At 39.5% G+C, this 144,179-nt stretch overlaps 1 protein-coding gene across 1 annotated transcript; it reads left to right on the forward strand.

The window, feature by feature from the left end:
- The first annotated feature begins 5,281 nt into the window (after positions 1–5,281).
- On the forward strand, positions 5,282–100,278 carry LOC147618245 (cysteine-rich receptor-like protein kinase 2). The gene is made up of 8 exons (XM_086775216.1): positions 5,282–5,303; positions 5,493–6,359; positions 6,451–6,600; positions 6,682–6,803; positions 97,622–97,832; positions 97,932–98,175; positions 99,272–99,422; positions 99,494–100,278. Exons 1-8 carry the CDS (start codon positions 5,282–5,284, stop codon positions 99,875–99,877), a joined length of 2,151 nt encoding a protein of 716 aa, XP_086631342.1. The 3' UTR covers positions 99,878–100,278.
- Positions 100,279–144,179: the final 43,901 nt, after the last annotated feature.

The raw sequence follows: 144,179 nt of genomic DNA on the forward strand, positions 1-144,179 counted from the left end.
CAGGATGACCCGCACTTGGACTATCAAAACTATACCCTGAAGACTCGGCTAGCCTCTTCGGACTAACTCTCGCTTCGCTATTCGTTGCACCTACGGCCAGTCTCTCCGGACTAGCATTATGTGTCGGCGAGGAAGGTGGGCACGGCTGTGACAAAGTGCGTACGCGTACAGCACGCCAGACCTCTGTAAAGACAGGATCATGCTCACACAAGCCATGATTTGGTATTTCAACCAAAACCTTAAGGCAAATTTCATGCCTTGATTTTGCATCATGTCATTAGCACAGAAGCTAATGTACTGGAGAGCACTCTAGTAGCACAAGTTCTTAGACTATGCTACTAGATATTTGTAGACTACGCTACCATGTTGCATCACCAACTTGTTAAAACTTCTCCTTGGAAAGCTCTACGGCCATAGGAGAAATAAACTAGAGCCAATCTAATCATGCATCACAAGGATTAGTTCCAAAGCTGAGAGATACTTTCTCTCTTAGAGTACCACTTTGCACAAGCATATGCTCTAGAATCTTGTTGAGCTTCTAACTACCATCAATCTACGGATGGTTAAACTCCACTCTAACTCAGAGTAAATGTAAGTTTTGAAGATTTCTCTTCAAATATAACAATCAAACTTCCTATCTCTTATGCCATACTACATCTGCGGGCAGATCATATAGTATGTGGAGATGTTTGATAAAGATTCTTCCACCACTACGGGTGTCTGGAATTACATCCATTCACTTACAACTCTTTGTTGCTATTACCAGACATATCCCTTCAAGTATTGTCTGGACTCACACAACTATTCGAGTTTATGTGATATTTGAGGATATCCCTCCTTTCCCTCAAGAAAGGAGGGATATCCCTCCTTTCCCTCCTTTCCCTCAAGAAAGGTTTTTGTCCTCAAAAACTATACTCTCAAGCGGACTACGCGCTAGTGTCATAGGTCCAAGAACAAATCTAGAGTATAAAGTATAACTATGAGAACATTATTTGCTGCCTCCTCATCATAGCGGCAAAGCTACCTACCCATCACAGGTGGCAATCTCTACCAAGCTATAACCAATGACTAGCAAATAAACGAGTATTCTTGTAAGAACTTCATAACCATATCTCACACCAAACTCATAATCACTACGGATTAAATGCCAAGGCTTGCAAAATTGAATGTTATCTGATAGGTAGAGGGGATCATCAAACTACGGATGACCTTGACAACTCACTAGGACTAGTGATGTGTAACTTTTAAGTTACTCCACTCTCCTTGCTTATTCCATACCATCGAACAAATCGGTCCCTCGATTTGAGCAATGCAACATATTTATGAGTACCTCGATACTCATGGATCACTTTAATGTCTATGACTTTGTCATCCATTGCACTTGCGGCTTCCTGATCCATTGGTACCAACTCTCCATTGATGTAATGAGACCTGCTATACCAAAAGGACAAGATAAAAGTTTGAGTTGCAATCATGTACTTCGCAACTATTGTCTCCAGTGCAATGTTACAATGGATATCGTCTAAAACTTTACTCGCCCATCCCTCATCAAGAAGTCTTGCTAAGAGGAATGTGTCCAAATCTTTGCAGACAAGCATGGTTCTCACTAAATTCACCTGAAATAAGCTAAAAAGTTCCATGAACACAATAATTGGTAGGTAAACAATAATTTTTACTACATGAGTTAGAATGCTTCCTCGTAGAGAGCATTGCACATCCTTAAAGAGCTTGCTAATTACTGACTCCATTATTGAGGGGTCTAGGATAGGCCAATCCATGTAGTTCCACTCAGCTTGCAAAAGTAGCTCTTCTTCCAAGCGGCCACGATTGTGTTTCTTGTTGAGCAGATGGTAGAAATAATCATAGAAAAAGATTTCTGCATCTACAAGGCTTTTGTTGCTCCTTCCCTCAAACTGTAGTCGACCAACGTGTGCGTGAACCACATTCATAATTCCAACGATGCACTAAACTAGCTCCCACTCCTCATATGATGAGGGGTACACATCTGCAACCATAGACGTGGACAATTTACACAGTTCATTAGACCATTATTAGAAAATGAAAGATTGACAAGCGATAGATTAACTTACAGTTTGGTCTATGCGAGGGCAATTTTATGTCATCTGGATTCTCAAGCACAAGCTCATTATGCATATATATATGCGGCACTAGGACTTCCTTGATGGTTGTCCTTCCAGTCTCTATCTTGAAGTCTTTTACTCTTCCTTTCCATGACACCCTAAATGTATTCTTGTTGCTGGTCTTTCTTCTCTTCCTTGACTGCATAAGGACCCATGTTCCCTTGGTGATTAGCACTTCAGTCCATTGATTTTGCGCATTGAGAGAGTTGGATACAAGTATAGAAAACACTGATGATCTTAGTCTCCTTGCCCTAGGAATTGAATAATCTATGATGGCATTCGTGGGGCAAAATTGGGATGATATAAAACGAGATTTGCTACCCATATTTTCAAGAAGAAATGGAGTACAAAAGCCTGAAGCTTCATAAAATGGAGTGCAGCAAAAGGTAGAGGAAATGAAAAGAGCGTGAGATATTGTTTAAGGCCAAGAGAAAGTTTGAGAGGCAGGGAATTTTCCCTACTTTTTGCAAAAACGTGTATTTAATACATGGATTCAAATAGAAGTTTCCCTCCCTACAAAAGTGTAGGTGTGTTTAATGCATTCGGGTGTGAAAAGTGACTATCAAGTGTAAGTAGAGTACATTTTGAGGTGAGAAAGAAGAGCTTTGGATTTAGAAAAAAGAAATAACCTATTTTTTCAAGGTAACATTGCTATTTTTTCAAGGTAACATTGCCTTCTTCCTGATTGGATGTGCTGCTTTTTCTCTCTTTACTAAAAGGCCCTACTACGAATGACCTCCAAAATGTCCTAATAAGTTATGAATGTTTTTATCTTGTGTATTATTTTCTTAAAAATATCATGATAACCTAACAATTTGACTTATTGAGTAATTTTTAGAAATGTGGAAGTATGAATGTTTTAATGTTTTTTGAGTAGTCATACCCCAACATTTTGGCTCTTTTTTTTATATCATTGTATGTTTTTGTTAGAAATGTGAAAGTGTGCATGTTTAATTTATTTTATGAGAAGTCACATCCCAACATTTTGGATAATTTTTGGATTGTTGATGTTGTTAGAAATACACCAAAATACCATTGACATTGGGGATACACGCATCTGGTCATTAGATTTATAGCCAACTTGGCGTGAACACTCTAGGTGGGAATAACCTCTTAGTTAAAGGCAAAAGATAGGGTTTAATGCTTATAAAAGGGTATTGTACTTGGTGGCTCATTCATCTCATTCTCATATAATTCATAATACAATCACCTTGTGTTGTGCCCGACTTGCTTTCTCTTGCTCTCTCTTTTCTGTCTTCTTCTTCCTCCTCAACCATGGAGAGATTTCATCCTCCATAGTTGCATGGTTGAACCTGTGATTGTTGACATGGTATCAAAGCCATGCGTTTGTATGATTTTAAGTGCTTAATGTTTTCTTATCATCTACTCCAAGTATGATTAGCTTCATCTTATCACATATCCTAATTATGATTAGTAGTTAATCTCTTATCACATATCTTAATTATGATTAGTAGTTAATATCTTTTTCGCAATTTTTGCCATATTTAGGTCATCTCCCTAACTATATACAGTTAGTGGAGGACTGATTTCTCTCCTCACTCACAACCAAAGCTTAAGAAAATTATAAGGGCCTCTTCCTAGCTCAAGGGAGTAGTCACCAAGCATCTCAATCGATTAGAAACATGCTAATTAACGCAGGGAGAAGATGATTGAAAAAAACATAACTTTTTGGGCAAAAAAGCTATAGCGCTTCAATGTAGCAAAATTGGAGAGATTAAATGCTACCCTAGGGGATTTTGGGTGTTGCAAATCGGCCTACAACATCAATTTTTTGAAAGAAGCACCATAGCCCGCTACAACCCTGGGCACTCTCTACGAGTCACTTTCACATAGGGGTAAATAAAGAGTCATTATTAAGGCTAATCATGTGTTTAGTTGTCCTCAACTCATGTTAACCTATTTCTATAAGTGCCCCTTGAAGAAATTTTGAAGAAGATTTGTGAAAGGGCTTCAATTTCATACTCCAAGTTTCCCCTTCTTTTGCACTACAAACAATAAATTGCCTCTTCTAATCAGTATAATTAATCGGCACCAATTCTTGTGTTGTTGGACCATTCCGGGTTCAATCATACCATTGGGGACTTGCTATTGCTTGCCAAAGCTTCATATTGAGAAAGTCCCTTGATTTTCCCCTCCAACGATGCTCTCCAAAAATCAGGGTATTTTTTGCTCAAAAATTGCATTCACTAGTACCTTGATTAGTGCTAATCATCTGAGGTTTTTAGGACCATTAATGTTTCACATCTCACATTCAAGTGTTGCTGAACCTATGTAAAGCATCAAATCCGATTTTCCCCTTGACTTGAGTGGTCAATTTGTTAATCCAAAATCAGGTATAAATCTATATCAGCATTGTTTGGAACAATGGGATTTTTTTCTTATATGCTTGGGTGGTTGCAAGATCAGGGTGCCGAGTTTTGTCCACTTAGGCACCCTTCACTCAGGCACCCTGTAAATAGTAAAAAAACAGGCATTTGTTTACCTTTAGTGGCTAATCTCTCCTAGTAAATGAAGGAATTTCGGTTCAAGTTCTTTTGTTGGAACATCATATTCAAAGTTGGAAATATAGTTGCATAATTCGATTAAGAATTAGATAGTCAAAAGTCCTCATTTTCTTAGGTACAAAGTCAATGTATACAACCTGTCCCAAATTTGAACTGATTCCATAAAATGCTAATATCTTTTACATATAAACTCATATGAGATTCCCACTTTGTACCTTAGATCTTCACATAATATGGAGCTTAACTTGATTTTTCGAGAAAATTTTAAGATATTTGTCTATTTTCTTTAAATATTTCAAGGTCTTTAAAGTGTTATAATATACGTCACTTTTTGTACCCACAATAGCTACCACTTAAAATACTCAATCTTTTAGATCAAAAGAGTGGGTAGATACTGAGACATTAGTAGAATGTGGTGGTTAGTAAAAAGTTTCCATTTAAATGATTGAATTCCAAATATTATGGAAATTCCTCTTTCATCATTTAAATTTATACATGCATAAAATAATTTTAACTAAAATTTCTCTTAAAAATTAAATAAAAATATCCATTAGTCCTAATATGACAAGAATTCTATTTTTTTCATTTAAATGATTGAATTTCAAATATGATGCAATGGTTGGATTTTTAATGATCTGTTAGATCGCTGTAACACCGCTATACGGGCGCTACCACAGGAGGGGACGGCCTCTGGTTCACCACCCAGCCATAGAGGAAGAATGAGGATTGCCCCTCATCCCCCACGCTATATAGTGTGTGGCTTGCCGTCCACACTAGCCTGGCCGCCCATGACTACGCGCATGGGCGTCCTCTCCCACTGAACCAGATCGCGCACATTTGAGCCTGAGCCTGGCATGGCTCTTGCGAGCTACCCTTTGCATAATCATAGGCGTTCTATTTCTATTGCACCCTTGCACAGCTTTGGACGAGCAGGCCGTGACTGATATTGTGTATGGCTATTGCAACACGGCCACTTTCACCGGCAACAGCACCTTCGCTCACAACCTCAACGCAGTGGTGGGCGCTCTCACCCAACACGCCTCCGAAACCTTGTACTCAAAGGCCACAGTAACCTCTGGTTCTTCCAACGATTCCTATGTGTATGGCATGTACCAGTGCCGGGGCGACGTCTCCCTTTCCGGCTGCTCTTCCTGTGTTTCGAATGCTCTAGTGAGCGATCCCGTGTGCAGCTCGAAAATAGGCCTGCGAGTGCAATATAAGGGCTGCTACCTGCGCTACGAGAACTACAACTTCCTCGACACTGAGGAAGACGCTCTGGTGACCTCGAGTTGCTCCACCACGCAGGACTCCAACTCGCTCTACCAAGCGAATTTAGCCAGCGTGCTCAATGAAACCGCCACGGCTGCTCCTGCACACGCTCTCTTTGGCTACAATGCATCCAGCGTCGGCGAAGGGCGCGGTAACATGACAGCCTACGCACTAGCACAGTGTGTGGGCTATCTCTCCTCTTCCCAGTGCGCGACATGCCTCTCGCAGGTCTCCAGCTACAACACTGTGTGCAATAATACAGTGTCCGGCGCGGTCTACTTTGTCACCTGCTACTACCTCTTCGATCATTCATCCTTCCTCTTCACCAACACCATCACAGCTTCAGCTGCAGCATCACCACAGCTGAGCATCTCTCCAACGGCCAGCTCTCCACAAACCTCCATTACGAGCACCTCCGGACAAGGTAGCGCCTCTCGATGGCCATGATACCCTTCTCTCCTTTAATTTTCGGAAATCAACAGATCCCCTTTGAATTTATCTCCTCCTTCTCGCAGAAAAACGCAAAAAACGAAGCAGTACCTCAATCATCGTGGGGACCTCTGTGGGCGTTTTGATCCTTCTCGCGGCTACGGCTGCGCTAGCGCTATGCTTTGCCAGACGTCGAAGGCAAGCGGCCAAATTAGCGCAAAACTACAAAACAACAGGTTTGATTTCATTCTTATTCTTGGATTACGGAGTTGTTAAATGTTCAGTATGTGCTTTTTATAACTTTCCTCCTTATACAGACGTGCCATATAAGCTTCAACAAGGTGCAACAAAGTTCTCCCTTGAAGAGCTACGAGAAGCAACCGATGATTTCCATCCTAGAAACAAACTCGGAGAAGGTGGCTTCGGTCCCGTCTACAAGGTTTCCTTACGTTCCTCGCTTTTTATATGCTTATTTGGTTTCTTCTATTCAATATCTTGTCTTTAACTACTAGTTTTCTGACAAGGGCTACAGTAAGAAATTCTTGAATATAAAAAAAAGTAAAGCTTTTGAACTGAACAAGGCAATCCAACTAAGAAACTACAAATTAATGTAACAATCTTTCACGTCTACAAGATAGAGGGTCACTAATCAAGCCTGATCTCTTTGACGACCTTTGGTGCACGCATGTTAAGAAAGTACACATCTATGTTAATTGCCACACCCAAAATGAAGTTAGAAAGATTCATGTCATTAAGCATACGATAGCATGATTCTTGTGCACCATTGTGTTGTGCAGTGTAAGAGTTGTAGTAAACAATTGCTTTATGTGTCTTCTCTTATACAAACCTAAGAAATCATTAGACATAAACTCTCTTGCCCAGTCTGTTTTGAATTCTCTCAATTTATTTCCTATCTCAAAGTCAACCAGCGTAAGTCTTTCAATTAAACTTTTTAAAATCTTGAGACTTTTGCTTGAGGCAAATCTTTCTATTATAATCATCTATCAATGTGAAAAATAGGAAGAACTTAAGTGAAATAGTACACATCTTTTCATAGAGATCAACGTGCACAAGTTGAAGAGGAGCCTTGGTCCTAAAATTGACCTCTATAAAAAGGGTTGTTCATCACATGTAAGCTTTACATATATCTAGATTGTCATGAAGAATGCTCAGCTACTTAAAGTTTGTTATTATTCAAATCAAATCTTGTTATTAACTAAATCAACTTGGATTACAATTACCATAAACTCATATAAGCCTCTCGTACCAAAGTTTGTTATTGACCAAATTAACTTGGATTGCAAACACCAAAAGCTCATGTAAGTTATTTCCTTGAGTGTCCTTTGTAATGATCTTGTCATCTTCAACAAGGTCTCCATGAATAATAATTGCACCAGGGAACTCGTAAGCATAGTGGCACTCGGTTCTTGCATTGCCCAGGCAGGACGGTTTGATACGAATGGTGGTACGGTGGAGGTCCAGTCTATCCAACCGTTGACACTTCGACTGCTTTTTTTAAAATCATTTTTTGATCATTTTTTTAACTCATTTTTTGACTGTTTTGGGTGTTTTGGGGACTGTTATAGGCTTTAGCCTTTGCTTGCATCCCATATATAATAGCCTCTCCCCCAACCCCATCCTCTTACCTTCAAGTGCTCAACCCTCCCCTCACAAGTTCTCATTCCTCAAGAGTCAATCCTCTCCCTCGAGCTCTCCTTCAAGCCTCTCTCCACTCTACACTCTCTCAAGCATCTCTCTCTTCCTCAAGCCTCCCCCTTAAGCCTCTCCCTCTTCCTCAAGCCTCCTCCTCAACCCTCTCCCTTCCCCTTCCTCTCAGTCTCTCCCTCTCCCTTCAAGCCTCTCCCACCCTCTCCCTTCCTCTGTAAGTTTTGAATCTATGTGTATGTGTGTATAATAATATATATTTATATTTTTAAGTATTTTTTCAATGGACCGTACCTCCACCATATTTTATTTTTAAATTTAGCAATGTGTTTCGAGATCGTATTTGAATGTACCGTATAGAATCAAACTTTTCGTACCTGACAATGCTCGTAAGTCACAACATGTGATAGCCAAGAAAGAAAGGAGGTTCCTTTTCATATTTGGAACCCAAAGAACATTTGAAAGACATGAGTGAAATAGTACTTGAATCTTTGATTGGGTACTTTGTATCACTGTCCATAGTCACGATGTTGCTATTATCCATAGGCTTTAGGGAGAGGAAAACAAATTCTTGCGATTGGTCATCATGTGTCTAGAAGCCTCATTGTCCACAACTTAAGAATCATCATATGCTATAATAGTAGCTATCTTACCATAGACTTTTTCAATATAGTAATACATAGTTGCAAAATGATTGGATTCTTTCTTGGCCTTAAGAATACCATTCTTGACATCTATCTTCTTTTTCATGTATTCTTTTCCTATATGTCTTTGTTATAGTAATCTTTTGATTTGAAGAGTTAGAATTGTTATCCTTCTTTGTGTAAGATGGAGAAAGCCTAGTCCTCATCATTGCATCTTTTTATTTTGTAGTCATTTATATGATAGTGATGTGTGGACATAGGCTAATAATAGATTGGAGTACTTTTTTCCTTCTTAGAAAGTTTATTTCCTCGAGTTCGCATACACACACTTATGAGTGTGTAGGTGACCTTATCATAATACTTCACTTATACTTCACTCATTCTTGTCAATCTACTGTGAGTGAACTATGCTTCTAGTCAATCTATTGTGAGTGAACTATGCTTCTCTCTATCTCTCCTTAATTGATGCATCTGTGTGTGTTGCTACTTTGGTCTCCACTCTAATATCTGATATCAAAGGAGGTTCTCTTGGTTCTGAATCCTTTGTCATCTTCTCCTTGAGCTGCTCTTTTGATTGTCTCAGATTGAGTTATCCTCTTGTGGTTGGCTGGAGAAGATATATTCTAAAGTGTGCTGCTAACTTTGATAACAACATATTTCAGGGCGTTTCGGATGCATTTTAAGTCTCGTTTGTATGTTGTAAGGTATAAGAGAAGATTCTCTTGGTCCTTAATCCCTTGTTATCTTCTCCTCAAGTTTCTCTTATGACTATCTCAGATTGAGATATCCTCATAAGTAAAGAAGTATATCTTATGGTAAGCTGTGAACTATGATAACAATGTTTTAACGCCTTACCAAAGGAGGCTCTCTTGGTCCTCAATGTCTTCTTATCTTCTGCTTGAGCTACTCTTATGATTGTGTGAAATTGAGCTATCCTCTTAGGTTAAGAAGATATTTCCTATAGTGTATTGTTAACTATGATAACAATATTTTTTACTTCTTTTGGGGCATTTCAGGCTCATTTTGGATCTTGTTCGTATGTTGTAAGGTGTTGAGAGACATCGTGAGAGAGTGTCGGTCTTTGTTTGATTTTAGATTTTTTGCATTGTAATATAATTTGTTGTAGATAGGGTCATTATCGACATCCAATCTTTCAGATCATTACCAAAACTATGATAGCATTGTCATCATTATTATCAATTTTTACATTTTTGCTATAACATTTCTACACTCTAGACGCTTATCATTTTTTGTACACTTTGGAGGTTTGTTCATTGTTAGCGATCTATTGGCAATCATCTTGGTTGTATTTAGTGGGCATTAATCGTACCTGTACATAGTTGAGACATTTGTATCAGAGATTCATTATTTGTAGGCTAAAATGGTAGGCAATGATGTGTTTGGGATGTTTTTCGTTCATGATAAGCTTGACGAGACTAACTATCTATTCTGGACCAATATTATGATGCATTATGTATTGATTGCCAAAGGGCTTTGAGATGCTATTGGCATTGTGACATCTATCTCACTAGCATAGGATAGTATAGATACTTTTAATGGCAATATTAGATTAGATATAAAAGTGACATCTATCTCTTTAACTCCCATAGCGGAATAAATTAGGTGGTATAACAAGAATGCATATGCATTAATGATACTTTTCATGAAAAAGAGGATAATTTTACATATTTGTTTATCTAAAACTGTCAAGCAAGTGTGGGATACGACTTGGGATGTGCTTGTTGTACTTTACTAAGTGCGTAAATAGTTAGAGGTCGAGCATATTAATGAGAGAGACTTAATGGATGAGTTTCTTATAAGGATTAAAGCTCTCAAAGAGAAGCTTACACGTATTAATAAGGTCTATTTGGATAGTTCAGTGGGTCTATTGCTCGCAAAGTTATCTTATTCGTACCAAGGTTTTGTATTCATACTTCAGTTCATGATGAAGCATTACTCCAATGTCCTTACGTTTGATGAGTTAATTATAGTGCTATTGTAAGAAGAGTAATCTTGGTAAAACCAAACTAGTATACATATGGGAGATTAGGCATATGCCACCAATCAAAAAGGTAAGGGTAAAGCCTTTTCTCAAGGTGGTATGTTCGGCTAGAAACATGTGTGCACGTCCATGATTATCTACATCATCTTTGTTCTTTTTTGTTCGTGTTCGTGTTCATCGCATTAGATTTGTTTCGTTTGTTTAGTTTTTTTAGATCTTATTTTGTGTTAAAGGCTCTAGTGTTTGGTGTCTTATTCATCATCCTTGTTTTCTTTGGCATTATCTTAGTGGGAGTTCAATCTTATTTTTATAAGCTTTAGAAACATGTAGGAACAAGGTTTAAGAGCCTTAGATTTTGGAGGTCTTAGCTTTTGTTTTTAAAAAGAGCTTTACTAAAAAAGCTTAGAGATTTTTTAAGGAAAGGCATGAGCCTACTTTGTTTTTTTTGGAAGACTACTTTTTTTTTTGGAAGCCTATAAAGTCTTGGTCTTTGGCCATTGTAAATGACAGTTATTATTGGAAAAACAGGCGTGATTCAAATTGAAGAAGAAGAAAAACTTATTTTTTTAATGTTGCACATGTATATCCTCGAGAGAGGTAGAGTTTATGCTACTACATATAACACCAAGAAGACCATCACAATCGGCATGATCATATTAATTGTTATCATCACCAATATCACTATGTTAACGGTGTAATATGTAGAGGCGAGATGACTGAGACATCATATATGAGTATGAGCTGATACAAATACACATAAATATGCTACTACACTCAAAAGGAGCATTCATACATAATATGGCTACATGCTACCCTTTGACATTGGAACTCGTAGAATGATAAATAGCAGGAGAGCATTTGTTGTCTCCAACATCCTCCCTACAACAGATGTTCTAATGCCTAGGGATTGATACAATACTAGATACACAGATGTAGATACACAGATGTTCTATCAAGTGACATATATCTTGATACATTAGAGATCTTATGCCCATAGGTTTGATGCAAATCCTGGTTCGAAGTTTCTTGTCAGATGTCACCTAAGCCAAGAGGTTGTTGGTGTGAGATCCCTGGGCCAATGGATTCGGGGTACTAGCAGCGGAAGTAGCACTTCTTGCATGGGGCAAGGTCCCACACTCGGGACCTCGTCCACGGATATCCGGACAAGAGACTAATCCGTCAGTTTTTCCTAAACCGAACCCGAAAAAACTTCCTTTACCCGGAAAGCACGGGCGATTCCACCAGGATAACTTTTTACTCTAACGTAGTCAAGACCATTACTGATCAAGCTGATCCGACTGCACTTATAAAGATACTCGGTCAGATCAAGGAAGAAACTTGCACTTGGATTCATCTATCGTAATAACAGAAATTGAGTCTCGATTTACGGATCCATCAGTCCAGCCTAACCCCATCCAATCCCATGGGTTAGCCAACCACCCAACCACTGTAATGATGGGATCCAATTAGGAATTTGGTTAGGTTTTGTCTCGGGTACCAGGGAAAAGAGTTCCTAGGCCCCCTAGCCAAGTTCATGCAAACATAAAACTAGTCACACCACTTACACACCCAATATGAAATTGCCTTTTTCTTAGGATCCAATTAGGAATTTGGTTAGGTTTTGTCTCGGGTACCAGGGAAAAGAGTTCCTAGGCCCCCTAGCCAAGTTCATGCAAACATAAAACTAGTCACACCACTTACACACCCAATATGAAATTGCCTTTTTCTCAGCATCAGCTAACTTTAAAACAATTCTTTAATGAAAACCATTATGTCTCTGATGACAATCCTCGAAATCTCTGGTTGAATAAATATTTCCATTCATTCATTCATCGGTATACTTATGGCATTATTGGCAACCAGAACGCTCACCACCTGTTCACTCAGGGGCCTTTTCAATAGTTCCTAGCTCATAGTACCCGGCAATATTTTCACATATAAAAATCATGATGGAATCCTTGTTGAAGATCAGCAAGATCAATCAACAGATCCATAAAAGAGAGCCATGGACTCATCCGTTGAGGACCAGCAAGGTCAATCAACTAGATCCATGCCCGGTTTCAGAAAATAACTCTTACTCGTTCTAATATCTTCCATGATGCATGTGTGGGTATCTTCGCCGACCCAAAGCCCGAGCACCGTATGGTCAGCACCCTCTAGGATCCTTCACACAGGTGACCTAGCGCTTCACTCATAGGCCGCTTCCTTGGTCCCTAATCCACCGTACTGAAAGCTCACCATTTAAATCGAACCGAGGCTGGTCAAGACCTCGGTCGACCTTGCTACACGAGACGTCCTCCATTGACTCTCCGTCCAGCAGTTGCAACTTTATCAGTTAGGTCTACATGACCTTAATCCACAAAACAGTCGAAATGCTTCCCTAGCATTCTTGACATAAAACAATCATTTACAAACAGGTCACAAAATACAGTTTCTTTAACGAACTCCCGTCTTTCCACATTGTCCCTCCTCAGTCCACATTACTTATTCCACATTCCATTCATATGGGTACTCGTTCTCATCCATTCACTCATATCGACGACACATTAATTTCACATACACATTCACATTCATTATTCTACATACACATCCATGTTCGTATATCCACATCATACATCCAATCCCATATCCGCATTCATACATACACATCCATATCCACATCCATACATCCACATCCACATCCATACATCCACATCTACATGCATACATCCATTTTCACATCCTCATTCATACATCCACATCCACATACATACATCTACATCCGTATCTACATCCATGCATCCACATGCATATCCACATTCACATTCATACATACACATCTATATCCACATCCATACATCCACATCCACATCCACATACATACATACACATCCATATCCACATCCATACATCTACATCCACATCCATACATCCACATCCACATACATACATCTACATCCACATACATACATCTACATCTGTATCTACATCCATACATCTACATCCATATCCACATTCACATTCATACATACACATCCATACATCCACGTCCACATCTACATACATACATACACATCCATATCCACATCCATACATCCACATCCACATACATACATCTACATCCGTATCTACATCCATACATCCACATCCATATCCACATTCACATTCATACATACACATCCATATCCACATCCATACATCCACATCCATATCATATGTGTATCCATTCTTGACCAGATACATCATTTTTCATCCCATCACATCAGATTCATTCACTTCGCATAACATCCATTCTTATCTTTCTTAATTTACATTACGTCTCATCACTTCCATTTCTCATTACATCTCATTCGTTCAGATCTTATATTATTCATTCACATTCTGATTCACTTGACATCTCATCTCCATCTATTTCTCGTTCATTTTCATCTATTTGATTCGTTTCACATCCTCATATCTCTTTATAGAATACAAGGGAATACTTATTTTTTATATAAGATTTCTTTACGCATCTATTTAATATGCATAAATTCCATTTTAAGGAGACTAACACTTTCGAAATAAAAATCAATCTTTTATGCATCTTCCTATGCATAAATTCATTTTAAATGAGAATGACATTTTTGAATTAAAAATTCAATCTTTTATGCATCTTCCTAAGCATAAAATCAAAATTGGCGAAAATAACTCTTTTGAACTAAAAATAGATTTCTTTATGCATCTTTCTATGCATAAAATTAAAATTGATGAGAATAACACTTTTGGATTAAAACAAATTCTTTATGCATCTTTCCATTCATAAATCCAATTTAGTAGGAATTACACTTTTAGAATAAAAGAATTTCTCTTATGCATCTAATTTAAGCATAAAATTATTTATGACGAAAATCACTTCTTTTGAATTAAGAATAAAATTCTTTATGCATCTTTCTATGCATAAAATAAGAATTAATAAAAATAACACTTTTTGGATTAATTTAAATTCTTTATGCATCTATCCATGCATAAAATAAGAATTAATAAAAATAACACTTTTTGGATTAATTTAAATTCTTTATGCATCTATCCATGCATAAATCCAATTTAGTAGGAATTACACTTTTAGAATAAAAGAATTTCTCTTATGCATCTTATTTATGCATAAAATCTATTTATGATGAAAATCACACTTTTAATATAAAAATTATATCCTTTATGCATATGTTTATGCATACAATTTATTTATGATGAAAATCATTCTTTTAATATAAAAGAATTTCTTTTATGCATCTAATTTATGCATAAAATCATTTATGATGAAAATCACACTTTTAATATAAAAATTATATCCTTTATGCATATGTTTATGCATACAATTCATTTATGATGAAAATCATTCTTTTAATATAAAAGAATTTCTTTTATGCATCTAATTTATGCATAAATCATTTATGAGATAAAAATCTCACTTTTATAATAAAGTATTTCTAGTATACATTTTTCTAGGCCTAGAATGAAAATTAACCTTTTAAGATTACTCATACGATGGGGATTACTCTTTTTAACATAAAATTTAATTACTAGAAATCCTCTTTTTCTTAATTCATCAATTATGCATAACATAAAAATCAATTTCTCCATGATTACAATAAAATTCTTTCAATTAATCTAGGATGATAATTTCTAGAATATGGTAGGAAGTCCTCTTTTCATACTTTGACTAAATTTATTTGGTTTATGGTGGACACAGGTGTGCCACATGTTGATGCTCAGCATATGGATGAGTGGTTTGGCTATAGTCTTGGTCTGGCAGTTTGTCCAGAGGGAGAGTTGGAAGCCAATGATGCAGGTTGCAAATTAGATGATCATGAGGTGGGAATTGAAGATCATGTGTTTGTTAACTCAGTATGTGATTATGAGTGGGAATCAAATGTGTCAAAAGGGAGTAGAGGTGAAGAATGGTTGTTTCCATCACAAGACCATGTGACCTGGTATGGAGAAGGAAATGCAATATATATTGATGAAGCCATATATGAAGAGCCCAGGGGGTTGCTGAAAATGGAAGACCATAACAGGATATATCAATGGTTATTTGACAGAGGAAAATGCTTGAAGGATTGGAAGGTAGATGCACTGAGATTTCTTTTTGATCCTGGTGGATAGTTATTGGAATTTATCTTTTTGCTACTAAGCATGAATGCTCTAGAAGATGGGGGGGTTGGCAAAGTATGTCAGGTAAAAATCTGAAAGGTGTTTTGGGCTTGTGTACATATGGATGCCTGGCATGTGTGAAAGCTTTGCTATGGAATGCGTGTGCAGATGTACAGGGGTGGATGGCTTTTATTTTGGGCTTTTACAGGTTTGTCCGAAGCGTGGTCTACTGGAGGTCGCTGGAGATGATATCAGCTGTTCGGCAGCTTTGGTTGTGTACGCGTCCCAAGTATAATTGAGCACTGGAAGATTGCATTTGAAGGCGTGTGGAAGCGTGGAGGGCAATTATCAGTGAAAGGGGCCAGGTTGCCTTGTAGATGGTGTGAAAAGGAAGGTTTGGGTGGATGTATGCATGGCAGGATGGAGGGAATATGCTGAATAGCATAGTGGCCATTTTCTAAAATAAAAAATAAAAAGAATAATAAATACCCACAACGTGGCCAGCTACAAGAAGTCGACGTGGAGGTTTGTTTCGACTGCCAGCTCCCTGGCCAGCGTGAAAGAAGAGTCTAGAGGTTGGCGAAGAGGCAGGAAAGGTGGTTGTTGCCGCCGTGTGATGCACCGGGAGGTCTCGAAAGGAAAAAGGAGCCGCCTTGTAGAGATATTGCTCGGGTGATGCTGCAGAGACTTCTCCGACCAGAGTGCAGAGAACGGAGAAAAAGGCAGACGTCGGGCTGCTGGGGCGGCCCCTGGGCTGGTAGGCCACCGTTGTGAGGACTGGCAAACTGTGTGAAGAGCTGCAGAGGACGGGCTTCTACTACTGAGGGGAGCCGCCTTGGCGAAGAGGAGAAGGAAAAAGGCAGAATGTTGATGAGTCGGGGGACTTGAAAGAAGGTAAAGGCCGCCGCGCGGGTAATTCTATAGAGACACAGTCGGGCTGGTGTGGCCGCCTTGTGCGAGACGAAGTGCTCTCTGGTGATCGTGCAGTGCCAACGACGAGGGTGAAGCCGTCTTGGCGACGCACAGTGGGGCTGGTGGGGCAACTGGGAGATGCCTACCCATTGGGTAGCCGGCGGTGACTGAGCAGAGACGGTGGCTTTTTTTTGTTCGTGTGTGGCTAGGCGCACGCAGGCGCTCTTGTGAGCGGGCTGAGCTAAGGAAAGGGGGAGCTACAGAGGGGTTGTTGCAAGATCAGGGTGTCCAGTTTTATCCAGTTTATGCTGGATTGGGACAGTGCTTGGAGAGTAAATTTTGGGGGGCAAGGTACTTAAAATGAGATCAAACAAATAATAGAAAATACGCTTGCCTTTTAATTAACCCAATATAACTTAAATTAATATAAATTAGTCTAATTAATCAAAATTAATCAAAAATATGATAAAATGATAAACAAATGATCTTTCCATACTTAGAGTGATCCAATTTATTTTTCCATAGATGCACCATTACAAGTACACTAGTCCCTATAGGTTTTAGATGATTCACATCAAAAATGTAATTTTACTAATTAGATTATTAATATTTGCAGGCCTTCTGATAGTCTGGAAGAATTTTGAAAAAGAGATCATTAAAAATCCAACCATTGGATTTGCAATTTTTACTAACCATCACATTCTAATAATGTCTCAGTATCTATCCACTCTTTTGATCTACAAGATTGAGGATTTTAAGTGGTAGCTATTGTGGGTACAAAAAGTGGTGTATATTATAACACTTTAAAGACCTTGAAATATTTAAAGAAAATAGACAAATATTTTAAAATTTTCTTGAAAAATCAAGTTAAGCTCCATATTATGTGAATATCTAAGGTACAAAGTGGGAATCTCATATGAATTTATATGTAAAAGATATTAGCATTTTATGGAATCAGTTCAAATTTGGGACAGGGTGTATACATTGACTTTGTACCTAAGAAAATGAGGACTTTTGACTGTCTAATGCTTAATCAAATTTTGCAACTATATTTCCAACTTTGAATATGATGTTCCAACAAAAGAACTTAAAACGAAATTCCTTCATTTACTAGGAGAGATTAGCCACTAAAGATAAACAAATGCTTGTTTTTTTACTGTTTACAGGGTGCCTGAGTGGACAAAAGTGGGCACCCTGATCTTGCAACCACCCAGAGTACAGGCGACAGACAAAGGGCTGACGTGTGGGCTAGAGAAGTCGCCTTGGTGTTGGAGAGCTGCAGGCATGGTGGCTGGCGACAGTGGGCCGCCTGCAGGAAAAGAGCCGCCCCACTGAGGATACTGAAGAGAAGAGAGAGCTGCCTGGAGGTAGCCGGTGAGTTTTTTGGGTTGTTGTTCAGCCTGTAGTTGCATTGACTGCTGGGTTTTGTGTGTAAGCGGGCAGAACCAATGCAGAGAGGGGAGCCGCCTAAATGGGCTACTGCAGGATGCTGATCGAGTGATTGTGCAGAGGTAGCAGAGAGGGCTGGCGACTGGCTGGAGAGCCTTTGGGATGCAATAAAAGGGGACAGTGTAAAGCAATGAAGGAGGGTGGTGCCGACTTCTGAGAGACCCACCTGGGGGAGCAAGGAAGCAGTTGATTACTGGGAAGCTGCAGCAAGGCTGAAGGTGATGTGTTTCTGAGGAAAGGTGACAGGGATTAGCCAAGATTAATGGGGACAGCTTGGTGAGTATACATCCTTGTGTTGATGTGAGGGTCGTGTATGTGAAAAGGTTGTGTGAGTGAAGCTTCTATGTCGGAAGAAGCTCTATGAAGTGTAGATTGGGAATCAAAGATGAAAGACACAGGTGATGTGTCTGGTTATGTTGTTGTGTTGGTATCTTATGTGTGTTGATTTGCAGGAGGAGGCATGATTGACGTGTTTGGTGGTGTAGTCCACGGGTTACACTCTCACAGCGCACTTTGTGCCAGCCTTTGATTACCTCGTCACGCACACGGTGGAAGTGTATGTGTTGTTGGGTGTTTACTGGATTATGGTGCCCCTATTTTGGGCTGTTCTTTTTGGTGTGGGTGGGTGGAGAACTGTGAAAAGTGTTCCAGCCGGTGGGGCTGGTGGTGTCCCCATTCGTGTTTGTTGTGTCCAAGTTTGGGAGGTGAAGGGCTATAGAGGCAGTGATATTTTTTCTTGTTTTCACCTCACAACGCTACCGACAGCAGAGAGGACGGGCTAGGGAGCCGCCTGAGTGAAGAGCCTTGATGGCTGGTGGACAGCGTGGGTGTGGCGGCTGTGAGGAGGTCGCCTAAAAGACAGAGCAGGGGACAAGCGAAGTGCAGAAGCTGGTGGAGCTGATAGCATGTCAAAGAGAAGGGGTTCAAAGGGCAGGTGGTGCTTGGGTTTGTTGTGAGGCTGGCAGAGGATCAGCACACGGGGAGAGAGAGATGTTTGGGTAGCTGCTGTTGACGACACACACAGAAGTGATGGGCTGCAAAGAGAGTCGACGGTTAGCTGGTGGGGCACCCTCTGAAGAGAGAGAGTGGCCGGGTTCTTTCTGGTGTGGTTGGCACAGCATGCAGGCGAGAGGTTCGCGGTGATTGAGGATGTGGTGTATCCTCAACAGTGACAGGTCAGAGTGTTGATGTGTTTGTGGTGACAAGGGCTTGGTCGTCAGACGCAAGGTTGCAATTTCTGAGGTGGTGTGGCTGTGTGGTGGAATTCCCTTGGTAGTAAATCCAGGCCTGAGTGTTCGTAAGTTGTGTGAGTAAGGCTTTTGTGTCGGGAGAAGCTTGTATGAAGTGTTGTTGACTCGAATATAATTGCTGGGTGTTTACTTGTCTATGGTGCCCCTGTTTTGTGCTGTCTTTATGGTGTGGGTGGTGTGGTAAACTGAGAGAAGTGTTCCAGCCGGTGGCTGGTGGTGCCCCCGTTCTTGTTGTTGTATCCAAGTTTTCACCTCACATCGTCAAGCATTTGTCTGGACATCTCGACCCTAATCAATGGGCCGGACCTAGTTAATGGAGTTAAGTAATCTTGTCCATACAGAGCTTTAAAAGGGCTCATCCCAATACTTCTATGATAAGAAGCATTGTAGGCGAACTTGACTAGGTACAGATAGCTTAACCACTTCTTGGGTTCCCTGCCACAGCATGACCGAAGTATATCTTCGATTACTTGGTTTACCCTGATACTCTGTTGGAGTATGGATGACTGAGAATTGTCGGTTAGGCCCTTGGTTTTCAATTGTAGCATAGATCTGTCCTTTTTCCTCTTCTACTACATCTGAAATTGCGACTGCTCTGGCTGCTGCAGTCTGAGGCGGAATTCTTTCTCTTTGGTTGCCCCAATTCTAGAAAGGAGTTCTGAGGTTATTCTAGATAGAGGCAGATGGATGAGCTGGAGTTCTTCTGGGGTTACCCTGGCTTGGGCGAGACGGACCTTGATTAGACTGGTATGAAGGGATTGGTCTCTGAATTTGGGGTTCTTGACTTCCGTGTGCCCTTGACATGGCAGGAGTCAGGTAGTCTTTTAACTGATGACCAAGACCTTGGCATCCAAAACACCGGTTCTCACTTTTGAACTCATTGTTCTGAATCCTTAAAACAGGTGGGGCTCTTGAAAAAGTATTCTAGGAAAAGGGTCTTCCTTCTTAAATAGAATCTTTCTTTTATTTTAGAGAGGGAATAATTATAAGATCAGAAAGGGAGGCTCTTACTCCTGTATACCTCGAAGGCTGGGGGAGGAATCTTACATTCTACCCCACTTAAAAAAAATGCGAGATGTCCTCATCTCGCAAAGTAGAGGACAACTCTTTTTCTTAAGATCCAATTTATTCTGGGGTTCCTTATATTCTCGTCAACCCAACTGAATACTGGGATAAATATCCCTTATATAGAACTCATCATTAAATAACAATTCATTCAGATCATATCATTCATATCTTTAACACGATAATGGTCCATTAGACCGAAAATTTCTTTCTGAACATTCCTCCATGAGAATTTCAGTCAAGCAAGTTCTCAATTTGTCATCCCTTAACTTGATCTACCATGTCAAGCGTTAATAGTAGCAATTTGACAGCACAATCCACTAATCTCATAGTGATTTGCTGAAATCATTATCATCATTCTAGTCATGAATATCATCACAGGGACTCGTCCCATTCATCCTCATTGTGGTTTCGCTCAGATTATTATATTTCAACTAAATTTCAAAAATCATCATTTTTCAATTAGAATCCAAATCAATTCATCAGTTCTCAAATAGAATTAAAAATCATATCAACCAGATTCGAAATCATCATCTGGATAGCATTAATGCTTATAATTTCAAGTCTTAGATTTACTCATATATACTGTTAGTAAAGAGCTGCAATTATACCCTCGGTATATACACACGTGTGGGTATATACACATGTGTGGGTATCTTCGGCGACCCAAAGCTCGAGCACCGTATGGTGAGCACCCTCTAGGATCCTTCGCAGTTGACCTAGTGCTTCACTCATAGGCCGCTTCCTTGGTCCCTCATCCACCGTACCGGAAGCTCACCATTTAAATCGAACCGAGGCTGGTCAAGACCTCGGTCGACCTTGCTACGCGAGACGTCCTCCATTGACTCTCCGTGAGCAGTTGTAACTTTATCGGTTAGCTCTACATGACCTTAATCCACAAAACGATCAAAATGCTTCCCCAGCATTCTTGACATAAAACAATCATTTACAAACAGGTCACAAAATACAGTTTCTATATCGAACTCCCATATTTCCACATTATCCCTCCTCAATTCACATTACTTATTCCACATTCCATTCATATGTGTACTCGTTCTCATCCATTCACTCATATCGACGACACATTAATTTCACATACACATTCACACTCATTATTCTACATACACATCCATGTTCGTACATCCACATCGTACATCCAATCCCATATCCGCATCCACATTATACATCTAATCCCATATCCGCATTCATACATACACATCCATATCCACATCCATACATCCACATCCACATTCACATCCATACATCCACATCTACATGCATACATCCATTTTCACATCCTCATTCATACATCCACATCCACATACATACATCTACATCCGTATCTACATCTATACATCCACATCCATATCCACATTCACATTCATACATACACATCCATATCCACATCCATACATCCACATCCACATCCACATACATACATACACATCCATACATCCACATCCACATACATACATCTACATCCGCATACATATATCAACATCCGTATCTACATCCATACATCCACATCCATATCCACATTCACATTCATACATACACATCCATATCCACATCTATACATCCACATCCACATCCACATACATACATACACATCCATATCCACATCCACATACATACATCTACATCCGTATCTACATCCATACATCCACATCCATATCCACATTCACATTCATACATACACATCCATATCCACATCCATACATCCACATCCAAATCATATGTGTATCCATTCTTGACCAGATACATCATTTTCCATCCCATCACATCAGATTCATTCATTTCACATAACATCCATTTCTATCTTTCTTAATTTACATTACGTCTCATCACTTCCATTTCTCATTACATCTCATTCGTTCAGATCTTATATTATTCATTCACATTCTGATTCACTTGACATCTCATCTCCATGTATTCCTCGTTCATTTTCATCTATTTGATTCATTTCACATCCTCATATCTATTTATAGAATACACGGGAATACTTATTTTTTATATAAGATTTCTTTACGCATCTATTTATGCATAAATTCCATTTTAAGGAGACTTACACTTTCGAAATAAAAATCAATCTTTTATGCATCTTCCTATGCATAAATTCATTTTAAATGAGAATGATATTTTTGAATTAAAAATTCAAACTTTTATGCATCTTCCTAAGCATAAAATCAAAATTGGCGAAAATAACTCTTGTGAACTAAAAATAGATTTCTTTATGCATCTTTCTATGCATAAAATTAAAATTGATGAGAATAACACTTTTGGATTAAAACAAATTCTTTATGCATCTTTTCATTCATAAATCCAATTTAGTAGGAATTACACTTTTAGAATAAAAGAATTTCTCTTATGCATCTAATTTAAGCATAAAATTATTTATGATGAAAATCACTCCTTTGAATTAAGAATAAAATTCTTTATGCATCTTTCTATGCATAAAATAAGAATTAATAAAAATAACACTTTTTGGATTAATTTGAATTCTTTATGCATCTATCCATGCATAAAATAGGAATTAATAAAAATAACACTTTGTGGATTAATTTAAATTCTTTATGCATCTATCCATGCATAAATCCAATTTAGTAGGAATTACACTTTTAGAATAAAAGAATTTCTCTTATGTATCTTATTTATGCATAAAATCCATTTATGATGAAAATCACACTTTTAATATAAAATTTATATCCTTTATGCATATGTTTATGCATACAATTCATTTATGATGAAAATCATTCTTTTAATATAAAAGAATTTCTTTTATGCATCTAATTTATGCATAAAATTATTTATGATGAAAATCACACTTTTAATATAAAAATTATATCCTTTATGCATATGTTTATGTATACAATTCATTTATGATAAAAATCATTCTTTTAATATAAAAGAATTTCTTTTATGCATCTAATTTATGCATAAAATCATTTATGAGATAAAAATCTCACTTTTATAATAAAGTATTTCTAGTATACATTTTTCTAGGCCTAGAATGAAAATTAACCTTTTAAGATTACTCTTTTTAACATAACATTTAATTACTAGAAATCCTCTTTTTCTTAATTCATCAATTATGCATAACATAAAAATCAATTTCTCCATGATAACAATAAATTTCTTTCAATTAATCTAGGATTATAATTCCTAGAATATGGTAGGAAGTAATCTTTTCATACTTTGACTGGATTTATTTTATATGTAATTTTTATAAAAATTTTACCATAGCTCTGCTGCTATGATTGATAAATCTCAATTATTTTAAAGGATAAAGCTTATCATTAAGAGAATGATTAGAATGATCCCTAATTGGATCATTAATCCATAATGGATTGAATCATCAATATTTATAAAATACATAAACTAGAAGCATAGGGGAAAGCCATGCATAGATTAAGGAAAAGCTTCATTTGGATCGAGAATAGGTCATGAGTATGACCATTTCTTGAGTGAGAGAGAGAAATTACATAAAAACCATTAGAATTAAGTATAAATGAAAATTTATGTAATTCTTTACTATCATTCATCAACTAACTTCAATAGCATTCAAAAACCATTCCAATTAAGCTTCTCAAGCTTGAGAGGGCACTACAAGAGGTTGAGGACATACCGACGCCAAAATACCGACGCAAATGTCGAACGTCGGTATGTCCGTCGTCATGTTGGAGGAGACAAGTATGGCGGGGGTTTTTTAAATTTTCATTTCCCGTCGCGTATACCGACTCCTATACCGACGCCGATACCGACGCATATTCCGTAGCATATACCGACGAATATTCCGACACATATTCCGTCGCATATACCGGCGCTCGTAAGTTTTTCACAGCCGAGAGCCTATTTTCTGGTTTTTCGCAAAAGATGCGCAAGTAATCAAGCGAAAGAGGTGCTTTCTCTCCCTCTCTCTCCTCTTTTTTCCTCTCTCCTCTTTTCTCCTTCATTCTTCTTTTCTCCTCTTCTCCTTCTCCTAACATGTTATTGCAATTGCTTTTAGTTTTTAATTGAAAAATTAAGATTTTTAGGGTTTTGTGTTTTTTTGGCTCTCTATGCATGTTGAGATCTAGAGCTCTCTATGTATGCATAGATCTCCTAATGCATGCATAGAGATTTTAGGGTTTTGTATTAGTTCTTTTTCTTGTGTTTAATTTACTAATTAGTTTGTTTAATATTTTGTTTTGCAGCTCTTTCACCTCACCAATCTTTCACCAATCCTCGAGCTCTCCTTCAGCTTTGCAAAAAAGAGGTAGATCCTCTTTTGATTTTTCTTGTTTATGCTATTTTATATGAATTTTTGCATCCTTGTTTTATGGTTTAGGGTTAGTTTTGGGTTCTTGTAAGCTTACAACACATAGGATTAATTTAATATCTATGCATAAAACCTATAATAAGCTTGCAATCTCTATTATCCATGTACGTAAAACAAGATCATGTTTATTACACCATTGGGTGATGGGATTAAGGGTTAGCATAGTGCATAAGGCATATAGCATAGAGCTTATGCATAGAGCTTATGCATAAGTCTTGCATAGAGCGTATGCAAGAGACTTATGCATAGAGCGTATGCATAAGACTTATGCATATGACTTATGCATAGAGTTTATGCATATGGCTTATGCATAGAGCGTATGCATAAGACTTATGCATATGGCTTATGCATAGAGCTTATGCATAAGGCTTATGCATAGAGCGTGTGCATAAGGCTTATGCATAGAGCGTAATTGCATAAAGCGTGTGCATAAGGCTTATGTGAAAGGGATTAAGGGTTAGCATAATAGTGCATAAGGCATATAGCATAGAGCTTATGCATAGAGCTTATGCATAAGTCTTGCATAGAGCGTATGCATAAGACTTATGCATAGAGCGTATGCATAAGACTTATGCATATGACTTATGCATATGGCTTATGCATAGAGCGTACGCAGGTAGACTTATGCATATGGCTTATGCATAGAGCTTATGCATAAGGCTTATGCATAGAGCGTGTGCATAAGGCTTATGCATAGAGCGTAATTGCATAGAGCGTGTGCATAAGGCTTATGTGAAAGGGATTAAGGGTTAGCATAATAGTGCATAAGGCATATAGCATAGAGCTTATGCATAGAGCTTATGCATAAGTCTTGCATAGAGCGTATGCATAAGACTTATGCATAGAGCGTATGCATAAGGCTTATGCATATGACTTATGCATATGGCTTATGCATAGAGCGTACGCAGGTAGACTTATGCATATGGCTTATATGAAAGGGATTGTTAAAATGCAATTGCAAATGCCTTGATTGTGGTTAACAAATGCTTATGCAAATGCCATGGTGAGGGCATTGTGAATGGTTGGTTTGTGTTGGAGCTTTTGGATGATGGATTGAGGCATGAGTCCATGCTTTATTGCTGAGTTCTAAATTGTAAAAGGGCATGAGTCATGCTCAATACTTGTAAGCCAACAAACTTGTTCTATCATTTGATATTATCCACATCATTTTGTACCTACACTCACCATTGCAACCACTTCAAGTTTCTATAGAATCTAGCAATGTGTGAGGGTACCTTGGCATTGGTTGGAGAGGCCAAGGGGAGAATGGCTTGAACTCTTTGTGCCGTGATTGCTTGGTAAAGCGGTACGAAGGGGGATTAGGTACACCGGTGTGAAGAAATGGCCTCAACCTTCACCTTGGAGGAAAACTCGGTGAAGGGGTGAGAAGAGCTTGGCCGGGAGATCGGCAAGCTTCAACGCGCGTCCTCAACAATCCTCACCATCGACTTTGTGGATGCATTTGGGCAATGGGGCCCCTTTTCTGTCATATTGTGTGGATATTGCAAATGCATATGATCTTTCATGACATTATGGGATGCAAAGAGTATTGCGTACAAGTTTTAAGAAGTTGCATTTTCAATTGAGATTTGGTTCCAATTACAAAGGAGACTCTGGCGAAATTTACAAAACCGTAATTCAGTCCTAGGGTTTTTGGGATTAGGTTCGAGCTTATGGCTTATGCATAAGACTTGTGCATAGAGCGTGTGCATATAGCTTATGCATAAGACTTATACATAGAGCGTGTGCATAAGACTTATGCATATGGCTTATGCATAGAGCTTATGCATAAGGCTTATGCATAAGGCTTATGCATAGAGCTTATGCATAAGTCTTGCAGCCTTATTATGCAAGCTTATACTTATAATATGCATTTAGATTATTGCATAAGGCCTTTATATATAAACAGCTATTTATGAATAGAGATAGCTTCTCTCTCCATCCTTGTGCAAATTCTATTTAATTTTGTATGGAGAGGAGATAAGCTGATTTGTGTTTAACGAGCTGCATATACATGTTATCCTGCTAGATGGAGCCTCTCAATCTTGAAGAGAGAATAGCGTGTCCATGCATGCGATGTAAGTACCAAATCTTTCGAAAATGAAGGATTTGCAACGAGCATGTTCATGACGCTGGAATATTTCCAATGGAGCGCTTGCAAAATTTACGGTTTCAATCGTACAACCAAGCAAGTATGCAGCCGCATCTTGATAACATTGCGCTTGTGAATTCTCGTCCCCAACAAAGGATGAGGATATCGCAGGAGGGAGTGACAGATGGAGCTCAATTAACAGCACCCGAGGGAATGGAAGAAGGTCAGGAAATGGAAGAAGGTCCAATGGAAGAAATGTTGGATGCCTTCATTGAGCAACAAGAAGCTCTCTTCGAGGAGCATGAACATGAAGATCATCAACCACGACATTCTCAACGGTCAAATTATGAACCAGAGGAAGAGGCCATGCGTAAACTTGCACGCCTTCCATTATACAATGGTGCCAACATATCTGTATTGCGTGCATCTCTTACGATGCTAAATTTGCAGTCAGTTTTTGGATGGTCTAATACAAGTGTCACTGAACTATTCAAGTAAGGTCTTTTTTTGGAGATTACACCTACTATTGAAATGTTAAATTATCAACTTGTATTTGAGAAAATCTTAATAGTAACGATCAGATATTGCCATACTTGCAGGCTTTTGAAAGATCAAATATTGCCCCCTGGCAACGAGATGCCTCCATCTCGTGCAGATGCGAAGAAGTTATTGAAATCCATAGGCATGGATTACAATAATATTCATGCTTGTCGCAATGATTGTTGCCTCTTCCGCCATGAATATGAGCATTTGCAAGAATGTCCCCATTGTGGCTCTAACAGATATAGAGAAGATGTTCAGGGGGAAGCTGTCCCGGTAAAGGTTCTCAGGCACTTTCCAATCATTCCAAGGATAAAAAGCATGTTCAGGTGCAAATCAATAGCAAGCTTGATGACATGGCATGCCACAACTCGATCCACAGATGAAGTGATGCGTGTGCCTGCAGACTCACCCGCATGGAGACACATTGAAGAGAAATGGCCGGCTTTTAAGGAAGAACCTAGAAACCTCCGTCTTGGCCTAGCAATGGATGGTGTAAACCCTTTTGGTTTAAGGAGCTCTTCATGGAGCACATGGCCTGTTTGCCTTGTGAATTATAATCTTCCGCCATGGTTAGCAATAAAGAAAGGTCATCTGTTGCTCTCATTAATAGTTCCAGGAAAGTACAAGGTGAAGCACATGGATGTATATTTGGCACCACTTATTGATGAGTTACGCACCTTGTGGAATGGAATTGAAGTGAAGGACATGTCAAAGCAGCAGAGTGGCCAAAGACTTACAACTGTGCAAGGTATTCTCATGTGGACAATGCATGATTGGCCTGGCTATGGAGAATGCTCAGGTTTGTCTATATCGGGTTACAATGCATGTCCTGTATGTGGTCCTCGACTTGATTCAAGATACTCAAAAGCATTACGAAAGAATGTCTACCAAGGACATGTTAGGTATCTGCCAGAAAATCATGAATTGCGGGATGGTAATCTAGGAAGACCTCCTCCAAGTACATTGAAGGCAAGCGATTGGAAGATCAAATGGGAGGAATGTGGCAACTTGGCATGTCCTGGGATGAAGAGGCTCTCTATCTTTCACCAACTCCCCTATTGGGGTGATCTCCTTATAAACCATTTGCTTGATCCGATGCATATTTTCAAGAATGTAGCTGACATTCTGTGGAAGACCATGACAGGAAAAAAGGATACTAAAGGCCAAAGGGATGACTTGGAAGAGATTGGTTGTATGCAAGAGTTGTGGGCTCGCACTAGACCCAATGGAAAGGTGCTACTTCCAAGAGCCCCATGGGTTTTTAGCAAGATGGAGGAACAACAAGTCAAGAGGACAATTTCAGAGTTTCGGACTCCTACAGGTTGTATGCATTGCTTGAAAAGTGCATTTACAAAGGATGATGATCTTAGTGGTCTCAAGAGTCATGATTGGCACAAGTTTCTACAATTTGTGCTACCCATAGCAATAAAATATTGCCTCACTGAAGACATTAGAGCTACTATCTATAAGATTGGCACATTGGTGCGCTGGATTTCTTCAAAAGAGATAAAGAGAGACACTTTGGAGACAACGCGTTTAAACTCCATAGAGGCAGTCTGCATGGTAGAGAAGTTTTTCCCTACAAGTTTATGGTCTCAAGAGTTTAACAGGCGAGTCATTGGTGAGGAACCTCAAGGCCAAGGCATTAAGAGAAAGATGGATAACACTTTGAGAGAAAAAATCAACAAATTTTGCATCTTGAACTCTCATGTAATGGAGAAGTGGATTGAGACATATGAAGCTCTCAAGCGACAGCGAGTACAAGATCGTTTAAGTTTCAGAAGGAATCGCACTATAAGAAATCTCCCATATCCAGAAGGTATGCAAGCTCTTCCGGACTTTCCCACAGGTAGATGGCTACAAGCTACAATTTTAGAAGCCAAACGTGCTGGTTTACCTATAACAGAGGAGGAGGAGGAGCTTACAAAAGGATGCGATTGGCATGTAAGTGTTTAAGTTCTACATGTCTCTCATTTTTTTCTCTACATGTCTCTGTGTTTGATTCTCCATCAACAAACTTTTTGTGCTATTTGTAGTATCACAAATATGGGGCGTTTTGGTCACATGGACGTCATTTTCGAGTAGAACGAATAGACCAAAGAAGAGCAACCTTTGATTGTGGTGTCACAGCACAGTTTGTTCAAGAAAGTCGTGCAAGTGCAAGTGATGATAACACAATTACTGGAATGCTTGATTACTTTGGAACCATTCAAGATATATTGAAGGTTGGCTTCAGAAGTTTTGAGTTGTTTATCTTTGATGTGAAGTGGTTCAAGGTAATCATGAATGGGCCACATGCAACTGTACGTAGAGACAAGAGTGGCCTCATCCAAGTGGACTCCACAAAGGTATGGACCGATCAGCAAGATACTTTTGTGCGCCCAGAGCATTGTGAGCAGGTTGTCTTTAAAGCGCATCCAAAAGATCCACGCTGGCTGTTTGTGGTTCAAGTCGCCCCCCGCAGTAAGCAAATTTTTGAAGAATTTGAGCTACAGCAAGGTGATGTGGATGCACAGGGTAATGGAGAGCAGCAAGAACAAGACGATATCAACAATGAAGAGGAGCAAGCAAATGAAGAGAAGGAACTAGAGCAAGATCCAAATGAAGAGGTGCAAACCAAGGAAGCTGAAAAACAAGTTGAGGAAGAAGACATAGATGATGAAGACATCCTTCATCAAGGGACTTTTAATGATGAGGATGCTGAAATGTGCATAGACATAGATCTCTTTGGGGCTACTGATCTTAATGAGGATGATAGAATAGATAATGATTTATAAAATGATGTATCTTAATGATTATGCAAATAGTTATGACATATTTGTAATGGTTTTATGACATTGAAGGTCCATTCATTGTTTACCATTGTTAATGTTTACCATCATAATCACTACTGTAGGAGCAAGTTGATATAGTTTTACCAATGTTGTTTATCATTGTTAATGTTTATCTTATGGTTCTTTCATTCATTGTTTACCGTGTAATTTTCATTCCGTACAAGTTTGTCATATGGTTTTTTGTCCAACAGGCCATGGGTGACTCACCGCCCTACGACTACAGTCCAGATTTCTCATTTAATCCTACACCGCAGGGCATGACTCCCCAGCAGTTATATGGTTTTCTTTCGTCCATGACTCCAGAGCAGAGAGCCATGGCTCAGAGTTATTGGGGTTCTGGAGCAGGGACATCTGCCTCACCATCTGGATTCCCGACGCCAGTTCCCACACCCGTGGGTACGACAGCAGCTCCCACACCTCGTACCACACAGCCTTCCACTCCTGTTACAGCTCGATCTACCACCTCTTCACATAGACGGCGCTCACGTAGTAGGTCTTCAGGGGGAGGTTGTTGTGGTGGTAGTGCCACAGATGCTGTGACACCACCACCAAACAAGGCCACAAGGCCATGTTTGTGAGCGTACTTCTCCTCTCGCCTTCTTGGTGGGCGATTCAAGGCCAACTCCTGCACACACGATTAACAATTATAACTTTTAAAAAATCAACATTTAGCCCACATACATACATTTAAATAAATAAAATTGCTACAAACACTTACGAATTCATGGCGCATGGTTTCGTAACCACCACTCCCGAGATGAGAAGCCCCTACTGTTTGGAGTCTTGCCCTTGCCGCCTCTCTTTGTTGTTGAAACCTGTCTGGTGTCTCGGTGAGCTCCTGAGCAATGGCTGCCCACTCCCTGTCATCTAGCCAAACAGGTTTCTCCTTCCCCTCTCTGAATGCGTCCCTCGCCTCTGACCTACGATGCCCCATCAAAATGCGAGCTGTATACTGTATCCACTCATTAGAGACGACATTCATAGGGTCAGATGGCTGGAACTCTTGCTTTATCTTTGTGTTTATATAATTTTTCTTCCCCTTGTCTTGCTGATCCCATTTAGTCATGACAGAGTCATGAAACTGTATAGTGCACAATTGTCGAATGCGTGTCTTCATTGCCTTCCCTGCACTATCCATTATTGGTGCCCCATCCCTAATTGTGTAAATCTTCTTGTTGTCATGGTCATGTGCACCCCAGGGAGTGGAAGGTGACCCTATGGGTGTGCTATCAATAGATGAGAACAGATGCTTGAAGAAGAAGGAGAGACCGTCAATTGGGAGGCATTACCATGATGTAAGATGACCTTCAAACTAATGAAATATGATCAAAACATTCTTGAGTATTAATGTTTAATTTAATTTCTTGTTTGTCGATCAGGAAAATATGCAAACGAGCACGATTGTTTTTGTGCTCTATTGTAGACAGAATGGTGCTGTCTGTTTGCTGTTGTTGATCCTGCTCATTGCAGGCAGCTAGGCAACAGCCAGGCAGCACTATTCTGCCCAAAAAAAAATTTCTGCTATACAGCGTCGGTATTTGCCCCGGTATCAGCGTCGGTATATACATTGGTATAGACGCCGGTTTACGCCTTGGTACATAATCCGGTATAGAGGCCGGTTTATCCGTCGGTATATAAGTCGGTATTTGCCCCGGTTTAAGCGTCGGTATTACCCCCGGTTAGCGTCGGTATAGGCGCCGTTATATGCGCCGGTATTAATACCCGACAGGTATACCGACGCTGCGATACCGGCGCTTATACCGATGACGAGGCTTTTTTAGACCCCGTTAAATAGCGCCGGTACAAGCCCCGGTACTAGGCTAATATGTAGTAGTGGGGGTTGAGAAGAGTTCTGAAACATTGAGAAATTATAGAAAAGATCAAAATTCACCATTTACCTTACAAATTGCTTGATTCTTTGTTCACGGTAGAGGCTCCCAACCAATCAATTGGTTTAGTATGTTGATGGAGCCACCAATGGGGATTGAAGAAAGAGGGAAGCTCCAATTTCTTCAATTTGGAGAGAATTTTAGAGAATAGTAAAAATTAGCATTATTTTAGCATAATTCTGGTATAGTAAAATTCTCCTATTTTTTACAAAGGGCTCAGGTTCTATTTATAGGAGAGGGAGGCTCTAACCAAAGCTAACTGATTTCTTGAATTTTTTAGATTTTAGTTTGGTTGAATTTGGACCAGATTTGGACCTATTTTGGTTCCTTTTTGATTCGGTTTGGTTCCTTTTTGATTTGGTTTGCTTCAAGAGAGAGGAGAGATGAAAATATCTCAATTTTTGAAGATTTAAAATTCAATTGCACATGTGAAGTAGGCGCCTCATTCATGAGGAGGAATTCCCCACGCAGAGGTGTCAAAATTGCATCATTGCTTCTAAATATCTCCCCTTTTTAACTATTAGCCTTGTCCTTAGTCAACTCTTAATCTTATGTGAGTATTTACTCATTTTTGGGAGATTTTTCTTTTATTTCTTCATTTATCTCCTCCCCACACATGGATTGATCCCACAGGAACCTTAATTGGACCATAATCCAAAATTTTTTAAAAATCTATATCCTTAGACTAAGGTCCTTTATACCCATTTCCAATTAATTCCAATTGCACATTGGAAAGTTCTTTTTGAATTTTTGTTTCAAGAAAACTTCTTTTTGAATTTTTGTTTCAAGAAAACTTACTTTAATAAGATGAGAAATTTTTCTATCCAAAAATATTCAAAATCTGAATATTCTCTCTCTAGAATAATTTCTCTCTCTAGGCCAAAACAGGTAGAAACAAGATCTTTTATATTTCTGAAGAGGGAATTTGATTACAGGGGAAGATACTGGACATCATAAGGGGTGGAATCTTACATTCTCTCCCACTTGAAAGATACTGGACATCATGAGGGGTGGGGGAGGAATCTTACATTCTCTCCCACTTGAAAAACGCGAGATGCCCTCATCTCGCAAATTGGGGGTAATTCCGTAAGATGCAAGAATGTGAGACTAAGAGAAAATTTAATTAAGAGTAACCACCAAGAAAAGTCTCAAAGAAAGCAAGACTCAAGACAAGAACAAAGATTTCAACTTTATACACTCTTGGAATATATACAGTAAAGATAGAAGAACTTTTTATAATTCAATAAGCCCGTCCATCATATGGTCACACAAGCAGCACTCACAAGCAGCACACGTATAAGGTAACTCATCTATGGGAATAATTTGGCCGGTTATTGCAGCACCTACCTCATTGGTATGAGGTGACCTAATAAAAGGACCTCTAAGAGGCAAGCCAAAAATGGGATAAAGGCATATCTTCTGGTGAGGAAGAAAACACGTAAGTAAGAAGACCCGCTTAGAAAACCCACCATGCCTTGATCTCATCACGCAATAGTATCGGGGACCCAAACCCAAAGTTTCAATAACCATAGCCAAGCGGACATTGTTACGAAAGTGATGCTGACCCCACGGTGTTACCCTAGTTTATGTCACGATAGGTCCGCCATTTGGTCTATGCTACAGAAGTTCCCAAGTGAGGGAAAAGTAAGCGCTCATACAGTTCTATATCCTTCTTCACAGACTCGCTTGCATCTTGAAGGTGAGAAATCATCATGGATAAAACCAAGTCCTACTGCCAAGCCATAAAAGAGATTAAGAAGAAAGGAGATCGATGGAAGTAAGATTACTGCGAGTGACAAGTAAGAGTTACGACTTATATAAAAGAAGGAACTAGCGTAACCTACAAGCCGACACCGGTGTATCTTACCATTGAAGTTTTACCGTCTTTCCAAGAATTGGGCTTGGCACATATTTCTTTAGAAGGCTTACATGAAATACATTATGAACTTTGAGATGAGGAGGTAAAAGAAGCTCGTAGGCTAAGTCACCTACTTTCTTTGAAATCAGATATGGCCCACAATATCTGGGAGATAACTTCTTATACTTCCCAAGAGATAAAGAACTTCTTTTGGGCCGTACTCGAATGAAGACCATATCTGCTTCTTTGAATTCTCTGACTGTCCTCTTCTTATCTGCCTACTGCTTCTGTCGATTCTGCGCAGCTTTTATGAATTTCCTGCATCTACTGCTCCATGTCGTCAAGCATTTGTCTGGACATCTCGACCCTAATCAATGGGCCGGACCTAGTTAATAGAGTTAAGTAATCTTGTCCATACAGAGCTTTAAAAGGGCTCATCCCAATACTTCTATGATAAGAAGCATTGTAGGCAAACTCGACTAGGTGCAGATAGCTTAACCACTTCTTGGGTTCCCTGCCATAGCATGACCGAAGTATATCTTTGATTACTTGCCCTGATACTCTGTTGGAGTATAGATGACTGAGAATTGTCAGTTAGGCCCTTGGTTTTCAATTGTAGCATAGATCTATCCTTTTTCCTCTTCTACTACATCTGAAATTGCGACTGCTCTGGCTGCTGTGCAGTCTGAGGCAAAATTCTTTCTCTTTGGTTGTTCCAATTCTGAAAAGGAGTTCTGAGGTTATTCTGGACAGAGGCAGATGGATGAGCTGGAGTTCTTCTGGGGTTACCCTGGCTTGGACGAGACGGACCCTGATTAGATTGGTATGAAGGGATTGGTCTCTGAATTTAGGGTTCTTGACTTCCGTGTGCCCTTGACATGGCAGGAGTCGGGTAGTCTTTTAACTGATGACCAAGACCTTGGCATCCAAAACACCGGTTCTCACTTCTGAACTCATCGTTTTGAATCCTTAAAACAGGCGAGGCTCTTGAGAAAGTATTCTGGGGAAAGGATCTTTCTTCTTAAACAGAATCTTTCTTTTATTTTAGAGGGAATAATTATAAGATCAGAAAGGGAGGTTCTTACTCCTGTATACCTCGAAGGCTGGGGGAGGAATCTTACATTCTACCCCACTTTAAAAAAATGCGAGATGTCCTCATCTCGCAAAGTAGAGGATAACTCTTTTTCTTAAGATCCAATTTATTCTGGGGTTCCTTATATTCTGGTCAATCCAACAGAATACTGGGATAAATATCCCTTATATAGAACTCATCATTAAATAACAATTCATTCATATCATATCATTCATATCTTTAACACGATAATGGTCCATTAGACCGAAAATTTCTTTCTGAACATTCCTCTATGACAATTTCAGTCAAGCAAGTTCTCAATTTGTCATCCCTTAACTTGATCTACCATGTCAAGCGTTAATAGTAGCAATTTGACAGCACAATCCACTAATCTCATAGTGATTTGTTGAAATCATTATTATCATTCTAGTCATGAATATCATCACAGGGACTCGTCCCATTCATCCTCATTGTGGTTTCGCTCAGATTATTATATTTCAACTAAATTTTAGAAATCATCATTTTTCAATCAGAATCCAAATCAATTCATCAGTTCTCAAACAGAATTAAAAATCATATCAACCAGATTCGAAATCATCATCTGGATAGCATTAATGCTTATAGTTTCAAGTCTTAGATTTACTCATATATACTGTTAGTAAAGAGCTGCAGTTATACCCTCGGTATATACACACGTGTGGGTATCTTCGACGACCCAGAGCCCGAGCACCGTATGGTGAGCACCCTCTAGGATCCTTCGCAGGTGACCTAGTGCTTCACGCATAGGCCGCTTCCTTGGTCCCTCATCCACCGTATCGTAAGCTCACCATTTAAATCGAACCGAGGCTGGTCAAGACCTCGGTCGACCTTGCCATGCGAGACGTCCTCCATTGACTCTCGGTGAGCAGTTGCAACTTTATCAGTTAGGTCTACATGACCTTAATCCACAAAACGGTCAGAATGCTTCCCCAGCATTCTTGACATAAAACCGTCATTTACAAACAGGTCATAAAATACAGTTTTTATATCGAACTCCCGTCTCTCCACATTATCCCTCCTCTGTCCACATTCCTTATTCCACATTCCATTCATATGTGTACTCGTTCTCATCCATTCACTCATATCGACGACACATTAATTTCACATACACATTCACATTCATTATTCTACATACACATCCATGTTCGTACATCCACATCATACATCCAATCCCATATCCGCATCCACATCATACATCCAATCCCATATCCGCATTCATACATACACATCCATATCCACATCCATACATCCACATCCACATCCACATTCACATCCATACATCCACATCTACATGCATACATCCATTTTCACATCCTCATTCATACATCCACATCCACATACATACATCTACATCCGTATCTACATCCGTATCTACATCCGTATCTACATCCATACATCCACATCCATATCCACATTCACATTCATACATACACATCCATATCCACATCCATACATCCACATCCACATCCACATACATACATACACATCCATACATCCACATCCACATACATACATCTACATCCGCATAAATACATCTACATCCGTATCTACATCCATACATCCACATCCATATCCACATTCACATTCATACATACACATCCATATCCACATCCATACATCCACATCCACATCCACATACATACATACACATCCATATCCACATCCACATACATACATCTACATCCGTATCTACATCCATACATCCACATCCATATCCACATTCACATTCATACATACACATCCATATCCAGATCCATACATCCACATCCAAATCATATGTGTATCCATTCTTGACGAGATACATCATTTTTCATCCCATCACATCAGATTCATTCATTTTGCATAACATCCATTCTTATCTTTCTTAATTTACATTACGTCTTATCACTTCCATTTCTCATTACATCTCATTCGTTCAGATCTTATATTATTCATTCACATTCTCATTCACTTGACATCTCATCTCCATCTATTTCTCGTTCATTTTCATCTATTTGATTCGTTTCACATCCTCATATCTATTTATAGAATACAAGGGAATACTTATTTTTGATATAAGATTTCTTTACGCATCTATTTATGCATAAATTCCATTTTAAGGAGACTAACACTTTCGAAATAAAAATCAATCTTTTATGCATCTTCCTATGCATAAATTCATTTTAAATGAGAATGACATTTTTGAATTAAAAATTCAATCTTTTATGCATCTTCCTAAGCATAAAATCAAAATTGGCAAAAATAACTCTTTTGAACTAAAAATAGATTTCTTTATGCATCTTTCTATGCATAAAATTAAAATTGATGAGAATAACACTTTTGAATTAAAACAAATTCTTTATGCATCTTTCCATTCATAAATCCAATTTAGTAGGAATTACACTTTTAGAATAAAAGAATTTCTCTTATGCATCTAATTTAAGCATAAAATTATTTATGATGAAAATCACTCCTTTTGAATTAAGAATAAAATTCTTTATGCATCTTTCTATGCATAAAATAAGAATTAATAAAAATAACACTTTTTGGATTAATTTAAATTCTTTATGCATCTATCCATGCATAAAATAAGAATTAATAAAATAACACTTTTTGGATTAATTTAAATTCTTTATGCATCTATCCATGCATAAATCCAATTTAGTAGGAATTACACTTTTAGAATAAAAGAATTTCTCTTATGCATCTTATTTATGCATAAAATCCATTTATGATGAAAATCACACTTTTAATATAAAAATTATATCCTTTATACATATGTTTATGCATATAACTTATTTATGATAAAAATCATTCTTTTAATATAAAAGAATTTCTTTTATGCATCTAATTTATGCATAAAATAATTTATGATAAAAATCACACTTTTAGTATAAAAATTATATCCTTTATGCATATGTTTATGCATACAATTCATTTATGATGAAAATCATTCTTTTAATATAAAAGAATTTCTTTTATGCATCTAATTTATGCATAAAATCATTTATGAGATAAAAATCTCACTTTTATAATAAAGTATTTCTAGTATACATTTTTCTAGGCCTAGAATGAAAATTAACCTTTTAAGAATACTCATACGATGGGGATTACTCTTTTAACATAAAATTTAATTACTAGAAATCCTCTTTTTCTTAATTCATCAATTATGCATAACATAAAAATCAATTTCTCCATGATTACAATAAAATTCTTTCAATTAATCTAGGATGATAATTCCTAGAATATGGTAGGAAGTCCTCTTTTCGTACTTTGAATGAATTTATTTTATATGGTATTTTTATAAAAAATTTACCATAGCTCCGCTGCTATGACTGATAAATCTCAATTATTTTAAAGGATAAAGCTTATCATTAAGGGAATGATTAGAATGATCCTAATTAGATCATTAATCCATAATAGATTGAATCATCAATATTTATAAAATACATAAACTAGAAGCATAGGAGAAAGCCATGCATAGATTAATCTTGGATTAAGGAAAAGCTTCATTTGGATTGAGAATAGGTCATGAGTATGACCATTTCTTGAGTGAGAGAGAGAAATTACATAAAAACCATTAGAATTAAGCATAAATGGAAATTTATGTAATTCTTTACTATCATTCATCAATTAACTTCAATAGCATTCAAAAACCATTCCAATTAAACTTCTCAAGCTTGAGAGGGGTTGAGAAGAGAGAAACATTGAGAAATTATAGAAAAGATCAAAATTCACCATTTACCTTACAAATTGCTTGATTCTTTGTTCACGGTAGAGGCCCCCAACCAATCAATTGGTTTAGTATGTTGATGGAGCCACCAATGGGGATTGAAGAAAGAGGGAAGCTCCAATTTCTTCAATTTGGAGAGAATTTTAGAGAATAGTAAAAATTAGCATATAATTTTGGTATAGTAAAATTCTCCTATTTTTTACAAAGGGCTCAAGTTCTATTTATAGGAGAGGGAGGATTTGGACCAGATTTGGACCTAGTTTGGTTCCTTTTTGATTCCGTTTGGTTCCTTTTTTATTTGGTTTGGTTCAAGAGAGAGGAGAGATGAAAATATCTTAATTTTTGAAGATTTAAAAGTCAATTGCACATGTGAATTAGGCTCCTCATTCATGAGGGGGAATTCCCCATGCAGAGGTGTCAAAAATGCATCATTGCTTTTAAATATCTCCCCTTTTTAACTATTAGTCTTGTCCTTAGTCAACTCTTCATCTTATGTGAGTATTTACTCATTTTTGGGAGATTTTTCTTTTATTTCTTCATTTATCTCCTCCCCACACATGGATTGATCCTATTGGCCCACAAGAACCTTAATTGGACCATAATCCAAAAAATTCTAAAAATGTAGACCCTTAGGCTAAGGTCCTTTATACCCATTTCCAATTAATTTCGATTGCACATTGGAAAGTTCTTTTTGAATTTCTATTTTAGGAAAACTTATTTTAATAAGATGAAGAATTTTTCTATCCAAAAATATTCAAAATCTGAATATTCTCTCTCTAAAATATTTTCTCTCTCTAGGCCAAAACAGGTAGAAACAAGATCTTTTATATTTATGAAGAGAGAATTTGATTATAGGGGAAGATACTGGACATCATGAGGGCTGGGGGAGGAATCTTACAGTTGGTAGAGCAAGAGTAGCCTAAAAAGCCCAATCTGAGTCAACCATAAGATTGGCCTCTTCTAGTGAGGTCTCCACTTCGTCTCTTCTTCTTGATTATCTTCAACAATCAAAGTTTTGGTCTTTTGCTTCAAGAAACAGTTTGCTTTCTTATGATTCTTTTTACCACAGAATCTACATCCATTATTGGTTTTGTTGGGTGAAGCCCTTGGAGCAGTTCTTGGTGTTGGTGTAGCCCTTTTTCTTCTTCTTTGTGAAGTAAGCTCTTTTTCTTATGCTTTGTGAAGTAAGCCCCCCCTTCATTGTAGTTGGAGTTGGAACTTCTTTGCTTCATCTTTCTTTCCTCCTCTAAGAGATAAGCTTCAATATCTACCAATTTTGATGTCGGTAGATTTGTAAGAGTGGTAACAATATTACCATACTCTTTATCTCGAAGACTTTTGAGTAAGACTGCAATTGTGATGTCTTTGTTTATGGCAGCTTTGATACTTGCGAATTGGGTTAGCATGCTTTTCATTGAGTTTAAATGTAAGGAGAGAAAGTCTCCTGGTTTCATTTTCAGCTCAAAAAACTTTACTAGCAAGCTAAACTTGGAGCACTTTTCTTGTGTACTAAACACAGTTTCAAGATGTACCCAAGCCTTATGTGATGTATTCCACCCATCATTATGATAGATGAATGAGTCACTTATATCCAAGGCTATCATAGCAAGGGCCCACTTAATCCCAAGGCTATGATAGCAAGGGCCTTCTCATATTTTACTAGCCAAGCAACTTCTTCTTCCCGTGTTGTTGACTTTTTCGCTTCTCCGTTGCCACATTCCATATCCCTTTTCTCTTAAGGGTGAATTTGACCTTCGTCTACCAGGTGTGGAAGCCTTCTCTTTCAAATTTATCGATTTTTGCTTGAGTGCCCATGATTTATGAATGAAGATAGATCTTACACTTTATAGGTCAAGAGTAGTGTCTAAATCATTTTCAAAGCTTGAGATCAATTTACACAATTTCTCCCCTTGATCGAAATTTAGTGAAAATGCTAATGATTTGACAAGTGTCTTAGCTTTAATAGCCAATGTCTATCCCATAAATAATTAAAACATAAATGCACGTGATGATGAAGTAATGAGCCCTCCCTTAAAAAAAGTAAATTGTGTGCAGTCTTCTAGAGCTCATGGGTGTGGAGTTGAACAAATCATGGGGGTGTGGAGTTGAAGAAATCAAGCCATAAAATAAGCCTCCCTTAAACCATGTGAGCCCCTTCTTGTGTTTTTTTAAATAAAAAACTTTATCTACTAACACTAATTGAAGAAGCTGCCCGCTTGCAATGCCTCAACATTATCTTGCCCGATGGCCTGAGCACTGGTTTGAGAGGCTCCAGTTACGGTTCATCGTAGCTTCTCAGCAGCGTTTGAAGCAGCCGAGGGAGAGGACGATGCCTGCAAGTTGAAGACGTCCACGATTATCAGCTGCCTTCTCCTACACACTGCAGCACGGTCAGCAATCCCCACAGCCGAGGGAGAGGACAATGCCTACAAGTTGAAGACATCCACGATTACCAGCCGCCTTCTCCCACACACTGCAGCACAGTCGCCAATCCCCACAGCTTTCGGCGACTCTGCTGACGATGAGCTGGTAAAAAAGGTGTTGACGACGGCGAAATGGGGTGCGCAAGAGGGCACGCATGAAAAAGGCTGGCGTTGGTGGCAGCAAGCTCATGGATTTCAGATGAGAAAGCTACAGGCGATAACAGACGATGGGATGGGTGTGGCATAGCCTTGTAATAAGGCTAAAGATAGTTGTAAAAAAAACGGCCGGCTAAGCTTCAGCGTGGCAGAGAAAAAAAAAAGAAAAAAAAGAAGCGCACAGCTTGGATACCATGAAAGCGATTAAGGTCTCCTAGGAGAGAGCAACCAGCTAGGGAGCATCAAAGGGATCCATGTAGAGTGAAGGGATACGAGAGAGAGAACAAAGTTAACGCTCCAAAAAGAGATAATATTTGCATGATTCAAATTATGACGATTGTATTGATATCTTCAACCTCCACTAAATACATGCTTTGATAGCCATAAAGCCTTTTCTTTTCATTCAATCAAACTTGGACAAAGTCTCCTTAAGGAAACTTCCTACACACTTGCACACACACTTACATAATATCTTATCCGAGCCTTAGAGGTTATTCGAATACATACAAACACACATAAATATGCTACTACACGCATAAGGAGTATTCACATGTAATATGGCTACATGCTACCCTTTGACATTGGAACTCGTACGATGATAAATAGCAAGAGAACATGTGTTTTCTCCAACATGTTCATCAATGTAGATGTTATGTTGAAGAAGATTAAGCTAGAGACATCTAGTGTTGTAGCTCAAGGATGCCAGGCAGTTGGGGAGGCATGGTGAGGTTTGGAAGGTTGGAAGCTACATCCATTAGGATGTCAACCTTCTTCTCCGTGTCAAGTGTGACTTTCTCCTGTTGTGGCTTGGCTTTCATCTCTGTAAAATCAGTTGTTCTATCATTTTATCTTTTGCCTTGATGACCCTTCTAAAGTCCTTGTGTTGTTCAGACATCTTGTTGTGGAATTCATCCATGAGCTTTTACTTGTTTTGTGCCATTGTATGGACCCTTTGTAGTGCAACAGGCGCGGTAGCCTGTGTGAGCTCCTCTTAAAAGTATGCCCTTTTTGCTCTGGCTTCCTCGACTTTTATATACAACACATTCACCTCTCATTTCTAAAGGCGTTTGATTCTAGAGTTGGCTTCGAGAGCCTGTACCTCCCAACCATTTGCAAGTAACACTGGCGAGATCTTTGGTGTGAGAAAAGTTCTAGAGAGAAGCCAGAGAGCCCATATCTCCTGCCTTTTCAAAACAAGAAGCACTTGGCAAATGCCAAGTAGAAGGAAAGGAGCCTATGCAGAATAGCGAAAAGGCAAGCAAGTTTTACTTGACTACACTAAAAAACAAACCATTTTCCTCTCTGCAACCTCCAATAGGGATTGGACTTTGGAAAATCATGAAGTGGATTTTCCAGGGTCCCCAGGGAAGGAAGGGCCATGGGGGAAACTTGTGAGGGAGTTCCCACCCTCCTTTCGGTATTATTGCCAAGTTGTGACCACATTGAAAAACTCATAACTTTTGGTTCTATTATTCTCTCTCTACTAGAAATGTTTGTAATGCACAGTATCCTTAGCTCAATCGGATAGGGAAACAACCTTCTAAGGTGAAGCTCATAGATTCAAGTCTTATAGGGTGTGGAAAGTGCACATTAGATCATATACCTATGGGAATGCTTTGCTCTTACTCAAGGCTAGCGGGTTCAATCTTTCAACCGAACATGCATCATGATTTGATCACTTTTTGCTATAGTGACATATGGGATTACTTGCAGAAGATTCAAACCTGCATCAATAGGTGAAGGTCTCGATGACAGTGTCACACACAATTTTCTTGAATATGCATAATTTGGTTAAGAAATTGAAATTATGTGAAACTCGTAGAAATAACAAGTAGATGGTCTCATTGGTGAATGGCTTTGATCAGACTATTTAGGACATGGTGGCTTGAGGAGTACCTATCTCATTCCAAGGTTACGAGACCAAACTTTACTTTCAAGTGATGCACTTGCCTAGAGCTGATATAGTACTAGGAAGGGAGTGGTTATTCCACTTGGGCCCTAGCCTGCATCATAGTTACCAACACAATGGCTTTGAGTTTATGCATGAGGGTAGAATCATTGCATTACATGGTGAGCATGGTGTGCCAGCATCACCATTGATTTCTTTCATGGAGTTGTGCCACGCCATCGAGCTCGACTAGGTTGATCGGGGGTTGATCAGGTATATTTTTGTACTCTTTATTTTGATGATGTTATTTTTTTAGTAGTTGAAACAAAACACATTAATGAGTTTGGTAGAGCCCCATTGTTTGTAAACCATGTTTGATCTAGTTGTGATTAAAAAAAACAATCCAAAGTTGAAAATGAGAATTTGAAAAATCAAAAGTATGTAGTTACTTCAAACTTATTAATACAAGAATATAGGGATGTTTTTTCAGAAGACTTGCCAGCTCGTGTTCCATCATCAAGGGTTATCGATCATACCATTGAGGTATTGTCCACTATAAGGAAAAGCGATCATAGGCGCATTTTTAGATGCATTTTGACAACGTGCTTTAGAATGTTATGGCGCGTTTATAATCATGTCTAAAATCACGTCTACAGACATGCGTCTATGTGTGTGTCTATTTTTACATCTATAATGATATAAACGTACATATAGACGCATATATGGATGCGTATATAGACGTCAATATAGACGTCTTTATAGCCTCTATTATAAACGCGTTTATAGATGCACATATAGATGTGCTTATAGACGCATAAATTGACACCCTTAGACGTGCTCTGGAATTAAAAAAATCCAGAGAGCTGCCTGTGCAGATGTACAGCTACATTTTCTACAGATGCAGCTGCAATTTCTACATAGGTAGCTCTCTAGTTTAAGGTTTTGCTTACTTGTACATAGACGAATCAAGATTAGCAAAGATATCAACATAAAAACTTAAATTAAAGATAGATATGCACAAAAAGATTTGTGAATACACTTGATTAAAGAAGATGAGAAATTACATTTTATATCCAAAACTTTCTCCATACATGATCGTAGCCACATAAGGCTTGAATAAAAACATAGATACATAAAAAACATGAATTTTTTTTCTTATATCCGAGAAATTGTCCATACATGATGGTAGCCACATGAGGCTTGAAAAAGAAACATAGTTGCATAAACCAAAACTATACATGAAGAAAAACTACAAGGAAAACTACTCGGAGGAGTCATCACTCTCCGAGTCATCTTGTCCTCCTTCTTGTCCACCTTGTGCCTACACAAAGTGAATATATATATAAATAAAAATAGAAAGTATTATAAAGGTCAAAACATGTTTTGTAAATAGAAATAAAAAGTATTACCTGCATTGGTGTTCTCCTTGCTCGATTGTATTGTTCGTCGGAGATGATTATAAAAAAAAATAAAACAATCCAAAGTTGAAAATGAGAATTTGAAAAATCAAAAGTATGTAGTTATTTCAAACTTATTAATACAAGAATATAAGGATGTTTTTTCAGAAGACCTGCCAGTTGGTGTTCCATCATCAAGGGTTATCGATCATACCATTGAGATATTGTCTACTTCAAAACCAATAAGTAAGCTTGTTTATGGACTTAGGCACTCCCATTGTTCATCACTGGTATAGGAGGTGGAGTGAAAGTTGACTGACTTGAAAAAGGCTTTTATTAAACCTTGTTCTTTGCCTTTAGCATTTTCTATTCTTTTATTAAAGAAGAGAGATGGATCTATGCGGATGTGAATAGCCTATCGTTCTCTTAATTAGATAACGATTAAGAATAAATATCTAATTCCTAGAATTGATAAGGTATTTGATCAACTCATTGGAGCTCAATATTTTACTAGGATAGATCTTAGGTCGGGCTACCATCAAGTCTGTATACGGGAGCAAGATATTCCAAAGACTGCATTTAGGACTCCCTTTGGACATTATGAGTTCTTGATTATGTTGTTTGGTCTAACAAACGTACCAGTGACCTTTATGACATTAATGGTGGTGGTGGATAGAGTTTTACATCCATACTTGGAAAAATTTGTAGTAGTTTTCTTAGGTGACATTCTTGTTTACAGTAAGTCACAAAACACATAACAACGTTTGCATCTAGTGTTTGAATTTCTTAGAAAAAATTATTATTTATGAAGAGAAGAAAATGCAAATTTTCTACTAAGGAGATTCATTATCTGGGCCATATTATGTCCACTGATGAGAGAATTTGGATGGACCTAGAGGAGGTTCAATCTATTCTCAAATGGACAGAGCCAAAATACCTAGAAGAATTGTAAATTTTTGTTAGTTTGTCAGAATTTTGCCGACAGTATGTAAAGGACTATGCAAATATCGTAGTCCCATTGATTGACCAATTAAAAAAAAGGTAATTTAATCAATTCATTGGGAAGAAGTCCAATGAAAGAGCTTTGAAAAGCTTAAGGTTATGATTGCAGTTGCAGCCGTGTTAAAAATAATCTACCCTAATGAGCCATTTATCATAGGAACAGATGCTAGTGGGGAAGGCATTGGGCCCGTTTTAATGCAATGGGGATGCCCACTTGCATTTGAAAGCAAAAAGCTTCACCTTGCTCAATGTAACTACTCAGCCTATGAGCGAGAGGTACTTGCAATAGTTCATGCTCTTAAAAAGTGGTGAGATTATTGATATGGTGCTACTTTTGAGGTCTGTATGGACCATGAAAGTCTAAAATGGCTTTCTGGTCAAATGAGTTGAAAGGTAGAAAATCAAGGTGGGAGGAGATCCTACAAGAGTTTGAACCTCAATTTCGTTACCAAAGAGGTAAATTTAACGTAGTGGTGGATGCGTTGATTAGCATGACAATGGTGAATGAGATAAGATTCACCATATTCAAGAGCACGTTGTGTGATGTTTTGTGGAAACCTCAAACTCAACTTGTACATGTGTACATGAGTGTTGTTCGTGTTGTGGTGAAGTCGTGGGAGTACCCATTGACTCAGTGTGGGCGTTGTGGATGCGGTAGTCAGGCTTCTGGCTTTGATGGAAGCGTATGTGCAGGGACAAAGTTGAGATTCTGGAAGCAGGCTCGTCTGGAGCGTGCTCGGCTGGAGAAGATATCAGCTACTTGGCAAAGAATGAGAGGGCGCGTCAAAAATACAATGGGTATTTGGGAGGTTGTGTTGAAGATATGGCATGGTGGGCAAATAAATATGAAGGGGCCATGTGCCATGGGCATTGGTGTGAAGGGAATAACATGGTGGTTTTTTTCTTCAAAATAATTAAGATAAATAAAAGGATAAACGTAGCCTTCTTGGAAAGTTGGCGTGGAGCATTGAGAGGGCTGCCAGCGCATCTTCGAGAGGATTCTCCAGGAGCTGGCGAAAGGGAAGACGAGCGAAGGGGTCGCTTTGTGAAGGGCTGGAGAGCGCAGCTGGAAGGCGAAAGAAGATAGCAGTGGGGGGCTCTCTAGCGTTACTGGAGGGGTGCTGTGCGGCAGCGGCAGGTACGAAGAGGGGAGAGCCGCGGGAGCTGGAGAGGGGCTCTCGTTGGAGCGCAGGGCAGAGAAGCCCCGTGTGTGCGTTTGGGTGACAACGGGGAGCCGACGGGCAGGAGACCGCCGGGTGTGGTTCTGGTGTGTGGGCTGCAGCAGTCGGCGCAGTTGAATGCAAGGAGTGTGAAGGCTGCAGGCGAAGAGGCTGCAGGCGAAGCGTTTGGGTGGCTGCAGAGAAGAGCAGCGGTGGGAGAGAGCAAAGGACGGGTGAGAGGCCCCGGGTGTGTCTTGGTGAGGCGCTGCAGAGAAGCGCAGAGGAGGGTGCGCAGGAGAGTGAGAGGACAGGTTGGCATCAAAGGACTTATGGGCTGGTGACTGCAGCCGTAAGTGTGTGTAGAGATGCGAAGGTGGTGATTGGGACAGTAAAACAGGCTGACAATGTTCGAGTGTGAGCGGGTGTTAAGGTGACAGGCTGAAGTATAAGGTGCAGCGAGTGGTGAAGGCAGTGTGCAGAGACTAGCGATGGAAGTGAGCTGGAGGTGCTGGTCGACAAGCTTTTGGTTTGGGTTGCTGAGGAGGCAAGTCGGCTGGAGGAGAAGTCTCAGAGGATAGGAGTGGGTGTGTGCTCCCCCATAGGCGAAATAGGGCAAGAGACGAAGTGCTGGCAGGTAATTCTGAAGAGACAGGAAAAAGAGGTGGGGGCTGCCGTGGTGATAGGTAGTTTCGACTGGCAGGAGAACCGTCTGGGGTGTTTAATTGGAGTTTACATGGTTGCCGTCTTTGAGAGAAAGGGAGGTTGAGAGCACTGGCTGGGTTTTGGTTTTGTCTTGAGGACTGGCAGTGTGCTAGAGGTGTAGCAGAGAGTCATCTGCTGAGGTGCAGAGCAGAGAACGAGAGGTCGGCTGCAGAGAAGCGAAGAGTGAAGGGATTTGGAGCGACCAGGAGCTGGAGCAGGCTGATTGCGAGCGGGTGCTGGGTGTAGCCGGTGTCTGGGATATCTTGGGATATCCGACTCTGTAAAGGTCAAGGTCTGTTTTGAAATATGAGTCTTGTTCATGCTCCTTGGTCTGGTGTTCTGGTGTGTTTGCATGCGTGTGTGGAAGTGTGGCATGCTATAAGGGCGTAGACAGCTTTACCGCTTCCGTGCCATCACTTTTTGGTGCCTCCACAGAGGAGCAGATTTCCTCTGGTTTGTGAAAGAAGATAGGGGCTGTGTGGAAAAAGATTTGGGAAATGGCTCAGGATTTTCCAGAGTATTGGGGATTGCCACAGGAGAATGCAACCAAGTTTCTGGAGAAGATGGAATTTACGGCGTTGATGAAAGACAGGGCAACCCCGGAGATCCTTTCTCGGATTTTGGCTTATTGCTTGCAGGGTGATGCAAAAGTATGGCTGCAGATGTTTGTGACTGCACACAGGAATGTTCATCAGCAGGATCCTGAGTACCGTGTAGTCAGAGCTGCCTTTTTGGCACGGTTTGTCCATGTGAAGAGTCCGAATGAGGTGTGGAAGGAATTGTGTAACATTCAACAGAAGGACGGTCAGGATGTGGATCAGTATCTGATTGAGTTTGGTAGACTGTGGAGTCTATGGTGTGAGGCTCTGATTCCTGAAGTACCCCCGCAGATGATAAAGAGAGAGCGATTTGTGGCTGGTCTGGAGCCAACGATCCGACTGAAGGTGGAGCTGAAGAACCTGAATAGCTTTGAGGAGGCTGTGAGAGTTGCTCGTGAAAAGGAGTGGAAGGTGAAACATTTGAGGCAGTTGGGAATGCGAGAAGAGCCGAAGAGGTTTGTGAAGATGCCACAGATTGAGAGTATGCATCCTGGAAGGAAAACTGCTGTTGTTCCTAAACAGGTGGATTCTTTGAAGAGGGAGGTTCATGATGCAGTGGAGCTCATGAAGTCTTTAAGCGTGAATTGGATAGAGTCTGCAGGAAGAGGAAGAGGCATAGGTGATATGGGAAGGAAGACTGATGCATCATCTGGTTTTGGAGGAAATTCAGCAGATATTGGAAGAGGGAAAGGGTATCTGAGTGATGTGCAATGCCGGAATTGTGGTGAGTGGGGTCATATGAGGCCGCAATGTGAGAAACCAGCCAAAGCTAATGGTGGAATATATCAATTGTCTATGGGAATGAATGATAGGGTGGGTGGCCCTAATGTGCAGGTGAAGGAGGCAATTTAGTCCAGTGTGCGTGAAGCCCATAAGGTCACAGTTGCAGAGCAGGGTATGGGACAGGTTAGCCTGTTGGGAATGGAGAAGGGTGAGGTTTCTGGAATCAGCCCTGAAGAGTTTTCAGAAGGCGAGGAGGAGGAGGATGGGAGTATTGATGATGTTGTGGATTGTGAGCAGGTGCCAGTACTTCAGCCAGTCAAGGTGGAGAGTGATGATCAAGGTGTCACTAATGAAGATGCTGTAGATGGAGCCCGTATGGATGGTCCAGGTGATGAGTTGGATATTGCAGCCTGTTGTGAGAGTGTGGATGGTGAGCTGGATAGTGTACTTGATAGTGCACTGGATGATCTGTTGAAGTTGGCTTCCTTGAAGAAGGAAACAGATACTTGCGTGCCAGTTGTGCAGCAAGAAAGGAGTGATGGTGTGATTGATGGTGAGCTGGATGCTCCTTTGGTTGATGGTGCGATAGATTTCGCAGGTGTGGATGCTGATCGTAAGGTGTGTATTCCTTGTCATGCCCAAGAGAATGAGTCGGTGGTTGTGAGTGGTGAGGATGCATGTGAGACTATTGTTGTTGGTCAGGGGGACCAGGATGCTTTGCCTGGGAGTTTGGGGAGCTTGGACTTGGTAGAGATGCCTGTGCAAGATGTGGAGAATCTTGCAGGATCGCCAATGGTCTTGAAGCTGGAGAAACTGCAGGAAAGCGACAATGATGAGTCTACAGTGCATGAGGTTGCTGTGTGTGATGTTGATGGGATGAAGGGAAGTGAGTGTATGGTGAACACACCTCATGTGGATGCTCAGCATATGGATGAGCAGTTTGGTTATAGTTTGGGTCTGGCAGGTTGCCCAGAGGAAGGGTTGGAAGCCAGTGATGTGGGCTGCAAGTTGGATTGCGACCGTGAGATGGGGGTTGATGATAAGATGAGTGTTGTTTCGGTATATGATTATGGGTGGGAGTCAGATGTGTCCGAGGGGAGTAGAGGTGAGGAGTGGTGGTCTCCATCACAAGATTATGAGAGCTGGTCTAGAGGAGGAAGTGTGACAGTGGATGGTGATGAGGCCATATATGGTGAGCCTAGGGGGTTGCTAAAAATGGAAGGCGATGACAGGGTGTGTCAATGGTTGTTTGATGGAGGGGAATGCCTGAAGGACTGGGAGGAAGATGCACCGAGGTTTCTGTTTGATCCAGGGGGATAAGTGGTTTCTGTTTGTGCAGCTGCTGGACATAAATGTCTCAGCAGAAAAAAGGGGGTTGCTAAATATGTGTGATGTTTTGTGGAAACCTCAAACTCAACTTGTACATGTGTACATGAGTGTTGTTCGTGTTGTGGTGAAGTCGTGGGAGTACCCATTGACTCAGTGTGGGCGTTGTGGATGCGGTAGTCAGGCTTCTGGCTTTGATGGAAGCGTATGTGCAGGGACAAAGTTGAGATTCTGGAAGCAGGCTCGTCTGGAGCGTGCTCGGCTGGAGAAGATATCAGCTACTTGGCAAAGAATGAGAGGGCGCGTCAAAAATACAATGGGTATTTGGGAGGTTGTGTTGAAGATATGGCATGGTGGGCAAATAAATATGAAGGGGCCATGTGCCATGGGCATTGGTGTGAAGGGAATAACATGGTGGTTTTTTTCTTCAAAATAATTAAGATAAATAAAAGGATAAACGTAGCCTTCTTGGAAAGTTGGCGTGGAGCATTGAGAGGGCTGCCAGCGCATCTTCGAGAGGATTCTCCAGGAGCTGGCGAAAGGGAAGACGAGCGAAGGGGTCGCTTTGTGAAGGGCTGGAGAGCGCAGCTGGAAGGCGAAAGAAGATAGCAGTGGGGGGCTCTCTAGCGTTACTGGAGGGGTGCTGTGCGGCAGCGGCGGCAGGTACGAAGAGGGGAGAGCCGCGGGAGCTGGAGAGGGGCTCTCGTTGGAGCGCAGGGCAGAGAAGCCCCGTGTCTGCGTTTGGGTGACAACGGGGAGCCGACGGGCAAGAGACCGCCGGGTGTGGTTCTGGTGTGTGGGCTGCAGCAGTCGGCGCAGTTGAATGCAAGGAGTGTGAAGGCTGCAGGCGAAGAGGCTGCAGGCGAAGCGTTTGGGTGGCTGCAGAGAAGAGCAGCGGTGGGAGAGAGCAAAGGACGGGTGAGAGGCCCCGGGTGTGTCTTGGTGAGGCGCTGCAGAGAAGCGCAGAGGAGGGTGCGCAGGAGAGTGAGAGGACAGGTTGGCATCAAAGGACTTATGGGCTGGTGACTGCAGCCGTAAGTGTGTGTAGAGATGCGAAGGTGGTGATTGGGACAGTAAAACAGGCTGACAATGTTCGAGTGTGAGCGGGTGTTAAGGTGACAGGCTGAAGTATAAGGTGCAGCGAGTGGTGAAGGCAGTGTGCAGAGACTAGCGATGGAAGTGAGCTGCAGGTGCTGGTCGACAAGCTTTTGGTTTGGGTTGCTGAGGAGGCAAGTCGGCTGGAGGAGAAGTCTCAGAGGATAGGAGTGGGTGTGTGCTCCCCCATAGGCGAAATAGGGCAAGAGACGAAGTGCTGGCAGGTAATTCTGAAGAGACAGGAAAAAGAGTTGGGGGCTGCCGTGGTGATAGGTAGTTTCGACTGGCAGGAGAACCGTCTGGGGTGTTTAATTGGAGTTTACATGGTTGCCGTCTTTGAGAGAAAGGGAGGTTGAGAGCACTGGCTGGGTTTTGGTTTTGTCTTGAGGACTGGCAGTGTGCTGGAGGTGTAGCAGAGAGTCATCTGCTGAGGTGCAGAGCAGAGAACGAGAGGTCGGCTGTCTGCAGAGAAGCGAAGAGTGAAGGGATTTGGAGCGACCAGGAGCTGGAGCAGGCTGATTGCGAGCGGGTGCTGGGTGTAGCCGGTGTCTGGGATATCTTGGGATATCCGACTCTGTAAAGGTTAAGGTCTGTTTTGAAATATGAGTCTTGTTCATGCTCTTTGGTCTGGTGTTCTGGTGTGTTTGCATGCGTGTGTGGAAGTGTGGCATGCTATAAGGGCGTAGACAGCTTTACCGCTTCCGTGCCATCAACGTTCTTGGATTCTCTACATGGTTTGTGTGAGCTCAAGGATGGAACCTTCACTATCAATTAACATTATTTCGAATGGAGGTGATAAAGTTCGTCAGGGGGAAAGGTTTAGGAACTTCTCTATCGAGGATGGATACTTGCTTTACAAAGGTAGAGTTTGTGTACCATTTGTTGGTGACTTTCGGTACCAAATTCTTATTGAAAGTCACAATAGTCCACGTGCTGGCCACCCTAGGGTATAAAAGACCTATGCACGAGCTACTAAAAGACTAGTTTATTTAATAATATCTAAGATTTCGTGATATTCCGAAAGGAAAATGGGAGAGTATTTCCATGGATTTTACCACAACCTCATTCATAAGAACTAGCCTGTAATATGCCATTTGTGACGTGGTTGATTGGGGCCATCTGTTGAACTAGAACTATAGATAATTGGGTTTGCTCCGCTTGATGCTACAAAGGATGCACTCTGTGTGTCGAAATTCGATCGACTTGGCACTTGCGTGGTTCCGGACCACGTAGTTGGCTTTGGAGGAGACACGAGTAATGCAAATGTGCCCAACAAGATAGGCCACCACTAGCGCGTTGTGCCACTAATTTGCCTAGGCTAAGGGAGTTAGTTGGGATAGAGCAATAGTTGGTTCGTGCATCTAGTAAAATCCTTAGCATGGTTCCTAATCCGATCTCCAGAAAGGAGTCACTTCCAAACAAGATTGACTATAGACTCAGACACAAGTAAACAAACATGTTCAACACAGAAAGTACTCACACAACTTAAGAGTTAGTTAGGTTTTCATAGTACAGAGAATGAAGAACTACATTGATAATCATTGTATTCTTGAGGAAAGCCTAGCCCGTATAATTTGATATTCCCCTTCACTCTCCACACTCCTTGTCTTTACATTCGCCCCAGTACTACCCGTTGGCAAGAACAGTTACAAGGTTGTTACAAGAAAAAGATCTTGAGCTGTTGCCCAACGGATATGCTTGGCAGCAGTCCATCACTGGATGGCTACTGCCAACACCTAGCAATCTTGGTGGATGCTCTGCTAGTAGCAAAACCCATAGTGGCCTTGTTATTGTCAATTAACAATTTCTTCCTTTATGGGTAACAAAAATTTCCTTCCAGAATTCATTCGGTTAAGGCCTTGTCCATTCTTCTTTGTTAGGTTCCTCATCCTTGGAAAAGCCTCTTGAGACAAATTGAATGGGCTTATCCGGAGCATACTTAGGCTTGTAAGCCCTCCTCCTCTTGCTCACCCACTCATGCCCTAGCCGAGTTTTCTCGTCTACCTGGCAGAACTGCACTTATGTTGGCTTCGCATGTGGGAACCTTTTTCGTTCTCTTTCCATTGCCTTAATGGCCATTCATGTTAAAAAGGCATATGGTTCAGTGTGCGCTGGGGCAATGGCTGTGTCTTCAGAAACTATTTACTCGGGCCGGCCCTTTTAACCTTCTCGTTTCCCCTTGACTCATTTCCACCCATAAGGCGGTCTGCCCATCGGTTCCGAAAGGGTTGTTTTCCTTTCTCTTTCTGCCACGAAGCTCTGTTGGGCACTTGCAGTTTTGCTTTGTGCTTGAGTTGTTGCCTCCTCACCTGGGTCCACGAGGCACAAGATTCCCCCACTTCCCCATATAGCTTAGGATCCGGATGAGGGGCTCCTCCTATGTGCTGACTCCTCTACCTAACTATGAGCTGCTATGTCCTTGATTATCCACCCTTTCGTCCAACGGGTTCATAAATTGTGAAATCTCATTCCAGTTGGATAGTTGCATTGCTCTTGCTTGTTTTGTAGCCCGAATCAAACTCCTCATGTGTTTGAGGGTTGTTCCTTTGCAGAAATCCGTGCTTCCTTGCTTCCTCTCTTCCCAAAGACTTTGTTGTTTTTCTTCCTTTTCTACCTTCTCTCTTTTTGCCCACTCCTGGAAGTCTTCAATCATTTTTTTCCCCGCACTTCCATGGTGTGAGCTTTTTTCATAGTGTCCAGCGACCGATCCGCATGAGCCATCATCGGAGTGAAGTTCAACTCATGAACCATCACTTTGCTCCCATTTCTCTCTCGTGATCTTGGTTCTAGCCATTCCTGCCTCCTTCCTTAGGGCTTTAATTATCTCTCCATCTTGTCTTTGTTGGTCCTTTTATTCTTCCACCAATCCTTTGTACTCTTCAGGTTGGGCCCTCAAGAAAACTTCATCATTAGCCCTCTCCTCCAGCCTATTTCTTGCTACCCATGCATGTTCTTGTAGCTCATCATTGGGGATTATGTCCATTGATGTACCTTTGTAGATCACCAGCTCTTTCCCTTTTCCCTTGGAGTGCTCAACTGGTTTCTTGCCGCTCTCTTTCAAAAGCGTGAATCATATTTTCAAGCCATCTACCTCTGTTTTGAGTTGCTTAATATTTTCTTATAGCTCTTTTTCTGTAGTGGTCTCTCCCATGTTGTGTTCTATTTTCATTCACTTCTAGTAGTCTCCAAGAGTCCCGACAACTCCCATCAGGGGTGTTCTTGCTGGTTAAGTAGTATCCGGATTTTTGGATCCCTCGTTTGGATTCATATCTTGAGTCTAGAGGGGAGTTATTTGCTTATAGGTAGGTGTGGGGGCTTGCATGGCCATTTCCAATTTCCTCAAATTCAAGGAACCATGTTGGGATCAGTACAGGGCTTTACGAACGTCCGGATCTAACTCTTCATCATCAGTAAAAGGATCCCACACCTCCTTTATATCCTCTATTGTGTGGTTCTCCCATTGGTTCGTTTTATCTGCCTCAACTCATAGACCTCAGGAAAATTTTCAGCGTACAGCCACTGGGATTTTTCCTTGACCAGCTCCACTTCATCCTTGTCTGCCCTGGCCTAGAATTCTCTTATAATCCTTAAATGTTCTTCTCTGATAATGTCCACCTAGTCCTTGGCTCTAGCTTGGCTTATAGCAGCCCTGTCCACCTCCTCTTGTAGCCATGGTTGTTTGTTCTTTCTGGAACAAGGCTTCCCTTAGTGCATCCATCTCATGTTTTGTTTCCTCGTATGGCCTTTGGAGCCTTGCTAATTGTCTTTTTATTTCCTCCATATGGGCCACTTTTGTTCTTCTTCTTCTTAGCTCCTCCATATGGGCCACTTTTGTTCTTCTTCTTCTTAGCTCCTCCTGGAGAGGTGCCTGTTGACTTCTTAATTCCTGGATGGTGGTCTCCTTTTGCCTGACTTTAGCCTGCAAAGCGTGGTTATTTCCTTTCCCCCATTCATCATGCACCTTTGCAAATAATTGAGGCTCCCCCCTGTACCCAACCTCCTGTACCCAACCTGCATTAAGGGTTTAGGGGGCTCTGCCTATGATTACTCATGGTGGATGGGTTCTGTCACCATGATGCCCTTCATTTCTTAACCCATGTGTAGAGGTCCTTTGGCAGTGCTCTCCTGCTATATTTGCAGGCCATTGTGTTGAGGGGGCTTCCTACTATTCCTAAATCCTTTGCGAGAGGATGGCCTTCCCAATCCCGACAAAGTCCTCCTTGTTGAAATTAGGGCATTGTGATGAGCTATGGTGGATCAAACACTAGAATCAACATCATTAACAAAGTGATTAGCAAATAATTAAGACGTAATTAGTGGGTAATTAACAAATAGATTAATGTAGGCATGGATACTCAAAAACTAACAAATTCTCATTAGGGCAATGCCTCAATTTATAGAGTTTACATCAAGCATCAAATCCCACTGATTTCTCCATGATTCACTCTATCTCTTTTCCTTGATTCTCTCCACCTCTTCACTTTTCCCAGAATATCTCCACACTTCCCAAAATATCTCCACACTTTCTAAATCTTCTCATGCTACCCTTTATTCTCTCCCAGTAGATTCTTCTCACCTTTTCACAAGTTCTTTCACATTTACACACCCTATTCACTTGTATATTTCAACACCTCCCCTCAAGTGAATACTCATAGTACACCTAGACCCTATACCAAGTTTGTCTCCCCTTACTTGATAGTCTGCCACTAGTGTCTAGCATACCTCTCCTCAAGTTATCTTGGCACACTTGGACCCTGTATCAAGTTTCTTTCTTACTTGACAGCCCGCGACCAGTGCCTCAAGTCCCTAAACTCCATAGTCCTTGACACTCTCTCTCTCTATGTGTCCAAGGCTACTATAAGTGCCCGCGACCTTGACTAAAGTGCTCACACATACATCTACCATGTGGCCGACATCATCGGTGGCTCAGAGGTGGTTTTACTTTGTTAGGGCAGGTTACATTGGGTTGTGGGGTCTCTCTCTCTCTCTCTCTCTCTGAGATTTTCACATGGCTCCTCACTCTTTGGAGCCTCACATCTTCTCTTTTCTTCAGTCTTCTTGTCGTGGCAGCTTCTCTCCACGCTTCCATCTCTTCTTTCAGTCTTCTTGGGATAGCTTCTCTTCTCATGTCCATGTCTTCCTTCAATGCTTCCTTTAGATTTTCTTGGTGTGAATCTTCCTCTTGGAAAGAGATATTCTTCTTCTTTCATGGCTGGGGCCATGAGCTCGTCCATCAAGTCTTTTTGCTCCATGTGAGCAACATGTTTAATGTTTTGCTGACAGTTTCTTTGGGCTTTTGATGTTCATCTTGTGTCATTATGCAATGCAAACCCAAATTTATGCGGGAGGTCTTACCTCTTGCCTTATTCTGGACAAGGGCAGTGTCTGATCCCATTTTTACACTGATGCAATGTGCCCAATACATAATGCGTATAGCATTCATTCTTATTCACATTCCCAAATGCAACTCTGGCTGTGAATAATCTTGATTTTGAGTGAGATTTATAGGCATTAACCAAGGGTTAAATGCAAAATGATGATTATCACAATTTTATCAGCACAATTTTTCCAGAAATTACATTAAATCAAGGATAACCAATTTGTACAGAATGGTTGGAGTATCAAACCAACTCTGAATTGCAATTTGAAGTTATAGGGATCTGTATCAGATACCTAATGGTTAATTTAAACCCTCAATTGTACCAAAATATAGTGATTAGCACTGATTAAATTAATCCACTATTTTGTGTGCAAAAGAGAGAGTATGCGAGGAGTCTAGATCTGGTGCCTTAGACTTCAAAGGATCTCAAATGCTTTCAAATCCATCAATAGCAATGAGTCTAGTAGAGGATTAAGCCAAGAAACACAAGATTTGACCAAATATTGAAAGCTTAATCTCTGTTTTACCAAAGTCACCTGTAGATTTGATGAAGAGCTTATATCTCACTATAGACTTGATGAAACTGAATTCTGTCTTCACCAGCTTGTAGAGCATGCTTGAAAACACGTTGGGCTAAGAGGAATTAGAGACATTTGAACTGAGCAAGCAGAAATCTCAAATCTTCTTCAGAAAAATGGTGCCTGCTAAATTCGTAATTTCTGCTGCATCCGTCACAGCGGTTTGCTACGTAGAGTTGATGGGCTTGAAGAGTATTGAGGTGGCTACCATGTGTTAGAAGGGTTTGACCTAATTGTGAGTGTGCAAGGTGAATGGACTCCTCACTGGCTGGGGGTACAGAGGTGAGTTGAAAACTAACTAAAATTTTGATTATTTTCTAATTATCTACTAATCCTAATTAATTAGATAATGGGCTCATAAACCTGATGGATTCTAGGCATGGCTCCGATACCATGTTGAAATTAGGGCATTGCAAGATTTTCTTGAGGATCTTGTTGGCAGACTCTGCTTGACCATTAGATTGTGGGTAGTACATTGTTGACTTCTTGTGTATCATCATGTGCTGCTTTGTTAGTTTCTTGAGTCTTTAAGGGCCTTGGCCTCTAACCATTTTGTGCAATGGCCACCAAAATGTATTTATTTCCTGTCTTGTGAGCAGTTGGTTTGAATGGGCCGACGAGGTCTAGACCCCATTCTTGGAATGGCTCGAGCGGCATGACTCGACTATGGGGTATTATGTCTACATCGCTTGGTTGCCCCATCCTCTGGCACATGTCACTCTTTTGAGAACTTATGAGCATCTTTTAATGAATTTGGCCACCAACAGACCTACCTGCAAGACCTTCTGTCCTGTGACTTCTCTGAAAAAATACCCACTGCTTATACCTTGATGTGCTTTTGCTAATACAGCCTGTTGCTCATGCTCAAGGATACATCTCCTGAGAATATGGTCGATGCTCATTTTGTATAGCTACCCAACCACTACCATGAATGCCTTATTCTAAAGAGTCGCCTTCTTCCTTTGATTTGTGGACATGTACTCTGAAAAGGACAGATTAGACAAGAATTATAGCATTTCGTCATACCAGCTGGGCCTTTCTCCTTCTATGAGGAAAAGCTGTGCATTTGAGAAATCCTCTTCCACCCCGTTCGATTCTTCTCTTGTTTCGAGTTGTGACAGGAAGTCTGCCACTCCAACACTTGCAACTAGGGATTTCACTGACGTAAATGAGAACATGTGAACATGTTAATAACACAAAAAATCTTGTGATCACATGTTATATTCACAAAGCTTTCACAAGGGCCTTAAAAAATTATCTTTGTCGGGCATAAAAAATCTTCTTAGGTGGTCACTGACCTGCTATTATGTGAAGATGGTAACATGAGAACATGTGAATAGCTTATTCCCATGTGTAGCCAAGCTTTTAAGGGGTTCCCAAATAGCAAGTGACCTGTTATTTTGTGAACAGTAACATGAGAACATGTGAATAACTTGTTCACATGTGTTATTATCACAAAAAATCTTGTGATCACGTGAATATTAAATCCCTGCTTGCAACTGGGGGTGTGCCTTATGTTAAACTCAAATTCTTGCAATAAGAGCATCCATCTGACCAACTTTCTTGCCAGGTCTAGTTTATTTATTAAGAATAGGAGAGCTTAATGTTCTACATGAAACTCAAACATATTACCCACAAGTAGTGCCTAAACTTCTTGATGGAGTAGATTATTCCCAGCAACTCTTTCTCTGTGGTGGAGTAGTTCTTCTCCGGTCTGGAAAGTTTCCTACTTGCATAGTACATTGGTCTGTAAAGTCTCTGATGTGCTTCTTGGATTAGGGCACTACCAATGGCTACATCCGAGGCGTCGACAAACACATGGAACACTAGGTCATAGTTGGGTTGCTGCACGATGTTCTAACGGCCACACATACCATCATCTTGAGGGGTAGAATGGTACCACTGCCATTTTCCCTTATATTCAAGAAACAGTGGGAGTGGCTGCGATTCTCAAGCACTCCCATCACCTTAATTGATGGGGAGAATGGCAACACCACTAGTTTCCCCTTTCTTTCAAGGAAGAATGGGAGTGGTGCCATTCTCAAGGCCTCCAATCACTGTCAAGGGGGGGGATGGCACCACTGCCATTCTCCCCTATATTCAAGGAACAATGAAAGTGGTGCCATTATCCCTTACTGCCATTCTCCCTTATATTCAAGGAACAATGAAAGTGGTGCCATTATCCCTTACATTATAGGAAGAATGGCAATGGTGCCATTCTCAAGGCCTCCCAGACCATCACCTCAAAGGAGAGATTAGCACCACTGCCATTCTCCCTTAAGTTAAAGGAATAATGTCAGTGGTTCCATTGTCAAGGCCTACCATCTCCCTTACATTGAATGAAGAATGGCAGTGGTGACATTATCCAGGCAGTGGTGACATTATCCAGGCCTTCCATCACCTTAAAGTGGAGAAGGGCACCATTTCCAAAAGTGGAGAAGGGCACCATTTCCATTCTCCCTTACATTCATGGAAGAATGGTCGTGGTTACATTCATGGAAGAATGGTCATGGAGAAGGGCACCATTTCCATTCTCCCTTACATTCATGGAAGAATGGTCGTGGTTCCATTCTCAAGGCCTCCCACCAACTTGATTGAAAGATAGAATGGCACCAATGCCATGCTCAAGGTACGTGAAAGGGGAGAATGGCATCAGTGCCATTCTCAAAGCCTCCCATTCTATCATTTTGAAGGGTGGAATGGAACTAATCACAAACTCCCTTACATACAAGGTAGAATGGCAGTGGCTACCATTCTCAATTCCTCCCATCACCTTAAAGGGGAGAATGGCACAACTGCAACTCCCCCCTTTCATTCAAGGCAAGATGACAGTGGTGTTGTTCCCCCTTACATTCAAAGAATAATGGGAGTGATGCCATTTGCAAAGCCTCCCATCAACTAGATTGAAGGAGAGAGTGGCACTGTTGCCATTATTAGGGCTTTCCATCACCTGAAAGAGGAGAATGCCACCACTACCATTCTCAAGGACTCCCATCCCATCGTCTTGAGAGGTATAATGACACCATTGACATTCCCCCTTATATTCAAGGAATAATGGCGGTGGCTACCATTCTCAAGGTCTCCCATCACCTTGAAAGGCAGAATGGAACCACTACCATTCCCCCTTACATTCAAGGCAAGATGATAGTGGTGCCATTCCCCCTTACATTCAAGGAAGAATGGGAGTGATGCCATTTTCAAAGCCTGTCATCAACTTGATTGAAGGGGAGAATAGCACCACTGCCATTCTCAGGGCCTTCCATAACTTGAAAGGGGAGAATGCCACCATTGCCATTCTCAAGGCCTCCCATCCCATCATCTTGAGAGGTAGAATGGGACCACTGCCATTCTTTCTTACATCAAAGGAAGAATGGCAGTACCTGCCATTCTCAAGGCCTCCCATCACCATGATTGAAGGGTAGAATGGCATGGCACCATTGCCATTCTCCCTTGCATTCAAGGAATTACAATGGCACAGGTGCCATTCTCAAGGTCTCCCATCACTTCATGGGTAGAATGGCACCACTTCCATTCTCCCTTACATTCAAGGTATGGTAGTGGTGCCATTCCCAAGGCCTCTCATCCCATCACCTTGAAGGGGAGAATAGAACCACTTCCATTCAACCTTACATTAAAGGAAGAATGGAAGTGGTGCCATTCTCAAGGTCTCCCATAACCTTTAACGAGATAATGGCACGTCCCCCTTACATTTAAGGCTACATAGCAATGGTGCCATTCCCCCTTACATTCAAGGAAAAATCTGAGTGATGCCATTCTGAAGGCCTCCAAACAACTTGATTGAAGGGGAGTATGGAGCAATGGTAGTGGTGCCATTTTCCCTTACATTCTAGGAAGAATGGAAGTGGTGCCATTCTCATGGCCTCCCATCCTGTCACCTCAATGTAGAGAATGTCACCACTGTCATTCTCACTTAAATTAAAGAAATAATGTCAGTGGTTCCAATATCAAGGCCTACCATCTCCCTCACATTCAAGAAAGAACGGCATTGGTTGCCATTCTCAAGGCCTCCCATCATCCTCATGGGCAGAATGAAACCATTGTCATTCTCCCTTACATTCAAGGAAGAATGGTAGTGGTGCTATTCTCAAGGCCTTCCATCTCCTTGAAGTGGAGAATGGCAGCATTTCCATTATCCCTTACATTCAAGGAAGAATGGTAGTGGTGCCATTCTCAAGGCCTTCAATCACCTTGATTGGAAGATAGAATGGCACAAATGCTCAAGGCACATGAAATGGAAGAATGGCACCACTACCATTCTCAAGGCCTCCCATCCTATCATTTTGAAGGGTGGAATGGCACCACTACCATTCTCCCTTACATTCAAGGTAGAATGGCAGTGGCTGCCATTCTCAAGTCCTCCCATCACCTTGAAGGGGAGAATGGACCCACTACAATTCCCCCCTTTCATTCAAGGCAAGAAGGCATTGCCATTCTTCATTCAAGGAAGAATGGCAGTGGTGCCATTCTCCCTTACATTCTAGGAAGAATGGCAGTGGTTCCATTCTCAAGGTCTCCCATGACTTCATGGGGAGAGTGTCACCATTTCCATCCTCCCTAGTTACATTCAAGGAATGGTAGTGGTGCAATTATCAAGGCCTCCTATCCCATCACCTTGAAGGCAAGAATGGAACCGTCTTACATTAAAGTAAGAATGGCAGTGGTGCCATTCTCAAGGTATCCCACCACCTTGAAGGGGAGAATGGCACCATGGTCATTCCCCCTTACATTCAAGGTTGGATGGAAGTGGTGCCATTCCCCTTTACATTCAAGGAAAAATTGGAGTGATGCATTCTCAAGGCCTCCCAACAACTTGATTGAAGGGAAGAATGGAACCACTACAATTCCCCCTTACATTCAAGGAAGAATGGCACTAGCTGAAAAATTCTCAAGACCTCGCATCACCTTGATTGATGGGGAGAATGGCAGCACTGCCATTTTTTGCTTTCGTTCATGGAAGAATGGCAGTGGTGCCATTATCAAGGCCTTCCATCACCTTCAAGGGGGCCGAATGGCACCACTGCCATTCTTCCTTACATTCTAGGAACACTAGTAGTGGTGCCATTCTCCCTTACATTCTAGGAACACTAGTAGTGGTGCCATTCTCCCTTATATTCTAGGAAGAGTGGCAGTGGTGCCATTCTCAAGGCCTCCCATCACCTTCAAGGGGGCCGAATGGCACCACTGCCATTCTCCCTTACATTCTAGGAACACTAGTAGTGGTGCCATTCTTCCTTACATTCTAGGAACACTAGTAGTGGTGCCATTCTCCCTTATATTCTAGGAAGAGTGGCAGTGGTGCCATTCTCAAGGCCTCCCATCACTTCATGTGGGGAGAATGGTAGTTGTGCCATTCTCAAGGCCTCCCATCCCATCAGTCGGATAATGGCACCACTCTCATGCTCCCTTACAATAAAGTAATAATGTTATTGGTTTCATTTTCAAGGCCTACCATTTCCCTTACATTCAGGGAAAATTGGCACTGGGTGCCATTCTCAAGGCCTCCCATCATCCTCATGGGTAGAATGAAACCATTATCATTCTCCCTTAGTGCAACCGGAATCTTATTCTAGGAAAGATTGTGGAAGAGTAGAGAATTCACAAGAGTTAATTCAACCATAAAAACCATTGCTTTGTAAGCTTCAACTAAATCAAATCAATTGAAATTTAAAACACAAATTAAAAATACTTAGCTCAAAACCATATTGGGTGCAATCTTCCCCCCTCTTGTGCGTGGCCTCTCCCCACACAAGAGTATTTCTTTATTAGCTTTCTTTTTCACCAAAATTAGGCCATAGCCCCCAAAATATACAAGATGTGCTTTTTAGAGAGCACGGCACTCTCCTTTTACAAAAATAGAGTGTCAAATATTGGGACTAGGGTAAAGCCATAGGCTTTAATAAATTCCACATAAATAAATGTATCTTTCCTAAAGTTCAAAATGGAAAAATCATTTGATAAGGTTACAAGCTACTATGCTTGCCAAAAATGAAATGTGATGAACCAAGACATTTCTTCCAAAGTAAACTCTTCAATTCCCATAGTCTTCATCACCTGAAAATATAAGCTCAATTAATTATTAAATTAATCCCACAAATATTAAACAGGCACAAATCATCACCAACTCATGACTACCAGGGGTAAGTACCCCACGAATCACCCTGCCATACAAACCTAACTGAAATAATCATAGGTGGCCTCAAACATACATCATATACCGCACGTATTAATATTTATAGTGGTATCACCCACGATATTAACCTAGCCGGCATGACGCAAGAGTAATCTAGGCATCCCCAAATTACTCAAGAGGGGATAAAAAATATTTTTCTAGAGGACTTAAAATATATTCTCATAACACTTAGATTCGAGGAAGAATGATAGTGGTGACATTCTCAAGGCCTTCCATCACCTTGAACTTGATAATGGCACCATTTCCATTCTCACTCAAGGCCTACCATTTCCCTTACATTCAGGGAAAATTGGCACTGGGTGCCATTCTCAAGGCCCCCCATCATCCTCATGGGTAGAATGAAACCATTATCATTATTACATTAAAGTAATAATGTTATTGGTTTCATTCTCAAGGCCTACCATTTCCCTTACATTCAGGGAAAATTGGCACTGGGTGCCATTCTCAAGGCCTCCCATCATCCTCATGGGTAGAATGAAACCATTATCATTCTCCCTTATACTCGAGGAAGAATGATAGTGGTGACATTCTCAAGGCCTTTTTTCGCCTTGAACTTGATAATGGCACCATTTCCATTCTCCTTTACACTCAAGGAAGAATGGCACAATTTCCATTCTCCTTGAACTTGATAATGGCACCATTTCCATTCTCCTTTACACTCAAGGAAGAATGGCAATGGTGCCTTTCTCAAGGCCTCCCATGACCTTGATTGAAAGATATAATGGCACCAATTCCATGCTCAGGGCACGTGAAAGGGGAGAATGGCACCACTACCATTCTCAAGGCCTACCATCCTATCATTTTGAAGGGTGGAATAGCACCACTTCCATTCTTCCTTACATTCAAGGTAGAATGCCAGTGGTTGTGCCCTCGGGGGGGTCACTCGTATAAATATGTAAGTATCACGTGGGTTCAACAGAAGGACATTTTTAAATATTTAAAACTTACAGAAATATATTTACAGAGGGGATTTATTTATTGTATTTTAAAAAAAATTTACAGATTTGAATAGGAAAGGATACATTATATTCACTAAAAAATTCACAGATAAGGGACTTTTTAAATAGGCCTTGAACGCACGTGATATAGAGGATTTACATATAGTGACCCCCCCGAGGTTGTGCCATTCTCAAGTCCTCCCATCACTTGAAGGGGAGAATGGCATGATTGCAGTGGTGCCATTATCAAGGCCTTGAGGAGTTCAGATCGTACATGCTTCCAAAGATGCATGCAAACATTCCAGGAGGTGTAGATTCAGCATTTTCAGAGGGGTTTTAATCGAGAAACGGATGCATTGGCAACATGGGGGTTAGGCAAGGATCTGGAAGCTCATGTCTTAGCTGTGGCCCACCACCCCACCTATATTGGAAGGATAATTTTAAACTTTTGTCATGTAATGCAGTATTCAAGTTTCCCTATGAACTACACTTTACCCCTTCGGACAGGACTTGAACTATTGATTAAAACATGATAATATCCCCCTTTCGTGGAAAGTTCCAATGGCCCTTTTCCCACTTTCTTGATTTTGAAAGTGGTGGTCAAAATCCTATAGGCTAAAAACCTACAAGATGTCCCTCCCCTTGCTGAGACCCAATATACTCCTCTACGAGTGTGTATACCCAAATCAATGCAATCAATACATCCATAGATGGTGGGTGGACAGGAATAGTCAGGCTTTTGATGGGTTAAGAATTATGAATATTGTAGTGCAAGTAGGCTAAAAACCTACAAGATGTCCCTCCCCTTGCTGAGACCCAATATACTCCTCTACGAGTGTGTATACCCAAATCAATGCAATCAATACATCCATAGATGGTGGGTGGACAAGAATAGTCAGGCTTTTGATTGGTTAAGAATTATGAATATTGTAGTGCAGGTAGTCGAGGGGTATTGATATCCATACCCATGTGATCTCGAAGTGAGGAGGTTGTAACAATATGCAAGATTTTGCATATTTTGGAAATTTTTAGAAAACTTTGGTAGAGTTTCCTTTGTATTTTGGACGAATTTTCAATTTTTAGAAAACTTTTGGCAGAGTGGCATAAATGTGTAATAGAATCTGATGACAAATAGGCAAATAAAAAACTTACCCGTTTCTTAAATAGTACCACTCTTTCATCTTAAGCGGTAGAATGACACCACTACCATTCACCCTTACATTCAAGGAAGAATGTAGTGTGGCTGCCATTCTCAAGGCCTCCCATCACCTTGATTGAAGGGGAGAATGGCACCACCTCCATTCTCCCCTTTTGTTTAAGGAAGATCGACAGTGTTGCCATTCTCAAGGCCTTCCACCATCACCTTCAAGGGGGTAATGGCACCATTGCCATTCTCCCTTACATTCAAGGGAGAATAGCCCTGGTGTCATTCTCCCTTACATTCTATGAAGAATGGAAGTGGTGCCATTCTCAAGGCCTCCCATCACTTTGTGAGATCCCTGTCCCCACCGCGCAACGGATTCGGGGTGCTAGCAGCGGAAGTAGCACTTCTTGCGTGGGGCAGGGTCCCACACTCGGGGCCTCGTCCACCAATATCCGGACAAGAGACTAATCCGTCGGTTTTTCCAAAACCGAACCCGAAAAAACTTCCCTTACTCGGAAAACACGGGCGATTCCACCAGGATAACTTTTTACTCTAACGTAGTCAAGACCATTACTGATCAAACTGATCCGACTGCACCTATAAAGGTACTCGGTCAGATCAAGGAAGAAACTTGCACTTGGATCATTGGGATCAACGCTTTTTTCCCCATCAAGAGGCACAGCCGTTGATGTATCCGTAGAACAATTACTATCTAGGATTTACTTCATCTAACGTAATAACAGAAATTACGTCTCGATTTACAGATCCATCAGTCTAGCCTAACCCCATCTAGTCCCATGGGTTAGCCAACCACCCAACCACTGTAGTGATGGGATCCAATTATGAATTGGGTTAGGTTTTGTCCCGGGTACCGGGGAAAAGAGTTCCCAGGCCCCCTAGCCGGAAGTTCATGCAAACATAAAACTAGTCACACCACTTACACACCCAATATGAAATTGCCTTTTTCTCAGCATTAACTAACTTTAAAACAATCCTTTAATGAAACCATTAAGTCACTGATGAGAATCCTCGAATTCTCTGGTTTAATCCATATTTCCAATCATTCATTCATCAGTGTACTTATGGCATCATTGGCAACCAGAACGCTCACCACCTGTTCACTCCAGGGGCCTTTTCAATAGTTCCTAGCTCATAATACCCGACAAAAATTTTCACATATAAAAATCAAGATGGAATCCTCATTGAAGATCAGTAAGATCAATCAAGAGATCCATAAGAGAGCCATGGACTCATCCGTTGAGGACCAACAAGGTCAATCAACAAGATCCATGCCCGGTTTCAAAAAACAACTCTTATTCCTTGTTCCAATATCCTCCACGATGCACGTGTGGGTATCTTCGGCGACCCAGAGCCCAAGCACTATATGGTCAGCACTCTCTAGGATCCTTTGCAGGTGACCTAGCGCTTCACTCATAGGTCGCTTCCTTGGACCCTCATCCACCGTACCGGAAGCTCACCATTTAAATCGAACCGAGGCTGGTCAAGACCTCGGTCGACCTTGCTACGCGAGACGTCCTCCATTGACTCTCCGTCAGCCGTTGCAACTTTATCAGTTAGGTCTCCATGACCTTAGACCATAAGACGTTCAAAATGCTTCCCCAGCATTCTTGACATAAAACAATCATTTATAAACAGTCACAAAATACAGTTTCTATATCGAACTTCTCGTCTATTCACATTATCCCGTCTATCCACATTATCCCTCCTCAATCCACATTACTTATTCCACATTCCATTCAATGTGTACTCATTCTTATCCTCTTACTCATATCGACGACACATTATTTCACATACACTCACATTCATTATTCTACATACATATCCATGTTCGTACATCCACATCATACATCCAATCCTATATCCGCATTCATACATACACATCCATATCCACATCCATACATCCCCATCCACATCCACATTCACATCCATACATCCACATCTACATGCATACATCCATTTTCACATCCTCATTCATACATCCACATCCACATACATACTTCCACATCCATATCTATATCCATACATCCACATCCACATTCACATTCATACATACACATCTACATGCATACATCCATTTTCACATTCATACATTCATACTCCCATGCATACATCCACATCTGTATCTACATCCATACATCCACATCCACATGCATATATCCATTTTTACATCCTCGTTCATACATCCACAGATACATACATCCACATCCACATTCCCATTCACATCTATACATCGACATCTACATCCACATTCACATCTATACATATACATCTACAGGCATACATCCATTTTCACCTTCATACATCCACACTCCCATCTCCACATCCACACATCCACATACATACATCCATTTTCACATTCCCATTCATATAACCCCATATGCCTTCACATCTATTCTTTTACATCACATCCATTCTCGCCCTATCACAACCTATATACATCTTATCCCATCACATACACTGCTTACCTCATCCCATACACATCTTATCATATCTTAACTCATCTTATCACATCCTAACTCATCTCATATGCATCTTATCACATCTTATCACATCTCATACACCTCTTATCACATCCTATCACATCTCATATGCATCTTATCAGCTCTTATCACATCTCATACACCTCTTATCACATCCTATCACCTCTCCTACACATCTTATCACATCCTATCACATCTCATACACATCTTATCACATCCTATCACATCTCATAAACATCTTATCACCTCTTATCACATCTCATACACCTCTTATCACATCCTATCACATCTTATCACATCCTATCATATCTCATATCTATTTATAGAATACAAGAGAATTCTTATCTTTGATATAAGATTTCTTTACGCATCTATTTATGCATAAATTCCGTTTAAGGAGACTAACACTTTCGAAATAAAAATCAATCTTTTATGCATCTTCCTATGCATAAATTCATTTTAAATGAGAATGACACTTTGAATTAAAATTCAATCTTTTATGCATCTTCCTATGCATAAATTCAATTTAGATGAGAATGATACTTTTGAATTAAAATTCAATATTTTATGCATCTTCCTATGCATAAATTCAATTTAGATGAGAATGATACTTTTGAATTAAAAATCAATCTTTTATGCATCTTCTTATGCATAAATTTAATTTAGTAGGAATTACACTTTTAGAATAAATGAATTTCTCTTATGCATTTAATTTATGCATAAAATCCATTTATGATGAAAATCACACTTTTAGTATAAAAATATCTTTTATACATACCTCTATGCATGAAATTCAATATGATAAAAGTAACATTTTTACAATAAAATAATTATTATTTTTCTTTATAATTTTATAATAAAATAATCATTTTTTTAATACCTTTATGCATGAAATTCAATATGATAAAAGTAACATTTTTATAATAAAATAATTATTTTTTTTCTTTAGAATTTTACAATAAAATAATCATTTTTTTTCATACCTCTATGCATGAAATTCAATATGCTAAAAGTAACACTTTTATAATAAAATATTAATCTTTTATGCATCTTATCACATCTCATACACCTCCTATCACATCCTATCACTTCTCATACACATCTTATCACATCCTATCACATCTCATATCTATTTATAGAATACAAGAGAATTCTTATCTTTGATATAAGATTTCTTTACGCATCTATTTATGCATAAATTTTCTTTAAGGAGACTAACACTTTCGAAATAAAAATCAATCTTTTATGCATCTTCCTATGCATAAATTTATTTTAAATGAGAATGACACTTTGAATTAAAATTCAATCTTCTATGCATCTTCCTATGCATAAATTCGATTTAGATGAGAATGATACTTTTGAATTAAAAATCAATCTTTTATGCATCTTCTTATGCATAAACTCAATTTAGTAGGAATTACACTTTTAGAATAAAAGAATTTCTCTTATGCATCTAATTTATGCATAAGAATTTCTCTTATGCATCTAATTTATGCATAAAATCCATTTATGATGAAAATCACACTTTTAGTATAAAAATATCTTTTATGCATACCTCTATGCATGAAATTCAATATGATAAAAGTAACATTTTTATAATAAAATAATTATTTTTTTCTTTACAGTTTTACAATAAAATAATCATTTTTTATACCTTTATGCATGAAATTCAATATGATAAAAGTAACATTTTTACAATAAAATAATCATTTTTTTCTTTACAATTTTACAATAAAATAATCATTTTTTTTTCATACCTCTATGCATGAAATTCAATATGCTAAAAGTTACACTTTTATAATAAAATATTCATCTTTTATGCACACCTCTATGCATGAAATTCAATTATGCTAAAAGTAACACTTTTATAATAAAATATTCATCTTTTATGCACACCTCTATGCATGAAATTCAATTATGCTAAAAGTAACACTTTTATAATAAAATATTCATCTTTTATGCACACCTCTATGCATGAAATTCAATTATGCTAAAAGTAACACTTTTATAATAAAATATTCATCTTTTATGCATACCTCTATGCATGAAATTCAATTAAGCTAAAAGTAACACTTTTATAATAAAATAATCATTATAATAACTTGACATTAATAAATTAACCATTCACCTAGGATAGAGAATGGTTGGTTTTGTTCGAGAACAGAGGGGAATGTCTCTTGTAAATAGAGAAGACATAAAGCATAAAAACCATTTCAAACCATAAAAATCTATAAAATAATTGAAAGAAAGAAGAATCACCAACTTACTAATGACTTTGATAGCTTTCCTTTGGCTTGATGGTTTGAGGGTTCAACTTTTGTTTGGACAAGAGTGGCCACCAATCTTTGGAAGAGGGAAATGTCAAAAACTAGTGAATTATTAATGAATTCATAGTTCTTGGCTTGGGTGAAGTAGAATATCAATGCATAAACATTATTGAGTTTCAACAAAGGGGAAGGCCTCTATTTATAGGAAAAAGTGAGCTCCTAACCAAACAAACTGATTCTAGAATTTTCCAGCTCAGTTTGGTCAATTTCTGACTATTTTTAGGTCAGTTGAGCTAACTTTTTGCAACTAGACTTGAATTAGGAGAGAGGAGAGATGAAATGTACCAATCTTGCTTTAATGTAAGGGAGAATGGCAGTGGTGCCATTCACCCCTTCAAGGTGATTGGATGGGAGGCCTTGAAAATGGCACCACTACCATTCTCCCCTTTAGAGGCTGATGGGAGGCCCTAAAAATAGCAGTGGTGCCATTCCCCCCTTCAATCAAGGTGGTGGGAGGCCTTGAGAATGGCACCACTACCATTCATCCTTGAATATAACGAAAAATGGCAGTGGTGCCCTTCTCCACTTCAAGGTGATTGGAGTTCTTTAGAATGACACCACTGCTATTCTCTCCTACATTCAAGGAATAATGGGAGTAGTGCCATTCTCAAGGCTTGCCATCATCTTCATTGGGATAATGGGACCACTTCCATTGTCCTATACATTCAAGGAAGAATGGCAGTGGTGCTATTCTCAAGGCCTCCTACCACCTTTTGAAGGTGATAATGGCACTAGTGCCATTCTCCCTTATATTCAAGGAAGAATGGTACTGGAGCCATTCTTAAGAACTCCCATCACCTTGAAGGGGAGAATGGCACCACTGCCATTCTCTCAAGGAATAATGCCAGTGGTGCCATTCTCAAGGCCTTCCATCACCTTGAAGGGGAGAATGGAATTAGTGCCATTCTCCCTTGCATTCAAGGAAGAATGGTAGTGGTGCCATTCTCAAGGCCTCCCATCAACTTTATGGGCAGAATGGCTCCACTGCCATTCTCCCCCATGGCGTTATGGAGAATCGTAGTAGTGCCATTTATCCCCATTTTAGATTCATAATTTTTGAATTTGATTTTGAACTTGACATCCCATCACCTTGATTGAAGGGGAGAAAGGCACCACTGCTATTCTCCAATTGTATTCAAGGAAGGATGGCTGTGGTGCCATTTCTTAGGCCTCCCATCAACTTGAATGGGAGGAATGGCACCACTGCCATTTTCCCTTACATTCAAGGAAGAATGGCAGTGGTGCAATTCTCCCTTACATTCTAGGAAGCATGACAGCGGTGCTATTATATCAAGGCCTCCCATCCCATCACCTTGAAGAGGAGAATGGCACCATTGTCATTCAACCTTACATTAAAGGAAGAATAGCAATGGTGTCATTCTCAAGGCCTCCCATCACCTTGAAGGGGAGAATGGCACCACTGCCACTCTCCCGTACATTCAAGGCTCGATGGAAATGGTGCCATTCTCCCTTACATTTAAGGAAGAATGGGAGTGATGCCATTTGGAAAGCCTCCCATCAACTTGATTGAAGGGGACTAGTGCCATTCTCGGGGCCGTTCTCATCACCTAAAAGGAGAGAATGACACCACTACCATTCTCAAGGCCTAAAAGGAGAGAATGACATCACCTAAAAGGAGAGAATGACACCACTACCATTCTCAAGGCCTCCCATCCCATCATCTTTAGGAGTAGAATGGCACCATTGCCAGTCCAGTGGTTCCATTCACGGAACAAAGGTAGTAGCTGCAATTCTCAAGGCCTCCCATCACCTTGATTGATGGGGAGAATGGCACCACTGCCATTTTCCCCTTTCGTTCAAGAAAGAATGGCAGTGGTGCCATTCTCAAGGCCTCCCATCACCTTCATGAGGAGAACGGGACCAGTGCCATTCTCCCTTACATTCAAGGAAGAATGGCAGTAGTGCTATTCTCAAGGCCTCCTACCACCTTGAAGGGGAGAATGGCACCACTACCATTCTCCCTTATATTTAAGAAAGAATGGCAATGGTGCTATTCTCAAGGCCTCCTACCACCTTGAAGGGGAGAATGGCACCATTGCCATTCTCCCTTATATTTAAGAAAGAATGGCAATGGTGCCATTCTTTAAAACTCCTATCACCTTGAAGGGGAGAATGGCATCACTACTATTCTTAAGAAATAATGGCAGTGGTACCATTCTCAAGGCCTCCCATCACCTTGAAGGGGAGAATGGCACCACTACCATTCTTCCCCATGGCATTATCGAGAATGGCAATAGTGTCATTCTCCTCCATTTTACATCCACAATTTTTGAATGTGACTTTGAATTTGAATTTTAATCCTCATTATCCTCACTCTCCCTGGTTGTTTTGAATATGAGTATGGCACCAGTGTTTATCCATTGAATTTCTCAAGGCCTCCCATCATTTTGAAGGGGAGAATGACACCACTGCATTCTCCCCCATGGCATTATTGAGAATGGTAATAGTGCCATTCTCCTACATTTTAGATTCACAATTTTTGAATGTGACTTTGAATTTGAATTTTAATCCCCATTATCCTCATTGTCCCTCCTTGTTTTGAGTATGGCACCAATGTTTATCCATTGAATTTTGAATTTCCCTCCTTGGATTCAAAACCCTAGTTTTAAAATTTTCCTCCCAAATTCAAACATTGCCTATCCAATATCCCAAACAATTTCCTCTTTGGTATTCTTATCATTTTGGGCTTGTAAAGTTCAGCGTGCATATGCAATCCCCACTCACAGGTGCACTTTCTTGTGGATTATTTTTTTAATGTATGTACGTATGTACGTATGTACGTACACATACAAACATAAATAAAGTTCCATAAGATTAGGATTAATTCGTATATACTAACTAGATAACTTTAATCTAAACTAATTAAGCACTAATTAAACTAAACTAATTAAATTCTAATTAGATTATAAATACTAATTAAATATGAATTATGCAATAATTAAACTAAACTAATCAAATACTGATTAGATTGTAAATACTATAAGTAAACTAAACTAATCAAATATGAATTATGTAATAATTAAACTAAACTAATCAAATACTGATTAGTTTGTAAATACTAATTAAATACAAAGTAGAATCTAAACACTTGTTGGATTTTAAACTAATTAGAAAGTGTGAGAGAGAATTATTTGTGTGTGTGTGTGTGTGTGTGTGTGTGTGTGAGAGAGAGAGAGAGAGAGAGAGAGAGGGGTATGTGTAGCCACCTTGAAGGGAAGACTGGCACCACTACTGTTCTCCCTTACATTCAAGGAAGAATGGCAGTGGTGCCATTCTTAACAACTCCCATCACTTTGAAGGGGAGAATGGCACCACTACCATTCTTAATGAAGAATGGCAGTGGTGCCATTCTCAAGGCCTCCCATCACCTTGAAGGGGAGAACGGCACCACCCCCATTCTCCCTTACATTCAAGGAAGAATGGCAGTGGTGCCAATCTCAAGGCCTCCTATCACCTTCATGGGGAGAATGGCACCACTGCCATTCTCTCCCATGGCATTATGGAGAATGGGAGTAGTGCCATTCTCCCCCATTTTCGGTTCTCAATTTTGAATTTGAATTTTAATCCCCATTATCCTCACTCTCCCTCCTTTTTTTGAATATAAGTATGGTGCCAATTTCTATCCATTGAATTTTGAATTTCCCTCGGATTCCAAAACCCATGTTTCAAAATTTCCTTCTGAAATTCGAGCATTGCGTATCTAATATCCCAAAAAATTCTCTCCTGGTATTTTCATCATTTTGGACCTGTAAAGACAAGTGTGCATGTGCAATCGATAATACTGAAGCTACATTTGCAGGTGCGCTTCTTTGTCATTTGTTTTTTAAATGTATGTATGTATGTATGTATGGGTGCATCGCTTTGCCTAGTTCATAAAATCAGGATTAAATTGTATCCATGTACTAATTTTAAACTAGATAACTCTAAACTAATCTAATTAAGCACAAATTAAACTAAACTAATCAAACACTAATTAGATTATAAATAATAATGAGACACAAACTAAAATCTACACACTAATTATATTTTAAACTAATTGAAGTAATTAGAGAGAGAGAGAGAGAGAGAGAGAAGTGTGTGTGTGTGTGATAGAGAGAGAAAAATCTTGGGTGTGAGGAGGCAAGAGAGAAAGAGAGAGAGAGAGCCTGCCTGGCTTGAGGGATTCTTGGTTGGGCCAGATTCTCTCTGTGGGGTGCCCTTGCCCCAACAACAAATTCTATGTATAGCTTGATGATGGTCGCTATTTGAATGCAATCGCTAGAGGTATACACATTCCCCCTATGTGTAAATGAGCACCATGCCTCAACTTGCTCATTCGCTGAATCATGATGCCAACCTGATAGTAGATGATGGAAACCTAGCGGTGAAGGTGCTGTCCAGCACGTAGAAGCCCCCCGTCCCCCTTCTTCTCTCTCTCTCTCTCTCTCTCTCTCTCCTTCTCTCTCTTCCATGTGTGGCTTTTCTGTATTTCTTCTACCAAAACATGTCGTCCTCTCTTTCGTTCAGGCACAGAGAGCCATCTTACAATTTGTGAGCACTGCAGTAAGACAGAGATGCAGGAGGAGCTGTCAAAGACGACGGTGCAAGAGGAGCTCATTGTTGCTAACGACCATCAGCAGATGCTCCTGAGGGTGAGAAGATGTATGTTCCGAACAGACACCAGCGCAGCGCGTCGTTACAACACGGCTGCCATCTTCTCGGATGACCCACTCCTAATCCCGCCAAATGATGGTGGTTGTGCTGTGCTTGAAAAATCTACAGAAGCTCGCGTTGTGAGGGAGGTGGCCAAGCTTCGCCCTAGCGCAAGCTAATCTTAGCCAGCCACATCAGCTAGACATCTACCATGCTTTTGTTACTACATTAAATTATTGCTAGCCTCACATATTGCACGAGTACTGCGAGAGAGAGAGAGAGAGAGAGAGAGAGAGAGAGAGAGAGAAATCACATTGTGCGATGAGATTTGAGAGAGAAAAAAATACACTCAATTTTAAGTTAGTGTTTAATTTAAAAAAAACCTAAGGTCTAATGTTAAGGTTTAACTTTCGATACATTATCATAGACTAAGGTGTTAGGGCTTGATTAATTATTCTTTAATAAACCTTAAAGCCCAAAATAGGTAAGCCATATGCATATTGCACACCTGAGGACTCACTACATTTATGTCGACACCTCACATCTTTGTCGTCTTCTTCCTCCCCCCCTCCTCACCACTGCCACCTCCTGTTCGTGCAAGAGAGAGAGCTCTCTCATGCTGGTGGTTGACGCATGCGCGCGCGCACGCACGCGCGCGCGAGAGAGAGAGAGAGAGAGAGAGATCCGCCATGCAGAGCCTCGTGAGAAGCATGAGAAACAAAAAAAACTCTACATGTGAGAGAGCAAGAGAGATGTGACTGTTAAGCCACTGCAGCAAACGATACATATCTCGAGCGTTGTAGAGAGACAAGATCCTTCCTCCTTTTCTTGTTCTAGAGAGTGCAATCTATTGAGTAGGTGCATGTTGGACACGCCCTCAAACACAAATTAGAAAGTTTTTAATAAATATCATTTCTTGTTTTTGAACCTTACAAAAAAAAAACCCTCACATAAATATCAAGCCAAAGAAATTAATTGATCACACCCTCAAGTGCCCTATTAATCTCTTACATTTTCCTTGTTTGTTGGCATCACATATTTATTCTAGGATCACATATTTAATCGTCTACATTTACCTTGTTTTCTAGCATCATATATTTATTTCTAGGCTCACATATTTAATCGCTTGCCTTTACCTTGTTTACTATGCCACGTTGGAATGTAGTGTGTTTCAAACAATAATATAAAATCTATCACCAAATTTCAAACTCTTGTGATCTCAATATACTTTAATAGTGAGACATTTCAAGATGGCATACCACCTTGACAGATCGACCTAAAAATTCCTTTCCAAGTCCTATTCACTAGCACAAGTGTTGCTTTCTTTCTATACAATCAAGGGCAACCAATATTATATGGTCAGGGACATTTAAAGTCTATCAATGAGGAGTTAATGAGTCAAGAGTGAGTGTTCGCGACCATTTCAAACTCATTTACCAACCTCAAAAAACTTTTGCAACTGGCTTAGTCACTTATGTGGAATACAAGATCCATCCATAGAATCTTAGTTTGGTGGGCCTCCTCCATAGAATCTTGGTTTGGGGCCATGTTTGGTATCATTATAGGTACCACGTTATCAAACCACCCCCATCCTCCTTTATTTAGAGGACTGAAGTGGTGGCCTGAGAGACACAATAGTGTCTACACCCCAAAGAGCTTTGTCCAAGATACTAAGATTTGGTACACAGATCGTAGAGATCTAGGACACTCTTGCCTTTAGAGTTGTAGCGGATGTAGACTTGGGGCTTAGAGAGATCAGTTCACTTCGTACAAAGAGGAACCTAGGATAGACTCATGATATTTTGAGATCAAGAGGGGAGCCTTCGTATGTGTATCACACGGAACCTCTGAGTAGTCTTCTCTCAGCCCTAAGCATTGGTATAGGAACTCTTGATGCAAGAACAATCAGCATAGACAGAGAATAGAGCAAGAGAAAAGGTACATCATTATGTGGACTTTGGCCTTCCCAAAAAGGAAACAAAATATTTAAATCTAGAGATGCTCCACTTTGGGGGGAGATAACAAACAATGAGGCTCTTGGCATCCAAGCCAACTGGCTGCCATTAGCTAGCTTCAAATAGACTAATAAATCACATATATGATGTCGATTGGAAGTACAAGACCTCCTAGACCTAATCGAGAGGGTCCTAATTAAATCAGGCTTCTTTTGCAAATATTTGATCCTAGCTAGCCGCCATCGGCCAGCTTCAATGGACTAATAAATCACATATATGATGCCCGTGGAAGTACACGACCTCCTACACCTAATCGATAGGGTCCTGATCAATTGGGCTTCTTTTGCAACTATTTAAGCTTAGCTAGTGTCCTAATCTAATATTTATATACTACCCGCCACCAAAGATTATCTTGGGATTAAGCAGTGGTGCCATTCGCAAGGCATCCCATCACCTTTGGGGGGGATGGCACCACTGCCATTCTCCCTTACATTTAAGGAAGAATGGCAGTGGTGCCATTCTCAAGGCATCCCATCACCTTTGGGGGGGGATGGCACCACTTCCATTCTCCCTTACATTTAAGGAAGAATGGCAGTATTACCATTCTCAAGGCCTCCCATCACCTTGATTGAAGGGGAGAATGGCACCACATGCCATTCTCCCTTGCATTCAAGGAAGACTGGTAGTGGTGCCATTCTCCCTTGCATTCAAGGAAGACTGGTAGTGGTGCCATTCTCAAGGCATCCCATCACCTTCATTCAAGGGGGGAATGGCACTAGTGCCATTCTCCCTTACATTCAAGGAAAAATGGGAGTGGTGCCATTCTCAAGGCATCCCATCACCTTCATTCAAGGGGGGAATGGCACCACTAGCATTCTCTCTTGCATTCTGGGAAGAATGATAGTGGTGCCATTCTCAAGACCTCCCATTGCCATCATTGAAGGGAAAAATTGTACCACTGTCTCATTCTCCCTCGGATTGGAGGAAGAATGGAAGTGGTGCCATTCGTAAGGCCTCCCAACATCTTGATTGAAGGTGATAATGGCACCACTGCCATTCTCGCTTACATTCAAGGAAGAATGGCAGTGGTGCCATTCTCCCATCACCTTGATTGAAGGGGAGAATGGCACCACTGCCATTCTCCCTTACATTTGAGGAATAATGGTAGTGGTGCCATCCTAAAGGCCTCCCATTATCTTGATTGAAGGGGAGAATGACACCACAACCATTCTCCCTTACATTCTAGCAAGAATGGCATTGGTGCCATTCTTGCACAAGCTTGATCTATGAAAAACAGAATGGCACCACTGCCATTCTCTCTCAAATTTGAGAAGGAGAATGGAACACTACAAGGGATCGGGCTCATACCCGCGCTCCTAGCCGCTAAAAATGACTTGTGAAAAAAAGTAGCGGGCCCGTGTACCAGCGCGTGTATGATCGCGGCCACAGACATGCGTGTAAAAGCGCGTGTATAGGACCCCTCAGACGCACTTATACACGGGTGTATAGCCGCGTTCTTTTTACAGACGCGTTGATACATGCGGCTATACACGCCTTTCTTTAATTTAGACGCGCTTATACACGGGTGTATAGCCGCATTCTGTTCAGTTCAAATGTACTCAGACGCATTGATACCTGCGTCTATACACGTGTTTCTTTAATTTAGATGCGCTTATACATGCGTAATTGTCAGTTTTGACGCATAAATACACGCGTATTTTACAGATTATCCACGTATATACACGCGAGTTTTAGCAGTTCTGACGCATTTATACACGCGAACAGAGAGCCAAAAAAAAATTCCAGAGAGTGCTATTTGGTGCCTGAATACTCTTCCAGCATTCCAGCATCCAATAACACTCTCTGGAATTTTTTTTTTTTTGTGCATTAGACCATCCACGAAGAACATATGCACGAGGGAGATTAAGACAAGAACGATATGAATGCATACATTGTCAATACACGATTCAAGACAGACATGAATGTAATACTATCGATTCACGATTCAATATTACTATCAAAATTTCATATATGTATACAAGGGAGTCCATATCTCGAAGTAGCCCATGGCTTCACTTTACAAAAAAATATATACAACCACATCCTCAATATGGAATGTGATACTGTAAGTCTGAGTACTACTCAGACCCAGATGATGACTCGGTGCTCCCTCCATGCTCAGATGAGCTCACATCGGTCGGAATGTCCGATGAGTAGTGCTCACATCCACCCTCTGCAGTGGCGGCGGGTGGATCATCAGCAGCTTGTGCCTGTTCAAGTAATATATAGTATATAAGTATATATATATGTAATTCAATAAACCAAAATCATTCGTTTAGAATTTTCAAGTACCTGTCGACCGTATGGTCTCATGGCCATCTCAAACTGTGCATCCGTAATACGTCCCTCGGATCTGAAGATGGCCCACGTGTCACGTCTGCTATGCCGGCGAGCATACGCAGTATCGTGGGTTGTGGGCTTCCTCCCCGTAACCCGTCTCGCTGTATCATAATCAACACAATTTGTAAGATTAAAACAATCATAGAATCAATGAATTAAGTAAACAATCAAATAAAGTGGCAAGATACAAACTCTGCCTCCCATGACTCGACGCCGCCAGATCCGAAATACGAAAATCCAATGGTCTCCATCTGGATCCGTCGTGCCTCCACATGCTGCCTACTCTTCACGCCACCCTCTGCTCGTTTCTTTGCCTCCTTCCACTCGCGTTTGTGCGCAGTGGTGGCAGGTTTCTCGGCAGGATAGCCACCCACAGCTACATTTAGCCGGTCATCGTACGCGAGTTTTTTAAGGTGAGATCTTTTATTACTTAAGATCTCCCTTATTCGCGTCCTTCCCCATACATCCGAGAATGTAGCATGTGGGGGATTGGGGTACCGACTATGTACAGCCTCTATCACCTCCCCAACTAATCGGCTATTTTGATCTTTCAATTTAATAAAACAATTTCTATATGAGTTTGATACTACCCCACGCATGTACTCCATTACCTCCCTCCCCCTCGCATCCCATCACTATCCCGCCCCTATCCGTCACATCATAGCAGACCACTCTCTCCATCTCTCTCATCTCCTCCTCTTCCGAACTGTCTCCTCTAACTCTTCTCCCTCTATCTCCTCTCTCACCGCGTGCCCTACTACCTCCCCCACCTCCCCCACCAAAGCACCCGCCGCATCCTCCACTCCCACTCTTCCTACTGCTGCGGGTGGAGTCACGACTAGGGGATTGTCTACGTGACGGTGGCTGTGAGCCCTGACGTGACGGTGGCTCTGAGGGAGCACGTGATGGTGGCTGTGAGGGTGTACGTGAGTGTGTCTGGGACGAGGTATGTCTCCTCGGTGGACGTGGAAGAGGAGAAGCTGCATGCCGTCTCGTCGGACTCGGAGGAATAGACGGCACTGGAGTGCCCTGGATACTCGCGGTAGGGGTATAGACACCAGGCAGGGAAGGAGGGGGATGGGCATACATATACTCTGTAAGCTCAACCGGACCAGGACGGTGCCCAAAATGATTCAGCATCTCCATCAGCCAATTGCTGTATGCAAATGGATCGGATGAAGAACCTGGAATATCCATAAAGAACCTGCAACAAACATCTTCATGTACATCATGGGCTGTCTCTTGACTCACACAAATATCATCATTCAAGTCAGTTGTGTTGCCTACAAATCATGAATTCTGAAACGCAGTCTCGTGTATACACCCGTGCACAAACGCGTGTATACACCCGTCAAAAAACGCGTGTAGACTCTGCAGACAGAGTACACGCGTTTCTACACGCGACCTGCGAAATTTTTTTTTCAAAAGGACCGACCTCCAACAAAGACAAAGTGTCCTTATAAAAGGACCATTGTCGCCCCTGTCAGAATCATTCACCCAATCATGTGCACAGAAGCAAAAGGACGGAGACAAACCCAAAAAGCAAAGAGCAAATAGCATATACAAATCTGAGGAAAGAGACAAGGCACAGGACAAACTGACTCACCTCTGAAAAAGTGAGTCTTCTTTCTTGCTCGGTTTCCTCCCGTGTGTGCTCCTTCTCTGCTCCCTCCTTGCACTTAGGTTTCGTTACTGTTGGAAGAGGCGAAAATGAAAGCAGTGTTGATATGTTAGTTCAAAATCTATATTTGGGGAAGGCAGGCTATTTTTAGTTTAAACAGACCGTCGCGTTTATAAACGCGTGTATGTTCGCGTGTATGATATTTTAGCTGCGTTTATACACGCGTTTTGCAGGAATTACCCGCGTTAATACACGCGATTTTTAGGATATAGCCACGTTAATACACGTAATTTTTAGGAAATAGCCGCGTCAATACACGCGATTTTTATACTTTCATTAAAAACATATTATGATTTTGTGTTTTCTGGTTTGTACATAGGATGTCATCAACCTCTTCAAGCAGTTCTGGGGAAGATGAGACAATGCGTCATCGTAATCACGATGTGTGGTTGGGACAACGGATCAAATGTATGTGTAATCGATGTCAAGGATGCATTGTACGAGCACGTCGAATTACCTTGAATCACATCTCCATGTATGGAGAATGGAATCAAACAAGTTTAGAGGTGAGTAGATGTAAATTGATGGTATTCAAATGACTCATGGTATCCAAGTTAAATTAATAGAGTTATAATATATAAACTCTAATTGAAGCAGGATGCAGTACCACACCCTAACATGGTACCCTACGCGCGACGAGAGCACGCAAAGCGTCGACGAGATGATGCTGGAGCTTCGAGATCTATTGTCAGAGATGAGTGGGAAAGGGATGACAATAGCCCTGCACCCCACGAAGTTGTGGAAGAGGAGGTGCTTGATGATATGGTGCGGAATCTTTTTAAGGATGATCCCAAAGGTATGGACGACGATGATATAGAACAAGAGCATCTTTACAAGGCTTCATCGACACCGGTGTTTGAAGGGTGCACATTCTCTGTTTTACGTGCTTCACTTGAACTACTCAATATACAAACAGTTTATGGATGGAGCAATGCAAGTCTTGACGCATTATTGAAGTAAGCATTCTTACTTACAAATTTGAATTAGTGGTTTAAGGTTTAGGATTTAAGACTAATTATAATTGATGATATTGGATGCAGGCTATTATCAAACATGCTTCCAAAGGAAAATAGACTACCCACCTCAAGAGACATAGCGAGGCGCTATGTGACATCTCTTGGAGGACTGGATTATGATCGCATACATGCATGTGTCAATGATTGCATTCTCTTTCGTGGGACGCATAAGGAGGCTCTACATTGTCCCACTTGTGGTGAAGCAAGGTACAGAACAGATATGAAGAGTTTTGATGTACCTCGTAAAGTCTTGCGACACTTTCCTATAATTCCTCGCATCAAACACATGTTCAAGTGCAAATCCATAGCAAAGCTCATGTCATGGCATTCCTCACATCGATCGGATGATGGCATGTGGAGAATTCCCGCAGACACTCCTACTTGGAAGCATATTGAAGATGAGTGGCCCAGCTTTAAAACAGAGCCCAGAAACTTGAGACTTGGCCTGGGTATGGATGGAGTGAATCCATTTGGTTTCAAAAGCACCGCATACAGCGTGTGGCCAGTTGTGTTGGTGAATTACAACCTTCCACCATCAATGGCGATCAAGAAGGGACATCTTATGTTATCCCTTCTAATTCCAGGGAAACATAAAGTCAAGCATATGGATGTTTATCTTGAACCATTGATTGATGAGTTGGAGGAACTATGGAGAGGTGTTGCGGTGGTGGACATTAGTAGGCCTCCCTCCTCTCGACACTTTGACTTAAAAGCAGTGTTGATGTGGACAAAGCATGACTTTCCAGGATACAACGATTGTTCTGGTAAGAATTCTAATTACCTCCCTACTCTATTACTATTGGCTATATATATTAATTATACATATTGACTTTATTATTCTAACTTTTATTTATATTTTAACAGGTTTGAAAACATCGGGTAAACATGCATGTCCTGTTTGTGGCCCTTCGTTAGTACATGAGTATGCTGACGGTTTGTGTAAGACTATATTTGATAATCATCATCGATTTCTCCCCTCAGATCATCCTAAATATGTTGCTAGTAAGAGTAACATTCCTCCACAAACACTTCGTGCAAAAGATTGGAAGCGTATTTGGGAGTCTACAACTATTCTTCCTCCAGATGGCATGAACAGGTATAGTAATTAATGTTTTCTCAATCTTGTTTTGTGTAGTCTCTAATTGGATTAAAGGTCACATAGAGCAATCCCTTGTGTAGGTACTCCATTTTTTTTCGGCTGCCATATTGGACCCATCTTAAGATCAACCATCTTCTTGATCCCATGCACATCTTCAAGAATGTGGGATCTGGTATTTGGGAATATATTATTGGTAAACGAGACAATGTTAGCATACGTGAGGACTTGCGGGTCGCAGGACGTATGCGTCAAGCTTGGCCACGAGAGGTGGGTGGGCACGTTCGTCTTCTGCCTGCACCATGGATTATATCAAAGAAAGAGGAGAAGCAGGTAAAGCAGGCCATCACCACTTTGTGTACTCCCACTGGATGCATGAGATCATTGAAGGGAGCCTTTACAACCACTAAGAAAAGAGGCGTTGAGCAACTATATGGGTTGAAGTCCCATGATTGGCACAAGATGCTTCAAGTAAGTGTTTTCCAAGTCTTGCAGTACGTACGTTGAAATTAAATTTTGTAATGCCATAAACCATACATACATGTGCTCTTATGTGCGCAGTTTATACTACCTACTAGCATCGACCATTGTGCAAATAAGAGCTTGAAAAAATGTATTTATAAGATGGGCGAGCTTGTGAGGTATGTAAAACCCATGTCATATCACCCTTCATTATACCTTGCAAAATGAACGTACATGAGGTATAACGTACTATTTATTTATTTTTCAGATATGTTAGTTCAAAAGCAATTGACCAGCCACGTTGGATGATGCGCGTGTTATGGCAGTGGAGGTGGTTTGTTTGGTAGAGGAGACTTTTCCGCGAACCATTCTCACAAGTCAACTACATCTCATTGTGCATTTAGTGGACGAAATCGCTTTATGTGGTACTGTGCATGCACGTTGGATGTTCTTCCTAGAGCGCTTCATGAAGACCTTAAAAGACTTTGTGAGGCAAAGTGCAAGGCCTGAAGGAAGCATGGCCGAGGGTTGGTTGATACAAGAGTCTCTTGTATATATTTCAGAATTTCTTGGTCAGGTGGACAGCTCTTTGCCACGACTATGGAGCAATGAAGAGGACTTGAGGATGACCTCTATTGTGCCTCAAGGAAAAGGACAGAGTAAAGTAATTGACAGAACATTGATTGATGATCTCAATTTCACTTGTATCCTTAATAGTGATGTGATGAGCAGATGGGTTACAAGATATGAGGATGCAAAGACAAAAAGGCAAGCAGAAAGTGCTCTCTTTCGGAGGCAACATGGCTCTCGGAAGGCGTACCCTAAGCATCTAGCAACACTTCCGAATGATATCCATGTTGATTGGTTGCATGAGGAAATGGAGAGAGCAGAGAGCGACGAGGGGCTGCATATCACGGCGGAAGAATGGGAGTATGCACGAGGATGCATGTCAAAGGTACATAGAACTAATGTTTTGCATTAGTTGTAAGTGATTTGCTTTTAATATTTATTCACATTGCTTACACAAATATTGCTTCTATTTTGGTCCAGTGCACTATGTTCAATGCTATATGGTGTGAAGGCAAGCATTTTCGAACACAAAGAATTGATGAAAAGAGAAATACACAAGATTGCGCTGTCATTAGTAGCTTTGAGGGAGCTAATGGAAAAATGGATGATTATTGTGGCATAATCCAAGACATATTTAGGCTTGACTTTCGTCGCTTCTTTGTGTATGTTTTGGATGTCAAATGGCAAATGAACGTGGTGGAAAAAGGGCCTGATGCAACGATAAAACACCATGCAAGTGGATATGTAACTATTGACTCTACAAAGTTCTGGCAAACAAAGAAAGATAGGCTCGTATTGCCACAACAATGTGAGCAGGTATGCATTTTTTTACTAATGTGTTTCATGTACATATATATCTAAGCTCGCATACCCCTTGACTTTTGATATGCTAATTAATTACTGTACTATGTGTATTTGAGTAGGTTATCTATCTACCAATGGTGCATGACATCAAATGGTGGTACGTCATCCCTATTGCACCACGTTCCAAAGTGATGTATAATACATTCACTGATATGGAGCATATGAAGGATGTAACAAGCCGCAATGAAGATGATGTCGAACATGCCATTGAAGATGTTGTGATCGATGATCAAGAAATAAGAGATGATCATGATAATGAGAATGAGCATGCCATTTCTCATGATCATGAGAATGACCCTACCATTGAGGATGATGGTGATGTTGATGAGGATGATCAGGACATCCATACCATTATCAATGGAGTACAGAATATCGATAGTGGAATAAATTTAATCGTAGCCTTACAAATTGATCAAATGGATATTGATGTTGATCGTTTGGCAAGGATGGATCTTATTGAAGATGAGATCGAACCCTAACCAATCCGTTTCACTGTACGTTCTAAATTGATGACATTTCTATCATCTCATATGCATGATTTATTTTTGAATATATTTCATTGTTGTAAATGCATGTAGTGGGATTGTGTAATGATGTATACTGTAATGTACCATGAGATGGTTTAAAGAAAATAGTTTTTAATTTTGTAAAGGAATTCAGTTTTTCTTCAGTTTTTCTCTGCCATGCGTGTATTAATCCGTGTATAGTGGCGTGTATTAATCCGTGTATAGTGGCGTGTATTAATCCATGTATGATAGCGTGTATTAATCCATGAATATTACCGTGTATAGATGCGTGTATTACTGTGTGTATATAAACGCGTTTATACACGCGTTGATAAATGCAAATATACACGCGGACTTAAATGCTAAAATACACGCGCCCGATTCTATTCAAATACAAGCGCGACCATACACGCGCTCGTAATTTATCGCGTGTATGAAACGCGTGTATGGCAGCATTGTCTTGTAGTGGAAGTTGTGCCATTCTCCCTAATCTATTATAATGAAAGAAAGGAAGAATGCCAGTGGATTTCAAGTAATATAAGAAGAATAACACCACTACCATTCTTCCCCCTCATTAGTCTTTCTACTCTCGGAGAATGGCACTTCTACCATTCCCCTTGCTTACTTTGTTTGGAGGGTAAAATAGCAATAGTTCCATTCTCCTCATAATCAAATTCATGTATTCGAGTGGTTCCATTCTCAATGGTTCCCATCATATTCAATAATGAATGAGTGACGGTGGTGCATGTCTCCCACTAACTTGATCTATGTATAGTAGAATGGCATCACTGCTGTCATTATCCCTTACATTCAAAGAAGAATGGTAGTGCTGCCATTCTCTCTTACATTCAAGGAAGAATTGCACCACTTCCATTCTCAGGGCCTCCCATCACCTTAAATGGAAGAATGGCACCACTGCAATTCTCAAAGCCTCCCATCCCATCACCTTGAAGCGGTCAAGAGAAATCCTAGCATTCTCCCTTACGTTCAAGGAAGAATGGAACTGTTGAGAATCTCAAGGCCTCCCATCATCTTGAAGGAGAGAATGACAGTGGTTCCATTCTCTCTTACGTTGAAGGAAGAATGGCACCACTCCCTTTCTCAAGGCCTCTCATCCCATCACCTTGAAGGGGGGAATGGCACCACTGCCATTCTCCCTTACATTCAAGGAAGAATGGCAGTGGTGCCATTCTCAAGGTCTCCCATCACCTTGATTGAAGGGGAGAATGGCACCACTACCATTCTCCCTTGGGAATGACACCACTGCCATTCTCCCTTACAATCAAGGGAGTGTGGCACTACTCCCATTCTCCTCAAGGTAGTGGTGCCATTCTCCCGTCCAAGAAATGTATGCAAGGGAAATGGCAGTGATGCCTCTATCCCCCCTTACATCAATTTGATTATGAGGATGATGGCACCACTACCATTATCCCTTTTAATTTAGTGAATTCTTGTCTTGAAAATGTTTATTGAATTTATTTGGGATGTATGAGTGCTTTATCTGATTTTAGTTTTCTTTACAAAATAAACAAGGACCATGGCTTTTAGAGGTGGGGACAAAATGAAGATGCTAGTGGGTAATGAAGTTTTGGCAGTATATGTGTAATTGACCCAGAGGGCTATTGCAATGGTGTGAAAATACGGATAAACAATGTATTGGTGATAATGGAAAAGGGTATTAATAATGATGTGCTATTACCTTTCTCCACTGGATGCAATGACAATTGGTGAAGCAATTTGGAGTGTTGTCAAATGGCCTAAGACCTCTCTCCAATTTGGAGTGTTGTCAAATGGCCTAAGACCTCTCTCCAATGTGTTGGTGCATATTTGGAGGAGGCCACGGGTGAAGAGACTATAGAAAGTGATTCCATGTCCCCTTATGTTAAGGCAATGCTTATTTCCTCAGTGGAAAATGATAACAAAATTTGTGATTCTTGGAGAGAGAAAAAGGTGGCTTTGTGGAATGATAGCATGACAGAGACCATTGGGAAGGGTGTGATCTTATATATTTATCCCTATGATTCCATAAACTTTGCTACCTTGGGAGAGGATTGTTTAGGTGTGGGAAAATAGAGAAGAACAACCAGAACATAAGGACTACTACCTCAACAAGAACTACACAAGAGATTGGTAGTGTAAGCTTCGTTAAGTGGCCAATCAAGCAAATTACCATGTTAGATGGAACCCCATTGCGCAGAGATATGTGCCCATGGAACATGATGACAGTATACATAATGTTTTGAATGGTGTATCGACACAAAAGATGTTTCATCTTCAAGGAAACAAAGGTACACTTTCACCCCGAGAAAAAAGAGCTACCAACATCAATATTCAGAATGTCAATGGAATAAGTGCTACGAGTTTCCTCGATTGATTATTTGTGAGTGCAAGTGTTGTCAGCATGCTGATCGAGCATTAGGAACTCAATGGAGTCTTCTTGGGCCCTTTTATTTGGCAGTTTAAGGGAGTCAAACCTTTTCTCTTAAGAAGAAACGTTTTCTAATTAGAAGCTTCAAAACGGCTACTTTATTCGAATTTGAATTTTGGAGGGAAAATGGAATTTAAAATCTAGCGGATAAAACCATATCATGTAACATATCTATGGAAAGCTCTTGATGAGTAGATCACGGATCTGTAATCTCCGCTCAAATCGGAGCTTGTATGTAGAAGTTATGGAGGTCCAAAAATTGTAAAATTGCCCCCTCCCCTTTTTGGGGGAAAAAGTGCACCCTTTGACCACTCTTACACCTCTCTTACAAACCATTGGTTTTTGCTTACATGGCAGGCTCCTATTTGTCAAAAAGTTAAACGTTTCCATAACCTCATGGCAAATTAAAGGGCCCAAAAAGACTCCATTGAGTTCCTAATGATATGTTAATAAGAATTTGAAATAATTTTTGGGGCAACCCTCTAGAATCTAGCACAAACTATGTGTATGACATGTTTTCTATGGCTTTGCATCGTGTGACACGGATGGAAAGGCAAGCTACAAATTTAGGGTGAATGGTGTGGAGGTATGTTGCAGAGCATGGTAGGAGATACATGGAGTACAAAAAACATAATTTTACAGATATAGGAGAAGTTTGAGAATGGTGCACAACAATATATGCATGGAAATACAGGAATCATGAGGAGGAATAGGGAGCACACATGTATGGGAAGGGCTCTTATGCAAGAGTTTGTGGAAAATAACTCAGAGCGTATGCGTCACAAAAGTAGAACCATGGATGGTTCTAGAGAGACTCAATTGGTAATACTTGAAGTATATAAAAAGGTAGGTATCCAACGTGAGATAAACAAAGGCCTATTCCATTTGGGTTTAGAAAATATTTCTAGTTCTTCTTTTAGTAGAATATGGAATGAGGACTTTAAGAATGTTTCCTTGGTCAAGAGTAGCGAGTTCTCCAAATGCAGTTTGTGTATTGGGATAAAGGCACGCACAACTGGCAGCCATAAAGTGTCGAGAGGAGCGCAATATACTTATGGAGGAAAGAAATAAGCATATTATATAGCAATAGAGTTGTAGGAACCTTTATTATACATGGTACAGGTCCTCTGAGATGGATTCTAGCAAATACTTATGCATAATTCATGGCAACATGGACCAAAAGAAAACAGCAATCCCAAGACTTCGGGTGAAGTCAAAGGACACTGATTCTTCTTAGCAATTACAAGTGTCTCTAATTGGTATAATTACTCATGGACATGGGCATGGTCATTATGAACACTTTAGGGGGACGATGGATTTTAATACAAGTTGATAATCACACAAATGGGTGGTGTTTATAAACACCTTTTAATATATATTCTATCAAGGTTTTATAATGCTTTCCTACACCATCAATAAAATCAATGAAAGACCTTTTTTTCAAAATATGTACAAGAAATTACATAGAATTTAAGAAATGTAAATTTAAGAACACATTACCAGATAAGTCAAGAGATTTGCAAGTCTCCACTGCTAAGCAAGCCTTCTTGTGCTTTTGTACGCACATTCTATGGAATCTTAATCCTCTTAGTATTTGTGACTTTTGACATCCAGGACCATACAACTGCATCAATACGTTCCCAAACTTGTGGATCCTTCTTATTCTCTACCCAAAACTTTCTCTGACAATCCTCATAGACTTTTGCATCACTTAGTACTTTTTTTGTTAGCACAAGGTGCCCAACACTGCATTAGTACCTTATTGAAATTAGGTGATGTTGCATCTATCTCAATTTCTGATTGGGCAACACCAAGCCATATAGGATTAATTGGATGAGATGGCCTCACCAAGAAAAAGTTTCCTTTCTTAACATCTATCATCAGGCTAGACTCTTTCCTTGGCTTACCACTTAAAGGACCACAATAGTGATTGTTCCATTCCTCATAGCCTATGAACTCATTATTGTGCCTATCAAAGTCTCAGGGGGTTCATTATTTATAATGTAAACTCTCTCTATCACGTGCGTTCAAGGCCTAATTTAAAAACACCTTATCTGTAAATTTTTCATGAATAAAACACAACCTTTTTTAATTCAGTATGTAAATACCCTTCTATATGTAAAAAATGTCTAAAAAAGGGATTTTAAAAACCCCTTCTGTTGAACCCATGTGCTATGCTTATATATTTATGAGTGACCCCCCCTCCCCCCCCCCCCCCGAGATCTAAGTTATCCACATGATCTGCCAATTGTGTCTTTGGCCGAAACTCTGAGTAAAGTCTTGTCTCTGATAAAATTAGATGATCAAGCTACTCTAGCATATTTTTCTAGTAATCTATGATTGGTCTAATATAGGGTTCATATGATGTTGTCACACCCCTTTTATCTGCACGCTTCTCCCAAAACCTAATGTAGTCCTTTATGCCTGCCATTACTTTGCAAGTGATCCCTTACAAATTCAGCCATTGCTAGCATGTTTGGAAACCCTGTTGGAAGAAGTGGTTGTCCATCAAAACCTTACTTCCACAACTCAATGCCTCCTTTCCTAGTAGGTATCCAATCAAGTGAATTGGGATGTACTTTGTATTGCGTTATTGGTTTTTCTTCAAGCATGAAGAAACAAAATTGCAATGGTTTAGAATGACCCACAAGCATGTCTTGTCCATCATTAAGATAACCATCAACAAAACTCTTGAAGTTGGGAATCCTTTTAAGAAGAAATGGTGCTGGCTTGGATTTGGAAGATCATCTAAATGTATCCATTAGATGTGGAAAAGTCAATGTTTTATCCACTCTCAATTTCTCAGAAAACATGCTAAATATTACATTAATGTCCTCATGAGTGTGCCCTACCATCAAGAAGCATAATTAACATGTCTTGAAGAAACCTCTTGCAACAAGTAGAGAAAGGTATGCAAATAAGTACCGAATTTTATTCTCTGATGCATAGCTATCTAGTTGTAGTAGCAAGTTCGTTGGCAATTTACGAAACGAGGAGGCAGTGCTTGCTGTAGTCTCTGTAGTAGAAGTTGTGGCATTTATATCCCCTCACTTTGTATTAGTGACACTTTCTTGTAATAAACTATAGACCCATCCCTCTGGAGAGGTTCCTTACCTTCTGAAGCATAATGACAATCCAAGGAACTACTTGAGTTTAGAGCATTTAGTAATGGAACATTGTTTCTTTCTTAGACCCTATTAGTAGCTATGTCCCCAATTGCATGCATGTCCATCCTCTCCAAGTTGCGCAAACACAATTCAAGGGAGCCAACTATGAGATTTGGATCCGAGGTTCACAAAAAACCATCCGATGTTTGATCATTCAATCTCCCAAAGTTGTAAAATTTTCCCAAATTTTATGAAATTCATCCAATTTCAAATTTCCAAAATATCTCCATTTGCCCAAGTAATCTAATACGTCCTTTGTGGCGAGCTCTGTTTCCTTGGAAGTGGTTTCAAAAGCAAAGATGTGAGCATTTAGTTCCTCCTCACTCTTGCCTTTGAATTTGGGGTATTTGAGAGATCCTACCCCCACTGCCAATTCTTCCCCTCCCTGAGCTTCCAGCCTCCTTAGTGGTTTCGGAATTAGTATTTCGTGCTACTGTGGATTCATTTCCCGTTTACTGATGATTTTGTTCGTGATTTCTCTATTGTTCTGGAATCAGTCTTTCAAGCTATTATGGAATTATTTTTGCCAATCGTCTTGGTCGACGTAGAGGACAGTGCAGTGGTGCTTCTTGTTCTACGACTTCAGCTTGTCTATGGTGGCGGTACTGCATTTCCTTGTTTGAGCTTGCTTAGTTCTTCATTCCTGATACATTGTTCTCTTATGCCTATTTGGTTAGCATTCCTAACCCTAGTTAGTGTGTGCCTTTTTTTGGGCTTCTTTTGGCTAGTTTACCCTATTGATCGTGCATGAATTCACCTTTGCGCTAGCCTTTATCTCTCTATTCTCTACCTGACATGTTGTTCCCCAATAGGATCGCCAAATGTGTCAAATTTTTGCCAAGACACAGCACTTGCATGGTTCTAGACCACCTAGTTGCCTCTAGAGGAGACACGAATAATGGAACTGTGCCCAACAAGATAGGCCACCACTAGTGCGTTGCGCCACCGATCTACCTAGGCCAAGGGAGTTGGTTACAATAGAGCAGCAATTAGTTCCTACATCTAGTACAATCCTTACCATGGTTCCTAATCCTATCTCCAAAAATTAGTCACTTCCGGACATGATTGAGTGCAGACTTATACATAAGTAAACATACAGTTCAACACAGAAAGTACTGACACAACTTAAGAGTCAATTAGAATTGCAAAGTACAAAGAATGAATAACTATGTCGATAATCCATGTATTCTTGAGTAAAGCCTAGCCCGTATAGTTCCATATTCCCCTTCACTCTCCACACTTCTTTTCTTTACATTTTCCCTGGAACTACCTGTTTTGGAGAGAAGAGTTACAAGGTTGTTACAAGAAAAAGATCCTGAGTTATTGCCCAACAGATATGCTTGGCGGTAGTCTACCACTAGATGGGTTTGCCAACACTGTGGTATTCCTGTTGTGACATGGTTGATTGGTTTTATCTATTGCACTAGAACTGCACCCTGGGTTTACTCTGCCAAATGCTCTAAAGGATGCACTTTGTCATTGTATGGTAAGTCTCCATAACATAAGTGGTCGGACATATAGCACTTGATTGGTTTTATCTATTGCACTAGAACTGCACCCTGGGTTTACTCTGCCAAATGCTCTAAAGGATGCACTTTGTCATTGTATGGTAAGTCTCCATAACATAAGTGGTGGTCGGACATATAGCACACTAGGAAGTAAGCTTACATTCCTCCTTGGTGTGACCTTGATTTAAAAACTTTGTGCACCAGACATCCAATCATAGTCTAAATCTAGCTCCTACACTTGTACCCTAAATCTTAGCCCATACTAACACCACTAGTTGTTCTTTAATTATCTCTAACTTCGGGATTTTCTCTTGTTCTTGGATTATAAATGTGATTCCACATCCAATTTATCATCCAAGGTGTCATCCTCTAAGGAATCTTTGTCTCTCTTTTTCTTCTCTTTCTTTGATCTTGAGCTATCCCCCTAAACTATGCTCCAATCTTTGAGTGGCTTTCACTAGCCCATCAAATCTATTAATGGTGGGATCAATTGGAGTTAGAAACTTTGGATGACATGTGAAGAATAAATATACACCTAACCTGACAAGTAGCAGTCCAAAAACAAATAGGTTTCAAGTCACACTAGCTGATAGGTACCGATGAGTGAACTCGGTTGTGATCGTGTGTGTGCTCGCTATCCGTTGAATGCTCATTGATTGTACCTTCTACAACACCAACATCTTCATTAAATCTCATCATCCTCATCAGTAGGTACTTTGTCTTCTTTAGCAAACTCTCATAGTCCTCATCCTTGGGGGCATTCTCCCATAGACTATCTAGTGCTACAAGGTGTGACGCGCCTAGCAAAGCATCATAATGCTAGGTCTATTCCATTGTAAATGAATAATCCAACAACAAATATTAGACTAAAAAGAGTCATTTCCACACTCTTCTTGTAGAAGAAGTTACTCTTGCACATCCAATTAAGCATAGAGATGGGGAAGACTATTCGATAATGACATAGAAGTGATAAAATTGACTTGAATGCAAAAAATGGAAGATGTTCTAATAGATCTAGAGTGGAAACCCATGAATTGTGATCACTTTGACTCCATTAACTAGACACTATAAACAAATTAACAAAACATAGATATACGGAATAGGCAAAACCTCTTTACATAAGGAGAACACATCAACATGTCATATGGATTGACGAATGCCATCGAGGTTTGAGTGACAACAAATATGGACTGAAGGAAGTTCTAAAAGATAGTAAACAATTTGCAACTTAACAAGAAAAGGAAAAACATCCACCCATGCCATCTCCATACAAAGCTTGTATTACGTCCCAATCATAAACTAGAGGATGTGCAAGGAATCGATCGCATTAAGATCGCCAAAAGTGTTGGTGGATAATCCAACACAAAGTTTATGAATTCAACATTAAACATGATTGCAACATTATTGAACATATGAACACACTGGTTATAGAACATTACACAGTATGCATACATAATTGCAAAACAAAGATGCATAACTGACTCTATATTCCTTCTACATATATCTTATTTGTTTCTTGTCTCTCTATACATCAACGCTTAGTGCATAAATAATCATCTGAATTAAGAAACAAAGAGTCATATCCGATCCACTATGCCTAAATTGGGATTTTATTTCTACATTACCCTAAACTAAGGTAACGAATAATAATGTTATGGTGGGTTATTTTCTAAGCTAAGAGCTCTACTAAGAGTGGATAAAGGTGCAAGCAAGTAACAACCTTGCATTCTTCTTCCTCTTTTCTCTATCTTGTAAGGTTGAAGTGTTCTCAAATAAGTGAACATGTACAAAGTGAGTTTATAATCTTAAGTATAAAGCTAATGTTAGCGTTAACCATTTACAAGGCAAGGCTTGTTGGGTTTTTCTTAGGAGAAAGGCATAAATTATGATGAGACCTTTCCACCCACATCTTGTATGACTATAATCTCTTTTATTATTACATTGGCAATGCATTATGGTTCAAATTCATATGATTTAGATATCTTGTAAGACTATAATCAATTGTATTATTACATTGTCAATGCATTATGGTTGGAATTCATATGAATTAGATATCAAGGTGACCTTCTTGAATGATCATTCACATGAGGAGGTTTACCTAAGGCTTGTAGTTTTGTTGAGAAGGGTCACGAGTCTAAAGTATGCACGCCAAGAAAAGATTTATATGGCCTTAAGAAGGCTCCTAAACATGGTACAAGAAGATAAATATATACTTGGTTACAAAAGGTTTTTGTAGTAGTCTAAATAAGAGTACTCTCTATGTAAACCCTCTATGTAAAGAGGAGTAAATTGGTCATTGTTTTATATGTTGATGACATGCTTCTTACAGGTCAAGATGAGAAAAAATTAAATTACATGATTTGGGGTCATTGCATTATTATTTGAACATATACTTTATCCAACATAAAGAACACAAAGCTTAGGCTTATTTCCTTTTGGGTATTGATTAGCCACATGATCACTGTATATGTTCACATTGGCACTATAGGGGGGATTTGCAGCCAATATGGTAGTGATTTGTGGACACAGGTGTGGAGGTAGGATAATAATGGGTTGGGGTACCTTTTCCCTCCTTAGGACGTTTTTGTTGGAGTGGAGATAAAGGTAGTAATACAAACATATGTAGCAAGCAAGGAGAGAGAGAGAGAGAGAGAGAAGCACACCATTGAAAGTACTTCACTTATCATCATCAATCTACTTTGAGTGTTGTGCTTCTCTGTCTCACTCTCCTTGCTTGTTGCATCTGTGTGTGTTGCTACCTTTGTCTCCACTCCAATATATAGATTGTATGATGATGTAATTTACACCTCCCTTTTCAAGATAAAAAGAAGGAATCATTGCATATTTGAGGAGGTGATGATGTAACAAAGATACCTGTCTGCCTGATTAAACATGCCAACAACAGCACTCCATGAAAAAGAGCTAAGCATGTTTTGCATCTTATGAGAGATTGTGGCTTCTATGAACTTCTATGGACTCTTTAGAATATGCGAGACTTATTAGCTATAGCTAACCATGTGGAATTATAAAAACCAAAGCTTTACGCTAAAGTAAAGACCCGAGTGTTCCATATTATTAGTACATTTATATAGTCAACATTAATCTATGTGGGAGATCCTAATGGATGGTAAAAGGAAAGCTTCTCTCATCTTGTTTATCAAAAAGCTATGATAGTGTCTTCACTAGGTCTCAGGGATTTCACTGACGTAAACGAGAACATGTGAACATGTTAATAACATATGTTAATAACACAAAAAATCTTGTGCTCACATGTTATATTCACAAAGCTTTCACAAGGGCCTAAAAAAATTATCTTTGTCGGGCATAAAAAATCTTCTTAGGTGGCCACTGACCTGCCACTATGTGAAGATGGTAACATGAGAACATGTGAATAGCTTATTCCCATGTGTAGCCAAGCTTTTAAGGGGTTCCCAAATGGCAAGTGACCTGTTATTTTGTGAACGGTAACATGAGAACATGTGAATAAGTTGTTCACATGTGTTATTATCACAAAAAATCTTGTGATCACGTGAATATTAAATCCCTGCTAGGTCTCTTAGTGAGGATTATTTTGATTAGTATTCAACCAATTTGAAGCTATAACACATTTTGAATGAGTCAATTGCTTAGTCTAGATTGTGACATTAAGAGTCCTTAGAACCCAAAACATAATACCATATTTCTTTTGAATCAATATTGGCCTTAGAGATATAAAGATTCCAAGATTCCAACCGAAAGCATATATGATATCGTATTCCATTATTTTTTTGAATTGATTGCTCGCAACCATGACTCTAATGGTTTTCTTAGTCTTGTTGGGGAACCTACTAAGCACACCCACTCTAAAAACATATTTAGCCGAGTATTCGAGAGATACATGAGACGTTTAATGACTTGGATGTGCAATGTCCCATCTACAAGTAGCGCCTCCATTTAGTGTTTCACAATATATCTCTTGTGAAAATATAAAGATATGATATGGATTCTACAAAATTTATATTCATAGATAATCAATCTACGGTGTATCATCCTCTAAACTCCTACTTTATCTAATTGTAAACTTTCTTCTTGTGGATCATATCATGAAGTCGTTATTCACAGAAACAAATAGTTATAGACTATGTCCTCTCTATAACCTATAAAGAGAAGCAAAGAAGCTATTTGTGAGTTTATCCCTTCTTACCTAATCTCAATGCTTGAACCATGATGTACTTAGTTCATAAATATTCTAAAAAAATATGTTGGGGAAAGTAGACTTCAAATTCATTTAGAACACCACCCATATTTGCTTTATTACTAAGACTACAACCATTTGTTTACTAAGACTTAATTTTTTAAATTACTTTGTTGTTAATTAGTTTATTTCAAGATGAAAATAATGTTATGGATGGAAGCATGTTAACATGCTACGCTTTTTAAGGTTTTTAGCAGTGCTTTTTTAGTATTGCTAACATAAAAAATAGGCACGTGGTAAATTTTTTGCAAATAAAATTATATTTTTTCAGAGATTATACAAGAAGATTCTCTTCTTCAAAAGATTTCCAATGATGTATAGCATGATAAGAAATTTTGCATTGTGGGTCATCTTTGAATCCAAAAATCATTGTAAAAAGTCATGCTAACTAGCACCTATCTCGGACACAAAAAAGTGTAGCATGTTAACATTCTTCCACCCTTATAGAGATTACAAATATGACAGGACATGATTCATGATCAATATGTTGTTGGCTACTACTAATAATGGCAAATAAAATTTCTCCTCACAGATATAAATAATCAATAAGAGAAAAGCTATTATGTTGTTTAGCAAGGTTAAAATATAATATATGATTTATGGGATTTCTACACAAACATCAAATTATTTAGTTGTAGACTAATATCATGCTTTGAATCTACTTATTCATTACTTCATTATGCCAAAAACCCTGATAATTCTACTTCTTTTTAGGGAATACTAAAGACTAGGAGAGAAGTGGCTATCAAAATGCTCTCTTCTAAGAGTCGTCAAGGAAAGATAGAATTTATGAATGAGGTGAACCTCATTACTAGCGTGCAACATCGAAACTTGATTCAATTGTTAGGATGTTGTGTGGAAGAATCGAAATGGCTACTAATTTATGAGTATCTTCCAAATCGAAGCTTAGACTTACTCCTATTTGGTAATTATTTCAATATCAAATGATGATGCCATTTTATAACTTGCTTATTTTATCCATCAAATTAGAAGTCGCTTAATTTTTTAGTGTGATCTAATGCAGATTTTGGACAAAATGAATGGCAAAATGCCTTAGATTGGAAAACTCGATTTGACATAATAGTTGGCATAGCAAGGGGATTGAGCTACCTTCATGAAGACTCCCATGTTCGAATTGTTCACAGAGATATCAAGACAAGTAATATCCTCTTGGACAATAACTTGAATCCAAAGATTTCTGATTTTGGTCTAGAAAGGTTTTTTGCAGATAATATTACACACCTCACAACAGGCGTGGCAGGAACCTTGTAAGTCTCTTGATTTTATTATTCAAATTTGAAGATAATTTTGGTCATTCTTTCTTAAAATAATGTGCCTACAAATGCACTAGAATTTACACACACACACACACACACATATATATGTATATAAATATATACATATATATTTATATATTTATATATATATATAGTTATATATTATTAAAAGATAGTATTAATCGTTCTTTCTTAAAATTGTGTGCGTACAAATGTACAAGAATTTATAGCATATACACACACATATATATATTGATAGAAGAAGATATTGAGGCTTCTGGTGTGCTCTTGTCCAAGTGGTAACACCTAGAGCCAACAACGTGTGGGTCTAGGGTTTGAAGCCTGGCATCTACATATACTAATTAATCTCTCTCAAAAATGCAAAGTTTAGGATTTATTCTTCAATTTAGTTGTCACAATCTACAAAGTGGTAACACCTTGGTCTGGTGTGCTCTTGCCGCCCAAGTGGTGACATCTTGGTCCAACGATGTGTAGGTCTAGGGTTTGAACCTTAGAATCAATGTATCTATCTATTCTATTAAGCACAAGTTTTTCCCTCTGCAATGTGCCATGCTTTCTAGCATCTACTCTAATGTCCTCTAAAACCATCTCTTCTCTTCCCTCTCTAGCCACGTGGCAATAGTGTACAAAAAGGTAGACTGTGCACAAGTGAGGGCAGTGCCTACTCTAATGTCCTCTAAAACCATCTCTTCTCTTCCCTCTCTAGCCACGTGGCAATAGTGTACAAAAAGGTAGACTGTGCACAAGTGAGGGCAGTGCCGTAAAGCAATGCGCAGGTAGTACTAATTAATCTCTTTAAAAAACATGCAAAGTTTAGGCTCTATTCTTGAAATAAAAATGCAGAGTTTAGGCTTTATTCTTCAATGTACTTGTATGGGCAGAATCTACAAAGTCACTTCCCAGATATGTAGATCTAGGGTTTGAAGACTCTCTGAAACAATGCCAAGTTTAGCGCTAGGATATATTCTTCAATTTGCTTGTACGGTCTCAATCTACAAAGTCGCTAATGTTGAGACTTTGAACCATATGTTAAACTGAGATTTCGTGCTTGTTTGCATTTGAAAAGGGGCTACCTTGCACCAGAGTATGCCATCAATGGGCAGCTAACAGAGAAGGCCGATGTCTATAGCTTTGGTTTGGTAGCGCTTGAGATAGTGAGTGGGAGAAAGGTCATCGAGCGCATGTTGGAATCGGAGAAGCAGCATCTGTTAGAATGGGTATGGCTTGTGGTTCGTTATTTTTTCTATTCTGTTTGTTACATGTTTAACCTAGATTTTTTCTGGCGCAGACTTGGGCGTTATACGAGAGGCAGCAGCAAACGCGAATTTTGGATGCAAAGCTGAGCAGCAGCAGCAACACAGGCATGGCCGTGAATGAAGGGGAGGTGATCCGTGTGGTGCATGTGGCCCTATTGTGCACCCAAACACGGGCACAAGCAAGGCCAGCCATGTCCAAAGTGTACACAATGTTGTGCAGTCAATCAGACATCTTGGAGCTACCCACAAAGCCAACCATCGTCGGCATGCAGGTCTCTGCAGCAGCTGACCATCAACAAACCACCTTCACGTCAAGATCCACGTCCTTGTCCGCCGCCTGGAACTCCTCCTCCGACACTTCTCAAACCGCCCCCTCCAATGCAGGTGACCCCATTTCACAAGTAGAACCTCGTTAGAAGGTGGCGCCGCCATGGATCTTCTTGCTCAAATCCCAGCAGCAGCCAGCTGCTTTGGGAGACGATCGACCTTCTAATTGATCCTCTACTCTCTCTGTTTATACTTTTCTTAAAGTGAATTGTAAGCTAAGTGAGATGTAGTGTCAAGGAGCTTGCATAGCTATGACTGATTGATTGTATTAACACCAAATCTAAGGATAGAGAACGTCCAATGGCACACAAACTACCTATATATTTGCACTGTGTACTGTACTATATTTGCATTGTCTTATTCTTACCTTTTTTTAAAACATAAAGTAAATATATTGAAGGGGAGTCTTCCCCAAGGGCTCTATTTCTTAGGCTATGATTTTTGCATGTATGCAATTGGGGTATCATATTTCATGAGAGTAATGTTCATTTGTATGGGAAGATGAGAGGTGGGATCTTATCTACAGGCTACTAAACAATGAAATGAGAGGAATGTAGAAAGATCTCTCTGTATTTGGTTGTTTGTTGACTTGGTGTCTTATCCTTACTTAAGTGAAGTATAGGTAAACTAAGCTACAATATTGGTATCAAAACATTGTCTCCATCTTATGAGAAAACCCTAAGATCTTAGTCATTGTTTGACTAATACTTGCTATTGTGGAGGGTGAGTCTCCCTTGACTTCTAAAGAACTTTCGTGTGAGAGTGTTCTCTCTACAAGGAGAAATTTCTAGTCCTTGCCAAGGCTCGAGGCATGGGAAATATTTTGAGGGGTGAAGATTTTTCATTATGGATTTCGTAAAGCTAAATTTATAGCTTGATACAACACATTCTCAAGCTTAATATTACAGTGCCATTGGTAAGTAACTTTGATCATCATCTAGGTGGCCCTGTTAGTGGTGGAATTCTTTCTAATACTATATTACTACTCAATACCCATTTGGTGGAATCCCCAAGGAGTAAAGGAAGTGACACAAATTTACGAAAAAAATAAATTTTGCATGGGGATTCATATCCTTTTGATAGAGATCTTTTAAGTGAGGAGTTCTTGTGTTGCACTTTCCTTGCATTTCCCTTGATAATTAGTGGATAGTCTTCCCTCACCTCCAATTCCTTGAGAGTCTTCTCTCACCTGCACTTCCTTGACTTCATTTTCTAAGTATTTTTCAAGACCACAAATCAACGCATAATATTCAATACCATTATTGGTTTGAACCTTAATGAATTCTTCACTTAAAACCCATACTTCTTGACCTTGGGATTCTATAAAACAATCTCCTTATTCTCTCATTGATGTGAAGGTCTAAATGCTCCATCAAAATAAATGGTAAAAGTTATAGTTAGATGGCATTTTTAGGAATTTTTTTGAAGTACTTAAAGGTACTTAACAACTTTTTTGACAAGGTTAGACTTGCGAACCAAACATTTTAAGGAAGATTGACTTATTAAAAAGTAGAAAAGACAAGTAAGACCAAAGCTTTCTTCTTGAAGGCACCAATGAGAGTCCCCCGTTCTTGATCTCTGAATGGATGGATGCTTGTGCAAGCTATGTGATTGCATTTGCAAGCATTTCACAATGAACCGAGGAAACACTATTAACATTTGGATTTAAATATAAAATATTAGTGGCAGCAACAACTATTAATCTCAAAATGGGTTAATAGTGGCAGCAGCTATTAATCTCAAAATGGGTTAATAATATTCTCCCTTCCTAATGTAAATCACATCCTTATTATTAAGTACGAGACTCTCTTGTGGGGAGAATTGAGGAGCTTAATTTTTGTTCTTGATAATAATGAGTGACTGCTCAATGGTCATTTTTCGTGCGAAAAGAATGAGGAAGGTTGATGAGGAAATGAAGAAGTTAGTGATTAGCAAGAGTACCTATATAGGGTGGGGGACTCTATGTTTTTCTTTTTTTTTCTCTTCCTGTTTTTTTTGTGTGTTTTGGTTTATTTTTTCTCATGTTTTTTTTTGGAATCACACAAGCAAGGAACTTACAATGTTTTGTTATTGACATTAGCGAGGTACTACGCCTTCGAGACTTTGGAGGAACGTGTACACAATCATTCGAATGAGAATGTGGTTCTTAGTTCCTCATTTGATATATTGAAGCAATATAACGTAATAGCTTCTTTGGTTTAATGCTTTCCGTATTGCAGGAGTGTCATCAAATAAACTTCAGGAAGACTTGTCGCTACATTCTTTGTTTTGTGTGCTATTAAAAAAATGTATTCAAGAGATCTTTCAAGCATAAATACAATGAAGTGCATGAAGGTGAGTATTTTAGACTCTTGATTTAGTTATTGTTGAAGCTATAATGACAGAACTCATTTGACTCACAATACTAATGGAAAGAACTCAGTCGACTTGTGAGGCTAATGGAGAGAACTCACTTGACTCACAAGGCTAATGAAATAACTCATTTGACTTGTCGAAACTAATTGAGAGAACTCGTTTGACTTGCGAGACTAATGAAATAACTCATTTGACTTGCGAAGCTAATGAAAGAACTCATTTGATTGGTAAGAATAATGGAGAGAACTATTTGACTAGTGAGGCTAATGGAGCACTTCTTCACCATACTTCAGATTAGAATGTGGGTTTCTATGGGAAAGATAATTTGTGTAGGGGCCTTCATTACTGGCAAGGTTTTGGACACTACAAGAGGAGCCCCCCCTAAATGTCATACAATAAACGTCACAAGTCCGTTGTACACTCAAAAAAACTTATTTCAAAAAAGAACTTTGACACTACAAGAGGAGCCCCCCCCTAAATGTCATACAATAAACGTCACAAGTCCGTTGTACACTCAAAAAAACTTATTTTAAAAAGGAACTTTGACGACGAAAAAAAACGTTTTTTTTTTGAGAGGCAATTTTTCATGCACTAATTCTCCTGGGTGTAGGGTCTAGCGAACGTTTTCTTTTCTCTCCGGATGCTCCCGTAGTGGTTGGGCTTCTCTCTACTTCTTTGGATCAGCATGCTTCTCCTTGGTACAGGTTCTAGCAAGTTGTATTTTCTCTCCCCATGCTCCACGCTGGGATCAAGCTTCTCTCCATCTCCGTGGATCAACAATCTTCTCTCCACGTGAGCTCCCATCCTCTTCTCCGCCTCATACTCCTCACTCTATGCTAACGATCTTGATTTAAGTGTTTGATGCTTGCAAATGTGACTACGATTGGCAGTAGCGTTTGTTCAGCTTACATTTGACAAGATTAGAGAAAATGATTAGTGTGATACTTGCATATTTGATTTGTTTTGGGATTAGAGTTTGTTTAGCTTCTCTCCATGTCTTTGGATTAGCACACCTATCCTTAGTGTAGGTTCTAGAAAGTGCTACATTTTCTCTCCACATGCTCCACGGTGGTTCGGCCTCTCTCCATCTTGATGGATAAGCAAGCTTCTTTCCACATGAGTTCCCATCCTCTTCATACTCCTCACTCTATCCTCAAGATTTTGATTTAAGTGTTTGATACTTGCATATGTGATTAGGGTTGGTATTAGCATTTGTTTAGCTTGCATTAGAGAGATTGATGATTCTCACATTGCATGATCTACGCATAGAATGCAAAACTTTTGAAGGCATATTGTAACACTTTGCAAAACCGAACCAGCACACAGTAGTTGGTGTGTCTTCTTGAGCAAAAAATTGAAAAATGACTTGCAATGAAGTCTCCCATAAGCTACAAACTCTATGCTGCATATACACCCCACTAAGTATTCATGAAACACTTGTCGAAAAATGCCATCAAAGATGTCCATTAGTGTGCCCCTTGCCTCCATGTCTAAACATACATAAATAATGCCTCTACATGGGCCTACTGAAAGAGAGTGAACAGCTATGTCGTTATAGATGAACGATCGTGGATTCCCGAAAGTGAACGGCTGGGGATGCATGAGTGAATGCACGTGGATTCATGAGTGAATGTCCATTTGCTTTGATTTTTTTTTTTGACACATTGCGAATAGGTTTTGTACCCTGGGACTAGATGGTGAACACCCCATTGTGGGTTTTGTACTGACTCCTTGCCTAATTGGCGATGGCGATGGTGGATCCAATTAGATTTGGGCAAGGTGGCAGGTCGTCTTGTAGCCTTATTGCCTCATGGGAGGGAACTATTTGATAGTGAGGGGTCGGAGAGGCAAAGGATTGAGAAGAGGTGGATCGGGGGAGGTGTATGATAAGGGTAGGTGGGGTAGCTAAGGTTGAGGGGATGTTACTGGTGGAGAAAATGGGTAGGGGCATGGCCTTGGCTTCCTTCGGGATCTTTGTTTTTCCATTATCCTATAGAGTGCTAGTGGTGGCAACAACTGGGGCTAGATTTGGCCTCCATTGGAAGTGTTGCAATGCGGTGAACTTGGGGGGTGGAACATTGAGCATTGGGGCCGAGAAATGGTGCGTCCGTGGTCGGGGTAGCCAGATTTGACAAATGTTTTTAAGTACCCACCTCTAAGAAGTTGCAGTGTGAGGATGAGGAGTCTTGTTCGTGCTTTTTACTTGGCCATTGGCTTGGGGCTAGCTTGGGGCTAATAGGGCGAATATTTACGGTGCATGACCATGATTTCTTGTAGTAAGAATTGTATGACCTTATTGATGATGTGGGTGCCATTTTCACTAACAAGCTCAAGGGGACACCCAAAGCGAGTGATGACATCCTCGTATGTAGACATCATTTACATGGAGTCTTAAGACATGGAAGAACATCTCCATGAAAGCTTGCTAGTAAAGACATGATTAGTATTGATGAAAAGTTACTCTCTTATATATCTATGCCCTATGTTCAAACTCACTTATGCCTTGGCCTCCACATTGGACCATTAGGTCTTATAATTATCTTATATACATAATATGAGTTATTTACAATTAGGGCTTGTAATTGTCTTATATACATATACCCCATGTTCAAACTCACACTTATGCCTTGGCCTCCACATTGGACCATGGCCGTGGCCTCTTTATTGCCCCACTTTCTTTTACAAGTCATTTGTCCATGATCCTATTTGGCTAATTAATGATTTAGTCTTAGCACTTTCTTACAAATCATCCCCACTCGTAGGTTTCTCATTGAAACCTTATAACATTTAGGCCTTCCATATGGATTATATTTCCACATATAAGTGCTCGGGCACCATATCCACAAAGCATATGAATGAGTGACACACCAAATCAATATGTGAGTATCCTCACATGACTGTAAATTTCCTCCAATGGCTAAAAACTGGATCTTATGCCTTCGAATCAGCCCCAAAACTTGCTCCCCATGCTAGTACCTCAATTATCAATACTCCCAATTGCAAGTATCATAATCCCCAATTGGTATGAAGCTCTCTAATAATGATTTACAAGAAATTCCAACAAGCAAAATGACTGTTAAATCTCCTCATTTGGTCCACCAAATGCACCCAAAATGTCCTCATATCCTTTCAAAATCGAGGTGGGTTGCCATATGCAGCCTATTTATTGGGTAAACCTCTCCACTTGATGAGGTATTCCACAAAAGAATGATTATGTAACATCTTTTCCCTAGTTCCCAATACCTTCTCCAACAAATATTGTATCATACCTTCCTCATTCTTTGGAGGTAACTCATCTAGTACTTCTACTAATTATCCCATGTATACGTGTAGTTACCTATAGCATTAGCTTTTAGGATACTTCCCCAACCCTTCTTTGAATCTTGTATGGACCATAGTATCTATGTACTAACTTGGTGTTTGTGTTGCCCTTAAGAGATGCATATTTTAATTTTGGTATGCATAAAAATATCACCCAATCACCACCCACATTGAACTCCATAAATATTCTATGGGCGTCGGCATTTTGCATCATACTCCTTTGATAGTTCTTACATTTGATAGTTCTTACATTTGATAGTTCTTCAAATTGTTCATACTCCTTTGATAGTTCTTCAAATTGTTCTTACATTTGAATTAGGGTTTATTCAAAAATAATCAAAGAGAAATTTGATCAAAATTTACCATGACTTTTGTACTCGAACCACCAAATCTCATCCCAAATAAACCACTTCTAATCTAATAAAACTCGAGTTTGATATCAATTTATAAAACAATTACCATTTGCAACACAATCTCAAAGTGTATCCCTTTTTTGTAATCCATTGTATCACTAAGCATACCGCAACAATTGATTGTATCATTCACCATACCACAATCAATAGGCAACCAAAATGCAACAAATATTGTCACCACATTGCCATTTGCATGACCTTTGTCTTGTCCAGTTGGTTGTGTATTTTGAAGAAGAGTGGTGTCGATGGAGAAGAGCTTTTTGCTTACCGATCTCCCGGCCAAGCCTTCCTAACCTCTTACTGAGCTTATATCCAAGGCAAGAGTTGGGAACAATTCTTCACTCCGGTACACCTAATCCCCTTTCATACTACTTTACCAAAGCACTCACGGCACAAAAGGTTTAAGCCATGTTCCCCCTTGGCCTCTCCCTGGGGGGGGTCACTTAAAAATATGTAAGTATACCACATGCGTTCAAATGAAGGGGTTTTTTTAATTCAAAACTTTAAGATAAATTTATAAAAATACATTTACAGAACATGTTTTTTCAAATCGATTATTTTGAAAAAAAACTCGTAAGTCCATAAATAAAAAAGGGCCATTCTATTCATGAAAAAATTACAGGTAAGGGTCTTTTTAAATATCCCTTAAACACACGTGATATATAGGGTTTCTAAATAGTGCACCCCCCCCGAGGCATCTCCACCAATGCCAGGAGTACCCTCTCATCATACTAGAATTCTATTTGAATGTAATTAAGAGCTTGAAATCCAAGTATGTGAGAGAGTTCACTTAGAAAGGTAGTATGGGCTCATGCTTATCTCATTATTCACTCATATATACAACGAACTTTATTGCTTCCTATAGCTTCCAAAGCATGATGGATGTTGCATCAATCAATCCCAAAGTGTCTTGGCAATGTCAGCTCCATGTCAAATATATTCATGTTATTAATTAAGCCCTTATGCATACACCAATTCTTGCCAAGGCTCAGCAATGGCTCATGCAATATATGTAAAAGCTTGGCAACACACTATGAAATCAAGAGCCAGGTTCTTGGTGTCAAGAAAGCTCAAGAATTATTGAGAATGTCAAGATTACACAATAGTAACTCCTCAATGGCACTTATGAAGCACTATTGACAAGATTAACAGTAAATGTTGATGCAAGTCACTCAAGTTGTTGAAACTTGGAATCTTCACTATGCATGTGAAGAAGAAGTCTATGAAGTTTGTGAATGCTTCAAATTTCTGTGAAATATCCCTTGGAAATCCTAATTTTGGAAAGAAAGTGGAGAAACCCTAATCCGTTATGCATGTTTTTTAAATGCAATCACATGTATGTGAAGAGGAAGTTATGGAAAAGAAAAAATTTAATTTTCATGAAGAAAAGCATGCTTGAAACCCTAATTTCTTGAGAAACCTGTAATGTCCAAGACTTGATAAAATGAAGCAAGACATTGATCAAGAAGAAGCTTAATATGATATGCAAGAGTTTGCGCAAGATTTACCTTCATTATGGCTCATCTTCTTTACTCCACAAGCTCAAAAGAGGACGGCAAAAATTGCAGCCTGCTGACAGCACAATTTGGCAACCGAATGTAGCAAGTAAGAGTTTTATCAAAAACTTGGAAGCATGGCATTGCTTGCCCTAATATCTGGTAGCCCTAAAAGTTTGTGTAAGGGAGTCCATGGCTATGGAAAAATTCAAACGAGATGAGGGAAAGAAGCTATATCAATGAAAGAAAGGGAGGAAAAGGAGACTCATTTACATGGAGTCTAGAGACATGTAGACGTCATTTACATGGAGTCTAAGACATGGGAGAAGGTTTCCATGTAAGCTTTCTAAGCAAGACGTAAGCTTTCTAAGCAAGACATGATTAGTATTGATCAAAAGAAATTATGAGCTATTTATAATTAGGGCTTAGAATTATCTTATATACCTATGCCCCATGTTCACACTCACTTATGCTTTGGCCTCCATATTGGACCATGTCCATGGCCCCTTTATTGGCCTCTTTCGCTATAGAAGTCTTTTTTCTATGATCCCATTCGGCAAATTAATGATTTAGCCTTGTTACTTTCTTACACCTATAAAAGTTCATCCATATAGATTTGATTGCTCAAAATCACATGGCAGTCATCTACCTACATCTGCCTTTGTCGAATGCATCCATGTTACACTTTATTCTTTGGCACATGCACATTACCTAACATTTCAGCTTTTTCCTTGTCCAATGCATCCATATTGCACTTTATTCTTTGACACATGCGTATAACCTAGCATCTCAGCTTTGCCCTTGTCCATTTATGCATGTCATAGTGGACAGCTTATGCTGTGCTTTTTCTAATTACTGCCCATCAATTTTAGCTTGTTGTATTAGATGAAGGGCAAGGAGATTCACATGTAAGCAAGGAGTTTTAGCTTGTTGTACTAGATGAAGGGCAAGGAGATTCACATGCATGCAAGGGAAAAAGAGGGGCTGGTCGTAAAGGAACAAAAGAAGAAAATCCATGTCTAAATGTTAAGGACAAAAAGTGGTTCATTGACTTAGTTGAAAGTCATGCCAATAATGTAGGCAACACGATTGATGAGGATGTAGAGGCAGATGTATCTAATCCACCATGTTGTGGTGGCATTAATAAAAGGATGCATCATATAGACAAGGAAGAAGGTATGCCTCAGAAGCTAGTTAATCACACAGTCTACAAGCCAAGCAGTACAGGGCAAGAAGTCCGTGTATGCAAGCCGGTGTTCAGAAGTCCACAATCTGGGAATCCACGAAGCCTGATCGTAAGTTGAGAATCCGGAAACCTATAAGCCTGCAAAAGCTCTTAAGCTTGCAAGTCAAAAATCTTGCAAACTAGATAAGTGGGAAGTCCGCAAGTATACAAGCTATGAAGTCCTTAGCCCATACGTACACAAGCCCATGATCTTTCAAGCCAGGAAGCCTATGATCTTGCAAGCCAGGAAGCCCATCATCTTCCAAGTTGGGAAGGCGCACAAGAGCCGGTTAAGTGTAAATTTTGCAAGTCGCGAAGTCTCGAAACATACAAGTCAGCATGTTTGCATCAAGCATGCAAGCTGGATAGAATATCATGCATGGGGATTAATTGGGACGTCCATAACCAAGGAAGTTTGAAAGCATGTTACAAGAGAAGACATCATTAGCAGCATTTTATGTCACGCCGTCATTAGCATTGTTGAGTGGCACTGGATAAACGCTGTTATTAGCGTCACTCACAACGATGCTTAATAAACGCGGCTATAAGACCCGCCGTAAAAACACCAGTATAAACGCCGCTTTTAGCGACACTGGGAAAAAAACACAATGGTGGAATGGAGTGAAAATAAAAACTTTAAAAAAAATAATATCGAAAAAACTTGACAAACATCCAAATATTTTTGAAATGAAACAATAAAATCACCAAATCGTCATAAACCGATCAATGTATACATATGTTAAGATGATATATATTTAATTAGTACCATCATCAAATCTATCTTGCAATAAATTCATGAATGCAAATTGGTCTATCTCTATTCAATCATTTCAATGGATCCTATATGAATATAAAGTCCTATTCAACTACTTGAAGATGTAGAGGTATTTGTCAAAATGCATAACGAAAAAATAGGACAAGTGCTGTAGAGAACAAAATATAGAAGTGTAGAGAGAGAGAAGCTCTATAAACGCTACTATATACACATGAAACCGATACAAAAATAGGTGTGGGGACAAGGGTGTAGGTTGGCCAGGTCAAAACAATCGACAAGGTGCTAATGATGTGCACGACTGAAGAGAAGCAGCTGGCCAGCAAAGGTATAGTCGGCCAACAGAGGACATCAAGTCGGCCAAGATACAAACACCAGTCGGCGAGTAGAAAATTGTCCCACAACCAAAAAAAAATGCGAAAAATATGAACAAATGGGAAAAAATGAGAAAGGCTTCTGGGCTTGCACACCCACAACAAAGGCCCTCACTATACAGACAGGAGATGACTGTTTACACCCCCTCTCAGCTCCTAGATGTGGAACCAACCCCAGTGAGCTGGAGTGATACTGGAGCATAGCCTCAGGTAGAGACTTCATGAAGAGGTTTGTCGCATTGTCCTATGTCAGAAAATAAACAAGCAAGATGTCACCAACCAAAATCTTCTCATGAACAAAGCGATATTGTATCTCTATGTGCTTGGTCTAGGCATGGAAGACTGGGTTTCGAGCAATAGCTATACAAATTTGGTTATCGCAGTTGATGACCCCATGGGTTTCTTGTGTGGAAACCCAATCTCGCCAAGAAACCTCCACAACCACACAACCTCACAAGCAGTACCACAAGCACCCTGATACTTTACCTCTGCAGACAACAAGGCAATAGTTGGCTGCCTCTTGCTGCTCCATGAAATAACGCTTGAGCCAAGGATAAATCCTACCTTGATGATGTAGATATCCTCGTGTGTGGATCTCCTCCCCAATCTGAGTCACTCTGACCTTGGAGTCGAACTCCATCCGTCATTCCTTCTCTAGTGTCATAGAAGAGTCCAAGATCCTTCGTACCCTCCTGTAGATACTGCAAGATCTGCAATCCTGTGTCCTAATGATTCTTCAAGGCATCTAGACGCATGAATGAGCTCAACAGCCCCACTGGAAATCTCAAGTCTAATCTGGTGATCAACAACCAAATCAATGAACCAACAAGCTTTCGAAACAAAGAGGCATCAACTTGCTCAATCGCAAGGATCATCAACTGTAACTTTGGTATGCCAAGTCCTAGGAACCTATTGAAGACCATACAAGGCCTTCTGAAACCTATAAACCACCCCCTCTAATCCTAAAATCTCAAATCCTAGAGGCTACTTAACATACACCTCCTCTTGCAAGTCACCATCTGCCACATGCATGGCTTTCCTACAAGTCCCTTGGTAAAGAGCTTCCTCAAGTGTAGTAGGCTCTTTGTCCCAAATGATAGTAGACATCAAAGCATAGACCACCTATAAAGACTCCTCTGACTGACAAACACAAGAACTAGAATGTTCCTACCTACTACTACCAACATCTAGTAAGCCATCCACCATCTAGCCCCGAAAAGCTTGCCGCCGCAACATATTCACATTCAAGTAGTCACATGACAAAACTTCCACAAATCACCTAATTAAGAACCTGTAAGAGAGAGTGCTGCGATTTTTTACATTCCATTCTCCACTCTGCCTTCCATACAATCTAGCCTGTTAATTTTTCCCATAGAGCAACAAAATCCTAATCAAACTCCACCCGTATGCCAGTCTTACAAACCTCATGCAATGGCAACAGATGCAAACCAAGGGATGGGGAAAAAAGAACCTGGGAAGAATGCTTCCTTCCTCTGCCATCTAGAATGATCTCTAACCTATCCTCACTGTGAATAGGGATAGTGGACTTGTCACCAATTAAGATGTGACATGCATGCCTTCTAAGATCCTATACTAACTCTTGGAAGGAGTCATGTTCCTGGAAGCACCACTCTCTAGAATCTAGTCCAGAGTGTCCCTAGAGTGGTGAGTCCAACTGCCTCCCTACTCGAAGAAGATGAAGCATTTGTGTCCATAATCTCCAAGTGCACGAAAGTTGGAGTCTTCACAGTTATTGCTGAGGAATATACACCCTTCTTGGTGCTTCGCTTAGGATATTTCCTCCAATAGTGGACTTTCTTGCCTAATTTGTTACAGGTAGGTCCACTCGGCCTTCAAAGTATCATGCTCTAAATCGGGCTTCTTCTTAAAAGACTTCCCTAATGAAGACTTTCCTTTTCCCTTATGGTTGTTGTTCTTACGGCCTTTTGACCGCCGCTGGACAGTCAAGGCCTCAGAACCTCCACCCTATGGAGGGCTCATAAAACACTCTTCTTGGTCCAAGACCATAGGCACAAGCTCCTCCCACGTGATGGTGCTAAGCCTGCCACTAGTGATCAAAGAGGAGTAAAAAGCTGAATACTGAGAGGTCATATGAGGCAACAAAGTGATGGCCATGTCCTCTGATGATATCTCCTTCCTAGCCTGAAGAACCTCCTGATCAAGATCCTGCAACTTGTTGATGTGCTCCCCAATCATCAAAGATTTTGCAAGATTCATCATCCACATTTGCACTTCCAAGGAAATCCACTTCATGAGTGATACCCTATTTTATAGAGAAACCAAATGCTCCCAAATTTCTCTGGCCAGCATCATATATACCCTATTATATAGAGAAACCAAATGCTCCCAAATTTCTCTAGCCAGCATCATATGTTTAATATTATTAATCACCTCTGGTGTGAAATTAAGAAAGATGAAACCAAATGCTCCCAAATTTCTCTAGCCAGCATCATATGTTTAATATGATTAATCACCTCTGGTGTGAAATTAAGAAAGATGAAAGAACACACATAGGCATTGACACGATCCCACAACTGTGCCAGCTCGAGCTTCCCGTTCTTTCCAAGTAGAGGGTAAAAGCTCCCCATCATCCGACTTTGGCCATGGAACACCAACCACAATGAAATCAGCCAAGTCATGAGACTCCAAGACAAAATCCATCATTACCTTCTAGATGTCGTAGTTGGTCTCGTCCAATTGTCGATCCACTGGGAATGTGTGGAGAGTAGGGATCTTCAGGTGCTTCTCATCCATGTCAAGAAAACCTTCCCTCTCAAGGGTTCACAAGGTCTTGTGAAGGGAGGATGGGAGGGAAAAAAATGAAGAAGAGGGTGCAAATAATATGCAAGTTGGCTATCCAATGGTTATGGCTGCCTTCTACCCGATCTCCAAGTCCTGCACAGCCCAAGAAATCTCCAATCAGCACCACAAATCAGCAAACCCTCCAGATCCCACTGTCTCCAAGCTTTGATACCATGTCGGAATGCACAACGAAAAAATAAGACAAGTGCCCAAGCTGTATGTCCAAGTTCTCCATGTTTATGTCCAAGCTTCAGGTTCCATGTCCAAACTCTATGCCCAAGTTCTCCATGTCCAAGCTCTATGTCCAAGTCCTCCATGTCCAAGAAACACTCGCTCATCCCATGAGTAATCTCCACAATTGCTATAGCCTTGTCCATGAAGAAAACCATGGAAAATCTCTTTCTCGCAGGAAAACTGATAGAAAACCTGTTTTAATGGTTTTTGGGTGATAGAAACCTCCAAAAAGCAATTTTTAGGTCTTTTGGAGTAGTTTTAGGGTTTGTGAAATTTTTGTCCTAATCCTAGGTTAGCAAATGCCCCTAGCCCTAATCCTAGGCTTGAGCTAATCTCTAATAGGCAGTAGGAAAAACAGATAGACTAGGGCATGAGCAGGGCAAAGTGGACACTAGAAAGGGCATCCTGTGGGTGCAAGACCAGATCGGCTGGTGGCTCGGAGGGCTACAAGCACCGTCAACAATAGACAAACTATCATTGTATTTTGCTGTTGGTCCCAAGGCCTTTAAGGTTCAAGCGAAGATAAACTCTGCTGTATACACATGAAACCGATACAAAAATAGGTGTGGGGGAGCAAGGGTGGTATCTATACCACCCTCCACAGTGTAGGTCGGCCAGATCAAAACAACTGAGGGGGTGCTAATGATGTCCACAACTGAAGATAAGCAGTTGGCCAGCAAAGGTATAGTCGACTCCGAGAGGACATCAAGTTGGCCAAGACACAAACACTAGTCGGCCAGCACAAAACTATCCCACGACCATTAAAAAATAGGGAAAACATGGAAAAATGGGGAAAAATGAGAAAGGCTCTTGGGCGGGCATACCCACAAAAAAGGCCCTCACTGTACAAATAGGAGATGACTGCTAACAATATTATCATCATGGTCCTCATGCCAGTCATCATATTGATTGTTAGTTGCATCTTCCATTGATTGTCCACCATGCATTTATTCTTCAACATCTTGATCTTGAAATACACATTTAGATTGAGGAGCGACTTGTATTGCATACCACCAACAATCAGGATGTCTTTGGTCCCGATGAAACACAACCTAAAAAGGAAAACCACTAAATTATATTTACAAGAAAATATATATACAATGCCTTCCTTTTATGTATAGATTCATCAAAATTGAAAATCAAGTGTAAACATGTTCGCAATGTTGTGGTAGAACATATGTGTGTCTTGAATCTTGCCGTAATTTAGTCGAGTCAATTGCAAAAAATCCACTTGGATGCTTCTTGACAATTGCTTGAGTACCTCTATATACCACTTTGAACCACTTAACATCAAAGATGAACACTTGGAAAGCTCTAAATCTAATCTCCAAGATGGCTTGCATTTCTCCACAATATTCAAGTTTCTCCGCTATAATATTATTATCTCTTCTACTAGCTCGACTATCTTGGTCAAAACTTTTCATTACACCACAATCATATGTAATTCTCTTGGAGTCCACATGTTGAGTGCGAAAATGTCAACCTTCTGACCACATTGCATTATGCACTTTATACTATAACCCCATTAAAAATCTTTAATAGTTCTTATATATAAGTTACAATTTAGTATTCAACATTATGTATCTTAGCAAAATACAATATATATTAGTTAAATATTAAAATATCTCTTATTTACATAGTAGCCGCATCCCCTTTCATAGTCCCATTCTTCTCTTGTAATCTCCTCTCCCATCCTTTTGGCTTGCTCTAGGGCATCTTTAAGCCATTTAATATTGCAATCCTTTGGAAGAGCCTTTAGGTTAGGTGGGTATGCCAATGTGCATTTGTGTTGATCTCTTCAATTCTCTTCTATCTTGTCATTTTAGCTTGCTCTAGGGCATCTCTATTGTAATCCTTTGGAAGAGCCTTTAGGTTGGGTGGGTATGCATGTGCCTTTTTGTTGATCTCTTAAATTCTCTTCTCTCCTCTATCCTTATCCTTCTTGCATTCAATCCGCTTTTCCATCACAATTGTGTTAAGAAGATAAAATGTAATGACCTTTTGCGCATGGACTCATCCATCTTTCAAATGCGTCCTTTTCCATGTGGCACATGTGACACCATTTGTTCATCTTTATCGTTATGCATGAATATAGGCATAGATGGATCAATTTGTTACAAATATTCTGAGATGTATATGAGGGATTCTTTCATCAACCATTTCTTTGCCATAATTTCTTCTGGCCTTGCCCTTTATCTCACAAATCCCTTCAAGTTTTTCATGAAACATTCAAGAAAGAACATTCACACTAGCTATGAATAGTATGACATATAACCACCTCATCCACCAAATGTACTAGAAGGTACAATTGATTTGTGAGTATGCTTCTTGGAAAACTTTCTTCAATCATACGCACTGCCTCAATTAACTCAACTCAAGCGTTCTCAATGGAATCTGGAAGAGTCTTCTTTGACACTATCCACCTATTCAACAAAGGAAGAATGATAATTAAAGAATAGATAATTTCAAAGCTATATGCTATACCAAAAGCATAAATTTATAGTTTGGATTGGAACTCACCTTGCCAGTCCACCTAATTTATAGATGGAATTCCGAGCTTTCTCTTCTCCACACCCACTAATTAATATTGGAAGTATGAACTAGTGAAATCAATTTTTGAAAACAATAAAAGATCAATATAGAGTTCACACAACATAAACCAAGGAGTGCCCAAAAATAGATATATTTATGTGTGTAGCTACATCATCTTGTGCCAATCATGTGATTTGAGTTCTTACAATTGGTGCTGACCCTTCATCTTTGTTTTTGTAAATACACCCTTTAATGAGTGCATTACATGAGTTGGTGTAAAAAAAGATGAAATTTGATTATTGACATTCTTTTCCTCTTGACTTGTGAACCTCCATAAAACCACCTTTTCGTTGACTACCCTTGGCCATGAATTTTCCATGCGTCCGATATCCTTTAGGTCATACCTTATTGCATGGGTGTATTTTTTACAAATTAGATAGTCCCAAATCATTGATGCCACATTCTTAAAATTGTGCATTGGATCCAAAATATGATTTATTCTTAACTCTGTCCAATATGGTAGATTGAAAAACTTTTCATGCCCTTGGTGGATTCTATGATGGGACTCACCCTCCATCTCTCATCCCACTCTCCATCTCTCCACCTTCCCTCCAATGTCATTGTAGGAGGCGAATGCCACATGGCTTCCCACGAGAGCTACACCTCTCATCACAATCGGAGAAACCTCTAATGATGCATAATTAGGGTGGTTTGGAGGAAGAAATCTATGATGTTCATCGCACCATGTTCTTTAGTGCATGTGCTTATTTGGATACAAGTGATGGACCACAAATTGGACATGCATTATATCCCGCAGTTGTGAGATCTACCAAAATGGCATGTAAGAATTGAAAGCTAATAGACATAAAATACATTAGATTTATAAATGAATCATTTATATATGCTTAGATAAGAATCATTTCTGCATTCTTAGATAAGAATCAATTTATGAGTACGACATACCTGAGCACTTCATATTAGAGCATACATAGGCTCTATGCATGCATGCATATAGATCATGCATAAATCTTAAAGATTAATGCATGATTATTAGTATATTAAGCTTAAGTTTTATAGATGTTGCCATCATGGTGCATAGAGCTTAAAGCATGTGCTTTGTTTTCTCATAAACGTGTTTAGTAATCACTTTTTTTCATGTTACATTTTGTAGGTCTTGCATTGTTGTCCCTTCCTTTCGCTTGACATTGTCGAGGTAAGCTCTCTTCTTCAACATAGGAAAATGTGGTGGGCCGTTCTCCAAGAGGCAAGGCCGCAAATTGCACAACTATACAAGATGATTTTTAAGGAAATTACTAGGGAAGTCGGCAATCAAAAAAGAAGCCCAGATGCCCTTAAGCCCAAAACTGTCCTACAAGCATATCATCGTTGTGGCGGCTCACAAGTGCACGCACTTTGTCACCACTCGCCACGTTGCTTGTCGTTTATCCTTTCTTTTTTCAGTTTAATACTATTGTAACCTTAAAATCAAAAGGTTATTTTTCCATCTTAGGAGACTTCTCATTTGCTAGAAAGATCAAAAGCCTAAGAGGGTGTTCATTTGTTGCTGGTCAATAGGTCACTAAACCCAAAGTTTTTGCATCAAAATCATCATGAATATCATTACTTTAGTGTGCCATAAGTCTTGAATGAAAAACACATCATTGTCAACCTATTTGTAAAGGGTAGACACTGCTAGGAGTACCACCACATAGACGTGGGCAGCACTGGTAAAATAAGGACCCCTATATTCACCATGGCACAAGATGAAATCATCAAGTTTAATGGGATGTGATTTCACACATGGCAGTGAAAGATCATGTATGCACTCAAGAAGAAAAATCTATGGGGAATAATTCAAGGGAGGGACACTCAAGCAAGCCTAGGAATCACATGGAATGAGAAAAATGAGAGATCGTTTGGGACTCATAGAACTTGCATTAGATGATGAGGTAATTCATCATATCACTTAAATTGAGAAGGCTAAGGAGGCATGTGAAAGCTAAACAAATTGTTTGGTACACAAGAAAATCACTCCAAAGTTCCCTTACTCATGCAATTATATAAACTCAACCTAGGTAATAGTCTTGATTTAACAAGCCACATCAACAGGTATAAAATATTCAAACAACAACTTGCTACCATTGGTAAAGTACTTGATGATGATGAAGCTAAGGCTATTTTGCTTGCTAGTTGTGAAAGGAAAGAAGAGTATGCCAACATAGTTGAAATCTTATCTAACAGCTCTAACTTAACTTTGAATGTATAAGCTTCATTGCTTGAACAAGAGCAAAAGATGAAAAGAAAGTATGAAAATGGAGCATCCTCATTAAAGGACTTGGCACTCTATGCTGGTAAAAGGGATTTTAAGCCGAGATGCAATCACTGTGGTAAATTGGGTCACACATTCAACACATGAAAGTTCAAGAACAAAATAAAGCTTGAATGCACGATGTTTGGGAAGTTGGGACACCTAGAGAGTAACTTCTGGTCAAAGAATCAACTTCAACAAGTGAATGTGGTAGAGGCCTCCTATTCAAGGGCAGACACTGAAAGACTTTATTGAAGCTATGTATCTCAACTACCCCTTGTACTATTTGTATTGTCTCTACTTGCTGGCACCAATGATGTAGCCATGGTAGATTGTTGTAGGGCCAATATGCCTATTTTATGTGTAAGGCCAAGATGCGTGGTTAGGCCTAGATGCCTATGTTATGTACCTCTCACCCAAGCATCCAAGATGGCACACCAGCAGGGGGTGTTGGAAATGTGGTGCCTCGATGCATAGAGTTTGTGTACTAAGGGGGGTGTGAAAAAGCATGTGAATCCACTCTTAGATGGTGGAGATCAGATATTAATGTGCGTGGTGGATAAAGGAAATGATGTGTCAACCCCTCAATATAAAGGCAATGGACTCAAATGCCTTCATATTGAGCCTATTGGGCTAGTGGCAATGAATAAAATCCATTATCTTCTTCAAGATGTGCAACTTTATCTCTTGAGCACTAGCACATCTCTCTCTCTCTCTCTCTCTCTCTCTCTCTTCCTCACTCTCTTTCTCTCTCTCTCCCATGCCATGGATTTTCACCCACCATAGCTCCCCTTCTTTTTCTAATGTATCTCCCTAACTCTCTTCTCCTCTTCTAGGAGCAGACATAATTTTGGAAATTCAATCCTTTCGCAAGTTTGAGGCCGACATTGATTGGGATAGTCCACTTTGTGGATTACCCAAACATGCCCAAAGCCCTAGTGGCCATTAGGTGTGAGCCAAGTGTCAGGCGTTTTTCTGAGAAATATTTTGGACTTGTGTACATACGTGTGCATGGCATGTGTGAAAGTTTGTCTATGGAGGGCGTTGCCAGGTGTACAGAGTAGATGATTTTGTGTTGGGCTTGTGGGGCAGGCCTGTCCGGAACGAGGTTAGCTGGGGTTGATATCAGCACTCGGTCGCTTGTTTGTGTATGCGTCCAAGAAATACAATGGGCACTCGAAGTTGTATGTGAAGAGTATGTGGAGCATGGGAGCAATAAAAGATTATGGGTCAATGTTGCCTTTGCTTTGGTGTGAAAAGAAATATAATTGGTGGCTTTAAGTAAAATAAAAAATAATGATATAAACGTGGCCAACCTATAAAATAATGATATAAACGTGGCCAACCTATAAAATAGCCACATGGCGGTTTACATTGCAGCCAGCGTAGCTGCCAACGAGCGAGTTCGAGAAGCTGGCGGATGAGGTGCAGCTGCGGCCTGGAAATAAAAGAAGTGTCGCCTTGTTTTGTAGATGGGGGGCTCTCGGGCGCAGCCACACGCAAAGAAGAAGGCCGCCTTTGAAATGGTAACGCAGCGCAGACGCCGTGGAGAGAGAGCTCACGTCAGGGTGGCCGCCGTGTGATGTAAAAAGGCTGGGGATTCGGCAGTCCAAGTAGGTGCTGGAGGTTGCTGGCTGGTGAACTGCGTAGAGTGACTGGAGTTGCCGCCTTGTTGAGGGTCGCCCCAAAAAATAAACATAGTAAATAAAAAAGTTAGTTCTCATTAACACATTAGCAAGCAAGGAGAACAAGAGGAACAAGAGGTGAGTACCCTACACCCTACTCCTAGTGCATAAGCGAATGAAAAATTTAGTTTATGTTAAGCCTAAATCCTAGCCGAATGCATATAATGCTTAATAGATAGCTTTGATGGGGAGAGATCTCCATCAAAGCTCTCTATTAGATCTTTATGCATTAGGCTAGGGTTAGGCAAAGGAGAGGAAAGAGAGGGGAAGGGAGAAAGGGGAAGGAAAGAGAAGAAAATCTCACATTGAGCTATGAACAAGATTTCCATGAAAGCTTGGAATAAGGAAAAACATTGAAGCTTTCCATTAAGGCTTGGGAGAAAGAAAGAAAGAGGGCTTACCTTCTTGCAAAGGAAGAGATGATTGATGGAAAAGCCTTGATGGTTGAGGTGTGGTGGGAGGAATAGAGGCACTGCAGGAGTAGCCTTTATATGTGCAGGATAGGGGAAGTAGGTAGCCTAATGACACCCGTTGGGTGGTGTTCTAGGTGGGAGTTTCAGTTCCCAAGTCACTACTAAGATGAGCAGCAAAATTTTACTGCTATGGTGAGTAGTGGATTTTCGCTACTTGTCAGTGAAAAAACACTGCTCCTATAGTCATTGTGCAACAAAATGAAACCTTGGGTAATTTTCTGTTTATAATTTTGGATAGTGTTGTGTGTTTTGTATGAACCCTAAATCAGTTTTGGCAGGGTTAAAGATTCTTGACAATGATCATCAAGGACTGTTCCGAGGCATGGTTGAGAGAAAAAATTTACTATGTGTTTGATCGATGCAAGGGCCAATATATATGACAACGTCGTATAACAATTGAGCATGTCTAGACATATAGTCTTCATGAGGCATTGGCACGATCAAGTGTGGATAATGACATGGAGGAGAACCATAGAAGAGTGCTAGGTAACATGCCACACCATTCGGTGACATCGGGTAGAGTGCAAAAGGTGGCAAGGCTTCATATGGAAAGCATGGTTGAGATTCATCTTTCCCAATCATTGAATGAGGGGTGCATCCACCATTGCCACATGAGGAGGAAGAGAATCTTATCATGGATGACATGGTGAATGACTTCTTTGGATAGGAGAGCATAGATGATAGTGAGGAAGCTCCAATGTCACAAGAGGAGGAAACCTTGCATAGAGAGGCAAGAACCCCTTTGTATGAGAGATGTTTATACTCTACACTACGAGAAAACTTGGAGCTATTAAACTTACTTGTAAACAATTTATGGATGGAGTGATGCAAGTGTCACGAGTCTTCTTCATAAGACCGCCTCATTCTATTCTCTCAAATAGAGAATGTTTCATGTTCTATATACTCTCCTTTGCTAATATTTTGACATATGATTTCTTATGTTTTGTTGTAGGCTTCTCAAGAATATTCTTTTCCCTCAAAATCTGTTACCAAACTCACGAGATGGGTGTTATAAAATGCTATCTATGCTACGTATGGATTACACAAAAATACATGCATGTACCAATGATTGCATGCTATTTAGAGGGATTAATAAAGATGCAACACAATGTCTACAATGTGGGAAGAGCTACTATAGTGATGATTTGCAAGGAGATAAAGTTCCCCGGAAGGTTTTGAGACACTTCCCTATCATTCCTCACATCCAACACATGTTTAAATGTAAGGGGATTTCAAAACTCATGACATGTCATGTTACTCATCGCTCAACCAATGAAATCATGAGGATCGTAGTAGCTGATTCACTGGCATGGCAACATGTGGAGTATCAATGGCTAGAGTTTAAATATGAGCCTTCTCACTTATGTCTTGGCTTAGGCATGGATGGTGTTAACCCATTTGGCTTCAAGTACACACATGGTCTACTTGGCCTATTGTATTAGTGAATTACAATCTCCCTCCATATGGGTGGCAATCAAGAAAGGTCATATCATGCTTGCTCTCCTTGTACCATGTAAGTATAAGGTGGAGAACATGGATGTGTACCTTGAGACTTTGATTGAGGAGCTTGAGACACTATGGCAAAGTATCAAAGTACATGACATTTCAAGCGAATAAATAGGCGTGAGGCGGAGGTGAAAGGATTTTTGTTTTGGATGATGCATGACTATCCCAGGTTCTCAGAGTGCTCAAGTACCTACTTGAACCTTATACACATAAGGCTTTAACCTTTAAACTTTAATTTTATATCTCTATGTTAATCATCTCAATTTTAAAATAGGTTTGGCTACCTTTAGACATCATGCATGTCCGATTTGTGGACCATCACTTGTTTGGAAAGACTCTCTACACTTAAGAAGGTGGTGTATGACAAACATCATCAATTTCTCTCTCCTTCCAATCCCAAGTATGTGCCACATGATGTCTCACCACTTGTGAAGAGAGGTAGAGATTGGTTTGAGGTATGGAGAGAAGCTCTCCCAATCCACCACTAAATGGGATGTTTAGACACTCAATCTTCTTTTGACTTCCATATTTGTGTGACATGAAGGTCAATCAGCTCTTAGATCCCATGAATATCTTCAAGAATGTGGCAAAAAATATTTGGGACCATTTAATTGGTAAAAGAGATACAAAGGGTGCAAGGGATGACTTACAAAACATTGAAAGTGAATGGCCAATTGAAAGTGAGAGAGTGGAAATATAGTCCTAGCAAAGGCACCACGAGTATTAGCCAAGAAGGAGCAGGTGTGATTGCCTCTTTGCGTACACCAACAGGAGTAATGCATTCATTGAAGGGTGCCTTCAGCAAGACTAAAAAAAAGGAGGAACAATTATATGGCCTCAAGACACATGATTGGCACAAGATATTATAGGTATATAAATATTATCTTATTCATTTTTCTCTTTGTAGTACATAATTTGTAGGCTCATATACTAACTTCCATTTTTTTCTAGGCATAGTTTATTCTTCCAATTGCTATAGTTGGTTGTTGTGGAGACAAGAAGGTGAGAGAGGCTATTTATAAAATGGGAAGCTTAGTGAGGTATGAATCTTCTCTTCAATTCACTAACTAAGTTATATTGCTTATTTGGTATTTTCATGCGCTCATATCGGTAAAATAGTATACATGATTGCTATGTATGTAGGTATATATCCTTAAAGGAGATAGATTCTACATCCATTCTCATCTCAATGCTATCGAGGAAGTGTGTATGATCTAGGACAACTTTCCTAGAACAATTCTCACTAGCCAATTGCATCCTATGGTGCATTTGGTTGATGAAGTGGCATTGTGTGGTGTTATTCATGTTCAACGGATGTTTTTCCTTAAAAGGTTCATGAAAAACTTAAAGAACTTTGAGAGACAAAGAGAAAGGCCATAAGCAAGCATGGTAGAGGGATGGTTGATGCAAGAGTCTCTTGTGTATATCTCACATAGATCCTTCCATGCCATGATTGTGGAGCAATGAGGAGGATGATCGACTAATCACTAATAAACCTCAGGGAAAAAAAAGGCAACGAAGAGTGGATAAAGCATTATGCCACAAGGTGAATATATTCTACATTCTAAATAGTACCATCATGAAGAAGTGGATTGGGAGATACAAGGATGCAATCAATAGACGAAAGGATGAGCAAAGATCTTTCAGAAGAGCAAATAAACACTTTCCATTCTCGTCTGTCTCGGAACCTCTACCAAATGTGATCAATATAGAATGGCTTTGTATAGAAATATTGATGGCATCACAAAATGGAGAGATGATCACAAGAGAAGAGCATGAGTATGCAAGAGTATGTGACCCTCAAGTAACTACATTCTTCATCCACCAAGTTTTGGAATAATGAGAAAGATACTTTCGTACTACCTCAACATTGTCAACATGTTAGTAACCCAACCAATCCCAAATTAAATCTTGATGTAGTATAATGAAAATGTAACCCCTTTGCTCTGTGATATTAGGTTGTGTTTCACGCTGATCGAATTGATCCAAAGTGGTGGTATGTTATACAAGTTCCCCTTGTTTAGAACATATCTTTCAAGATCAAGATGTGGAGGCCGAATCTATGGATGAGGTGCAAGTATTACCTCAAATCATCTCATTGGAAGAAGATGATGAAGAAAACATTTTGGAGGGGGACGATCAAGAGCATGAGGAACATTAATGCAAAGAAGATGATGAGTCACCTATCAATCATAACAATGCTTCATTGGATCATGATAATGATATTGATATTTACATACAACCCCATCTTTTCATTGAGCTTCCATTATATTTAGACACACTGATGAAGCAATACATATGGATTTATTATAAGATGGGATAGATTCATGATCTTGACATTGTTTCGCTTCTCAAAAGTTTTGAACTATCTTTTTTTTGCTCGAAACGCACCAACAGAGACCTTGAGGAAGAACCAGACTCCAACTAGTAAGATGTTAGAGATGCTCTGACCCCCTATTGAAATATATGATGTACAAGTTGTAAAGGGTGAGAGAAAGAGGTCATGTAGGTGTGAACACACCCCAAATAAATGGGCATGTGGGTGGAAAAGGAATCTAGGGTTGGCCCACCAACCCTAGCCCTTGGTGAACCCTATATAAAGGGCATGAGGCCTCACTTTTTGTAACACAACACTTGAAGGTGAAGGTTAAGCCAACTTTGGAGTGTCTGAAATAGAAGGTAATATAGAAGCTTTCTATACATCTTGTGTTCTTGCTCTCTCATCTATGTTGCTCTATCTTGCCATCTATTGCTTCCATTGTGCATACTCCCCATAATTTTGACATGGTATCAGAGCCTTGCAAAGGCTAAGTTCTCCTTCAATCCCCTTTTCTTTCACTCTCACTATCATAAGCCATTCACATCATCATCAAGAAGGACGGTGGTAGAAGAAGTTGAGAAGCAAAAAGGTATCAAGAAGAAAGGCAACAAAAAAGCATCAATAAAGGTATAGAAGTTTTTTGAGCAAGAAATTTTGAGGTTTTGCGTTGTTTGTGTTGGCTTGCATGTGGAAGGAGGAGAGGTCATAGAAGGCCTCAAATATGAAAAACCCAACCTTTAGAAGCATCCAATATAAAAAATGCAAGATAAAGAGCATCCTTGCTCCAAAATGCAAGCACACAAGAGGTGCTATCTTGAAAAATGCAAGTCCTGGTTTCGTATATAGCAGCAAAACAAGAGGTTGCCTCAACCAAAATGCAAGATAGTGTGTCTTGTAGTGTGGATGAAACATAGGCTTCATTACCGTCCGTTCTCGTTCTTCAAAGATTCCGTCATCGTCGACGGCAGACGGATCCGTCCAAACGGCAACGTCAGCAGTGTTCTACCATAGCTTGGCAAGCTTAAACAACTAGTCTCTCTGTTGCTTAAAGAAAAAGTGTGGCAAGCCTGTGGCAGACTCTGCAACCGACAACATCAACGCAACAAGTCGTCATACAACCACTTCTGCAGTTCCGTGTGTTTTTTCGTCGATCGCTTTTTGTCGCCATCACTTGGGGTCCGTCGCCTGTTTCTGTCCGCCCTCACAAGCAGCCCGTCCACCTGGGTGTGGTGGCTATTCCTTATGCAACAACTTGATAAAGCAACAATGCAATAGCAACGTAGCAGCACGGCGCATAATGCAGCAATGTGCGTTTTTTCAGAGAAAAAAAAAACACATTTTCTAAAGGTTTTTGAGCACTCCAAGGTATTCGCCCTCATTTCTTTCAAGCTCGAGGTAAGCGGAGGAAGAAATTATTTTGTGCCGTTCTTGCTTGGGATTCTTGCTTGGGAAGTGCAAGGCATGCACAATTTTTGAAACCAAGCAAAATCAACGCATCAAGCATGAAATCCGATCCTTAATTTTTTTGATGAACTCATATGCATGGAAGTCATCTACCATATTGTAATGGAGTTAGACACTGCCCTTGTGTTGATAAACAAGTGGTAATACCTCTCCTAAATCAATGTTCATATTGGTGTATGTATTTATGCATCATGATGAAGTAGAAGGTGGAAGCAAGAAGCATATTGAGAAGCACATGCATAAGCTATTGAAACATGGGTGGCAGCCTTGTGTTAGTCTATGTGGTAGCTGGACTAAGGAAGCTAGCATGATTGGAAGGAGACATGTACGTATGAAATGTGTCTACCATGAGAATGGATTGGAGAAGCACGAAGATGCAACCAATGAAGCCAATGTAATGAAGAAAGGTACATCCAAATCCCACTTAAAGTTTGTCTTTTGCAAGAAGATGGTTTCATCTAGGCGAAGGATCAACAAGGGTGGTACACAAAGCCATTATGGAACAGAAGGTACCAAAGATGTTACTAAGGTCGAGGGAAATTATGTAAATTCCTCAAATGATCCAGATAAGCAACTCTTCTAGTTGAAGAGTAAAGCATGTTTCCTAGAATTGGGAGTGAACCATATTTCTCTATAGCTCGTCACTTTTGTAAAAGCCTAATCTATAAAGGCTACCTACCTTGTCATTTATCCTATGGTTGAGAGGGGGTTATTTTGTTCTTGTATGTCCAATGCTCACCTTTCTCCATGTTTGGCATTGTCCCATGGTGGCATTGAGAGGGGGTGTTGAAATACATGATGTACAAGTGGTAAAGAGTGAGAGAAAGAGGTCATGTAGGTGTGAATGCACCCAAAATAAAGTGGGCATGTGGGTGGAAAAGGGATCTAGGGTTGGCCCACCAACCCTAGCCCTTGGTGAACCCTATATAAAGGGCAAGAGGCCTCACTTTTTGTAACACAACACTTGAAGGTGAAGGTTAAGCTAACTTTGGAGTGGCTAAAATAGAAGGTAATATAGAAGCTTTGTATACATCTTGTGTTCTTGCTCTCTATCATCTATGTTGCTCTATCTTGCCATCAACTATTGCTTCCATTGTGCATAGTCTCCATAATTTTGACACCCCCCCCGACTCACTTACGCTTCAACCTGGATCTACACCCCTGCTCTGGCTCAACATCCCACAAGTTCAACTTCTTCAAAAAAAAGTCTACAACTCTCAATAATAACAATCTCTCAAATTGAAGCTACTTCTCCAATTCTATTTGAATTGAGTCTTCCAGACTCTATTTACCAAACCTTCATTGCTTTCTGCTCCATGCTCTTTCCCTTAACCTACATAACCACTCATCACTTCTTCTTTGTCCTTTGTTACTATGTACAAGAACACAACGTTTTCTCTATTTCCAACTTTGTTGCTCAGCATCTCAGGCTCTTCATCACCGCAGCTCTATCCCGCTTCCTTTCTCTTTGTTTTGTATGTTCTACCATCAGCTCATCAGTATTTTTCGAGTCAATTGGCCGATTACAACAAGTTGGGATTAGCCCTCTTTTTCTATGCGTGTAACTTTCCCTTGCAAAAAAACTTGACTTTTTCCTCCAACTCTCCTACTGGTGAGCATCCCACAAGTTCAATTTTAGCAACTCCACCCACTTTCCATTTTGAACTACCAATACCTTTCCCCTCCATGGCTGATGGTGCCTCCCCTTCCATGAATGAAGGTACCTCCCATCCTACCAAGTGAAAACTCTCCATGTATAGACATGGAATGTATATACAAATGTCTCAACCCATAGCATATTTTCATACATAATGATGGAGCAAGCATTATAACTATGAAGGTTGAAAATAGTAAAAAGAAAAACTATTCCTAATGGACCCTTAGCAAGATGAAGCTCTTTCTCTAGATTTGTGAGACCCCTGCCCCCTCCGTGATGCCCCCTCCGAGGGCACTGGCGGCGGAAGCAGCGTCATTCTATCGTACAGGGTAGGGATCCACACTAGAGGCCTCACCCATGGATATCAAGACAAGAGACTAGCTTGGAGGTTCCTCCGAAACCGGAACCCGAAAAAACTTCCCTCGCCCGGAAGGCACGAGAAATTCCACCAAGGAAATCATCTAACGGGAGAATTGATCTAACGAGTCAAAGTCTTAACTATCCAAACTGATCCGACCGAACCTGAAAGTCACATGGTTAGATCAAAGAAGAGGCTTGCACCTGGTTCATATAATCACCGCTTTTTTTCTCCTTTAGCGAGGCACAGCCCCGCTGATTCCCTCCCACAGAACAAGGGTCTTCCTAGGACTTGATCTAACTAACGTAAATTAATCGTAACTATTTGTATCGCAGGAATCTCCCAATCCAGCCTACCCAACCGGCCCATGGGTTAGCCAACCGCCCAACCATTGTATTGGTGGGATTTCTTTATAAAAATTTGGTTATGTTTTACCCGAGTAGTACCAAGGAAAAGAATTCGCAGGCCTCCTAGCCGACACTTTAAGGTAGGCATACTACTTACACACCTAATATGAGATTGCCATTATAATAAATTCGGCTATCTTTAAAACAATATTTTCATGAAATCATAGTATTACTGATCATAATCCTCCAAAATATTGAGTCCATTGTTTTACAAAATATATCATCCGGACTCTCCAACTGGTCAACCACCAACGAGATCCAATATCAGAATTCAATTCACAAAAGTCATTCTTTTCAGTATCTTCCTCGATATACGCATGGGTATCCTAGCAACCAGGAGACTCTGCATCACCTGGTTAGAACCCTCTAGGATTATACTTAAGTGTCCTAGCACTTCACTCAGGGACCACTTCGTCGGTCCTCGCCCATCGTATCGGAAGCGTAACATTTTAACCATACCGAGGCTGGTCAAGACCTCGGCAGGCTTTTCCGCGAGCGACATCCATCGACGTTTCCTTGTTAGCTGTTGCAATGAGTCTCTTCTTACTTAAATACATACCAAATGCTTCCTACAGCATTCTGACGTAAAACTGTCCTTTAAAAGAAAACACAGGTTCTATGCAAGTAGAATTCCCGATTCGAGATTGGTTCCACAAAACTCTTTTTCCTTAATCTATATTTTCTTAATGAGAGTCGTTGATCTCTCATCACGATAGTTTACCCATCATTTGACTGAATTTCCAACTAGATTCTTGGTGATTTCAGTTAAGGGAAAACTATGCTAATTCAACGATAGTCTATTCTTTGTGTCAAGAATTGGAATTGGTCATCACGAGGTTTTTGCTTAATTCAGATTCGAGAGATGGGCAAGTAGTTTACTGGCCACCCCTCTCACAGTCATGGTTTAACCAAAATTATTCGGTTTACTTCTAACTTTGATCCAAGGATTTTCTTCAGATAAACATCTATTGAACTTGTAACTGTAAGGAAAATTTCAACTTTATGAATTTCATTCCTTCCTAACCATAATAGATTAAGAAATGCTTCTATATGAAAATATCATATTTTTATAAAAATACTCTTCTAATTTTGAGTAAATATCAATTTGGTGATTTATCCACCTAAAATATCTAAAAATATTCTTTCTACCAATTTAATTATCAACCCTAAGTTTCTAGGTGGAATTATGGTGAAAATTTCTCTTTTGTTGACAAAATTTAATTTAAATCTTTCTTTAATTAAAATATCATAAAAATTCTTCTTTTCATTAAATATAATTATCCATTTTTTGAATATGCTTAAAATTTCTCTTTTTATATTCAAATGATTGAATTCCAAATGTCATGGGAGTTCCTCTTTTATTATAAAATAAATTTATCCAAAATTTCTCTTTTTTTTAATTTAAAAAATATCCATAATTTTAAATATGCCAAAAAATTTCCTTTTTGTGTTTAAATGATTGAATTTCAAATGTCACGGGAATTCCTCTTTTATCATTTAAAAATTTCTTATGCATAAAATAAATTTATCTAAAATTTCTCTTTTAAAATTAAATAAAAATATCCATTATTTTAAATATGCCCAAAAATTCTCTTTTACCATTTAATAACTTGGATCTATATGGGAATTTCTCTTTTCGCATAAAAATAAATTTACCAAAAATTTCTCTCTTCTTTTAATCATTATGCATAAATACTAAAAAATTATTTTCCATAAATATGATGAAAATAATTCTTTTTGCATAGGATGTCTAATCCTAGAATATGGTAGGAAGTCCTCTTTTAGCACTATGCATAAAATAAGATATGTATTATTTTTTAAAAAATTTTCCATAGCTTCGCTGCTATTACTGATAATTTTTAATTTTTCTTAAAAGAATAAAACATTGTAATACAAATATGATAGAAAATCTATTCTTAAGCTTAAATCTAAACTATGAATTTAGATCATAATTTTAACCTTAATCATCATTATTCCACTAGATTAAGCTATTTTCATTTTTTCTCTTTTCCCAAATTGATAGAATTATCTCTTTCTCATTTAGAATCAATTAAAGTAGTTTTTAACTACTTATAAATAATCTAAAAGAATTAACCATTATTTTGTTAACATAAAAGCATAAAAATACCATTTTCTTATTCTCTAGCTTAACAAGCTTAGAGTTTGGTTTTAAATTAAGAATTTATCAATGAGAAGCATTCTTTTGCTAAAGAATTAGCCATAGAAATGACTATTCTTTTTGAGAGAGAGAGATATACATAAGAAAGCATTCTAAATAAGCATAAAGATTAACTTTTCCTTTATTACATATTAAAATTATTAGGGAAAGCTTGATTTGAATTTAAAATAATAAATTATAAAACTTCTCAAGCTTGAGAGGGGTTGGGAAGAGAAGTCATTTGAGAAAATTTAATAAAAAACCATAAAAATCTTCTTATCTCAAGGTTTAGCTTGCTTCTTTTTCTAAAAGTGAAGCCCCCAACCAATAAATTGGTTAAGCAAGTGGAGAAGAGAGCTCCAAGAGTTGTTCAAGAGAGAGAGAGAATCTCCAAGCTCCCCAAAAGTAGAGGATTTTAAAGGGATAATAGATAGAAAATATGATTATTTTAATGTAATAGTGGCATGGTATAGTTCACAAATGAGAATATAAAAGAATGAGGGTCTATTTATAGGTGAGGGAGGCCACTAACTGAGTCCAACTAGCTTCTAGAATTTTCCAGCTTCAGTTTGGCTGAATTTGGACAAGATTTAGACCAATTTGGCTCCCCTTTTGATCGAGGAGAGAGGAGAGATAAAAATGTCATAATTTTTATCTATTAAAAACCCTTCCATAGATGTGAAGGAGGCACCTACCTCAAAGGTCCCCCTCTCCTTACCAAGGTGTCAAAAATTTATCATTTTTCTAAAATATCTCATTTTTTAGTAATATCTCTTAATTTTTAACTAATAAACCTTGTACTCAGTCAACTCTTCATCTTATGTGAGGATTTACTCATTTTTGTGTATTTTCTTTTATTCATTGGATTTTTCTCATCCCAACACTTGGATTAATCCTATTGGCCCAAAGGAACCTTAATTGGACCATAATTCAAAAAATGTCTGAAAATCTAGACCTTTAGGCTTCCCTTATATCATTTTTAATTGATTCCTAATGCACCTTGGAAAATTTATTTTGAACTTCTGTTTCAAGGAAATATATTTTTGATATTAGGAGAATTTTTATATCTAAAAATATCTTAATATTGAATTATCTCTCTCTAGAATTTTTCTTCTCTCTAGGAAAAAAACAAAGAAAAATAATATTTTCTTGTATTCTGAAATAGGGAATGATTACATGGGATTGAGGTAAAAGCTTATTCATTATTTAGGCTAAGGAGGAATCTCGGATCGAGAAAGTCAAAACCTCCTTGGGAAATGCATAAGACGGCGATACTGGGCTATAGACATGCCCCACTACAAACGTTCCCTTACTGCCAAGGGAGCTACTATCTTCTCCTTTGGAATAAAGCAACTAAGAAGTCTATATAGATATGGCAGGAAAGTCTGAAATCTCGAGGGGTAGGGTGATATAAAATAACACCATGAATCACTTTTAGCCTCATCAAAATCATGGCCAATGAGATATTTTCCCTATATAAATCCTCGAAACGGCTTGCGAGTCTGGCTCGGCTCGTTTGAGTTGTAGCGGTTGAGTTGTAGCGGAAGAAATGAGATGCCTGAAGCGAAAGCAGTCACATCTTGTGACTGGGTGAGATTGGGAATACCGTCGAATAAGTGTGGAACTTCTATCTATAAAACCAATTTTTTAACCATACCGAGACTGGTCAAAACCTCGGCAGGCTTTGTCGGCAAGCGATGTCCCTCGACGACTCCCTGCCAACTATTGCAACGAGTCTCTTCTTAGTTAAACACATACCAAATGCTTTCTCTAGCATTCTGGCGTAAAATAGTCCTTTAAAAGAAAATAGAGGTTCTAGGCAAGTAGAATTCCCGGTTCGAGATTGGTTCCACAAAACTCTTTTTCCTTAATCCATATTTTCTTAATGAGAGTCATTGATCTCTCATCAGGGTTATCTACCCATCATTTGACTGAATTTTCAACTAGTTTCTTAGTGATTTTGGTTAAGAGAAAACTATGCTAATTCAATGGTAGTCTATTCTTTGTGTCAAGAATTGGAATTGGTCACGAGGTTTTTGCTTGATTCAAATTCAAAAGATGGGCAAGTAGTTTACTGGCTGTCCCTCTCACAGTCATGGTTTAACCAAAATTATTCGGTTTACTTCTAACTTTGATTCCAAGGATTTTCTTCAGATAAACATCTACTGAACTTGTAACCGTAAGGAAAATTCCAACTTTATGAATTTCATTCCTTCCTAACCATAATAGATTAAGAAATAGTTCTATATGAGAATATCGGATTTTTATAAAAATACTCTTCTAATTTTGAGTAAATATCAATTTGGTGATTTATACACCTAAAATACCTAAGAATATTCTTTCTAGCAATTTAATTATCAACCCTAAGTTTCTAGGTGGAATTATGGTAAAAATTTCTCTTTTGTCACCAAAATTTAATTTAAATCTTTCTCTAATTAAAATACCATAAAAATTCTTCTTTTAATTAAATATAATTATCTATTTTTTTAAATATGCTTAAAATTCCTCTTTTTATATTTGAATGATTGAATTCCAAATGTCATGGGAATTTCTCTTTTATCATAAAATAAATTTATCTAAAATTTCTCTTTTTTTAAATTAAATAAAAATATCCATTATTTCCAATATGCCAAAAATTTCTCTTTTTGTGTTTAAATGATTGAATTCCAAATGTCATGGAAATTTCTCTTTTATCATTTAAAAAGTTCCTATGCATAAAATAAATTTATCTAAATTCTTTTTTAAATTAAATAAAAATATCCATTTAAATATGCCAAAAATTCCTCTTTTACCATTTAATTACTTGGATCTCAATTATCATGGGAATTTCTCTTTTCACATAAAAATAAATTTACAACTAAGTCCAACTAGGTTCTAGAATTTTCTATCTTCAGTTTGACTGAATTTGGACAAGATTTGTACCAGTTTGGCTCCCCTTTTGATCCAAGAGAGAGGAGAGATAGAAATATCACAATTTTTTTGAATTAAAAACCCTTCCACACATGTGAAGGATGTGCCTACCTCAAAGGTCCCCCTCTCCTTACCAAGGTGTCAAAAATTTATCATTTCTCCAAAATATCTCATTTTTTTAGTAATATCTCTTAATTTTTATCTAATAAACCTTGTACTCAGTCAACTCTTCACCTTATGTGAGCATTTACTCATTTTTGGGTATTTTCTTTTATTCATTGGATATTTTTCTTCCCAACACTTGGATTAATCCTATTGGCCCATAGGAACCTTAATTGGACCATAATACAAAAAATGTCTGAAAATCTAGACCCTTAGGCTAAGGTCCCTTATATCATTTTTAATTGATTCCTAATGCACCTTGGAGAATTTATTTTAAACTTCTTTTTCAAGGAAATATATTTTTGATATTAGGAGAATTTTATATCTAAAAATATCTCAATATTGAAGTACCTCTCTCTAGAATTTTTCTTCTCTCTAGGCAAAAACAAGGAAAAACAATATTTTCTTGTATTCTTTAATAGGGAATGATTACAGGAGGTAAAATCTTATTCATTATTCAGGCTGAGGAGGAATCTTACAAGATTTCTCAACTTCATCTCATTTACTTCTTTCTCAAACTCACCCTCATTCCCTTTGGTTTTAAAAAACAACACATCATCCCTATTCAGATGATTAGCCATGAGCTATCTTTAACATCAACATATATACACTCACCTATCTTATCTTCTCTACAAAAACCGACTCCATGAGAATGCCAGATGTATACATGCATGTATTACCATCATGTATATAATTCAACACAGCTTATTTCCATGACTCTCTACATGCACTTCAGTCATCTACTGCCAAGCATCAAACCATAAGAATCTGAAAGCTGCCTAAAGTACTCTTACCCATATCTACAACATCCAAGAGCTTCTAGCTAGGGCTCTTATACCTCTCGAAGACATCATCAAAATTCCCCTCACATCTGCTCTAACCCCAAGGTGGAACACTTTTAAGTGTCCCACCATGCTGTATACCTTACATGATCCTCATATGATATGGCCTCAACCTCAGGCCATTAGCTCTACTAGCATGTAATCTACCATCCAAGTCCTTAAGTTAGTAGCTACCATTGGAGAAGGCTTCATGTATGATATATGGCCCCTCCCATCATCTAATCCTGAACTTGGTTTGAAAAGTGCTATCTAGAGCACTATTGTACCTCAAAACCAACATGCCCTTTGTCCCATACCTTTTTTGCCAAGCCTTTCATTGAATTTCTCTATCTTCTTCTAACTTACCTCTTTATATGTTTTGAGTTTTTCATTTTTGTTGAGTAAAAGAAGATGCATCTTGGTCCATATGTTTATCTCTTGTTCCCCTTGTTCCACAACGTGTTTTAGTATGAATTTTAGAGATGGCAACATGATGTTGATCTCCATAAACCAAATGCAAGGGTGTGAACCATGTTTCATGTGTTTATGAAAGTTTGTAAGCCCACAATGCTTTATCAATGTATAGATTCTCTAGGGTGATCTTCTACAAGATTTAATAATAGCCTCTGTAAAACCCCATTGAATATTTCTACTAATCCATTACGCTAAGGGTGGTAGGGTGTAGTGAATCTGTGTTTGATATGTAGCAACTTGGTCAAGTTTTGAATCAAACTAGCTCTAAACGCCCTTCCTTGATCTATCACCAACATCAGAGGAACCCCAAATCTATAGTAGATCATCTCAAATAGAAATTGACTATCTTGTCTTGCATCTTCTTTATATGTTTCCTTTTCCTCTAGCCATCTAGTCATATAATCCACTATAGTGATGATATATAGCTTTTTATTCTTGGTTCCTGGAAGAGGTCCAATGACATCTACTCCCCACTTCTCAAATGCCCCATAACTCATGATATGTTACATGGGATCTAGTATCAACAACCTTTTTTGGAAGGCTTGGCATTCTATACAGTTCTTACACCAATGGGTTACATCCCTGTTCATGCTTGGCCACATCAGTTGAGATCCTAAAACTTTCCTTCTTGTGATATCTGCTCCATAGTGTCCTCCATAGACTTCCTCATGGCATGCTACTAAACATGGCTGTATCTCATACAATACTCTCCTTAGAATCCCATCTGAGCATTTGTGATGTAGTTTCTCCTCAATTTGTGCATATCTCGTGGCCCTCTTAGCTATTGCTTGCCTATTTTAAGCATTCAAATCTCTTCTAGAAAACCCAATCAAAAGGACATGCTCTTCCTCATGTAAGGTCTCTCTCCCCTGATACAATGGATCTTGAAGATTTATTACATGTTTAGCTCGGGTCATTACCTGATCATCTAGCTTATGGGCTCTTTGATTTTGTGCTCTGGACACATGCCAAATCTAGACAACTTTAAAGTTTTCAAGAAGCCTTCTAACTCTGAAGAATAACTGCTTCAACTTCTTTTGTTTACTTTCCAAACTCCTTGTACTTGTCTAATAACTAAAAAAGAATCTCCTTTTATGATTAACTTTTTGATTTTTCTCTTCTTGCACTCTTTCAATCCCCAGCACAAGTTGCTATATTCAGCTTCATTATTGCTTTTTACCTATAGTTGATGCACACCATGCTTTTTGTTCCTGTATATTCGGAAATTCATATCCAGCTCCACCTCTTTCCAAGCTCTTCTTGAAGGCTCATTCAAAAAACATGGTTCCCTCTACATCTTGTAACTGCTCATATAAAGTAGGGCTAGGACGACCTACCTGTCTCTCTAGATTCTTGATTGTTTTAGGTTTTACATTTCTTATGTCAATAGATCAACCATATGTGCCTTGACACTATCCTCTCTAATGAAACTCGTGTCAAACTCCTTTAAAGCTAAAATCCATCTCTACAAATTGAGGTTTTCTCTTGGGAATCTCAACAATGGGGCAATAGATTACAAGAAGTCAACACTACAAAGGGTCTATATATCAAATAGCTTCTTAGTCTTTTGTGTCAAAACTACCCCAATCGCATTTTTTCTCACTCTAAGACTCAAGTAGAAATTTTGTGTGCAGTATGGTGGCATCATTTTGGGCATGGTAGAAAGCAAGTCTTGATGTTGTCAAAAATCTTTTCTTCTTGAGTATTCCAAACAAAGGGATCCTGTTGGCTCACCTTTTGCAAGGGATAAAGATATTCAGCTAACTTGCGAAATGATTTGGACAAGTACCTTACCTTCTTGATAAAGCTATTGAGTTCCTTGGTGGTTTTGGGGCTGTCCATTTGTAATAGAATTTCAACCTTAGATGGTTCAAGAGTAATCCCATTCTCAGTGACCTCATGTCCAAGAAGCACTACCCTTTCTCTTGCCAGCTTGCACTTACCTAGATTCAACTGAGCCCCATCCTCATCAAGTCTCTGAAAAACAACATCCATCTTTTTAACATGCAGAAGCCTATCACTATAAATGCATATTTCATCCATAAAGAATATAAAAAAATAACCCAAATATGATCCAAGTATCCTATCCATTCAGCTTTGAAAGCTTTCATAGGCATTTAAGAGTCCAAGGGGCATGACCTTGTAATAAAATTCTCCCCATGGAGTAATGAATCTTTTTTTTATCTGATCCTCTGGAGATATTTTGATTTGGAAGTACCCACTAAATCCATCACATACTGAGTATCTCTCACTCCCTCTAACTGGATCTAGGATCTCATCGTCGTGAAAAGGAAAGGGGTACTCGTGTCCTTTAGTAGCTATATTCAAGGGTTTTTAGTCAACACAGACTCTTCATTTGTTTACCTTCTTTGGAACTATCACCACAGGGGATACCCAATTTGATTTAGTCATCCTATAGATGAATCTAGCTTGTAATAGTTTGGTTAGCTCTCTACCTCAAGTACCTATCTTTGAATGGTTCCAAGTCTTTTGAGCTTTTGTGCCATGGGCTACACTCCCTCTTTCAACTTGATTTCATGTACTACACTAGACTTCCCTCTCATCTCGGAATACTCTTTTGCAAACAGCTTGGGATACCTATCAAAGAGTAGCACATACTTATTCTTTTTTTCCCCAGTCACACCTTTATCCAATATTTCGATTAGTTCATCCTTTGGTACATTTAAGACCTCAATCTGGGTAAGTTGTTCTACCCTATTTCTAGCCTTTATCTTCTCTCTAATCTCAACCATATGTAGTCCACACAAGCTTTGGTCTAGACCCTCATCATTAACCTCTTCTATAGAGTCTAAAGAGTAGGCATCATAATTCTTAAATGAGGTTGAACTTTTATTTGTTTCCACTTCGAGATCTTCTCTAAGCTCCATGATCTTTCCGTTTGTAGGTAATAATAACTAATTCTTTTATCTTTTGTCTTATCAACAAATAGGTCTATGCATCCCGCATACCAATCTTTCCTGAAATACATTGCTATCAACCATGTTCTTCCCAAGATTATAGGGTATGCCCCCAACCCCAGTTGGTATGACATGCATGTCTATCCTCACAGGTCTTAAGACCCAGCACATTCAACTCTAAATCTTTTATTACCCCTAAACACTTCACCTTGGTGTAGTGTTAGCCATCTTCACACACTAAACATGGATCTCCTAGTAACCTCCAACTCTAAGGCATGAACTACTTCCTCAGTAAATCACACACACTTTAGCTCCTCCATCAATGTAAACCTTGTTTATCTTTTAGCTTGCATCCAAACGTCCACTACACGTAATGCATCTGTCTCCTTGCTCATCTCAACTACACTTGCTTCAGGCACTCTAACCTTCACCCTTGTAATGCTAGCAAGCTTATGCCATTGCCTTCTTACACTCAAATTTAGTTGTAGCAGTTGTCCATATTGTAATGTCAACTTTCTTATGTTTCACATCTGCCAATAGGCTATATGGTGTTTGGCCTTCTCTGAGCTGAAAATCTCCCATTTCAATCTTCCTTCTCTTGGAGTCAGCCTTCCCTTGTTTGCTAGAGTCACCTTGATCCATTGGAGATTTTCCCTTCTTCAATCTCTTCTTGGCTCTTTCTTCCCTATTTGCTACCTCTTACTCTGATCTTTGTGTCCTTTCTTTTTTATTTGCCATCACATCAATATCATCTATCTCCTCTAGAATAGCTTCCAAGATGTTCACATTGCCCATGGGACCTTAAGCTTGCCATTTACTGGCACAATGGATTCCCCTTTCTCCTATTTCTATGATCCTAAGGCCTATCCCTTTCTTATCTCTCAATCACTAGATAAATCCCACATGGCTCCCTTCTAGGGTACTCCCTTCCAGGGTAAAAAATAAGATGCCTCCATGAATATATAAGTGTAGGTGGGTTGAAGATTATTCCTCCTACATAAATCTTAAATTATAGAAAATGGGACGAATCTTTTCAAACAATTCCCTAAAATGTCAAAAATTGGGCGACTAAAACCCTTCAAAATGGCCAAAGTTGGGCAAAAATCCCAAAAAAATAGCTAATCAGTGAAGATTAGCCCCTACTTATTTCCTTGCCCCCTTCTAGGTTGAAGACACTATGGTGCTATGTGTGCTCTCTCTCGACAATTGAAACATTATATTTTTTCAACCTATTCCTTGGCTGCGTCTCTCCTTGTGGCCTTCTCAGTTGATTTTGAATCCCTTTGACAACAAGGTCTAGATGGCCAATTTTGTCAGTAAAGCGTCTGGATCTCCTCATGCAACCCATCCTGATACTTGTTCTTGTTTGATCTGCATTCTAATCTCTCTTTCTTTCGTGGCTAACTCCATTTTCCTCATCTTCTTTCTCCATTGTGCAATTGCAATCCTTACAACTTCTACAAATGTGTCAGGGTCCATCAACTCTACTTTTTCCTTGATACTACCATGTAACACACCAATAAACCTATCCTTCTTCAAGATTTCAAGACGTACTTGATTCTCTCCCAAGGCTCTGAGTATCCTTCTCCAAATAGTGCTTGTCCTCTTAACCTGTAATACAACTCAAAAGGTCTCTTCTCTCAGCTTTAAACCAAATTAGACTAGTGGTTCCTAGAAAGAACAAACTCAGCTCAATTTGTCTTATTTGCTTTAAGAAAGATGATCTAGCTTATAGCATCTTCCCATTCCTTTAAAACCAAAGACATTAACAATCCTCAAACTTTATATGAACATCAACCTATGGATTCTCTACAATATCATGCTTGCTAATGTACCATCCTCTCCTTACAGATCAAACTCAGATGCTAAGTCCAGGGAATTATAGTCCTTCTTGTTGCTATGCCTCCTCTTTGATAACGGTTATGAAAAATCTAGCCCCTCTTGTCTTTAAGTTTCTCCTTTTACCATTTGGAACATAACCCTGAGATCTTCTAATTTATATCCAACTATCCATTGTTGATCTCTTTTGAACAAACCTTAGAATTGTAAGACCCAATGCTTGTTAGCAATGCTATTTTGACTTCTAAAATCTACTCAAACTCTGACTCATGAGGATAAACTGATACAATTAGAATTTGGCCTCTCTTGCTCAAGGCATACACAAATGCATGGCTCAGGATCCACAGCCAACAATCCATTTTTCAAGCATTTAAAATTTATATATTATCTTAAGGACTCTCACTCAACACATAGTTACATGGAAAACTTACAACAAACCTCTTCATTGTAGCTTACAAAAACAAGACAAAAAAAAAACGATGGTACTTTACTCTCCTAGAGATTAACAATTTGATAGAGCTAAAGAAGATGAAGTCCTTGTTCATGAGCTTTCAGCAAACAACCAAGGCTTAGCTTCATGCACCAATAGAGAGCTTGAGGAAGAACTAGATTCAAACTAGGTAGATGTTATAGATGCTCTGACACCACCCCCCCCCCCCGACTTCAACCTGCACCAACAGAGAGCTTGAGGAAGAAGTAGATTCCAACTAGGAAGATGTTATAGATGCTCTGACACCACCACCACCCCCCCTCCCCGACTTCAACCTGCATCTACACCCCTTCTCTGGCTTAGCATCCCGCAAGTTCAACTTCTTCAAACAAGTCTGCAACTCTCAATAACAATCTCTAATATTAAAGCTACTCCAATTCAATTTGAATTGAGCGTTCCAAGACTCTATTCACCATTGACCTTTGTTGCTCAGCTCCATGCTCCCTTAACCTTCATAACCACTCTTACTCTCTACAAAAACACAACATTTTATCTCTTTCTAGATTTGTTTCTCAGCATCTCAGGCTCTCTATCACCCTAACTCTCTCCCTCTTCTCTACTCTTTGCATTGTATATTCTACCATCAGCTCAGTGGTATTTTCCCTGTCAATTGGTAAACAACACGCTTGGACTAGCCCTCTTTTCTCTACGTGTAACTTTCCCTTGCAAGAAAAGCTGACTTTTTCCCCCAATTCTCCTGCTAGTGAGCATCCCACAAGTTCAATTTTAGCAACTCCACCCACTTTACATTTTAAACTTCCGGCCCCTTGCCGCTTCCATGAGATTGATGCTACCTCTCCATCCTGCCAAGTGGAATTTCTCCATGTATAGACATGGGATGTATATACCAGTGTCTCAACCCATACCATATTATCATACATAATGATGGAGGAAGCATTATAGTTAAAAGGCTGAAAACATTAAAAAGAACAACTATTCCTTATGGACCCTTAGCAAGATAAAGCTCTTTCTCTGGATTTCTCAACTTCATCTCATTTCCTTCCTTCTCAAACTCACCCTAATTCCCTTTTATTTCAAAAAACATGGGAGACACACCATCCCTATTCACATGATTATCCATGAGCCATCTTTAACATCAACATATATACACTCACCTATCTCATCATCCCTACATGATAAACATGCTATGACTATTTACAATCATGGTCACCCAAACTTGTATCCCCAACAAATCTATGCTACTCATATAAACAAACTCCATGAGAACGTCAAATGTATACTTCCATGTATCAGCATCATGCATATCATTTAACACAGCTTATTTCCATGACTTTCTACATGTGCTTCAGTCATCTAGTGCCAAGCATCAAACCATAAAAATCTGAAGGCTACCTAAAGCTACTCTTACCCATATCTACAACATCCAAGAGCTTCTAGATGGGGCTGTAATCCCTCTTGCAGACATTATCAAATTTCCAGTCACAATGTGTCCAATGCATCACTTGTAATGTCACCCAACACTCCTAAGTTTGAAGCCTAGGAGAGCCATTTAGAGTGACGCTTAGCCCCTCCTTTTCTTATAGTACTTCCTTCTTGAGTGGAATGAATAGGATAGTTAGAAAACTCCTCTTGCATTTGTCTATGTAAGTTAAGCTATTTCCTTAAGCTTAGAAAGACCGTATTAGGTAAAGTGGGAAAAATCCCATTCCCACATTGAAAATTTGTATGCATTTAATCTAGAATCTACCTTCTTCAACCTAGTATAAAAAATTTAAAAATGGTTTGCTTTATGAAGTGCTGCTAGATCGAACCTAGCTTGATCTTAGAAATAGAAACTTAGGTTTCAAGATTTTTCAGATCCACCACTTGAAGGTATCCTTATATACACAACCACTACAAATTATCATTATTAAGGATAGAAAGAGTCTCCTTGGAGTAGGATGCACTTTGTGAAAATTACGATTATAAATTTTCATTTTGATGAAGCTAATTCTACTAAAGAAATAATAAAACTTTTGCATTAACAACCAAAAGATAGCTGGATAAAAGGAGTCCCCTTAAAGTAGGATGCACTGTGGATGCACAAGAGGAGTCTCCTTAGACTAGGATGCACTCCATCTATGAATTTATTTATTGTGTTAAAATTTGTTCAATGCATTGCAAAGATACACAATTGAACAGTCTGCTCCCAAAGTTGGCCAAATTACAAAGATCCTCTATATTTTATTATACTAGAGACCATATTCAAAGACCATTTACATTCAATTATAAAATGAAGTAACAAAATGTGCTAGTATCATGGGGGTGTAATTTTGATTTTAAGGGGTTCTAGCTCCACCACATGGTAGAGCTAGAATTTTGAACTAGCTCTACCATGTGGAGCTACAACACATTGAGGAGCATTTAAAGATTTTTAGATCCACCACTTGGCCATTCTACAGTCCATAAGAAACCAAGATATAACATTTGATTGATCTAGACCCCCAATTACAAACATTGATACAAGAGATTGCATTTTGAGAGTCCCCTTAGAGTAGGATGCACTCTCCAATTTTAAAGCTTCATTGTAATGAACAAGACAAAATGAACAAGATTTTATAAATTGAGGTGGTGAAGGTATTATACTTATATATACAATCGCTACAGATTAACATTATTAAAGATAGAAAGAGTCTCCTTGAGTAGGATGCACTTTGTCAAAATTACGGTTAAAAGATTTCATTTTGATGAAGCTTATTCTACTAAAGAGTCCCCTTAAAGTATGATGCACTTTGTCAATAGATAAAAGGAGTCTCCTTAAAGTAGGATGCACTCCATCTACGACTCCATTATAATAAAACATTGTAAATGAAACTGAATTTATTTTTTGTGTTAAAATATGTTCAATGCCTTGTAAAAGGCACACAATTGAACAGCACGCTCGCGAAGATGGCCAGATTACAAAGACCCTTTATATTTTATTATAATAGAGACCATTTACATTCAATTACAAAAGGGAGTAACAAAATGTACTAGTGTCATGGGGGTGTATTGGTTGAATGAGGTATTGAGCTTCTTTTTAAGCATGTTCATTTTGTGTACTCACAAGATTACACACTTAGATTATTCTCTCAATTATTATCTTGATTATCATCTTGATTGTTGAACACATTGTAGTAGCTATCATCGAGTTTCAATGTATTCTTGTTGTTGTACAAAACATGGAGACCCCAAAAGAAATGAACTTTTTTGAAGAAAACTCGTGTAGTTATTTATCTGAAATGGACAATGTAGCGAGATATTTGACTTGTTGCTCATATTGAGGTGTCTAGCTAGCATGGGCTAGCAGTCCAACGTTAATCACTTTATCTCTTCACTTTAGATCTAGCACTTGTCTGTTATAGAGCTGAAAAGGATTTCTTGATCCATGACTTATCCATTCTAGATCCTGTTCCACCACTTGGACATTATAGAGCTAGACTTCAGTGGATGCAAGCTCCACCAAACGGTAGATCTAGACTCAAAATTCTAGTCGTATTTTATGACTTCCAAAGGTTTAGGTCTACCACACATGGATACTAGCTCCACCATGTGGTAAGGCCAAAATTCCATGAAGAGACCATGGCTGCTACCTCCACCACATGGTGGAGCTAGCTAGCTCCATGAAATTATACAGCTAGACTTCAATGGATGGTAGCTCCACCACATGGTAGATATAGACATAGAATGCTAGCTCTACCAATGTGGAGCAAGAACGCATTGAAAGAACCAAGATCTACCATTTGTTCAATCTAGACTCCCAAGTAAAAACATTGATACAAGAGATTGTATATTGAGAGTCCCCTTAGAGTAGGATGCACTCTCCAATTTTATGACTGCATTGTAATGAACAAAGACTAAATAATTTGAAACAAGAATTTATAATTTGACATGGTGAAAGTTTCCTTATATACACAACTACTACAAATTAACATTACTAAAGATAGAAAGAGTCTCCTTGCAGTAGGATGACCTTTGTCAAAATGATAGTTAAAAGTCTTCACCTACTCTTACTAAAAAAATAATAATTTGCAAACTTTGACCAAAAGATAAAAGGATAAAAGGAGTCCCCTTAGAGAAGGATGCACTCCATTTATGACTCAATTATAATAAGACATTGTAAATGAACATGAATTTATTGCTTGTGCTAGAATTTGTTCAATGCTTTGCAAAGGCAAACATTTAAACAGTATGCTCCATAAGAGGCCTGATTACAATATCATATTTCAATATATGGCTTTTTATTACATTAAAAAAAGGCCAAAATACTTGCATCCTCTACATTTGATTATATTAGGGACAAACAAAATGAGCTTCATGGTGGTGTATTACTTTCATGATGCCTCCTCTTGTTGCTTTGCTTGATTTGTACTCTCTGCTTGCCTCTCTGCCTCAGCTTCAGCCTCCTCTCTTTGCTTTCTTTGAATTTCAAGTTGTTCCTGTCTCTCTGCCTCAGCATCAGCCTCCTGCTGTTGCTTCCACACCTCTGCCTTTTTCCTATTCTCTACTTCCAATTTCTCTTCTTCAAGCCATTTCTTCATCACATCATCTGAGAATTGGTTAGGTTTTTCTTCAAAGGCATTATCCCATGTATACTCTTGCCGATCTTCATTCTGTAGCCATAAAAACAACCAATTTCTTAAATCTTCTGTCAAAAAACTATACCTTTCCTTGGAAGGTTGATGGTATAATTCTCGGACTATTAACCAGGTTCCTCGTTCATTCTTAAACACCTTATAGTAGCTATCATCAATTATCAATGTATTTTTCTTGTTGTACAAAGGATGGAGACCCCAAAAGGTCTCAAGCTTTTTAAAGAAAACTTGTCTATTCTGCACAACCCATGTGGATTTTGAACAATGCTCTTGTGAGAGAACACCTGCAAACTTGGGCTTTTGTTGTGGAAATACTGTGTCA

This window comes from Cibotium barometz, chromosome 35, assembly GCF_041138505.1.
Source record: "Cibotium barometz isolate CiBa-2024 chromosome 35, ASM4113850v1, whole genome shotgun sequence".
NCBI classification, from domain to species: Eukaryota; Viridiplantae; Streptophyta; class Polypodiopsida; order Cyatheales; family Cibotiaceae; genus Cibotium; species Cibotium barometz.

What these genes read in the sequence shown, in the direction of transcription:
- LOC147618245 (XM_086775216.1), top strand. Translation starts at nt 5,282, where the DNA reads ATGGTTGGATTTTTAATGATCT. An exon ending in GCAAAACTACAAAACAACAG is followed by an intron (nt 6,601 to 6,681) that starts GTTTGATTTCAT and finishes CTCCTTATACAG; the next exon opens with ACGTGCCATATAAGCTTCAA. An exon ending in GCTTCGGTCCCGTCTACAAG is followed by an intron (nt 6,804 to 97,621) that starts GTTTCCTTACGT and finishes ACTTCTTTTTAG; the next exon opens with GGAATACTAAAGACTAGGAG.